The sequence below is a fragment of the Rhamphochromis sp. 'chilingali' genome, assembly GCF_963969265.1.
Source record: "Rhamphochromis sp. 'chilingali' genome assembly, chromosome: 11".
NCBI lineage: Eukaryota > Metazoa > Chordata > Actinopteri > Cichliformes > Cichlidae > Rhamphochromis > Rhamphochromis sp. 'chilingali'.
In genome coordinates this window covers 36,225,039-36,333,023 of record NC_137938.1, presented here as the reverse complement: position 1 = coordinate 36,333,023, position 107,985 = coordinate 36,225,039, and the positions used below count along the sequence as shown (strand labels likewise).

The following is a 107,985-nucleotide window of genomic DNA, read 5'->3' as shown; positions in this document are numbered from 1 at the left end:
CCAAGATTGCAACAGGAAAGCGAAAGAGGGAAAACCTGAGCTGAAAGGCAATGCAGTTAAAAACAGAGGAAAAGACAAAAAGAGGAGAGTTCATCATGTTGCTGCAGAGGAGAGTGAAAGTGAAGGAACCAGACCCGACACTGATAGTGAGTTTGAGCTGTATTCTTTGTCTCCAAAAGAGAAATATTCACGTATCTCCCTAATTCCTGTAGTTAACGGGAAGAAAATGGAGATGGATATAGGGGCTGCTGTATCTTTGATCCCATGGGAACAATACAAAAGTATGCTGAGTCAGTTGCCGCTCCAATGACATGAAATCCAATGACATCATGCTGAAAACATACACTGGGGAACAGCTGGCACCAGAAGGGGTCATCAAGGTGCAAGTTGAACTGAATAAGCAGTGTGCAACACTACCCTTGTACGTGGTAAAGGGGGATGCTCCACCACTGTTTGGTAGGGAGTGGTTGAGAGTACTCAGGCTGAACTGGAAAGACTTAAAGATGGTTCATGCCAGAGAGCAAAGTGGATATGGCAATCTGGAGGCTGTGTTAAAGAAACACTCGGCCCTTTTCTCTAAGGAGCTGGGCACAATGAAGGGAATTAAAGCCAGATTGACTCTTAGGCCTGATAGTGTCCCCAAATTCTGTCCACCACGCAACGTGCCTTATGCCCTCCGCCCTCAGGTGGAGGCAGAACTGAAACGCCTGACTGAGCTTGGGGTGATCACACCAGTGGAGCATAGTGATTGGGCTACGCCCGTGGTCCCTGTCAACAAAAAGCATGGCTCAGTGAGACTCTGTGGCGATTTCGAGGTCACTCTTAATTCGCAGCTCGGTGTGGATAAGTACCCACTTCGACGCATTGAGGACCTGTTTGCTTCTCTAGCAGGGGGTCAGCATTTCAGTAAGCAAGACTTAGCAAATGCCTATCTACAGATGGAGGTAGAAGAGGAGTCTAAGAAGCTGTTGACTATTTCGACTCAAATGGGGCTTTTCTGTTTCAATCGCTTACCTTTTGTAGTAGCGTCATCACCTGCATTGTTTCAGAAGGCTATGGATCAAGTGCTTCTCGGCCTGCCATACACCCATTGTTATCTGGATGACATCCTCGTCAGTGGTCCTGACAAACAGACACACCTGAGAACCCTTGAGGCAGTTTTAAGCAGGCTGGAGGACTATGGCCTGCATCTCAAACAGGAGAAGTGCCTGTTTTTCCAGGAATCAGTGGAATACCTGGGCCACATAATTGATGCGGCAGGGTTACACAAATCACCAGAAAAGGTGCGTGCTGTTATGGAAGCTCCAGCACCAGATGATGTCAGCCAGTAACATCCTTTCCTGGAATGCTCAACTATTACGGACGTTTCATACCTGATTTAGCTACGGTCCTGAAGCCGCTGAATTAGCTGCTCAGTAAAGAGAAGAAATGGCAGTGGACATCAGCCTGTGAGTCAGCTTTCCAAAAAGCTAAAGAACGTCTGGCCTCACAAGAAATACTCACCCACTACAATCCTTAACTGCCTCTGTTTGGCGTGTGACACTTCACCATATGGAGTTGGAGCCGTGCTCTCACATGTCAAGCCAGATGGCCACGAACGGCCAATTTCTTATGCTTCACGAACTCTCAGTAAAGCAGAACGAAACTATGCTCAGATCGAGAGGGAGGCGTTGGCAATTGTTTTTGGAGTGTGCAAGTTTCTCCAGTATCTCCATGGTAACAAGTTCACCTTGCTCACTGATCATCGCCCACTGACCTCCATTCTGAGTCCAGTGAAAGGTACACACAAGGTCAATGGCAGCTGTGCGGATGCAGCGTTGGGTGCTCCTTCTGTCAGCACATAATTACACCTTACTGCCAGCACCGGAAACGTGCTCGTCATCTCCGAGCATGAAGTTAGGAGAGCCTTCAAGAGAGTGAACACCAGGAAAGCAGCAGGACCAGACGGCATCCCAGGTCGTATCCTAAGAGACTGCGCATACCAGCTAGCTCCTGTGTTCACTGAGATATTCAACATCTCTTTATCTCAGTCGGTGATCCCCACATGCTTCAAAGAGTCCATCATTGTTCCTGTCCCGAAGAAACCCCACCCTGCTTCTCTCAATGACTATCGCCCTGTAGCCCTCACCTCAGTAGTGATGAAGTGCTTTGAACGCCTGGTCAGAGACTTCATCATTTCTTCACTACCAGACACACTGGACCCACTACAGTTCGCTTACCGTCCAAATCGTTCCACAGACGATGCCATCTCTCATCTCCTCCACACATCACTCACTCACTTGGACACTAGAAGGGGGAATTATGTTAAAATGCTCTTCATAGACTACAGCTCTGCATTTAACACCATAATTCCCTCCACACTCACCACCAAGCTGGAGCATCTGGGACTCAGCTCATCTATGTGTCAGTGGATCTCCAACTTCCTAACTGGCAGACCACAGGCAGTAAGGATGGGCGGACATGTCTTAGCCTCCACCACTGTCAGCACTGGAGCCCCCCAGGGGTGTGTTCTGAGCCCCCTGCTGTACTCTTTGTACACATATGACTGTGTGGCCACTACCAGCTCCACCACCATCATCAAGTTTGCTGACGACACCGTCGTGGTGGGCCTGATCTCTGATAACAACGAGACGGCCTACCTGAAGGAGATTAAGAATCTGGAGAACTGGTGCCAGAGGAACAACCTCCTTCTAAACGTCAGTAAGACAAAGGAGCTGATAGTGGACTTCAGCACTAAGCAGGAGAGGAACTACCAGACCCCTGTCATCAACGAGTGCCCAGTGGAGAGAGTGGACAGCTTCAAATACCTCGGAGTTCACATCACGCAGGACCTGTCATGGTCCTGTCACATCAACACCGTGGTGAAAAAGGCCCGTCAGCGTCTCTACCACCTCAGACGCTTGAGAGACTTCCAACTGCCCTCCAAGGTGCTCAGGAACTTTTACTCGTGCACCATAGAGAGCATCCTGGCGGGAAACATCTTAACCTGGTTCGGGAACAGCACCATGCAGGACAGACGAGCTCTACAGAGGGTTGTGCGGTCAGCTGAGCGCACCATCCGCTCCGAGCTCCCTGACCTGCACTCAATCTACAGCAGGCGGTGCTGGACCAAGGCCAGGAAGATCGTGAAGGACCTCAGCCATCCCAACAACAGACTGTTCTCTCTGTTGAGGTCAGGAAAGCGATTCCGCTCCCTGAAGACCAACACAGAGAGACTGAGGAGGAGCTTCTTCCCGCAGGCGATACGGTCTCTCAATCACACCACCACACAGTACTGACCCACACATACAGTTCTTACACACACACTGGACTTTCTGGACATTGTTTTCACTTCATCACTTAAATCACTTTAAGCATATTTGCACTGCACAAGACATAATGTGGATTGCACAACACTGGTCACTATATTCCTCATTTCCAGTTAATACTTGTACAGCTGCTGTTATTGTGTGTGTGTGTGTGTGTGTGCATATATTTATTTATTTATATTTCCTCATACATTCTTTTATAGTTCTATACTGTGTATTGTGTATTTTGTTGTACAGTTATTTTATTTTCAACTTTAATTTATATATTTTATCTTATTCTTTCCCAGTTAAATTTACCCTTCATTCTAATTTGTGTTGTATAGTTATTTCATTTTTAACCTTAATTTTTTATATTTTATTCCTTCCTAGTTAAATTTACACTTTAATTTTTCATATTTATTTCCTATCTTATTCATAGCCCTTTTTTCTTTTTTTTTTTCTCTTTAGGTCACTAGCAGTTGTCTAAGCATTTCACTGTATATCGTACTGTGTATGACTGTGTACGTGACAAATAAAAATTTGAATTTGAATTTGAACCTTGCAGTACCGGAAGGGTGCACATCATGCCAATGCTGACGGACTGTCACGTTTACCTCTGCCCCTTGCACAAAAAGAGAAACCGGGAGCGGTTGAGGTATTCTACGCATCTCAACTGGACACATTACCGGTCAGTGTTACAGAGATCAGATGTGACACTGTGTCTGATGTGACTTTGTCTCATGTCCTGAAAATGGTAACAACTGGACGTTTCCCAGCAGCAAAGGACACAGATCAAGACCTGTCACCTTATCTGCTGCAAGAACTCACAATACAGCAGGGATACCTCATGTGGGGCGTAAGGGTGGTTGTGCCACCTAAGCTGCGCTCTCGTGTCCTGAAGAGCTCCACACAGCACATCCAGGGATAGTAAGGATGAAGAACTTAGCTCGCAGCTATGTTTGGTGGCCTGGCATTGAGTCACAAATTGAGCTTCAAGCTAAAGCCTGCTACTCTTGTCAGCGTGTGCAAAAAGAGCCTGGGTTAGCACCTTTGCACCCTTGGCTGTAGCCTTCCTGTCCGTGGGAACGGATCCATGTGGATTTTGCGGGTCCATTCGAAGGTCACATGTACCTGGTGGTGGTAGACGCATATACCAAGTGGCCTGAGGTGCATATTATGGATGGCACCACAGCTGGTAAAACCATACAAGTGCTACAGGGTCTCTTTAGTCGCCATGGCATCCCTCACGTCCTGGTGAGTGATAATGGACCGCAGTTCTGTTTTGAGGAATTCAGGGTGTTCCTGAAAGCTAATGGAGTCAAACACATCCACTCCGTGCCATACCATCCTGCCACTAATGGTTTTGCTGAGCGTTTTGTGCAGACATTCAAGCATGCATTGAAAGCTTCCAGGGGTACAGCACCTGTGCAGCAGCACCTTGATGCGTTCCTCTTGACATATCGCAACACTCCCCATGCAATGACTAGAGAAACGCCAGCTATCTTGTTCATTGGACGCAAGCTGCGCTCTCGGCTGGATTTTCTGAAGCCCAGTGTGGTCGGAGCAGTGCGTCGACAGCAACACTCCAGGGACAGATGGCTCACTGTTGGCGAGCCTGTCCTAGTGTGTGTGACTATAGGAAGGGAGAGGACAAGTGGACGCACGGTGTCGTACTGGAGAAGACTGGGCCAGTGTCATACAAGGTGAATGTGGGAGCACAAGGAGTGTGGAAACGTCATGTGCCACGGTCACATTGTCATGGTCCTGAGTCTGCAGACTCAGTGTTTTGTGTTTCTTTATGCTTTTGTTTATTCTGAGTATATATTCTTTTATAATTTGCCATTTGTTAGGTTTGTGTGCTGTGCCTGCCCTGGTCCCACTTCTGTGTTCTGTCTGTCTATGGTGTCACACTGTCTGTTTGTGAATCTGTCTGTTTAGTTCAGTGTCTTGTCTGGTTCTCGGTGTCTGAGTTTCGGTTTTATTCTGAAGGTCCCCGTCTCATGTGAGTGTGTTCACTTTACGTTTCCCCTGTCCCGTCAGCTCTGATTTCTCACAGGTGTGTTGCCCTCCTGTCTCTCGTCCCCTGATTACTGCTGTGTGTATTTAAGCCCTGTGTGTTCTCCTGCCTGTTGCTGGTTCATCTGTGTTCAGTTCCTCTGTCTGCGGCTCTCTGCCCCGCACCCTGTTTCTTTTGCTCTCAGGTTTGTCATTTAGTTCTCCCAGTTTAGGTTTCTCCAGTCATCTGTCATTCCTCACTGCCTGTTCTGTCACTGCCACTTCTGTAAATAAACGTCACGCTCATCACCAGTCAACTGCCTGTATTTTGGGTTTGAGATATTATGTATGAACCAAGATTTATGGTATGCTGTACAAGCTATCAACAGCAGGGGGCACCACGCCCAGTTATGTGTGTGTGTAACTTCTGTGTTATGTTAATAAAGAGAAGAAGTCAACATGTAAACAAGCTACTGTGTGTATCAGTCTGACTCTGTACAAGCCCTAATAGTGTACTGACACCATAGAGGGAATATAACAAAAATATTTATTATAAAGTTGCTGATCAAGTTTATTTCAAATGTTTGAAGTTCAAGTTTGCCATGTTTGCTGAAAATATTTCTTTAACTCTTGACATGAACTGAACATAAACTTGTGGCTCCTCTCATGTCACTGCTACCTTTTCTGCAGGTGTTACCTTATACATCATATTTTTTATGCTCACCTTTCTCACAACCGAGAGCATAAAGAGGAGGTGCTATTGGTAACAGGTTTGGCCAGCTCTTGGTTTCCTCTTTCCAGTGTACCGCTTACTTGATCAGACTTGTTTGCTTTTCAAACGGAGGTGTTTAAGTTTTTGTTCTTCACTAACAGGTAAGTCTTTCATGTTTGATTCAGCTTGTAATTCAGACTAATTAAGAGTTGTGTATTTATGTAAAAAATGTGGTTTAATCTAATCGTTGTTCATTTATCTCCATGTTGTAAGTTTTAACAACATCAGAAAACACATCAAGTTGAAACTGATTTTATGATTTCTGGAAGACAAAAATACAACTTATACAGTAAGAAGTCTAATAATAAATATAAAATATAGTACATATATTTATTGATTGGTACAGGGGTTTCGGGTTATGGGTGGAAAACAACACAAAAACATGACTTCCTTGTTCCTTGAACAAGAGCGTGCAGTAAATAAAGCTGGGGCATGGTGCTGACATCACTATGTGCTGCACATTTATCTGCTAAAACTGTGGATTTAACTACATTTCTGGAGTTTTTGAAATGTGTTGCATTAAATAGAAAAGGTTTCTTTTATTTAGCTTTGTTGATATAAATGTGGCAACGATTATTGAGAAAGAGATTTTTCATGTAACAACTGAGGGAGGAAGTAGAAACAATTCAGCAGAAATGAAAGATTAAAAAATTTATAATGACAACTTTTTGTCATGTGAGGCAGAGGCAGGCATGAAGGGGATGCAAACACAGGACTCTAGTTTTAGTTCTAGAAAACTAGAACTAAAACTCCAAACCAGAAACACAGGGAGACTTACACACATGAGGAGGTACAACAGGACAAAAGGCAAAGGAACACACAGGGTTTAAATATACAAGGGAATAATGAGGGAATGGGATGTAGGAGGGAAACACAGCTGGGATTAATTAGACATAACAAGACAAGGGGAAGAAAAATTAGACACACTGACATTGGACATGGGACTGTCAAAGTAAAACAGGAAATAACACAAACATCGAACCAGGAAAATAAGACACAACAGAAGGAACACAAGGGAGGCACAGAGACAAAACCTAAAGGAAATCACAGCAGTGCTAAAGAAAAACTAAGGAACAGAAAATACAAAAAAACAAATCATGAAAAACCCAGAACATTGAATAAACAAAAACCGAAACATGGAGTCACCCTACTACAGACCATCACACTTTTATTATGAATATAATTGTTATTATTATTATGCCAGAAATTATCTATAGAGACCAAAGTCATTTTTGTAGCACACGACAAACTTTTTTCTGCTGTGAAGTGAAAATTTTAACATAGAAGTTTATGACACGTGACCTGCTGTTGTAGCCGACACAGTAAAGGGACTGGGTACATCACTGCGGGATTCCATTTTCAGCACCTGGAGGTTGCCTTTCCATGTAAAACATTCTTGTAAACTAGTATCAGCACAGTGTTATCCATATGAAGAACCCGTGTCACCTGTTAAAGCCAACTTGAGAGCGTGCAGTGATGTGACAGTGTCCCAGCATCAAGTCGGTTTAATTAATTAAAAGATTACTTTTAAAATTCTTTTTAAAGCTCCTTTGGTGGAAAGTGAAGGGAAGTGAGGTGTGTGGGTCAAATTGTTTTTCCACTAAGACTTTAATCTGATTCTTATTTCAGTTTTTTCTTGTCTCTCAGTCTCCAGGATCTCAAGACAGGATGTCAGTGACTGTGTCCAAGGCTGATGGGGTCACTGTACTCACTCTGACCACTGACCCCCAAAGTCCTTGGCCTCCTCTGTGTCAGATCTTCAAGAACCTTTGCTACATTCCAGTGTGCTGCACTGTGTCTCAGCACCTGAGAAGTCTCAACAGAGCTTCTCAGACAGTGCTGGGGGTGAGCTACAACCATCTACACATCACATTTTATATTATGCCTATTTTTTAATTTGTAGTTTTTTCTTAAACTGCACAATGTTCACTGTTCATACTGTACTTCATTTTTCACAGACGCTGCAGATAATGATCGGGCTGCTCAACATTGGATTTGGACTTATACTCTATAACGATTGGACCTCCCCTTACATACACTACTTAGACTTTCCATTTTGGTTGGGTGCATTGGTAAGGAAATAATGATGGAATGAATGTATATATATATATATATATATATATATATATATATATATATATATATATACATATTAGGGGTGCAACGATACACAAAATTCACGGTTCGGTTCGATACTTTGGTGTCACAGTTCGATATTTTTTCGATACAAAAAAAATGTTCATGCCTTTTTAATTTGTCATTTATTAAAATTATAAATATATATTTTAACTCAAAAGTACAGTTTTTAAATTTAACCCTAACCCTTGTGCGTGTTTTTTATTTTGACAGCGAATACGCACCTGCGGACCACTTATGTGCAGCCCTGGTTATTTAGCTCGTCATATTGCAGCCACAGAAATTCTTTTGTCCATGAAACCATAAAGCTGCACTTTCTTTTTTCCTTATAGTCTGATTTGTCATAACTTCTCCGTTTTGTGGTAAGCTTTTCTTTGGCTGTCACTTCTTCACCCTGACCGATCTTATTTGGCTCAGCAGAACTAAAATATATATCTGTCTGTGAAGGTTCTCAGTCATCCAGGTCATAGTCAAATATATATCCTGCTGCTTTTAAACACGCACTCACATAAGCTCAGCGATTCTCTGCGCGATCAACCTCTCACATGTTTAAGCTTGCTGCGGGAGATTTCACTTGTCATGTTTGCATAGTAAGCTAACAATTAATAAGATGATGTCAGAGGAATTGGTGCACAAATTATCATCACTCACAGATCAGTGCTGTCGCTCTCTATACACAGTTCGCACGATTGCAAAGTGAAAGCAAAAAAACAAGCGCAAATTCAAACGCGATTTCAATATGTCACATATTGACAGTGGCTCACCGATGCCAATGACATAATTACCCAGCTACATTTCCGAAAGAATGCAAAAGCATTGACATATATTTTTCTTTCCTACAATAGCCCGACGGGCAGGGAAGAGATAGATTTTGGTACCCCGACTGAAAAAATCGCTAGCCCCGGGACGTCGGGCTAGCGATATTGCAAGCCCTGTATCTGATTGAGGAATCACTCATCTTTGGAAAAGAGAGTTTATTACAGAGAAATGTCTCTTTCCAAAATAAAAGCTTCTGGGCTATATTCTCAGCAGCATATTAAACAGCTGTCTAAATGACTCGGCTAAAGTTAGTAGCATGCTTGCTTGTTTTTTTTCTGCTTCCACTTGTCTTTGCACTAGGATGATGTCGGCGTAAATGTGCAGTCATATTCGTTGTGTTCCCACTAGTGCTGTCAGGTTAATCTCGTTGAAATGACCTTAACGCCACAACACGGCAAATCTCCGTTAACGAGCTACCGCCGATCGCCCCGTGCATGGGGCTAGACGGCCAACACGTTAACGAGCTAACTGCGCTAACACACTAGTTCTCACCCATGTAATTCAGCATTGCATGGCACATCCAACATGCTGTTTTACTTTAGTCCATGACTCGCTTACCTTCAGGGTCATACGTCACATGAAAACCAAAATAATTCCAAACGCCAGATCTGAATGAGGGTGGGGGAGGTCCATGTTGTAAGGAGAGCTTAACTTCTGTCTCGCTAGCTTGCCCTGCGCTCTTCCTTCTGACGATGCTGTCTGTGTTGAGCGCTCAGTGAATCTGCGTTCGACTACTCCGCCTAGGCTGCACTGTCGACCCTAGGCGGAGTAGTCGAACGCAGATTCACTGAGCGCTCAACACAGACAGCATCGTCAGAAGGAAAGTTGGGGGCCTCTGGATGTCTGGAGTTTTGATCTCCTCCATACCCGCTTCACACCCTGGAGGACGGGGCTGTGGCCCCCCCACACTCCCTAGCAGATCATTACATGGAGAAACCTTTGGAATGCAAGCATGCTGATCCACACAGGTATGCACACATGGGTATTCACAGACGCGGACTAAAGCTTTCTTGGCTGCTGCCTCAAAGCACACTGTGCGCTGTCTATCTTGCGTGCTGCACAATATCGTTTATTACTTAGTAAATACTGATATCTATGACTAGCTAGTTTATTGTGATGGTGCTTTGTTTTCTCTATTATTATGTTGCTCTTTGTTGTTTGCTGTCTCCTCTGTTTGTTTTTGTTTGTTTGTTTGTTTTTTTTTTTTTTTTCTCCATACAGGTGACCCAGGAGTTTTTTTTTTATTTTTTCTCTCTCTTCCCCCCCCTTCTCACCGTCTCTTCTCCCCTTTGGTTTTCTTTCTTTCTCTCCCCCTCTCTCTCTCATTCATTCCCCCTGTCCTATTTATTAAAAAACAAAAAAACAAAAAAAACAACAAAAAAAAAAAAATGACAAAGGATGAACTGAAGCTCTGCCATCACGTAATGTCGCATACTGCTGTTTCTGATGTCATTTAGAAAAAAAAAAAAGAAAAAAAAAAAAAAAAAAAAAAAAGAAGGAAAGTTGATAAAATAAATTACAAATTTTGTATTGTTCGATACATATGCGTACCGAACCGAAAGCACTGTATCGAGCGGTTCAATATCGATACGAATATCGTTGCACCCCTAATATATATATATATATATATATATATATATATTAGGGGTGCAACGATATTGAACCGTATATATATATGTGCATACATACATTGTCTAATAAGCAGCACAGTGGTTGTTATTGTTGCCTGATAGCAACAAGGTTCTGGACTGGGTGTCAGTTGTGTGCGAGTTATTTCTGGGTGATCCGGTTTCCTCCACAGCCCAAAGATGTGTTTCATGTTAACTTGTAATTCTAAATTGTCCTTAGGAGTGGAAATGAGAGTGTGTGGTTGTCTGTTTGTCATAAATGGGTCACCTGTGTTGCTCCCTTGTTAGTGAGATTTGGTTACGAAAAAAAGATGACCAGATTTGTTTTTCCATTTCACATCAGGTCATACTGGATACACAAGATGAGAAATGAAATGCCAACAAAGGGCCATGTAAACCAAACCTGTCACAGTAATGGAATAGGAATCAACTGAGTAATCTTTACGAGAAGATCATTTTGGGGGTCAAACATATCTTTCCACAGTTAAATATGTGACAGAAAGCTTAATTGCCAAGTTTTGTCCAAGATCTATCTAAGTGTGATGACACCAGTGCACATTTACACGCACCAGGTCATAGTGGCTCAAGAGTTGGGAGTTCGCCTTGTAATCGGAAGGTTGCCGGTTCGAGCCCCGGCTTGGACAGTCTCGGTCGTTGTGTCCTTGGGCAAGACACTTCACCCGTTGTCTACGGGTGGTGGTCAGAGGGCCCGGTGGCGCCAGTGTCCGGCAGCCTCGCCTCTGTCAGTGCGCCCCAGGGTGGCTGTGGCTACAATGTAGCTGCCATCACCAGTGTGTGAATGTGTGTGTGAATGGGTGGATGACTGGTTGTGTAAAGCGCTTTAGGGTCCTCAGGGACTAGTAAGGCACTATACAAATACAGGTCATTTACCATAGTTTTGCTAGGTTACATAAAAATTGGTTATAGTTCAAAATACCAGTTTACACAAACAAACCATACAATTTGTTTTTGTAAACAAACAAATTATATAGTCTTTCCAACCTCCTTAAACTGTACAATTGTTCTCTCATGGCGAAAAGTTTATTTACAACATATCCTGAGGGGATAAAATGTCCATAAAGACCCCTCTGTTTTCTCTGTTGCACTCAGTAAAAAGATGGATGTGAACTTTATTTATGTATTTATTTATTTTGTCTTTTGTCTAGTTCATCATGTTCGGCACTGTGTGCGTTTTGTCTGAGAAGTATCCAAGTCCATGTTTGGTGAGTATTTCAGCTGTAAAACATTTTCATATGATCTCTAAAGGACTTTTTGTTGTCATGTCTTATTCTTATTTGCATTCATGATAAATATATTAAACATGTACAGTATGTCCTACAGCATACACACACTTACATAAATACTGGAGGGAAGTTTGCGGAGAGAGGGCTTAACACCCCTCTAGTCTACATATAATTGCTAAATTATTTTTATCAAATAAAATACTTTGATAAAAATGATTTCCCACTCCTGACCCCACCTCCAACTTTTCGCACTGCATCTTGAAACAGTTTATATTACAAACAACAATCAGGATGTTACATCCTCATCATGGAAAGATTGTCCACTGGCCTGTAGGTGTGAATAGACTGCAGAGTCCTGGCCTGATGAGGTAGCTCTTCTGTGTGGTGCCATCCATTTCTCCAAAGGTTGTTTGGTTTCCCTGATTCCCCAATTTTTGGCGGAGCATGTTCAGGGTTTTAAAAGCCACAGAGACGGTGTTTAGAAAAAATGAGTCTTAATTGTTCCGATGCTCATGACACATACAGGAACACAAAGGGTTTTCACTTAGGCAGCACTTGTCCTTCCCTCCTGGATCAGTTGGAGCTTTCTTTAGGAGCCTTCCCAGCTTTGACAAATTGTTATGACCCGGCTCTGCTAGGCGACAGCGGATGTAACATAAATGAGCCCAGAGACCAGGAGGTTAGATAAAAAGAAACACACGAGGTTTATTAACACAACTGAAAACCGTTAGTGAGAGGCACAGAAAAGAAGACCAGACACCAGCGAAGGAGGATAAGAAGGACAGACGCAACAACATTGTCATTCCCTATGTAGCCGGTGTATCAGAAAAACTCAGGAGAGTTTTCTCCAAGCATGACATCCCAGTGTATTTCAGACCCAGCAACACACTCAGACAGAAACTGGTTCACCCGAAAGACAAAACGCCAAAACACAAACTTAACAATGTGGTGTATGCTGTACAGTGCAGCGAGGAATGCTCAGACCTCTACATTGGAGAGACCAAACAGCCACTTCACAAGCGCATGGCACAACACAGAAGAGCCACCTCCACAGGACAAGACTCAGCAGTCCATCTGCATCTTAAGGATAAAGGACACTCTTTCGAGGATGCCAATGTTCACATTTTGGACAGAGAGGACAGATGGTTTGAAAGAGGAGTGAAAGAAGCATCTATGTCCACTGTGAGCGACCATCTTTGAACAGAGGCGGGGTTTACGACACCAACTCTCTGCCATCTATAATCCAGTTTTGAGATCCCTTCCCAGACGCCTTAACGCCCACTCACATCCTGGGCCATCTGACCTCAGGAATTCGCATGACAAGGTGGGGCCAGGTTTCACAATGAACACACCTGAAACTCTGGCTGATTGGGACCCACACCCAGTTTCACACCTTGGCTCAGGTGATTAGAGGATCATCAGGGGGTCCTTTTGTCCCTCTGTGGGGGTCACTCCCACTAGGTTTATATCTGGGACTCTCCACCATTTGACCTTAGAACTGAAGAAGCTTCTCGGATGAGAGGTGAAACGTCTTCAAGCAACTTAAAGAAGTCCAGACGCTTTTCTTTGCAAGCTCCTTTGACCCGTTAGTGAAACAGCTCACTAGGCAATAGAGGGATTTTAGACAAACATAACAAACAACTCAAGTAACACTACTAACACCAGTAGAACACTATTCATCTAAACATCTCACGGGAGGCAACTCAAAACAAAGGCTCAAATGAAGGCAAAAGGAGGGACAATCTACACAGCCTGTTCGAGTCAACAAGTCCCTCTTCGAATGAAGAATCCTCAGCCTTTTATATTCTCAGGTAATTGCAGGCAGCTGTGTCATAATTGCAAGCAGCTGTGTCATTGGTCTGTCGTACTCAAGGCTCCTGCAGCAGCCAATGGTGTGAGTGGTCTGACACGCTCTGATCTGCATGAAGTTGGGGCGAGCATAGGTCCGGGCCAGCCAATCCCCCGTGAGTCCTGGAGCACTTTGATTTCCATAGAGGAAGGCGGGGCCACCTGAGGCCAGAGGCCGTAACACCCCTCCCCTTAAAATACCAACTATGTTGGGCAGAAGCAGACATTACAGAGTGTGAACAACAACAAAGAACAAACACAGTAAAACATGTTTACAAGCGGGACAGACCATCAGCTAAAACATTTTCAGACCCCTTTTTATGGTGAATACTTAAGTTGTATTCCTGCAACAACAGAGCCCAGCGCATAAGGCGCTGGTTATGATTAAACATGCGAGCAAGGAACACGAGTGGGTTGTGGTCGGTGTACACAACAAGAGGTAACATACTGGATCCCAGGTATACGTGAAAGTGCTGAAGAGCCAACAACAAAGCCAGGGTCTCCTTTTCAATGGTGGAGTAGTTTAACTGATTTTTTATTGAACTTGCGGGAAAAGTAACAAACGGGGTGGTTTAATCCCTGCAAGTCTTCTTGCAACAGCACTGCCCCAGCCCCAACAGCACTGGCATCAACCTCAAGTTTGAATGGTCGCGTCAAATCAGGTGCAGCTAACACAGGGGTGTGGCAGAGGAGGGCTTTTGCACTCTCAAAAGCATCTTGACATTCACTTGACCATATAAACTCAACCTTTGGGCTGAGTAGGTCAGTCAATGGCTTCACTACAGTGGAGAAATTTTTACAAAAGTTTCTGTAGTAGCCCACCATCCCCAGAAACCTACGCAACTCACGCCTAAGTACGTCACTGTAGCTTTGGCAAACTCACACTTAGCTAAGTTGAGAGTTAGAGTAGCTTGAGCCAAACGGTGAAATACCTGGTGTAACGTTTCCAAATGATCTTGCCATGTTTCAGTGTAAACTACTAGATCATCTAGGTAGGCACTGCAGTTGGACAGGCCATGGAGGACTTTATTTACTAGCCTCTGGAAGGTGGCAGGAGCGTTAAACATGCCGAAAGCCATGACTGTGTATTGTAGAAAATCATCAGGTGTAACAAAGGTAGAGATGTTAGAGGCACGTTCAGTTAAAGGGACCTGCCAGTAACCTTTAAGAAGATCTAATTTCGTGACATACTGAGCAGTCACAATACTGTCCACACAATCCTCAACTCTTGGGAGAGGATGTGAGTTAGCCACAGTCACAGAGTTCACCTTCCGGAAGTCTGTAATAAAGCGGGGCGAGCCATCTGGCTTAGATTCCACTATACAAGGCGAGCTCCAGGGGCTTTGACTGGGCTTCGCTAAGCCATGTTGCAGCAGATAGTCAGCCTCCTGTTTCATGAGCAAGCGCTTATGGGGGCTGGCTCGATAAGGATGCTGCTTAATAGGTTTAGCTCCCTGGACATCAATGTCATGCTCTTGCACCGTAGTGCAAGTTGGCACATCCCCGAATAAACAGGTGTATTCCCTAATCAAGGCAGTTATGTCTTCTTGCTGCTCCGAAGACAGATGCTCAAGCCAACTCGGCAATGCATTCAGCATTTCTGAGTTAGACAGACGGGGTCTAGAACAGGTGGGATAACTTATGTTTAAACCATCAACCTCGTCCACCACTCCTTCCTCTAGGTGGCTTGAGGCTACAATAGGAGCACAGAACCCAGCAGGCTCTGGTGTTGACCGAGGATGGTACAGTTTCAACATGTTTATGTGACAGACGCGTGTTTTGCGTCTGCGGTCGGGAGTGCAAATTACATAATCTGTCTCCCCTCTCCATTCACAAACTTTAAAGGGGCCGCTATACCTAGCAGACAAGGCTGAGCCTGGAACAGGCAAGAGCACAAGAACTTGGTCACCCACCTGAAAGGTTCTTTTAACAGAAGCCTTATCATAATGGCGTTTCATCTTTCCCTGTGAAACGGCAAGGTGCTGTTTAGCCAGAGCGTTGGCTTGATTCAAACGCTCACGGAAGTGCTTTACATAACTGCTGACATTTACTTCGAAAACTCCATGTGGGCTCAAAAATGCCTCTTTCAGAGCTTTGAGGGGTCCCCGTGGCCTATGGCCAAATACCAGTTCAGAAGGACTAAAACCAAGTGACTCCTGCACAGCGTCACGGGCAGCAAATAACACAAATGGAACACCCTCATCCCAGCTCTTTTCAGACTTCAGGCAGTATTGGCGTAGCATCGTCTTTAAGGTCTGGTGCCACCGCTCTAATGCACCTTGCGATTCAGGATGATAAGCAGAGGACACGACATGCTTGACACCTAGAGTGCTAGCCACTTGTTTGAACAACTTAGATTGAAAGTTTGAGCCCTGGTCAGTCTGTATGACCTTTGGCAAGCCAAACACTGAAAAGAATGTTGTCAACGCCTTAACAACAGATTTTGCTGTAACCTTATGTAACGGGACAGCCTCGGGGAAACGGGTAGCTGCACACACGATCGTGAGAAGGTATTGCTTTCCTGATTTTGCTCTAGGTAGTGGACCCACACAGTCTACTATGACATGGTCAAATGGCTGATCCACTACAGGAATGGGACACAACGGAGCCGGGGGTATGACCTGATTAGGTTTACCTGCAATCTGACATACATGGCAACTGTTGCAAAATTTAGAAACATCATGCTTCATACCAGGCCAAAAGAAATGTTTTAATAGTAGCTGGTATGTTTTCGTGATGCCCAAGTGTCCCGACCACTGGCTTTCATTGGCAAGGGCCAGGATTTTCTGTCGGTACACAGAGGGCACGACAATCTGCACCTGGTGGAGACCATTGAAGCAGTAGAACATCATGTTCTACAAAATAGGCTTGTTGCTCTTTTTGCAAGTAACACTACTAGCACCAGTAGAACACTATTCATCTAAACATCTCACTGGAGGCAACTCAAAACAAAGGCTCAAATGGAGGCAGGAGGCAAAAGGCAAAAGGCGAGACAATCTTCACAGTCTGTTCGAGTCAACAAGTCCCTCTTCGAATGAAGCATCCTCAGCCTTTTATATTCTCAGGTAATTGCAGGCAGCTGTGTCATAATTGCAAGCAGCTGTGTCATTGGTCTGTCGTACTCAAGGCTCCTGCAGCAGCCAATGGTGTGAGTGGTCTGACACGCTCTGATCTGCATGAAGTTGGGGCGAGCATAGGTCTAGGCCAGCCAATCCCCCGTGAGTCCTGGAGCACTTTGATTTCCATAGAGGAAGGCCAGAGGCCGTAACACAAATGTCCAGCTGGGATAACCACATTTACTCAGGGCCTTCTTGAGGTGATGTTCTTCTGCTTCCCTGACCACTTTGTCTGTGGGGATGGTGTTCATTCTGTGTTGTAGCGCACTGGTAACACCCAGATTGTGCTCCACTGGATGGTGAGAGTCAAACCTTAAATACTGATCTGTATGCGTGGTTTTACGGTACACATCAATATTTAAATGTCTCTCGTTACTGATGGAAATCTTACAGTCTAAGAAGGCTAACCTGCAACTTTTCATATTCAATGGTACTCATGGCCACTGATCAATGGTCTTTGATCAGTAGTTGTAGATCAGAGGTCGTGACAATTTGCATACTAATGGTCAAGAAACTGACCTCACAGCCCATTGTTCATCAGTGGTGCTAGTTTCAGTAAGTATGCAAATGAGACTGAAGAGGATGGATGAGTGACCAAACGTTTCTCCCACTGAACCAGCTTTCTGGGATTTCCTTACCTGGATGATTGAGCATTCATGAAGACAACAGTCACAATAGATTTCCTGAGAGATTACACTGAATAGGGGATGTGATCCAGAACTCGTTCTGTTTCTATATTTCATTATGTCAAGAAGAATAAAGGAAGAGGAAAATGAAAAAGAGGCAGATTAGCTGGCTAAGGTTAAAAAACTGCTGCCTAAGTTTAAACGTAACTTCCGTAAAATTATAATTCACGTCGAAGAAGCTCTCATTTTTTAGAAATCTGGCCAAATTAGTGAACCCCCCTCCACAAATGTGATTATCTAGACTTGGGACCAGGAAGCAGAGTTGCAGTTTTATTATGTGTCTCTGCAGCTTCTCTCCTCCTGTCACCCCCCCTTAAAAAGAAAAATCCCATCCTCTGAGAGACTGTGTCAGCTGCCAGACAAAAAAAAAAGAACAAACAATCCAAAAACATTTAAAAAAAATCACAAAGAATAACAGCAAAGTCCACAACTATCCACAACTGCACCAAAGCGTTTTGAAAACGCTCTTGAAATCGCATATATTTCCAAACAGAGCTGTCCCATTGCAGTGTGGATGTTTGAAAACGCAGACTTTCTAAAACGATGATGCATTTTAGTCATGTGATGCAGTCATGTGACCAATTAAACAAAGATAGCGGAGTGCATTATTCAGCAGCTGTTTTGATTTGTCTCAATTTTGACAGCCCTAAAAAAAGATTAACATCAGTTTGTACGTGCTCCAGATAGCTTTTATTCAAATTCTTTAATTTGCGCAAATTCACTCGCTTTTGCGCAGGACTGGAGCGTAAGCGTTTTGGGCCGTTTCAATGTGGACGCACAATTCTGTGAAAATGACTGAAAGCGCTAGTGTGGACGCAGAGAGTTTTCAGATGAAAACGCCATTTTCAAATCTATCCGGGCTAGTGTGGATGTAGCCTAAGGGGAGACAATGCTAGGGACACAGACATGAGACAAGGGACCGTCAAAGTAAAAAGACATGAACACAAGGGAGCACAGTGAACACCTAAACACTGGAAGAAAATAACAAAAAAATCAGAAAACTAAAAATTGATAAACACAAAACATAAACATGGAGTCACCAGATTCCGGACCATGACATCTACGACAGAGATTCCAAATCTGAAGAATCATCAGAATCAGATACTTCATTAATCTGAAGTGAAGAATAACATTAACAAACCAAAAACAGAAACCCTAAACCCAAATTCACAACCATCATATCCTAAAGCAGCAACTAGACAGAAACCAACATTTAGATTAATGAGGAATCCAGACATGACTACGTAAACATGTGTACTCACAGAGGCTATGATACTTTAGTCTAAGAATGCACTAAGTGTCATTTATGGTTTGGATATTTTCTTGTACATTAACTGGTCATTTTTGTTTTTCAGGTCATCCTTACTGTGATTCTGAATCTGGCTGGAGGTGCTTTTGCCATGACAGGCAGTGCACTGTACGGCGTTTATTTAGGAGACATTGGCTTTCGTTGGAACTATGATTGCTACAATGGCTACAATGGCTACAATGGTTACAATGGCTACAATGATTACGGGTATGGAAGGAAAACAATAAGGCCTCCATCTTTAGACGAAAAACTCCTTCAGGAGAAATGCTTGGAGGGCCAAGCAGTGCTGGTGGTAAGTTAGGGAAAGCAGAAAGAAAAATCGCACATATACACTATATGATACTATCTTATATACTGCAGTATATAACATTTTGAGACTTTAGATGAAACACTGTTGTTTGTGTCCCATCAGATGCTCCTGAGAAGCATCAGTGCTGTGATGATCACCTTGTCTGTTCTGGAGTTCTGTGTTGTGATAAGCTCTGCTGTCCTGGGAATCAAGGCTCTGAGTAACAAAGAAAAAGGACAAAACAAGGTAGATAATGGACAACACAATGGTTCAAACACATTCTGATAAACATGTTAAATAGTAGAAGATGTTGGCTGAACACATGAAGTGTTCTTGCAGGAATTCTGTTTGTTTTGTCTGAATATCAGTGAAACCAGGTAACAGTGAGTCTGTGCAGTGTTCTCATGCTCTCTACCAGTTTGAGTGAGTCAGTTAAAGTTTATATCTGATGTACAGACAGAGAGCAGGATGACAACATAAAACAAAACAACAGCCCATCATGACTTTAAGGCATGAAGCTCAGTCAGTCCCACGTCTGGCTCCCACATGGACCGGCCCAGGACAGCAAGTCCAGAGTTCAGGCTGCAGATTTTAGGGAGAGACTGTGTGAATCAGAGCTTGGTGGTGGAACTGCTGCAGAGAGAGAGAGAGATCCTTGAGGAAGAAGAACTGTTGGGACTAATAAAAAGATAGACCAGAGGAAGTTTGAACAGCTGTGCCCAACTTTATGTTAGTTTGAAAAACAACAGCTTACCAAAATTTGTTTTAATAAGATCCATCCATCCATTCATCTTCATCCGCTTTATCCGAGGCCGTGTCGCGGGGGCTGCAGCCTAAGCAGAGAGACCCAGATCTCCCTCTCCCCAGCCACCTCCTCCACCCAGCCACCTCCTCCAGCTTATCCGGGGGAACACCAAGGCGTTACAAGGCCAGCTGAGAGATATAATCTATCCAGCATTTCCTGGGTCTGCCCCGGGGCCTCCTCCCGGTGGGACATGCCTAGGGTTGCCAACCGTCCCTTAAAAAACGGAATCGTCCCGTATTTCGAAACAAAAGTACACGTCCCGTATTGAGCTAATAAGGGACGCACTTTGTCCCGTAATACAGTGAGAATCAAAAGTAGTCTATAAATGTTAATGGAATTAACGCTTTGTTTGAAAACATAATTCCCAGCCCCTCTCCTGCTTTGTGACCAATGAGCTGACAGCACACTTATGACAATTCGAGTATGACGATTCAGATTACCGCTCATCTCATTGGTCGAGGAAAGGTCGCTTATGGAGAAAATACCGGAAGACAACAGATGACCACAACAAGAAGCATGGCCAACAGGGAAACAAACGCCGACACTGCGGTGCAAGTCTCGGATGACAGTACACCTAAAGCTGGGCAGACACTGTGCGATTTTTTCAGTCGCGTTATTCAGCTCCTGCTCAAACTGCACAATTGACTCGCAGGGGTTAAAAGTTGGTAGGTCACGATGCAGGTCTCACACTATACGGCCCGATGCTCTGATGCGACCTGAGTGCTCACACTGTGCCTCCATAAAATGAAGGTTATAACAGAAAATCTGTCGCGCTCTCCCTCTGTCTTTCACTCACACAGACACACCACCACCATCAACTTTGCTAAATTGCTAATGAAAAACATTGATCAGGCAGCTGTGGTTGAGCAGCAATGTAAATCCAACTATTTTCATGGTTGTTGTGGTCGTGATAATTTTGTGAGGCCACATCGAAAAGGCTCGGATGAGCTTTCCAAAGTTCTACAAGTTGTGCCTCCATCGCTTGTGTCCAGATCACACGCTGCACTGCCGTGCTGCTCCGTCTTTTTCGCTGACATTTGTGTTTGCGCGTGCGCAGTGTGACAAACTGCGGTGACACCCTCACGACCAAGCGATTGATGATCGGGAGCTGGTCGTGAGGTGTTAATCGCTTCTCGTTACCCCACGTATACTACACGATGCACGATGAAGGCCAAAATCGGGCCGATCGCCAAATCGGTCGCACGACTCAAAAATCGGTTCAAAATGGGCCAAAAATCGCACAGTGTAAGCCCAGCATTACACTCACACAGACACACCACCACCACCATCAACTTTGCTAAATTGCTAATGAAAAACATTGATCGGGCAGCTGTGACTGAGCAGCAATGTAAATCCAACTATTTTCACGGTTGTTGTGGTCGTGATAATTTTGTGATGCCACATCGAAAAGGCTCAGATGAGCTTTGAAAAGTTCTACAAGTTGTGCCTCCATCGCTTGTGTCCAGATCACAGGCTGCACAGCCGTGCTGCTCCATCTTTTACACCAACGTTTACGTGTTTGCGCGCGAGCAGTGTGAGCGGCTGTGATGAGACCCTCACGAGCGATTGATGATCGGGAGCTGGTCGTGAGGTGTTAATCGCTTCTCGTTACCCCACGTATACTACACGATGCACGATGAAGATCACTCAAAAATCGGCTCAAAATGGGCCTAAAACCGCACAGTGTAAGCCCAGCATTAGAGCAGCAATGTTTGTTCCCCTCAGAGAAAGGGAAGAATGGGAAAAGGAAAACACCTGGCTGGAAAAAGTTAATATGGGCATGTGCAGTGAATATCAGCGCTATGTGGCCAGAAGTGTGATAATATAATTTATTTTGTGTAATAAACAACTGCAAGGATAGATGATTACAACAAATAGATGACTAATACATAAAAGTAATACATAGATGAATAATGATGATGAGTTAAGATGCGTAATCATGGGAACAAGCGGGTTTACAAACAGGAGCAGCTGATTAGCATTAGAAAAGCTGAAATAATACCTCAACTGAAGCCAATTGTACTAAATGCACTAAATGTGCACTGTTACAAGAATGTTTTTCTTTCTATTGTTTTCTATTATTTTAAGTTAAGCAGGACAGAGTTCTTTTAAAGAAAGATTTACTTATATTCTCAAAAGTTAAGCATGACAGGCTTCTGTTTAAGAAGGAGACCTGTTTTATTGTGTTAATGTTGTCATTTTGAGCTAAAAATAAATGGCTAAATGATCATTTGTTTCACATGTGTTCATATCACAAAGAATAAACATCTACTTAAATCAAATTCAAGTCAAAGGGTTAAAAAAATAATTTCACACACAAAAAAAGAGCTAGAAAATTCACCACACTGGGAAGGGTGAAGACAACTGGGTCGCCCGGCCCTGGCCACGAGGTGTCCCTTATTTATTTTTCAGGGAGTTGGCAACCCTAGACATGCCTGAAACACCTCACCCAGGAGGCACCCAGGAGGCATCCTTGTCAGATGCCCGAACCACCTCAGCTGGCTCCTTTCGATGTGGAGCAGCAGCGGCTCTACTCTGAGCCCCTCCTGGATGGCCGAACGTCTCACCCTATCTCTAAGGGAGAGACCAGCCACCCTTCGGAGGAAGCTCATTTCTGCCGCTTGTATCCGCGATCTCGTTCTTTCGGTCACTGCCCACAGCTCGTGGCCATAGGTGAGGGTAGGGACGTAGATCGACTGGTAAATTGAGAGCTTCGCTTTTACACTCAGCTCCCTCTTCACCACGACGGACCGGTGCAGCATCCGCATCACTGCAGCCGCAGCCCCAATCCGTCTGTCGATCTCCGGCTCCCTTCTCCCATCACTCGCGAACAAGACCCCGAGATACTTGAACTCCTCCATTTGGGGCAGGAACTCATCCCCGACCTGGAGTGGGCACTCCACCCTTTCCCGGCTGAGAACCATAGCCTCAGATTTGGAGGTGCTGCTCCTCATTCCCGCTGCTTCACACTTGGCTGCGAAGCGTTCCAGTGCAAGCTGGAGGCCCTCACCCGATGAAGCCAACAGAACCACATCATCCGCAAAAATCAGAGATGAGTGAAAGCCCTCCGCCACTTGGCTGCGCCTAGAAATCCTGTCCATAAAAATTATGAACAGAACTGTTTACAAAGGGCAGCCCTGGCGGAGCCCATCACCCACCGGGAACGAGTCCGACTTATTGCCGGCAATGCGAACCAAGCTCTTGCAACGGTTGTATAGGGATCGAATGGCCCGTAACAATGGGCCAGACACCCCATACTCCCGCAACACCTCCCACAGGACACCCCGAGGGACATGGTCGAATGCCTTCTCCAAGTCCACAAAACACATGTAGACTGGTTGGGCAAACTCCCATGCACCCTCAAGTATCCTCGAGAGGATAAAGAGCTGGTCCAGTGTTCCGCGACCAGGACGAAAACCGCATTGTTCCTCCTGTATCTGAGGTTCGACTAGCGGACGAACTCTCCTTTCCAGCACCCTGGCATAGACTTTCCCAGGGAGGCTGAGGAGCGTGATCCCCCTGTAGTTGGAACACACTCTCCGGTCTCCCTTCTTAAAGATGGGGACCATCACCCCGGTCTGCCAGTCCAGGGGTACTGCCCCTGATCTCCACACAACATTGTAGAGGCGTGTCAACCAGGACAGCCCTACAACGTCCAGAGCCTTCAGGAACTCGGGGCGGACCTCATCAACACCAGGGGCTCTGCCACCAAGGAGCTGTTTAACTGCCTCAGTGACCTCGCCCCCGGAGAGTGGCGGGTCATTCCCCTCATCCCCAGACTCTGCTCCCTCCTCGGAAGCTGTGTCAGTGGGATTAAAGAGGTCCTCGAAGTATTCCTTCCACCGCCTGACAATTTTCTCAGTCGACGTCAGCAGCGCTCTGCCAGCACTATACACAGTGCAGGTAGAGCACCGCTTCCCCCTCCTGAGACGCCTGACGGTTTGCCAGAATCTCTTCGAGGCAGTCCGAAAGTCTTTTTCCATGGCCTCTCCGAACTCCTCCAACACCCGAGTTTTTGCTTCAGCCACTGCCCGATCCGCATTCCGCTTCGCCTGTCGATACCTGTCGGCTGACTCCGGAGCTATTGTTTTAATAACAATAAAATAAATTGTAATTGCACTTTATTTTTAATGTCACCTTAAATGTTGATTCCTTTGTGTATTCCTGCATGAAAATGTCATCAAAGTGTGCACAGTCGTGTTTGTGACTGGAGGGAGTTTACACTTCACAAATATTATTTTTCTCTTTTAGAGCACTGACGACCCAGAGCTCTACAAACCTATGCTGGAGGAAGTCACTGTACAGCCTGTGGCATTAACAGCCTGACTCTGTTCACGAAATATCAGCGATTTACACACATTCTTACTAATAACTTACTGATAATATACGAATTATTACTGTGTTTTGATGTAGTGATGTATATCTTATGTTTAGTTAGATCCCAGCACCTGCGTATGTAAAAAATAATTGTTACAAGTCTTTTCTTTTCTTTCTTTTTTTACAGAAGTGTTTAAACAGGGAATGTCAGGTGGAGGTTGTTACTTTTAAATGAGGTTTGAAATTTTAAGAAACTCAAATTTTTACTTTTCTCAGCCTGTGCTGTAAAGGATTTCTTGGTATGTTCAATAAAACATGAAAAGTTCAGCTGTTGTGCGTTTTTTTTTTAAAATTCAGATTGTTTGCCTGTAATCGTGAATCAGATCGAGACCAAAACACATTCTCATTGCATTTGGAAGAAAAACAATAAAAGGTGAATCAAATAGACCATTACGGTAAGGCTGGGATGGTCAATGTGGTAAAGTAAATCCGTTGGGCATCTTCCCTCGTCTTTAGACAATAATTCTGATGGAAAAAGAGCCAAACGGGACAGGCAAAAAAACAAAGAGAAAAAAAAAAAGGATGTAAATCCTTAGGTGACGGCCAAGCAAAAAACAAGGTCATAGTCCCCCCGTGAGAGGGGCCAGCGTGTAAGAGTTTGTGGAATGTTCTTTGTCTGTGTCTCTGTATATAAGATGTAAGGGCGATGGCCACAATTCAGAGATGGTCCTGGTGTTTCACTGGGATGCTCTCTCCACATTGCAATGTGTTTATTAAACCCACTTCAACTCAAGCTCACTGGGTGTGTTGAAGGTTATTGTTAAAATTTCCATAACACAAGAAAGGTGTGGTTTGTGTCTATGAACAGTGAACACCCGTGTGTACACCTGTGTGCACACCTGTATGGATGAGCGTGTTATTATTCAAATGGTTTCTCCATATAATCATCTTCTAGGGGGTATGGGGAGCCATAGCCCCGTCCCCCAGGTCATGAAGCAGGCATTGAGGAGATCAGGCCCGAGACATCCAGAGGCCCCAAGAGCCCAAGGAGGACCATCGGAGGGGCATCCTTGCCACCCTCCTGGGAATAACTGAGTAGAGCCCCAGACAAGAGGCCAACCAGCAGCCATGGAGCAGAAACCAGAGGGGGCTGCAGTGGCGTTCCCGCCAGCTGTGCCCAAGTGAACCAAACCGTAGGCCCAGAGGCCTGAGGGCCCTCCATCCCCCGGAGGAGACCTGACCAAGCCCGGCCCCTCCAAGGAGCCACCAGGAGTGAACTGGTACATACCTGAGTGCCCAGCCCAAAAACCACCAACCGACACCTGAGGGCATCAGCAACCAGCAGGGAGTGTAGTGTGAGGAGATAGGCTTCCATACTCTGGAGGGCCTGAGATGTTCCCAGACGTGGAGTCTAAGACCCGACCTGACATATAGACACAGACACAAACATGCATTCCCCCCCCCCCCCCCCCCCTCCCCCCCATGGACGCATATACAAATACTCAGCACTCACCCAATGTAAAGGCAGACACTAATGGACACTGTACACACAATCATACTCCCCAAACATACTCTATACCCCATGTCCAGGTAAACTCACCCCCCGAGGGTGAAACCACACATAGACCCAGGAGATGTTGCCCTCTCCTTTCGGGTGGAGGCAAGCAGACATCCCAGACCCCAGTCGGACAGCCAATATCTCCTCCCAGCCCCTCCGCCCCGATGGCTAACAGAGAACGGGAGTGTGTGAAGACCCCATACCTCCCTCCTCCCGCTCATGTGTAGTGTGCTGCGTGTTGTTCTAAAGTGCATTTAAAACACGGGAGGGCATGGTGCTTCCTGCCAGAGAGCAGCAGGTGTAGCACGAGCCCTCCTCAGAACCCTCAATGTCTACATGCATTTAAAATTGAGAGGAGGTATAGTGCTGGCGGAGCGCTGCTGACGTTGACTGAGAAAATTGTCAGGCGGTGGAAGGAATACTTCGAGGACCTCCTTAATCCCACTGACACGTCTTCCGAGGAGGAAGCAGAGTCTGGGGATGAGGGGAATGACCCGCCAATTTCCGGCGAGGCGAGGCTGCCATATCGCCCCTCTGGCCATCACCAGTAGGCAGCAGGTGAAGAGTCTTGACCACGGACACAATACAGAGAGTGTCCGAGCCGGGGCTCGAACCGGCAATCTTCTGATCACAAGCGAACTGCCTACTCTTGAACCACGATCGCCCTAAACAGCAATGATAATAATACTTATGTGAAGTAACACAAGCTTATAGGAATCGTGTTATATACTTTTCCATAGCATTACATTTGAATTCAACAGTTCAATCTTTCAAATAACGGACAGATATTTGTGAAATCATGATACATTTGTGAATGTATTTTAACAATCTAAATATGCATATGTACAGACAGATACATTTAATAATCATGAAAATTATGTTTTATTACATTACAGTGATTTAACGTTAATTTACATTTGAAATGTGGAATCACAGTCTATTTACGTAACTTTAATGATATTCTAGAAGAACAGAACAAAACTGTAAAATGAACAATAAAATACTTTCATATTAGGATTTTTTCCCACAGTGCAGCCATACCCGCGACCTTGTGGTTGTTAGTTCACATCCATTGGCCAATGCTTAGCTTCATGTTATTATGTGTCCCAACATCCAATGGCATGTCACATTGTTTTCATGGCCACACCCTCACCCCAGGTGCAGAGGCCTATTTCTGGTCAGGAATGTTGTGAATACTTTGAGATTTATATTAATTGCAATTCCTACCTCTACATTTATTTTTTTAAATATATAATTAGCACATCATGGCCGTGCAATGTTTTATATGGGGTTTTTTTTGTTTTTATTCCTATTAATTATATTTTTAACTTGTCTCTGAATTATTGAATCAGACCAAGATGACATGAAATTTTCAGCAAAATTAGAATTCAAATATTTTGAGTAGCACAACATTAATCATCTCCGTCCTTTTCTCACCCCACATGTCGCTGCCATTCTTGTCCATAGCCTTGTTACTTCCCGGATTGATTATTGTAATTCACTTCTTTTTGGTCTTACTCAAAAATCCACCCACAAGCTCCAACGTGTCCAGGACTCTGCTGCCCGTATTATCACCAGGACCCCTTCTGTCCACCACATCACTCCTGTCCTGCAGCAGCTTCATTGGCTCCTGGTCAAATATCGCATCAATTTCAAAATACTCTTGCACAAATTTAAGGCTATTCATCATCTCTCTCCTCCATATCTCTCTGATCTGGTTCAGATCACCGCCCCATCTCGGTGTCTTAGATCTTCTTCTTCCCTTTCTCTCTCTGTCCCCTCCCCCCGTCTTGCCACCATGGGTAGCAGGGCTTTCAGCTACTCTGCTCCTCGACTCTGGGATTCCCTTCCTCCTGATTTAAGAAATATCTCTTCCTTCTCTCTCTTTAAGTCATAACTCAAAACTCATTTGTTCAAAATAGCTTATCAAACATAGCTTCTCCACTCGGCTATTTTCAATTTGATTTATGTCTTTTGCTTTTATGATTGTGTAAACTGCTTGCTTTTATGTTGCTGTTATTATTCTACCGTGTACAGTGTCCTTGAGTGTTCTGAAAGGTGCGTTCAAATAAAATGTATTATTATTATTTTTCCACCAATACAAAAGGGCTGTTTTTTGTTTTGTTTTTATTTTTTGCTCATAAGCAGAGAGTGCTTGCTAGCGCTGTCTTTAGACAGTAAATGTGACGAAACTATTCAGGAAAAAACGCTGCGTATATATTGTTTATCATGACTCTGGGTTTACGTGGCCTATCAACACCATTTAAAAACTGGTATATATCACCTTGTTGCTTTGTCATCTTGAAGTGGTCATGTGATTGGCTTACCACGACTACTTTATTCTTCCTCAGTCAAACAGCAGCACTCGTGCAATTGTTTTGCCCCCCCTGAGCTCCAGGTGTTGTGCCAAAAAGTGATCATCTGGTAGAAAGTGATTGCTGTCTGCGGGAGCGCGCGCAGCTGCTTAAAGCTGTAGCGCCCAGATTACTTACATAGAGAGCTAAGTCTGTGCAACTGATGTAAGGTGCAGTAAGCTGAAGACAGCTTCAACCGTTGTTGAAAAATTGTAACGCGACCGCCCCGCATTTTCTTGTTGGTAACGGTAACGACATTGTAACGATAGAAATAGTAATTAGTGTTGAATATCAACACTTCACTGAGTTCTTTTGATTTCTCATAGGCATCCGATGGAAGACAAAACCCTGCTCAGTACACCATTTCACACTTTATTCTGTTACACAATTACTTCTCGAAGGGAGATGCGTCCTGCATGACACGGTGCCGCGGTTCTCAAAATGGTTGTGTGCCCCTAACAGTTTTATTACAGACGCAGAACGCTGTTATTCATCACTGGTTGCCTGTGGAGAAGTGGACACGGCTCATAACCTTTTTCTTGTAATTGTACAATAAAGGTGTAGTAAGAGTGTTGCTGTGACCACCAGAGAGTGCTGTTGTATTTCTTTCCTGTTTACTTTTTCCAAACTGTGCAGCAAACGCACCAAGTTTGTTAACAGGTGATTCTTTTAATTATGTTTGACTGATTGTCCCAATTAATTGTCAAAGGAGCTTGCAAAGAAAAGCGTCTGGACTTCTTTAATTAAGTTGCTTGAAAGCAACTTAAAGAAGTCCAGACGCTTTTCTTTGCAAGCTCCTTTGACTACGATGACCTGGATGACTGAGAACCTTCACAGACATACGTCCCAATTAATTAATTGTAATAAAAATCTTTATTATAAAGTTGCTGATCAAGTTTATTTGATGAATGTTTGAAGTTTAAGTTTGGCATGTTTGCTGAAAATATTTCTTTAACTCTTGACATGAACTGAACATAAACTTGTGGCTCCTCTCATGTCACTGCTACCTTTTCTGCAGGTGTTACCTTATACATCATATTTTTTATGCTCACCTTTCTCACAACCGAGAGCATAAAGAGGAGGTGCTATTGGTAACAGGTTTGGCCAGCTCTTGGTTTCCTCTTTCCAGTGTACCGCTTACTTGATCAGACTTGTTTGCTTTTCAAACGGAGGTGTTTAAGTTTTTGTTCTTCACTAACAGGTAAGTCTTTCATGTTTGATTCAGCTTGTAATTCAGACTAATTAAGAGTTGTGTATTTATGTAAAAAATGTGGTTTAATCTAATCGTTGTTCATTTATCTCCATGTTGTAAGTTTTAACAACATCAGAAAACACATCAAGTTGAAACTGATTTTATGATTTCTGGAAGACAAAAATACAACTTATACAGTAAGAAGTCTAATAATAAATATAAAATATAGTACATATATTTATTGATTGGTACAGGGGTTTCGGGTTATGGGTGGAAAACAACACAAAAACATGACTTCCTTGTTCCTTGAACAAGAGCGTGCAGTAAATAAAGCTGGGGCATGGTGCTGACATCACTATGTGCTGCACATTTATCTGCTAAAACTGTGGATTTAACTACATTTCTGGAGTTTTTGAAATGTGTTGCATTAAATAGAAAAGGTTTCTTTTATTTAGCTTTGTTGATATAAATGTGGCAACGATTATTGAGAAAGAGATTTTTCATGTAACAACTGAGGGAGGAAGTAGAAACAATTCAGCAGAAATGAAAGATTAAAAAATTTATAATGACAACTTTTTGTCATGTGAGGCAGAGGCAGGCAGGAAGGGGATGCAAACACAGGACTCTAGTTTTAGTTCTAGAAAACTAGAACTAAAACTCCAAACCAGAAACACAGGGAGACTTACACACATGAGGAGGTACAACAGGACAAAAGGCAAAGGAACACACAGGGTTTAAATATACAAGGGAATAATGAGGGAATGGGATGTAGGAGGGAAACACAGCTGGGATTAATTAGACATAACAAGACAAGGGGAAGAAAAATTAGACACACTGACATTGGACATGGGACTGTCAAAGTAAAACAGGAAATAACACAAACATCGAACCAGGAAAATAAGACACAACAGAAGGAACACAAGGGAGGCACAGAGACAAAACCTAAAGGAAATCACAGCAGTGCTAAAGAAAAACTAAGGAACAGAAAATACAAAAAAACAAATCATGAAAAACCCAGAACATTGAATAAACAAAAACCGAAACATGGAGTCACCCTACTACAGACCATCACACTTTTATTATGAATATAATTGTTATTATTATTATGCCAGAAATTATCTATAGAGACCAAAGTCATTTTTGTAGCACACGACAAACTTTTTTCTGCTGTGAAGTGAAAATTTTAACATAGAAGTTTATGACAAGTTTGAATTTGAATTTATTTATTTAAAAGGGACAGTGCAGTTTAACATAGTTCAAGTGCAAGACATGAGACTGATGTACTGCACATAGGTTTATAGCTACTGCTAATTTTCAACAATTGTCCCTTGTTGGGCTTACAATCTAAATAAATACATATTACAATAAAACATACAACATACAGTGACCTGCTGTTGTAGCCGACACAGTAAAGGGACTGGGTACATCACTACGGGATTCCATTTTCAGCACCTGGAGGTTGCCTTTCCATGTAAAACATTCTTGTAAACTAGTATCAGCACAGTGTTATCCATATGAAGAACCCGTGTCACCTGTTAAAGCCAACTTGAGAGCGTGCAGTGATGTTACAGCGTCCCAGCATCAAGTCGGTTTAATTAAATTAACAAATTACTTTTAAAATTCTGTTTAAAGCTCCTTTGGTGGAAAGTGAAGGGAAGTGAGGTGTGTGGATCAAATTGTTTTTGCTGCTAAGACTTTAATCTGATTCTTATTTCAGTTTTTTCTTGTCTCTCAGTCTCCAGGATCTCAAGACAGGATGTCAGTGACTGTGTCCAAGGCTGATGGGGTCACTGTACTCACTCTGACCACTGACCCCCAAAGTCCTTGGCCTCCTCTGTGTCAGATCTTCAAGAACCTTTGCTACAGTCCAGTGTGCTGCACTGTGTCTCAGCACCTGAGAAGTCTCAACAGAGCTTCTCAGACAGTGCTGGGGGTGAGCTACAACCATCTACACATCACATTTTATATTATGCCTATTTTTTAATTTGTAGTTTTTTCTTAAAGTGCACAATGTTCACTGTTCATACTGTACTTCATTTTTCACAGACGCTGCAGATAATGATCGGGCTTCTCAACATTGGATTGGGATCTATACTCTATAGCACTTGGAACTCCTTATACTTAAACTACTTAGGCTTTCCATTTTGGTTGGGTGCATTGGTAAGTAAATAATGATGGAGATATAGATATATATAGATATATATATCTATAATCTATAGATATATAAATATATCTATATATATATATATATCTATCTATCTATCTATCTATCTATCTATCTATCTATCTATCTATATATATATATATATATATATATATATATATATATATATATATATACATACAGTGGGGCAAAAAAGTATTTAGTCAGCCACCGATTGTGCAAGTTCCCCCACCTAAAATGATGACAGAGGTCAGTAATTTGCACCAGAGGTACACTTCAACTGTGAGAGACAGAATGTGAAAAAAAAAATCCATGAATCCACATGGTAGGATTTGTAAAGAATTTATTCGTAAATCAGGGTGGAAAATAAGTATTTGGTCAATGACAAAAATACAACTCAATACTTTGTAACTTAACCTTTGTTGGCAATAACAGAGGTCAAATGTTTACTATAGGTCTTTACCAGGTTTGCACACACAGTAGCTGCTATTTTGGCCCATTCCTCCATGCAGATCTTCTCGAGAGCAGTGATGTTTTGGGGCTGTCGCCGAGCAACACGGACTTTCAACTCCCGCCACAGATTTTCTATGGGGTTGAGGTCTGGAGACTGGCTAGGCCACTCCAGGACTTTCAAATGCTTCTTACGGAGCCACTCCTTTGTTGCCCGGGCGGTGTGTTTTGGATCATTGTCATGTTGGAAGACCCAGCCTCGTTTCATCTTCAAAGTTCTCACTGATGGAAGGAGGTTTTGGCTCAAAATCTCACGATACATGGCCCCATTCATTCTGTCCTTAACACGGATCAGTCGTCCTGTCCCCTTGGCAGAAAAACAGCCCCATAGCATGATGTTTCCACCCCCATGCTTCACAGTAGGTATGGTGTTCTTGGGATGCAACTCAGTATTCTTCTTCCTCCAAACACGACGAGTTGAGTTTATACCAAAAAGTTCTACTTTGGTTTCATCTGACCACATGACATTCTCCCAATCCTCTGCTGTATCATCCATGTGCTCTCTGGCAAACTTCAGACGGGCCTGGACATGCACTGGCTTCAGCAGCGGAACACGTCTGGCACTGCGGGATTTGATTCCCTGCCGTTGTAGTGTGTTACTGATGGTGACCTTTGTTACTTTGGTCCCAGCTCTCTGCAGGTCATTCACCAGGTCCCCCCGTGTGGTTCTGGGATCTTTGCTCACCGTTCTCATGATCATTTTGACCCCACGGGATGAGATCTTGCGTGGAGCCCCAGATGGAGGGAGATTATCAGTGGTCTTGTATGTCTTCCATTTTCTGATGATTGCTCCCACAGTTGATTTTTTCACACCAAGCTGCTTGCCTATTGTAGATTCACTCTTCCCAGTCTGGTGTAGGTCTACAATACTTTTCCTGGTGTCCTTCGAAAGCTCTTTGGTCTTGGCCATGGCGGAGTTTGGAGTCTGACTGTTTGAGGCTGTGGACAGGTGTCTTTTATACAGATGATGAGTTCAAACAGGTGCCATTCATACAGGTAACGAGTGGGGGACAGAAAAGCTTCTTACAGAAGACGTTACAGGTCTGTGAGAGCCAGAGATTTTCCTTGTTTGAGGTGACCAAATACTTATTTTCCACCCTGATTTACGAATAAATTCTTTACAAATCCTACCATGTGGATTCATGGATTTTTTTTTTTCACATTCTGTCTCTCACAGTTGAAGTGTACCTCTGGTGCAAATTACTGACCTCTGTCATCATTTTAAGTGGGGGAACTTGCACAATCGGTGGCTGACTAAATACTTTTTTGCCCCACTGTATATATATATATATATATAGATAGATAGATATACACATTGTCTAATAAGCAGCACAGTGGTTGTTATTGTTGCCTGATAGCAACAAGGTTCTGGACTGGGTGTCAGTTGTGTGCGAGTTATTTCTGGGTGATCCGGTTTCCTCCACAGCCCAAAGATGTGTTTCATGTTAACTTGTAATTCTAAATTGTCCTTAGGAGTGGAAATGAGAGTGTGTGGTTGTCTGTTTGTCATAAATTGGTCACCTGTGTTGCTCCCTTGTTAGTGAGATTTGGTTACGAAAAAAAAGATGACCAGATTTGTTTTTCCATTTCACATCAGGTCATACTGGATACACAAGATGAGAAATGAAATGCCAACAAAGTGCCATGTAAACCAAACCTGTCACAGTAATGGAATAGGAATCAACTGAGTAATCTTTACGAGAAGATCATTTTGGGGGTCAAACATATCTTTCCACAGTTAAATATGTGACAGAAAGCTTAATTGCCAAGTTTTGTCCAAGATCTTTTTAAGTGTGATGACACCAGTGCACATTTACAAACACAGATTCATAGTTTTGCTAGGTTACATTAAAAATTAGCTATAGTTCAAAATAGCAGTTCACACAAACAAACAATTGCTCTCTCATGGTGAAAAGTTTTATTTACAACATATCCTGCAAGAAGAGGGGATAAAATGTCCATAAAGACCCCTCTGTTTTCTCTGTTGCACTCAGTAAAAAGATGGACGTGAACTTTATTTATGTATTTATTTATTTTGTCTTTTGTCTAGTTCATCATGTTCGGCACTGTGTGCGTTTTGTCTGAGAAGTATCCAAGTCCATGTTTGGTGAGTATTTCAGCTGTAAAACATTTTCATATGATCTCTAAAGGACTTTTTGTTGTCATGTCTTATTCTTATTTGCATTCATGATAAATATACTAAACATGTACAGTATGTCCTACAGCATACACACACTTGCATAAATACTGGAGGGAAGTTTGCTGAAGGAGGACTTAACACCCCTCTAGTCTACATATAATTGCTAAATTATTTTTAGCAAATAAAATACTTTGATAAAAATGATTTCCCACTCCTGACCCCACCTCCAACTTTTCGCACTGCATCTTGAAACAGTTTATATTACAAACAACAATCAGGATGTTACATCCTCATCATGGAAAGATTGTCCACTGGCCTGTAGGTGTGATTAGTCCTGACCGGATGAGGTAGCTCTTCTGTGTTGTGCCATCCGGCGCAACACAGAAGAGCGGCACATGTTCAGGGTTTTAAAAGCCACAGAGACACGGTGTTTAGAAAAAATGAGTCTTAATTGTTCCGATGCTCATGACACATACAGGATCACAAAGGATTTTCACTTAGGCAGCACTTGTCCTTCTCTCCTGGATCAGTTGGAGCTTTCTTTAGGAGCCTTCCCAGCTTTGACAAACATCCAGCTGGGATAACCACATTAACTCAGGGCCTTCTTGATGTGATGTTCTTCTGCTTCCCTGACCGCTTTGTCTGTGGGGATGGTGTTCATTCTGTGTTGTAGCGCACTGGTGATACCCAGATTGTGCTCCACTGGATGGTGAGAGTCAAACCTTAAATACTGATCTGTATGCGTGGTTTTACGGTACACATCAATATTTAAATGTCTCTCGTTACTGATGGAAATCTTACAGTCTAAGAAGGCTAACCTGCAACTTTTCATATTCAATGGTACTCATGGCCACTGATCAATGGTCTTTGATCAGTAGTTGTAGATCAGCGGTCGTGACAATTTGCATACTAATGGTCAAGAAACTGACCTCACAGCCCATTGTTCATCAGTGGTGCTAGTTTCAGTAAGTATGCAAATGAGACTGAAGAGGATGGATGAGTGACCAAACGTTTCTCCCACTGAACCAGCTTTCTGGGATTTCCTTGCCTGGATGATTGAGCATGCATGAAGACAACAGTCACAATAGATTTCCTGAACATTACACTGAATAGGGGATGTGATCCAGAACTCGTTCTGTTTCTATATTTCATTATGTCAAGAAGAATAAAGGAAGAGGAAAATGAAAAAGAGGCAGATTAGCTGGCTAAGGTTAAAAACTGCTGCCTAAGTTTAAACGTAACTTCCGTAAAATTATAATTCACGTTGAAGAAGCTCAAATTTTTAGAAATCTGGCCAAATTAATGAACCCTCCTCCACAAATGTGATTATCTAGACTTGGGACCAGGAAGCAGAGTTGCAGTTTTATTATGTGTCTCTGCAGCTTCTCTCCTCCTGTCACCCCCCTTAAAATGAAAAATCCCATCCTCTGAGAGACTGTGTCAGCTGCCAGACAAAAAAACAAAACAATCAAAAAACATTAGAAAAAAAAAATCACAAAGAATAACAGCAAAGTCCACAACTATCCACAACTGCACCAAAGCGTTTTGAAAGCGCTCTCGAAATCGCATATATTTCCAAACAGAGCTGTCCCATTGCAGTGTGGATGTTTGAAAACGCAGACTTTCTAAAACGATGATGCATTTTAGTCATGTGATGCAGTCATGTGACCAATTAAACAAAGATAGCGGAGTGCATTATACAGCAGCTGTTTTGATTGCTGTATAAATTTTGACAGCCCTAAAAAAAGATTAACATCAGTTTGTACGTGCTCCAGATAGCTTTTATTTAAGTTCTTTAATTCTCACTCGCTTTTGCGCAGGACTGGAGCGTAAGCGTTTTGGGCCGTTTCAATGTAGACGCACAATTCTGTGAAAATGACTGAAAGCGCTAGTGTGGACGCGGAGAGTTTTCAGATGAAAACGCCATTTTCAAATCTATCCGGGCTAGTGTGGATGTAGCCTAAGGGGAGACAATGCTAGGGACACAGACATGAGACAAGGGACCGTCAAAGTAAAAAGACATGAACACAAGGGAGCACAGTGAACACCTAAACACTGGAAGAAAATAACAAAAAATCAGAAAACTAAAAATTGATAAACACAAAACATAAACATGGAGTCACCAGATTCCGGACCATGACATCTACGACAGAGATTCCAAATCTGAAGAATCATCAGAATCAGATACTTCATTAATCTGAAGTGAAGAATAACATTAACAAACCAAAAACAGAAACCCTAAACCCAAATTCACAACCATCATATCCTAAAGCAGCAACTAGACAGAAACCAACATTTAGATTAATGAGGAATCCAGACATGACTACGTAAACATGTGTACTCACAGAGGCTATGATACTTTAGTCTAAGAATGCACTAAGTGTCATTTATGGTTTGGATATTTTCTTGTACATTAACTGGTCATTTTTGTTTTTCAGGTCATCCTTACTGTGATTCTGAATCTGGCTGGAGTTGCTTTTGCCATTACAGCCATTGCACTGTACAGCATTAATTTAGGAAACATTCGTTCTTGGTGGAACTGTTATGAATACTACAATGGCTACAATGGCTACAATGGTTACAATGGTTACAATGGCTACAATGGTTACGGGTATGGCAGGGAAACAATAACGTCTCCATCTTTGGAGGAAAAACTCCTTCAGGAGAAATGCTACGAGGGCCGAGCAATGCTGGTGGTAAGTTAGGGAGAGCAGAAAGAAAAATGGCACATATACACTATATGATACTATCTTATATACTGCAGTATATAACATTTTGAGACTGTAGATGAAACGCTGTTGTTTGCGTCCCATCAGATGCTCCTGAGAAGCATCAGTGCTGTGATGATCACCTTGTCTGTTCTGGAGCTCTGTGTTGTGATAAGCTCTGCTGTCCTGGGAATCAAGGCTCTGAGGAACAAAGAAAAAGGACAAAACAAGGTAGATAATGGACAACACAATGGTTCAAACACATTCTGATAAACATGTTAAATAGTAGAAGATGTTGGCTGAACACATGAAGTGTTCTTGCAGGAATTCTGTTTGTTTTGTCTGAATATCAGTGAAACCAGGTAACAGTGAGTCTGTGCAGTGTTCTCATGCTCTCTACCAGTTTGAGTGAGTCAGTTAAAGTTTATATCTGATGTACAGACAGAGAGCAGGATGACAACATAAAACAAAACAACAGCCCATCATGACTTTAAGGCATGAAGCTCAGTCAGTCCAGAATATTTGTGGAACTTCAAAATCTTTGTAGAAACTGGCTCCCACGTGGACCGGCCCAGGACAGCAAGTCCAGAGTTCAGGCTGCAGATTTTAGGGAGAGACTGTGTGAATCAGAGCTTCATGGTGGAACTGCTGCAGAGAGAGAGAGAGAGCCATGAGAAAGAAGAGCTGTTGGGACTAATAAAAAAATAGACCAGAGGAAGTTTGAACAGCTGTGCCCAACTTTCTGTTAGTGTGGACAACAACAGCTTACCACAGTTTGTTTTAATAACAATAAAATAAATTGTAATTGCACTTTATTTTTAATGCTGACTTACATTAAATATTTCATTAAACATTGATTCCTTTTTGTATTCCTGCATGAAATTGTCATCAAAGTGTGCGCAGTCATGGTTGTTTGATTGGAGGGAGTCGACACTTCACAAATATTTTTTTCTCTTTTAGAGCACTGATGACCCAGAGCTCCACAAACCTCTGCTGGAGGAAGTCACTGCACAGCCTGTGGCATAAACATCTTGGCTCTGTGATTGGAAATGTCTGCGATTTACACACATTCTTACTAACAGCTAACTGATAATATACAAATTATGACTGTGTGTTAATGTAGTGACATATACCTTATATTTAGTTAGATCCCAGCACCGGGTTGGTAAAAAGTGATTGATAAACAACAAAATTATTGTTATAAGTCAGAGTCCTGAGCTCAGACGCTGTGCAATAACCTGAAGTTTATTCAGTCAAAATACAAACTGGTAACTCTTTTCTTTTCTTTCTTTTTTAATGTGTAAACAGGGAATGTCAGGTGGAGGTTTTTACTTTTAAATGAGGTTTGAAATGTTAAGAAACTCAAGAATTTACTTTTCCCAGCCTGTGCTGTAAATGCTTTCGCTTCAGTCGCACCTAACCTCTGGAACAACCTCCTTCATGCTATTCACGCATCTGACTCAATCCAGACCTTCAAGGCTCGATTGAAATCCCACCTTTTTAGTTTAGCCTTCCCAGCTTCCTAAAGCATGCCTTTTAAGTGTACTTCCTTGCCCTCCCCATTTTCCTCTGTTTTGCTTATATTGTTTTATCAGTTTTATTTTTAAGTCTTACTTGCTTATCTGCATACTTGTATACTTGGTTAATCAATGCCTCCCACTTGCTAGCGTATCTGCTTTTGTATTTTGCTACTGTTTTAATGGATTTTGTGAAGCACTTTGGTGTATCTCTGGTTTTAAATGTGCTATACAAATAAAGTTGTATTGGATTGTATTTCTTGGCATGTTCAATAAAACATGAAAGGTTCAGCTGTTGTGCGTTGTGTGTTTATTCAGATTTCGTAATCGTGAATCAGATGGAGACCAAACCACATTCTCACTTCTGCCAAATACGAGGAAGAACTAATTGTAACAGGTCTGCATTTAGTTCCTGGTTTCTGTTTTCCAAACTGCACAGCAAGCAACCAGTCTGAGTTTAGGTTTAGTTTAGGACTTTTTTATTAAAAGTTACATGCTGTGTTTAAAGTTCAAACTCATTAGAAGATTCATGGAAACATAGAATGTCAGTCAACTGAGATAGTGAGAGGTTCATATTCAGTGGATAGAAACCATTTAAATTTCACTCACATAATTATTTTAATATTTAAATAGTTAACAGCAAAAATTGTGAAATGGAAAAAGCAGGAATGATTAGGTGGATCTCTGATTCTATGCATCAGCTGTGACTGTCCTGCTCACTGTCTGCTCAGTTTAAAACACCACACTTAGTCAGTCTGTGCAGTAGTCGCAGTAGTTAGAGCAGTGGTCACTGCTGTTGTTCATGGTTTGAATGTGTCAGCACCTTTTCATGCACTTTACCCATGCTGTTTTTCACTTTCAGAGTACTGATGATCGACAGCGCTACAAAGACCTGCTGGAGAAAGTCACTGCACAGCTTATAGCCTAAATGTGTTGCCTCTGTCCTTTAACATCACTGAGTTATACAAAGTTTTCTTATTGAAGTGCTGCTTAAAGACTGCATTCCTGCTGTGTGCTTGTATTTTTCAAACCTTGCATTTATTGATTCTGACACAGTCAGTTTTCCACCATTGTTGGTGTTCTTCTTTATTGCTACCAGTGAGGGTTTTTTTTGTTTGTTTATTAAAAATAATTTAATTTTGGAACATGTAGAACAAAAATGATGCCATCTATAGCTGTTACATGGCGTTATTGTTTGTAAGTATACTGGATAAGTGGTTAAGAAGGAAGAAAACTGAAGTTTGGATTTGATGCTTTTGCACAATTTCTCCACCAAGCAGCACGGATATTCATCCTTTCACTCATCTTAAGTGTGATCAGGGGAATTTAGAAATCAGAACCAAAAAGAAGGTAGGAACGGGTAGAAGACACGGATCTGTGTGGAACTGCCCTAAAATAAAATAAAAAACCCTCTATATCACATTCAAAAACTTTTAATGAATTCGTTTCAGTTTATAAAACTATCGTCCAAAACAAAATTATGTTTAAACTCTTCTGAAGCATATTGTGCACAATATTCAGGTTAAATCTTCTGATTTCCTGCCCCTTAAAACAATTTCCCTCAATCAATCAATCAACCTCCCACTTTCACATGGACTGTGGACCACATTTAGACAAGTCCAACTCCAAACATTCCTCCTACATGTAGCTGCCAAGTGGGAGGAGGCACTTCTGCAGCGAAATTGAATAATCTCTGGAACAATTTCAAGGAATCGAAATCCTCAAGTGAAAAAATAAAGTGGTTATATGGAATTTAATCTGCCCTATCCTTGGTTACTGACATGTAGCTCAGACTGGAGCGTGGCGCTGGGCAGAATACCGAGAGCCAGACCTAAAGGGTACACTACGAACCAAGCTCAACACAGCCGGCTTTCTTTGGCTCAGCTGGCTCACTATAGGGAAAAAGGGCTGGTTGGAAGCGCGACCCTCTGCTCCAGGATCCGTTCACGGTCACATAAAAAGGGGCGTTTTATGGGTCATGTGACTCCTCTTCCACATACTCAATTCAGAGGCGTAAAATAATAAAATGGAGATTACAAAACCTGTCTGTACATAACATAAATGATAAAGATCACTTTCACACAAAGTTGTTTCCGTTCTCTGTTGCTGATATAAAAGTGGGCCCATGGATCCAATGACATCCTCCTACTGGAGGATAAATGAATACAGAAAGAACTATTAACTGACTAATAAACAAGCAACATGTGAATATGAAACGATTTAATAAACATTTGGAAGCATGAATTTCATTTGTGTTGGACAGATTTATTTCTAAACAATATTTAAATAAACAGATATTGTTTATTTCTAAACAATATTGCCACATACTTTTCTCCAGCTAACATCCTGCCCTGACTTTTTATGCTCACTTTTAATCAGTGTTTACTCTGTGTTAAGCAAAGGGTAAAGGTCTTTGTATGCTCTGAATGGGAGGAGGCACTTTTGCTAAGAGGTTTGTTTGTACTTCGTGCTTCCTCTAAAGGCTTGTTTCCCGACTTCGCAGCCAATATTCAGACTGATTTTTTTCTCAAGAGGATTTGTTTACGTTTTTCTTCTTCTCAGAGAGGTACTTTCAAATGATTCAGTTTATACAGCCTAATTAAATATGAGATATTCATTATGTAACTACAGATTAAGCGATTTAGTACCATGATGTCCATTTTATGATGAATATTCTACGCTTATGCTAAAGTGATTTGCAGAAAGATATGTGAGAAAATAAAAGGTAAAGGTGAAAAGTTTATTTTAAATGTACATGAACCTTGGGTATGACAAATAAATTACATGACAAATGAACTTTCATATTTTTTGGAATGCACTTACATATTAAGCCAGCATAATAAGCTATAGCTCTTTTGCACACATCTGTTCAAATCTCCATATTTTGTCTCCTTTTCTGTCTTCAGCTATTTATTTGTACTATTTGTATTTATATGTTCTATTACTATTGTATATATTAATCAGCATCTGTGGGTAGACAGCAAAGAAAGAATTTCATTGCACAAAGAAATGCCTTTTCTCTTGTGACACATGACAATAAACACTTTGAATCTTGAGATACACTAGTGTACATCATTTGTATTTGCTTTGAGTTTCCTCATGTTTTTGCACTTTGAACACATGTCCAGATAAAATTGACTGTTTTATGTTATTCAGCCTTTACTTCATTCACTCTGACAGCAAAAGGTCACTTTAGATTGCTTCACTTGCTGCAGTAAATACAGTGAGTTAAACCTCAGGATGAATCCAGTTTGGAATGGTATTTGTTTGATTCTTGGAAAACAGAATTCACCTAATTATGAGCTATAACAGTTTATAACTGCTCTGTAGCCTCACCTTGGACATTTTGGAAGCTATCACAACATTCAACTGGATATGAAAACATGTTAATGATCCAGTGATTGAGACCCAGAGATGGGCAGTAATGCGTAATCCGATTACTTTTTTCAAGTAATGAGTAAAGTAAGGGATTACTATTGCAAAAAAGGTAATTAGATTACTGTTACTTTCCCGCAAGCATGCTGCGCTACTGCGTTACTAAAACCGTGAATTTTTTTGCGAGAGCGTCTCATGACAATGACGTAAGCGAGTGCAACAATCATGGCAACAGCTGTGTGCAGATCAACAATGGGGGAGAGAGTATGAGCGTGCAGCATTTAAAGCGTGGAAGTACTGACCTTAGTTTGAGTTTGATGCTGTAAAAAATGACGAAAACGTTAGCGTCCGCTGTTCACTGCGTGGGAAGAAAACTTCTTTTTACAGTGAAAAAAAAAAGCCCTCTGAATCTCAGCTAAAATGTCACATAAACCATTTCTACAACCACCAAACACACCGAAAACAAGCCATGGTTAAATAAGCAGTTATGTAAATGCACAGAAGACCGCTAAACAAACCAAATGGAACAAGAACTTCTTCAAACTTCATGTAACCGGCTAAAGACAGGCTGGTTAGCTTCCAGAGCTATTACTGACTCCAAACACCAAGTTTCACCACATTCTGACCAAAATTCACTGAATGAGCCGCAAAAGAAGACCCCAAAAACACATAGCAGCGCAGATGCGCTACTGATTACTTTTTTCAAGTAGCTTGACCAACACTGTTGAGACCTATGAAGTCAACATCTGGGTGAGCAAATGTAACCTAAACAAAAAAGGTTGCATTTATTTGAATTGTTGAAACAATGTGGAAGTAACTACACACTGTCATGATTCGGCTGTGTGGCAGGCAGGAGAGGACCCAAACGCAAACTCACAGAGACAAAAGGTAAACTCAAAAAACACAGCTTTATTGCTGGCGTGAAGTGGGACACGAAAAACAATACAAAATAAACTAAACTGGGAAAACTAAAGCACAAGGAGCCACAGGGAAAAAAATCACACAGCTATGATGGAGACTACGACACTGACAAAGAGAAACACAGAGCTTAAATACACAGAGGGATAACGAGGGAATGAGACACAGAAGGGGAGCACAGCTGGGAGTAATCAGGCTGGACGAGACAGAGACGCAAAACTAGAAACACTCACATGAGGCATGGACCTACAAAGTAAAACAGGAAACACACTGACTGAATTCTAAACATGCAAACTTAACAGCAACAGGGGAGACATAACATGGAACACAGGGAAGCCATATGACAAAGCCAAAGAGCAAAACCTAAGATAACAATAACTGAGATCTAGGGAAACACGAAACAGTACCACAAAGGACTCAAAACATAATCCATAATATAAAAACACGAGATCTCTCCAAAATGAAACAGGAAACATGAGAGGCAGACATGACAACATAAGACAACAGACATGAAACACACGAAGGGCAAGGGAGACTTCACAGGGGTTGAAAACACAAGGGGGAACTAATAAGCAAATGAACATAGGAGACCTGATGAGCTTAACATACTATAAACATCAAAATGAACTAAAACTCAAAACACTGGGTCCTAAGACCCAGGATCGTGACACACACTGGATAATTCTGGATGGAAAAATGGAGAAATGAGGAATAAATACAGAAATGCAGGAATAAGATCATATTAATTACTTAGTAGTTTGGTTTGTTAATGCATGTGTATATATGACAGCAGCTTTTCTGTGTGAAGTTTGCATGTTCCTTGTCTGTGTGAGTTCTCTCTCTGGCTTCCTCTCACAGTCAAAAGACTGTGGTGTTGGCTTAGCTTAGACTGTTAGTTAGATGAACCTAACCCTCGATGTGAAAGGATGATTGGGTCCAGAATTTCATTTTAATTTCATGCATTCTGTTCTGTCTTTCAGTCTACAGACAGGATGTCTGTCACTGTGTCCAAGGCTGATGGGGTCACTGTATTCACCTTGACCTCTGACCCTGATAGCTCTTGGCCTCCTCTGTGCCAGATCCTCAAGAACCTTTGCTACAGCCCAGTGTGCTGCACTGTGTCTCAGCGCCTGAGGAGTCTCAACAGAACTTCTCAGACAGTGCTGGGGGTGAGCTACAACATTCAAAGATAGAAGATAGATCAAAGATAGAACAGATAGTTTCCATATAATTACTAATACATTAATATACGTATTAGATTTTTTTCAGAACTCTAAACCTAAACTTTGAGTTAATCATTTCTGCTGATGAAATAATTAGTGATTTTTTTTCATATTGCTGTCACTCATCATGCATGTAATCGCTTCAGGTGTTTATTTAGAAAAGCAACAAGGCAAAGTGGTCCACTGTACAGCATCACTGCACCACAGATGTTTATCACCAATACTGTCCTTCCTTTTTCACAGACTCTGCAGATTATGATTGGACTGCGCTGTTGGAAAGGTACTATGCAAGTAATCCTAGTGGAAGGGGTTACATAAAAAGGATGAGGGACCTGTGGAATCTTCAATATCAGGGATCCAGACTGACGGCAAAACACGTAGCGGGGATGTACACCAGCTGAGAATGGGCCTGAAACATTTCTTACAAGACTAACAGAGTTGTAGCTGCCGAAAAATTGCAAAGTCAGTTTTGTTGTGACAGAATGTGAAAAGGTAAAGTTGTATTGTATGTAGGTTATATTCAGAGATATTTTTTTGGTTGTACATCAAGTGATATGTTTCCTATTTCAGCTCATCCTCACTGTGACTCTAAATGTTGCTGGAGTTGCTTTTGCAATCACAGCCATTGTGCTCTACAGCATCCATTTAGCAAACATATACCTGTGGTGGGGATCGCAGTGTGATAATGACTACAATCCATACTGGTACCAGATGCGTACAACAACCGCAGTTACTCCATCTCCTGAGGAGATGATCATTAAGGAAAGATGCTTAGAGGGCCAAGCAGTGGTGAAGGTAAGTTTGAAAAAGGCCAACAGTTAAAAGGTTTTTTTTCCAACTGTTGGTTGGACAAAACAAACAGGGAGACATTCGTTATAGCAAAGAAGATGAATTTGAACTTAATAACCAAATGAACTATTTGGTTGGACCAAATAAGCAAACAAAAAACGTGTAAATATGACATCTAAGAAGACAATTTAAATCATGAAGAACAAATTCTTCATTAAATCGATACAAAGATAAACTATTTTCAGAAGTTTTTGAGATTGTTGTTTTGAAATGCAGCATTGATGTTTGTCTCACCAGATGCTCTTGAGAAGCATCAGTGTTGTCCTGATTGTCCTGTCAGTCCTCGAGCTCTGCATCACCATCGGCTCTTCCATCCTGGGGATCAAATCTCTGAGGAGGAAGGACAAGGGAAAAAATGAGGTACAAGATATATAGTATGAACTAACACAGTCTGACAAACATCTTAATTAATCGGTAAATGTTGAGTAGACAGTAGTTTTATATGAGTTCTTAAAAGATTACTTTTAGGAATATGTCATAGTTTTGATTCTGTCTTCATGTAATGAGTAGTGGTGTCCAAACATTTGTCTGGTAACATAAAGGTTTTCTTTTCTTCTTCTCAAATCGTCAATTTAAATCTCTCTCTCTTTTTTTTTCTTGAAAATGTTGTGTTTCCCCTTTGTGTTATATACATCCAACTCTGATGGTGGATGTTCAATTCAATTCAATTCAACCTTATTTATATAGCGCCAAATCACAACAAAAGTTGCCTCAAGGCGCTTCATAGATACAGAGAAAAACCCAACAATCATATGACCCCCTATGAGCAAGCACTTTGGCGACAGTGGGAAGGAAAAACTCCCTTTTAACAGGAAGAAACCTCCGACAGAACCAGGCTCAGGGAGGGGCGGGGCCATCTGCTGCGACCGGTTGGGGTGAGAGAAGGAAGACAGGATAAAAGACATGCTGTGGAAGAGAGACAGAGGTTAATAACAGATATGATTCAATGCAGAGAGGTCTGTTAATACATAGTGAGTGAGAAAGGTGACTGGAAAGGAAAAACTCAATGCATCATGGGAATCCCCCGGCAGCCTATGTCTATTGCAGCATAACTAAGGGAGGATTCGTCTGTGAAGGTTCTCAGTCATCCAGGTCATCGTAGTCTAAGAAGCTTCTCGGATGAGAGGTGAAACGTCTTCAAGCAACTTAAAGAAGTCCAGACGCTTTTCTTTGCAAGCTCCTTTGACTAAGGGAGGATTCAGGGTCACCTGGTCCAGCCCTAACTATATGCTTTAGCAAAAAGGAAAGTTTGAAGCCTAATCTTGAAAGTAGAGATAGTGTCTGTCTCCATGTCCCCATGTTCATATTAGACATGGTTTTAAAACAAATCTCATAATTTCAAACAGAGATTCATATAATGTTTGCTGTTGTTAAAGTAATCCCTGTTGGTCAATAGGTCTGCAAACGGCTCTAAACCTTTTGTTTCATACAGTTTATTTTTCAACTCTTGGCTATTTGTAATGTCATGGAGAGGATACCCTTAGTGACCTAAGTTGTCCCAGGAAAACAGCTTAGTCTAAGAACACTGGACCCACCCACATGCTGTTCAAATCGTCTGCTTATAACAGGCATTCAATTGAATTTAACTTAACTGAGTTCAATTCAGTCAATCAGATTCAATTAAATCAAATTAAATTTGTCTTTAATGATAAGAGGCTAAAACAGCCAGTTCAGACAGGGAATGAACTGAGGGACTGCACCGTGGCACAGTATAACAGAAAGAAGGATGCTTTTGAACTTTTGTTGATGCAAAGTCTGACAGTGTTGAGGCTCATAATTTACCCGAAAAGAAAAGAGTGGTTACAGAAGCGCAGACTAAAACTCCCCGCACGAAGCACAAAAGCACAAAAGCACAGTTCATTCAGTTTTGTGTAATCGTCAGCACATTTCACGTACTTTCCCATTTCTTTCTTCTTCTTGTAGAGCACTGATGACTCAGAGTTGACCAAACCACTGCTGGAGGAAGTCACTGCACAGGCTGTAGCCTAAATGTCTTTGTTCTATCAGTTACCAGGAATCATGTTCCTTTATGACCTACAACTAACTTGATGCCTTGATGATTTATACTAATTAAGACTTTGTCTTCCTAAGTGCTTCTTGAAAGGAAGACATACCAAATTGAATCGATTGATAATTTCATTGTTGTGCTAATGATTAAAATTTAAGTTGAGAAAAGTGCCTTAAACTCAATTATGTTTGTTGGTAAAAATGTGTTTATTCTTGTGAAATATGGGGTTATTTTCTTTGCCATTCCACAATGTATGATGACAATATTAAAAAAGTTAGAAAAGAATAAAAATAAAGATAAATACTGACACATACAGTTAAAACCAGATATTACACTTTAAAAACAACAAAAAATTCTTACAATTAAACATCAAATCAGAGTAAACCTTTCTTTTAGATCAATAAATATTAACATATTTTTTGTAGGCTATTTGTGAAATGTCAGAGTAAAGAGAGAACTGTTACGTATTTTTATGGCTTTTATTAAAGTCAGAAGCATACATACACTTCCTTAGTATTTGGTAGAATTGCCCCGACACTGTTTCACTTGGGCCAAATGTTTCAGGTATCCTTCCACCAGCTTTCTACAGTAGTTGATGGGCATCACGGACCAGTCCTCGTGACAGAACTGGTGTACCTGGTTCAGGCTTGCAGGCCTTCTTGCTCCCACTCACCTTTTAGTGCCACCCACATGTTTTCTATCAGATTGAGATCAGGCCTTTGTGATTGAGATCACTCCAATACCTTGACTTTGTTGTATTTAAGCCACTTTGTAAATAATTTGTAAATTCATTTGGAAGAGCCATTTGGGCCCAAGCTTCAATTTCCTGGCTGATGCCTTCAGATGCTGCTTCAATATATCCACATAATTTTCTTTTCTCATGATGTCATCTATTTTGTGAAGTGCATCAGTCCCTCCTGCGGTAAAACAGCCCCACAACATGATGCTGTTACCCCCATACTTCACAGTTGGGATGGTGTTCTGAGGCTTCAAAGCTTCCACCTTTTTCCTCCAAATATACGGTTTATCATGGCCCAACGGTTCAGTTGTTTCGCCAGACCACACGACATGTCTCCAGAAATAGAGATTTTTGTCCCCATGTGCAGTTGTAAACTGTAGTCCAGCTTATTGTGGTTTTAAAGTAATGGCTTTCTCCTCCAGAGTACCCTGTGAGGTCATGGTGCTACAGGACTCATTTTTACTGTGAATAGTCACACTGTCTTACCAGCATCTTCACAAGATCTTATGCTGTTGTCCTTGTTGGTTGATTTACACATTTTACACCAAAAAACATTCCTCTCTGGGAATCCGTCTCCTTCCTGAGCGGCATGATGGTTGCACATTCCCATGTTTTTTATACTTGCATATTGTTGTCTCAATGTGTGACCTTCAGGCATCTGGAAATTGCACCCAAGGATGAGCCACACTTGTGTAGGTCCACAATTCTTTTCCTGATGCCTTCATTGATTTCTTTTGATTTTCTCATGATGTCAAAGAAAGAGGCCCTCCTCCTCCTCCTTCTTCTTCTTTATATTGTTTATTGGCAGTTGGCAAACAACAAATTGGTGCATTACCGCCACCAACTAATGTGGAGTGTAGAAAGAGTCTCTGTGTTTGGGGTGTGCCTTTATTAGCATTCACAGGTGTGCCACCAATTAACTCAAATGGACTCAATTAACCTATAAGAAGCTTCTTAAGCTCAGAATAAAATCGTATGAAGGTTTCTTTTTGTTTAAAGACACAATAAACTTAGTGTATGTATGCTTCTGACTTTGATGAAAGTGTTTCACAAATACAAAAAATATGTTAATATTTATTGATCTAAAACCAAAAAGTTTACTCTGATTTGATGTTTGACAAAAAAAAAAAAAAAAAAAAGGTATTCGTGTCTTTTTGTATGTAAATATCTGGTTTTAACTGTATGTGTTTTATCGCACGTGTGTCTTCTTATGTATCTGTGTAGGCTACTTTAAATGTAGTTTATAACACTGAAACTCAGTTGTGCTGATTTCAAATCTAAAGATTTATTCACTGACCAAACACATTATAATAACATCTCAGTTGATGACTCAGTCTACTTTGTCTCCTCCCTGTTTTGGAACAGCCCAGGAGCGGCTGCACTTCCTCCAAGTCCTGAGGAAGAATAAACTGGACCAGAAGATGCTGCTCCCACACCTCCAGACTCACCGTTCAGACAGCTCTGACGGTGGTGATGGCTGTAGCTCAGGAGGCAGAGCAGGTCGCTTACTTATCAGAAAGTTGGTGGTTCAATCTCTGGCTTTCACAGTCCGCATGCTAAATTTTCTTGGGCAAGTTGCATCCATCAGAGAATCAATTTGTGTGAATGTTTAAATAGAAAGCACTTAAGCAGCATAGAATAAAATTAATGTAGTATGTTGTCTTAAGTGCTTTGAGTGCTTCAGGAGAGTAGAGAAGCACTATATAAGAATCAGTCCATTTGCTAATAAACACCATTTGTTTGTTTTGTATAAATTTCTCTTGTTTTCTATATTTCCGTCTTGATTGTATAAACTTGTCCTGTTTGTCATTTATTCCTGCTGTCTACTGTTTATATTTTATTCTGGCAAGGTTGGTCATTGTACAGGGAAAATGATAATAAATGGCTATTCTATTCAATTCAATTCTATTCTATTCTATTCAGTGACAACAGCAGATAATCAAAGATCCCAATCAGCCATTGATTATTGATTAGAGTTCTGGACAGCTGCATGTTACAAAGTGTTCTGCAGCGAATTAGCCCCACACTTTTTCCACAGATTTTACCACACAATTTTTAGTTCTCATCTACCTTTGAAAACATTTTTGAAAGGAACTCAAATGCTGATGAAATGTGCAACAGATTTCTTTATTTTTATGTATCATGGCCCAATATTGTCAAAAAAAAAAAAGAAAAAGAAAGAAAGAAAAGCAACAACAAAGCATGTGGCATACTATCTGGAGGAAGGCACACTGAAGAGAAAAAGTAGAGATTTAGAAATACATTCAATTTGCAGTATATAAAAGTGCAAGAGAACTGCATGATAATGTTGCAGTACACGGTGAAAGCTATGAAGGCACATGGTTACAAAGCCTCACAGCACAATTACATTCAGACTGTAGGCTTAGTGGTAACTTCCTCTAGAAGTGGTGTGTAGAGCTCTGGGTCATCAGTGCTCTAAAAAAGAGAATATTGGTAAAGTAAAATGACGCTGAATAAATCTGTTTGGCTTTTGAGCAAGTCACCAAATATTCATAAACTTCCACATAAGAACTCACACAAAACAAAAACAAAAGAAAAAAACCTTAAACATATTCGGCCATTATTTTCTGCTTAAATAACAGTTTCACCTTGAAGCGATGCTAGTCTGTTACCTTGGTTTGTCCCTTTTCTTTGCTCTTCAGACTCTTGATCCCCAAGACGACTGAGCTGATGGTGACGCAGAGCTCCAGGACTGACAGCACAATTAGCACAGCAATGATGCTTCTGTAGAGCATCTGTTGGGATACAAACAACAGTGCTCAATTTTATTGCAGTAATAAAAGGATCAGAGGCTCAGACCCTTTGACCGGAGAGTGGGCGGAGACTTCTGTACAGACGTGACTGTGATCGCAAGATCAAAAACCTATATATAGTGGTCCCTCGTTTATCATGGGAGTAACGTTCTGAAAATGCTCTCAAAGTTCAAACCTTTGTAGAAAAATAATTTCAGCATTATAGAATGAAACCAAAGATCAAACCCTGTTTTCAGGTCCAGAACATGAGAATAGAGAAGCTGCCAGAGAATCCAACATCAATGAATCAATGGTGTAGAAATAAAGGAAGCAAGAAGAAGCTGAGTAAAGTTTGACTTATCTGACTGTTTCTGTAAATTCTATGGTAGTGGTACCACCATAGTGGTAATTAACTACGTTAACATCTACCTTCCTTTAGCATGTCCAGAAGTCCAAGTTTTTGTGCAATGGTTAGCATCTTTCTCTGCCTTTTGGGTGCTAGCGCAGGTTCCTTTGATGGTGCCAAACGTTTCATTGACATTGTTGTGTCAGTTGGAGAGAAAACTTACAAACATATAGTACAGCACTTCAGAGTTACACTGCTAGCGATCAAAGATTTATGTAAATTTGACGTTCTGTACAGGAGTCAAATTTTTTTTCTGAATAGCATGCAAAATTGCACAAAAAAAAATCTGCGGAAAAGTGAGACCACGAAAGGTGATTACCAGCTGCAAATCCATAGATTTCAGAAGCAAAAACCTGTGATTATATCTACAAAACAATTTAATAATTATTCGACTTTAAACAATTATTTTCCACTTGTCAGTTAGGTAATTTAACTTGTATGTAAACTGCTGAACTAACGCTTACCTTAATTAAAGCTTTGGCCTCCAAGCATCTCTCCTGTAGTATCATCTGTTCAGGAGACGAACTTGGTGTTGTATGATGGCCATACCAGTAGTCGGGCTCCCCACAAATGTTCCACAAATATAGATTAGATACACTGATGCTATACAGCACAATGGCTGCAATGGCAAAAGCAACGCCAGTCAGATTCAGAATCACATTGACGATAACCTGAAATACAAGATGGGTCAGTTAGTGTAAAATAAAATTTTAGACATTAGAAGGCTGGTCGGTTAAAAGTTTTACAGTCAGTCAGTGCAGGAAAGCTTGCAATGGTTGGTATTAAAGCTCTGCAGCTCCATCCTACATAAATACATATACATAGATGTGCATACATGAGACCTGGTGTAAACTTGTATATTGAAATAGAATAGTATACTTCTACTTTCATATCTTCAACTTAAACAACAAAATTCAAGTCATCCTTCTAGGATATATCTGGACTACTCACCAGACATGGACTTGGATACTTGTCAGACAAAATGCTGACGATTCCAAACATGATGAACTACACAAGACAAAAAAACAAAGACATTAAAGTTTAATTCCTTCCCATGTGTAATTTAACTGAATGAGGAGACACATCATGTGTTTAAGGTGACAATAAGAAACAGCAGCTTATCAATAAAACCACAGAAGTAAGGGATTAAGATTTCAATTGATAAAACACATTTGATTTCATAAGATTCTCCAGCTTTGTCTTAAGCGCCAACTCTGATACTCTACATACTCTGAACTACAGGCTCAATTCTGAAGAGTTGAAATGGGTTTAAAATGTAAATGAAAACAGAATGCGATGATTGGTAAACTTCATATGCCCTTATGTATTTATTTATTTATTTTACAGTAAAACTGAGAAAATTTGCAATTACAAAAAAGAAAAAGGAGAATTTTTTTTATCTGATGTTGACTACTGTGTAGCGCCCCTCTTTTAACAACAGCCCAAAACATTTGGGAACTGTAGAGAGCAGCCGATGGACTTTTGGAAGAGGAATGTTGTCCCTTTCTTTTCCGACTCAGAGGATTCTAGTTGAGGAAAAAGCTGCTTCGCTTGCTTACCAACCCTCCCATCCAAAAAGGGTAGCCGGTTTCACGTATGGTCCATAATCCAACATATCGGCTTACAAGGATTGTTCCGAGTCCAACACTGAGAAGCCCAATCATAATCTGCAGAGTCTGACAAAGAAGAAGCACAGAATTAACAACTGGTGATGTAGATGTTTAACACCAGTCATAGGATATGCTGTATACTGGAGCACTTTCTCTAAGTCTTTTTCTGTAGTGTGATAAGAAAACTCTTAAACTATCCATCCATTCTCTTCTGCTTATTCAGGGTTGTGGGGGTCTGGAGCCTATCCCAGCTGTCTGAGGGCGAGATGTAGGGTACTCCCTAGACAGATCGCCAGTCTGTCACAGGGCAAACACATCGAGACAGACAAACATTCACAACCACATACACACCTTAGAGCGATTTTAGAGTTACCAATTAACCTGACCTAACCTAACCCCACTAACCGCATGCCTTTGGACTGTGGGAGGAAGCCGAAGAGGACATCGCTAACCATTGTGCTGCCCTGTTTTAAACCACAGTGGATAACTTTTTACTTTTCTTCACTTTTAAGTCCAATAAATTTGTCAGTGAGAGAGTTAGACTCACGTGAGAGTTAGACTCACGTGGGGTAAGGAAACATGACACTGATACAAAGCCGGTGGCATCCCTGACACATAAAATTTACCTTTACTCTGTCTTCTTGGAAGGCTATCTGACATTAATAGGAGGCAACAATAGTTCTGACAGTGTTTTATCTCCTGAATGTTTAAAATGATTTGAATTACTCGACACACACACGCGCGCGCGCACGCACACACACACACACACACACACACACGCGTAAAGGGGAGTACACAAACTATATTCTGTGTTATAAAAGCTATATATAACTATATATATTCAATTCGACTTATACAGCGCCAAATCACAACAACAGTCGCCTCAAGGCGCTTTATAATGTACAGTAGATCGTACAATAATAGACAAAGAGAAAAGCCCAACAATCATATGACACCCTATGAGCAAGCACTTTGATGACAGTGGGAAGGAAAAACTCCCTTTTAACAGGAAGAAACCTCCAGCAGAACCAGGCTCAGGGAGGGGCGGGACCATCTGCTGTGATTGGTTGGGGTGAGAAAAGGAAGATAGGATAAAGACATGCTGTGGAAGAGAGAAAGAGATCAATAACAGGTATGATTTGATGCAGAGAGGTCTGTTAACACATAGTGAGTGAGAAAGGTGAGAAAATGCTTTAGCAAAAAGGAAAGTTTGAAGCCTAATCTTAAAAGTAGTGATAGTGTCTGTCTCCCGAATCCAAACTGGAAGCTGGTTCCACAGAAGAGGGGGGGCCTGAAAACTGAAGGCTCTGCCTCCCATTCTACTTTTAAATACTCTAGGAACAACAAGTTTTCGAGACCGTCAAAGCGCTTTACAATTCCACTATTAATTCACACACTGGTGGAGGCAAGCTACAGGTGTAGCCACAGCTGCCCTGGGGCAGACTGACAGAAGCGAGGTATTTGAATCCTTAAAGGTTGTAGCTCACCCCCAGCACTGTCTGAGAGGTTCTGTTGAGGCGCCTCAGGCGCTGTGACACGGTGCAGCACACTGGACTGTAGCAAAGGTTCTTGAGGATCTGGCACAGAGGAGGCCAAGAGCTATCAGGGTCAGAGGTCAAGGTGAACACAGTGACCCCATCAGCCTTAGACACAGTGACAGACATCCTGTCTGTAGATCCTGGAGACTGAAAGAGAGAAGAGTACATAAAAATGAACATAGTCTGAATCACATTAAGGCCCCAGTTGTGGAGAAATGGCTGAACTCATCGAAGTATTGAAACAAAATATTCATTTAACTTCTGCAACTAACAAAATTAAAAATCCAAATCACTCGATACCTATTATCTTATATTAACTCTTATAACTCACCTTATAATGATGTCGAGCTCCATTAACAGTGACTTACACTGTCTGTTAATTATAATGAAATTTAAAAAAAACTTGTATATAAATAAATAACTACATTAAGTGATGCAGTTGTGTTTGCAGTTATAACAAGATGCTATACATTTCAATATTAGATAAAGATGATGAGTAACTGAATAACAGTACTGAAGATAAACACTCACAGTCACTTTATTAACCATTAAACTACTTGTTAGTGGAAATATCTAATGAAAGCACTTTAAAGTATTTAAGCATGTGGACATTGAAAAGATAAAGTGAAGAAAGGTGATTTAAATGACTCTGAATGGGGCGTGGTCTTTGGTGACAGATGGACTGGTCTGAATATTACAGAAACTGATGATGAGAGAACTATCTCTAAGGTTTACAGAAAAATGTCCATAATAAAGAATTCAGTGACCTGCAGAAAATGCGTTGTTGATTATAGAGGTCAGAGGAAAATGGCCAGACTGCTTTGACAATAAACGAAGCAAGACTAACTCCCATAATCACTCACCGCGACCAACGTATGCAGAGAACGCTCTGAACGCTCAACATGTCGAAGCTTCGTTGCAAATTTTGGACGCAGGTCAGAATTTAGTGTAAACAAAAGCCTGGCTGGACCCAATAAAGTGGCTTTGGATAGTTTTTCTGAAACCGAAACTGAGAAATCATGAAACGAATATAAACGAAGTAACAGAGTAAAGCTGGTGTATGAAAAATTCACAACGTAATTCTCTTTTCATTAGCTTTGTTGACATTTTTGCAATCCTCTAAACTTTTTTTGGGGTCCTCCGCATATTAGGAAAGTGCTGTAACCTACCAGAGAGAAAACTCGACGGACATGTGCTGCAAAGCGGACGAAACTCGACTTTACTCCTGTGAGTGAAAGTCCAAAAAAATTAAGTGACTGCGCCACTACCAGCAGCAGGGAGCGAAACTGCGCCGACTGTTCCGGGAAATCGAGCCACGACCACAAAAACAAACATGTATGTAAAAAAGTATTTGATCAAAGTCTTTGTTCTCGACAGTAATACGACGTAATTTAACAATTACAGTAATACAGCTCCACCCGTGACTGGCACCACGGAGGGCATTGCAGCGTTCCAAGTTAGTCCTACAGGCCCGCTTTGATCTACAGCCCCTGTTTACCAATGATTACGTCACATTAACCTGAATTACAATACAAAATCAATAAAACAAACAAACTTACTTGTCAGAGGAGAAGAAAAGCAACCAAAAACCAAATTAATATCTGGTTGTGTGTTTGTTGCGCAGCTATTGCTGGATGAGATTTTCCAGTTGTTCCTCCGCCCATAAGGACAATATAAAAATTAACCCTTTGCTCAACATCCAATTACACACAAAGATAATTGAAAAAAATCAAATGTGGAAGAATTACCCTCACTAGCAAAACGGAACAATACAGTGAAAAACGTTGGTGGACTAATTTAACTAAACTAATTTAGGACTAATAACCAGATTATAATAATCAACGCACTGATTTTGATCTATTTATTTAGGCATTAAGTGAATCAGCAAATTGTTGTAGAAATCCAGGTAAATGAATTTTGGATTTCGGTTGTTTCCTAAGTGGACAGTTTGCTTTCACTGGAAGTGTGATTGACTTGGGGTTACTGTGTTAAGTCAGGGGTGGGGGAACTCCAGGCCTCGAGAGCTATGGCGTTATTTTTGTGCCACTATTCTGAGCGCACGTAAAAAAAAATTGAGCGCACGTAAAAAAAGTTTGCAGGTGCATGTGTTGAATTTTGAGGAGAAATTTATTTTGAGCGAAGAAAAGCTGAATTTGAGTGAACAAAATTCATTCCTGCGTGCAAAAAATGTATTTCAGTGTTTTTATTATCCACATACACACACCAGCAGCCCCTCCAGCTCAGTTTTTGCATTTGCGCTCGCTCGCAATGTGTTGCTCGCGCTCTCAACATTTCTGCCCATGCGCGCTCAATTCTTTCTCTACACCGTTATATTTGTGCCACAAAACCAGCCAATCACAGACTTGGATACAAAAAAATCTGATTGGCTGTTCTGCTCTCCAATCAGCTCGAAATGACGAAATGCAATATCCCAGAATCCATTTCGTCCAAAACTCAAAGGAGGCAGTGGCGGAGGAACACAGAGTGGCAGAGTTTGAAATATTACTCTTTCTGGGTCACAAAATAAAATTTAAACATATTTTCATGCGAGAATGGTGCTGTGTAAACTTCAAATACCTGCTCGATTTATCAAGACATCACATATTTGCAAAAGTGCTCTAACGTTTTTGGAGATGCCTGTTGTCAAAGGCTTTATGGCCGTTCCTATAAGACCTGGTGGGCTGGTCTCCAGCCAAAATGCCGGGCCGATTTTTTTTTGTCCCAGTCCAGCACTGGTTCAGCCCTTAGCGCTTTTTTTTCCTTGTTTTCAGTGGTAATGCCTATGATTGTGCCAGAGCACATTTCAATCAACCATGGGCATTTCACAGGGCCGGACGGGGACATGTTTCCCTCACCACATATCCAAACTGACAGGCTCCAGCAAACATCAGCTGCTAGAAATTAATATTAAATAAATTATAACAACAGCTGATCAAGCTTAAACATGCTGCTGTTGTTTAGCACGACATCCGCCGGTTTCCTCTTTCTGGCGCAAAGTGGGCGATAAACAAACGACAGAAAAGCCGATCAGCTGATCATTGATCAGTTTCATGATTGAAGTAGGACAGGAGTGGGGGGGGGGGGGGGGCAGAGAATAACAGAAGAAGATGCAGCTGTGCAGCAAAGACACAGAATAACTCCAGCTTTGTGCCTTTTTCCATTCTAGCTGAAGTCCGGGACAAACTGCGTCCCTTCTCAGCTCAATACGAAACACGTAAAAGTAACCATTCCATTTTGTAAGGAGCCGTTGGCAACTCTACTAACTAACCTTATGAATAAAATAAAGTTCACTATCAGTAACATCATAGCACCCACCCAGCTGTATAGAAACTCCATCATGCTAGATAGTACGCAGTACGAGTTATTGTAACTGATTATAAAAAGTTAGCACAACGAAAATAAACTCCACCTGTTTATATCTGACCCAGATAGACTGCAGGTCATAACTTCTTACCTGAAGTTCAGTTCACCTGACACTCGGACCGGCGGCCGCCTCGGGTCTGTCCTCCTCCTGCCTCCCTTTCCCTCATCCACTTGCTGGCCTCTGTGGAAGCTCCGCCACAGCCACCACCAAACAATTGAGTTATTTTTACACATCGGCCAGCATCTGGTCAATCCACCACCTTTCATTGTTCATGCGTTACAAAAAAATAAATAAGTCATCCCCACCGGGCAAATGCCTGGTATGCCCGATGGCCAGCCCAGCTATGGCATTTGAGATTTCAACAGGTTTTTGGAAATGGATTGTCTTGTAGCGGACAAATATGTTTTTTAATGGCACAAATAATTTGTGGGGCATCTTATTGTGACACCTGATTGTTCTTTCATTTTAGTTATAGTAGTGTTTTTAAATGGTTGCACAAAATGGAAAAAAAAAAAACCTCCAATGTAATGCCAAATGGATCATCGTGGCATTGCCGTATTGGTCCATTTGGTCGATCTTTGTTTTTATTATTTATTATATTTTATTTTCAGATGTTACAGACGGGACAGACATGAGTGAGAGATAGGAAAGGGAGAAAGAAAGAGGAAGGAAAGGAAAAACAGAAGGCGAGAGGGACAGTGAGAAAGGGGGGGAGAAAAAAAATAAAAATCTCCTGGATCACCTGTTGAGAGAAGAATAGAAAACAAGCAAAAAAAGACAAAAAAACAAACAAAAACAAAGCAACATACTAAACACAACACCATCGCATTAATCTAGCTAAGTGTAAACAGCAGTAAAAACTAAATATTCAATGTTGTTGTGCAGCACGCAGGACAGATGTGCTTCGAAGTAGCAGCCAAGAAAGGTGTAATTTGGGTCTACAAGCAGTGAACACCCGTGTGCATACCTGTGTGGATCAGCGCGCTTGTATTCCAAAGGTTTCTCCATGTAACGATCTGCTAGGTCCCACCTTCACTGTTGTGATTGGTGTGGGGGTAGGGACAGGCTTAGGGCGTCGGGGGGTTCCCCGGAGGCATCTTCCTTGGGGGGCTCAACCCGGGGTAGCGGTCATGTCCGGTTGGGGGCTCTGTTGGCTCTCAGGTGACTGTTTCCTCGCGGCTGCGTGCAGCAGGGCTAGGGGAGGGTCTGTGCTGACGGACGTGGGTTACTGACCTGGTAGCCTGGCTGGCCCTGGGTGGGTCCGGGATGGGCGTGAGGTTCTGGGGGCGCTCCGTCTCTGGGCTGGGGCCCGGGCCGGGCCTCGGGGGCTTGGATCCTGGTTGGTGTGTTGCCGGGGTTGTGGGCAGGTGGGTGCATGGGGGCCCGGCCCTGGAGCAGGGTGCCGCCGGTGCGTCGAACCACCTGGGGGGCTCTTCAACTGGTGGGGGAGATGGTCACATCTTGCAGGAGCTTTCCTCTCTTCAGGAACTCTCTCTGCAGGAGGGGGAGATACAGGAGAGGTGGAGGAAGATCTCAGCCTGGGCGTTTACTGTCTTATGTAGTCTGGAAGATGAGTGGATGGTGGGGTGGGTGCAGTTTTCTCTGTGGTGGGGTTGGGTGGACTGTCCCGGGCTCTGTGGGGCCGGGAGGCGCTGCTGCACTGGGCCCCGGTCTGGATGGGCCTGGGCCCCCTTTCCCTGGCGGGTCGCGGAGTGTGGGAGTGCCTACTGGGGTCAGCGGGGGAGCTGGCCCCAGGGAGGGGTTACCTGCCCCTCCCTTCCTTCCCTCCCCATCTCCAGCTGCCTCTCTCTTCCCGCTCCACCACAACCACCCACACATGCAGGGCCTTGGAGTAGGGGTATGTCACCAGGGTGCAGAGGAGGCTACCCCCCCCTCTGTCCCCTTCTGGCTGCCTCTGCCTCAATTTTATCCCACAACTTAGACATTCACATTATTCACACTCTCATTACACATACATATAGGATCTTGGGGGTGGGCACAATCATGGAGTCCAAATTACCATCAGGGTGTACACCTCACCCCTGGCGTCGTTGCCCACCTCTCAATTTTAAATACACTTAGACATTGAGGGCTATCAGGAGTAGGGTTGCCAACTCCCTGAAAAATAAATAAGGGACACCTCGTGGCCAGGGCCGGGCGACCCAGTTGTCTTCACCCTTCCCAGTGTGGTGAATTTTCTAGCTCTTTTTTTGTGTGTGAAATTATTTTTTTAACCATTTGACTTGAATTTGATTTAAGTAGATGTGTATTCTTTGTGATATGAACACATGTGAAACAAATGATCATTTAGCCATTTATTTTTAGCTCAAAATGACAACATTAACACAGTAAAACAGGTCTCCTTCTTAAACAGAAGCCTGTCATGCTTAACTTTTGAGAATATAAGTAAATCTTTCTTTAAAAGAACTCTGTCCTGCTTAACTTAAAATAATAGAAAACAATAGAAAGAAAAACATTCTTGTAACAGTGCACATTTAGTGCATTTAGTACAATTGGCTTCAGTTGAGGTATTATTTCAGCTTTTCTAATGCTAATCAGCTGCTCCTGTTTGTAAACCCGCTTGTTCCCATGATTACGCATCTTAACTCATCATCATTATTCATCTATGTATTACTTTTATGTATTAGTCATCTATTTGTAATCATCTATCCTTGCAGTTGTTTATTACACAAAATAAATTATATTATCACACTTCTGGCCACATAGCGCTGATATTCACTGCACATGCCCATATTAACTTTTTCCAGCCAGGTGTTTTCCTTTTCCCATTCTTCCCTTTCTCTGAGGGGAACAAACATTGCTGCTCTAATGCTGGGCTTACACTGTGTGGTTTTAGGCCCATTTTGAGCCGATTTTTGAGTGATCTTCATCGTGCATCGTGTAGTATACGTGGGGTAACGAGAAGCGATTAACACCTCACGACCAGCTCCTGATCATCAATCGCTCGTGAGGGTCTCATCACAGCCGCTCACACTGCTCGCGCGCAAACACGTAAACGTTGGTGTAAAAGATGGAGCAGCACGGCTGTGCAGCGTGTGATCTGGACACAAGCGATGGAGGCACAACTTGTAGAACTTTTCAAAGCTCATCCGAGCCTTTTCGATGTGGCATCACAAAATTATCACGACCACAACAACCGTGAAAATAGTTGGATTTACATTGCTGCTCAGTCACAGCTGCCCGATCAATGTTTTTCATTAGCAATTTAGCAAAGTTGATGGTGGTGGTGTGTGTGTCTGTGTGAGTGTAATGCTGGGCTTACACTGTGCGATTTTTGGCCCATTTTGAACCGATTTTTGAGTCGTGCGACCGATTTGGCGATCGGCCCGATTTTGGCCTTCATCGTGCGTCGTGTAGTATACGTGGGGTAACGAGACGCGATTAACACCTCACGACCAGCTCCCGATCATCAATCGCTTGGTCGTGAGGGTGTCACCGCAGTTTGTCACACTGCGCACGCGCAAACACAAATGTCAGCGAAAAAGACGGAGCAGCACGGCTGTGCAGCGTGTGATCTGGACACAAGCGATGGAGGCACAACCTGTAGAACCATCCGAGCCCTTTCGATGTGGCCTCACAAAATTATCACGACCACAACAACCATGAAAATAGTTGGATTTACATGCTGCTCAATCACAGCTGCCTGATCAATGTTTTTCATTAGCAATTTAGCAAAGTTGATGGTGGTGGTGTGTGTCTGTGTGAGTGAAAGACAGAGGGAGAGCGCGACAGATTTTCTGTTATAACCTTCATTTTATGGAGGCACAGTGTGAGCACTCAGGTCGCATCAGAGCATCGGGCCGTATAGTGTGAGACCTGCATCGTGACCTACCAACTTTTAACCCCTGCGAGTCAATTGTGCAGTTTGAGCAGGAGCTGAATAACGCGACTGAAAAAATCGCACAGTGTCTGCCCAGCTTTAGGTGTACTGTCGTCCGAGACTTGCACCGCAGTGTCGGCGTTTGTTTCCCTGTTGGCCATGCTTCTTGTTGTGGTCATCTGTTGTCTTCCGGTATTTTCTCCGTAAGCGACCTTTCCTCGACCAATGAGATGAGCGGTAATCTGAATTGTCATACTCGAATTGTCATAAGTGTGCTGTCAGCTCATTGGTCACAAAGCAGGAGAGGGGCTGGGAATTATGTTTTCCAACAAAGCGTTAATTCCATTAACATTTATAGACTACTTTTGATTCTCACTGTATTACGGGACAAAGTGCGTCCCTTATTAGCTCAATACGGGACGTGTACTTTTGTTTCGAAATACGGGACGATTCCGTTTTTTAAGGGACGGTTGGCAACCCTAACAGTAATACAGCTCCACCCTTGACTGGCACCACGGAGCGCATTGCAAGTTACGGTGTGTTCACACCGAACGCGATGGACGCGAATAGAGCGTCAGGTTTACATGTAAAGTCAATGGAAAGGCGCGATGACGCGCGATTGCGGGTCCCGCGAAAATTCGGAAGCAGATTTGCGTCGCGAAAACGCCAAAACGCGTGAAACGCGCGTCAGTGTAGCGCGTCTGGCGCGTTTGACTCGCGAATAAAACCACGCGCGTGAGTTTTTGTGTTGCATTTTGTGCATACGCGCGTTTCGCGTCTACCGCTCGAGTTGGAAAAATCTGAACTCCAGCGTCAAATCGCGCCGCGACAACCAATCAGGAGCCTGGTGACGTGGCTGTTACCTAGGTCAAAGGGGCAGATCCAGCCAGAGCCTTTCATACTTCAATGGAGGGGAAGGCTAATCAATGCGGTAGCAAACAACTCGGAGCTGTACAACACCAGCTGCTTTCAGTACCGAGACAGGAATAAAAAGGACCGAGCTTGGAGGAAGATATGTGAAGAGATCGGGCAACCTGGTAAGTTCATTCATTTCTCTTTTGAAAGTTTTCACTGACCCGGGAAGCCGCACAAAAGCTAGCAAGCCACCGCTATTTTCCCACTGACGTACAAATACCGTTCTGCTTTTATGCATGTTGTCATTTAGGAATATATTTTATTGTTTATTAATAAACAGCACACAGTGGTCCCGCTGTTCATCCGTCACTGCTTTGCTTTTTCGCTGATTTTTTATTGCACAGTACAGCATTGCATTCTGCAGCCTGATTGACAAATCTCCTGCGCTTGCCAAATTTATCACGTTTGGTTTTGATAACCATCGCGTCCAATAGAAAAAACAGCACAAAAACACCCATAACTATGAGCCTCATTCGGAAATAGACACCTGCACCGTGAGGGAAAAAGGCGCACGAAAGTGGCGGGCAGATGAAGACAAACCGCGGCATAATAATACTTTTACGTTTTGCAATCTACAAAGGTTTGCACTTTGAGAATCAATTGTGAGAACTGTGACCAGGGGCTAGTTATTCTGAGAACCCCTGCAATAAATGAGGGACCACTGTCTACTCTACGATTATTATATCCAACCTGTTAACATTTAATACTGTATTGATAGAACCAACTGATTCTGCAGCAGAGCATCCCCAGTCCCTGAGCTCCTGCTGCTGCACCCACAGATATGTACAGCAAGCACTGATACCTTTTTAGTCGGTGGGATTCCCTTGTGATCACCTTTACTAAATATCTACAACCAATCTGATTATATCCTGTTATTGTTTTTCAAATGTGGGTCCTCTGCAAATACCCACCCCTCACATGCACACATGAACCTCGACAGTAATACGACGTAATTTAACAATTACAGTAATACAGCTCCACCCGTGACTGGCACCACGGAGGGCATTGCAGCGTTCCAAGTTAGTCCTACAGGCCCGCTTTGATCTCCAGCCCCTGTTTACCAATGATTACGTCACATTAACCTAAATTACAATACAAAATAAAACAAAAACCGATTTACTTGTCAGAGCAGAAGAAAAGCAAGCAAGATCCAAATTAATATCTGGTTGTATGTTTGTTGCGCAGCTGTTATTGGATGCGAAATTTTGCCCGTTGTTCTTCCGCCCACACGGAAGATATAAACAAATTAACCCTTTGCTCAACGTCCAGTTAAACACACTGATAATTGAAAATAATCCAATATAGAAGAATTACCCTCACTAGCAAAAAGGAACAACACGATGAAAAACGTTGGACTAATTTAGCAATATTTTAAATGAACTCCGGTTATAACTATATTATAAATATTTATATAAACATCTGCAAAACTTTTTTATATTACTTTGACATTGTGTTGTTTTTTCAATTTTTATAAATGATGATAATTTATGACAATAATTTAGCAAATAAACGTTTTTATGAGGCTTCATCAAATTTGGGACTATTGAAAAGAATTACGCTGCTCTCTGGTGGACACACATATGAAATCAGACGTGTCACTACATTAACCTAAGGATAAGGAAACAGATTATAATAATCAAAGCGCCGATTTTTATCTATTTATTTAGGCATTAAGTGAAACAGCAAATTGTTGTAGAAATGCACATTAATGACTGTTCGTAGGATTTTAGTGGAAGCACAGAAAACCTCCAAGAAGTGTGTTATTACAACATAATTATAATTAATTTTGGATGGCATTTAAGTATTAAATAACTACTATTGTTATTGAGCTTGAAACAGCGTTATTGCTAAAATGTTAAGACACAGGTGAACGTGACAGAAAATCGTAACTGCGCCAATCCTCCAAAAGTTTACAAGAAAATGAATCACTGACGGGATTTGCGCTGCGTGTTTTGGTGGTGATTGCAGAGGTGGGAAGTGTGGGGGAGGGGGGGGGGAGGGGGGGGGATTGTTATTGTTTTTTGGGTCTGTAGGCTACATGTGACATTATATTTCTTCAGATTGTGAAAGGTGCTGCAAATCAAACTGAGGCAGACTACCTGTGTCATTTATAGGCTGCTTAAAAATGCTCTGCAGGTTACTGCAGGATGAACAGGTTAGTTTGCTGTACTGTGATGGATTTAGATCAAAAAGCCTGTACTACTACTCAGTCTACTGGAACTGTTAAAAAGAAACATGTACAAAACTCCACACTGTTAGAATGATTAGAATGATTTCAGGTAGAACTGCTACATTTTATTAAACAGAAGCTGTCAACTCTGCTCTCTTGTGTGGGCAACCATGAGGAAACAGTTCCTTTTAAGTTGTAGATTCAACCTGCTTCATATTTTTGGCCACCAGATGCTACCAAAGAAGATTATGTTGAAAGACTTTGAGTAATGAACCCTTTATGGATACAAATTTCGATGCTTCAGAAAGCTTCATTTGTCTGTCACTACCACTAAGCTGACACTTAGAAATAAAAAGGAACTAAACAGGAAACCTCTAAATGAACAGGCCAGCCAGGATGAGGGAAAAATTGACGACCATGTAACAAAGAGCAGTGGCAGAAACAGACAATATATACACAATAGGAAAGTAACACATCCACACTGAGACTCAGACACATAAGCTTGACACTGGGAGTGAAGAAAAACAGAAAGACTGGAAAAACAAAAAGATGAAACACAGAGAGGAGAATGTGGGACCAGGAAAGGGAGAAACACAGGATGCAGGGCTACAGATATAATAACAACACAAGAGAGGGAACACAGAGAAACCAGACAAACACAAGGACACAACCAGGGAGACAGGAATCACAAAAGGAAACTAACAGCTAAGGAACATATACATAATCCAAGTAACCATGACAACATTCAAGTTATCTTTTTTATTAGCTGCAACAGAAGAAATGTCACATTTTGACCTTTTCCCCAAGTCCCACTTGAAGCCACCATTGCATCATAGAGCTCTTAATAATATATACATATCACAGGTGAATGGAAGATTAAAAAAGCAGATGTATTTAATAAAAATATGTATTATTAAAGAATAAGACAGAAAAGACAGAAACACAACATGCTTTACTTTGTCCCCTGTTGCATATTTTACAGTTACTAAATAAATAATGGCAGGCAAAGGACACAAGCATTATCTCACTGCCTTAGAGCACACCCACAGCTTTAATACACCTGCATGTTTGGATTTGATAGGTTTGTTGACTGATAATTGTGACTCTGTTTGCTTTAAGCATTGAGAATTTGGCACATTCAAATGTGGGTCCTCTGCAAATACCCACCCCTCACATGCACACATGAACCAAAAATGAGAGACCAACTGCGTGAGCTCCAACCTCTAGTCAGTAGCAAGACGACACATTTCTTTGGTGGGAGGCACATTCCCACTGCTGAACAAAAGGACAGAAACGTCTTTCAAGTTTTAGGTGTCGGTCCATCATCAAAAAAAGGAAGCTGGCAAATAGTGAGAAGATGCTTCCACCAGTGTGTCACATCCTGAAGTTTCTTTGCTGCAGTCCAAAGATTTGCTGCTGTTTGCATCTGCTGCAGGTCTTTGATGCTGCAGCTATTGGGGTGAGAACGTAAAAGAAATGTATCATCCAGCTGTTAAAAGATCATTTTAAGCTTTTACTTTAATCGTTCTGAATCCTTTACAGACTATACAGATCTTAGTGGGCCTGTTTAACATTGGACTTGGGCCGGGACGAACAAGCACACATCCTGGGGACCTCAGCAGCCTGGGAGCTGCTTACTGGCTGGGTGCTGTGGTAAAATAATCTTCTTTTTCCTTTTATTGTTGCGTATTTAGCACTTTTTTGTGGTAGAAGAGTTTTTTATTTTGACCTGCAGGAAAAAAGAAGGCCTTTTTTAAATTAACGTGTCTTTTATGCACATGTTAGTTATCCTGTCATTTGTAGGTCCAAATATTTAATGTTGGGAGTCATTCTTCAACCTACAACTGTACACTTCGTGACAGCTCTCAATTGGACTTCACAATAGCTCAGATCAATTACTTCATAACTCATGCTGGGCTTGGTGTTGTAGCTCCTCTCCCTATGTGTCAACTTTCTGCTGATTGATTTTACAGCAGTGAGATGTGGCTGTTTGCCTGACATGACCAAAGCTGTCCCTTTGTCACAAGGGTCACCAAAGCAGGTAGCTCTGGTGGAGTTTTACACCAGATCTCCTTCCTGATACAATCTCAAAAGAATTTATGTTTCCAGCTGGAACTCACCTGCTAAGCAAAGGTGTAAAATCACCCGAAACTAAAGTCTATAACTTTTCGATAAATACATTAACAATTTGTTAAATGGTCTATTACCTTTTTTTTTTTTTTTTTTTTAAAAAGGACTTTTCTTGAATTTATGATCACCTCTAACATCACGTCTACTGACCTCTCACCAGTTCATTGTTAGTGGAATTGTGTCCATTTTGGCTGGACAACTCCGTTCATCCTGTTTGGTAAGAAAACTCATGAAGGACTTAAGACTGTGCTGTAAATAAGATTGTCAATAAAAAATGTGTTAAACAACTTGTTTCTAAGTTTTAATTTTCTAAATGTCTCCTCTCAGATGGGCTTCTCTGTTTTCATGAATATTGCTGGTGGGATCTTTGCCATTACTGCCATTGTGCTGTATGGCATGGACCTGAGAGACACCTCTCTCCTCTGGATTTGTGACCGCAGCAGCGATGAAGCTGTTCTTGATGAAGACAACTGCAGAAATGTAGCGCTTTTTGCCCAAGTAATCCAGCCTAAACACACATTTACAGTGTACAATAACTGCAGCAAAGTTGTCATGTGAGTTGCTCTGTACAGTGCTATATGACAATTTTTGAGGTAAATTGTGTTTTTTCTTTATTTTACTGTGTTCAAAAATCATCAGAAATTACTGAAATCCTTGGACATCACACTGATCATCCTGGCTCTTCTTCAGCTGGCTGTCAATATTCGTTATGCTATTTGGGGCATCAGAGCTCTGTGTCCACAGGGTGACAAAGATGTCGAGGAACAGTTGCCACAAGTCTGCCACAAGAGATCATCCCGATCCATCCCGGAAATGAAAACTGACCTCGTGAACACATGAATGCATGAGCTGCACATTTACTTCTGTTTCTTTGAACTCCAGCAGAAAGTATTGACAATAACCCCGCCCAGTATCTCTCTGTAAATCCTCATCTGCTTGTAGATGATTTCTTTGATGCTTGAATAAAAAAAAGAAGCAAAACTATTTGTTTTGTTCTTCAGTTTCATAGGATTTCTGGCTTTTTCCACCGTTGGGAAGTACTTGAAATATTTCTTTATGCTAATTTTCTGATGTCATTGTGTAAACAAATGAGAATACTCTGTTCTACACACACGTACAATAAATGATAAGAATGCACCTGTGAAGATATAAAATTGACAACTCACAGAACAAAAATAACTCATCAGTAAATCATGATGTAATGTTCTTGAAGTGCACTGTGTTTTGTGTCTGCAGGGTGTCAAAGATACTGAGATTTCCCAGCCAATTTTGAAGGAAGTCCTCATGATGAGTCCCGGTGCTGAAAAAGGATTCACTCTAATGTTTGGATCCTTGAAATAAATCCTCAAGATCTACTAGCAGAATCAAATCAAAACTGCATTACAACAGTAATAATGTTTAATGACTGTAACTGCAAAGCTGTTTCTTAACTCAATTAATTCATTCTAATCATTTTCTAACTTGCAGATTTTCTATTCTACAAACATATAATAGTAATTGAATGGCACGGTTGCACATTAGCAAAGCACATCAATGCACGGTATGGAAGTACTAGTTTGTCTGTTTTTTCTCGTATTTTTAGCTCTTTTAATAAACTGTAACTTCACTGAGTGAATGGAACAAACTGCAAAATGATAATTTCAATTCATAAATATTTTCACTGTTATTTTCACTTATTTTCCCCGTTTTTGTTTGTTTGTTTTGAAAAAGGGCCCAAATGTTGTTTTAGCTTTTAGCTGCATATGACAACAGAAAGAATACACAGTGAATTAGAAATGAAACTGTAAAATGAACCAACGTATAAAAAAAAAATCAAACAATGAGCTTTATGTATTGTTCTTACTCGTTTAATTAAAAAGCATAATGAAAACAATGATGACTCTTCAGTTACAGCACTTATCATTTTTTAATATGATTAATATTAAAACGATAGAAGAAGAGGAAAACAAAACACTAGAACATATTTTTTTCTGGAATACCTTCATCAGGTGACAATTTTATTATTTAAAAAAAATCTAAAAACCTTCGTCACATGTATTTTTATTCACAGACCATATTATATATATATATTTTTAGATGTGTCACTTCTCTTTTGTTAACTAATGTTAAGATAAAGTCTGCACATAATATTTTTCATGTGCAGAAAATCGTCCCTTTATATAAAAGACAAAGAACTGTCTCTGTGTTAAACAAACTTTACGTTACCACTGTGTATCGAATCAGCAGGAACAAAATAAAGAGAGCTGGGAGTAATTATTTACAGAGTACCAGGTGGCATCACTGTATTATGTTCCAGAAATGCTGAACTTTAACCTGGTCATAGATTTTGCACATTCAGTTTTAAATGGCTTTTATTTTGAAGAAAAGTGTGACACAGGAAGTTTCACTTTTATTTTTACCTGAGTTTGTCACCAGCGAACGAAACTGTTGGCGTTACAGGGATTGAGGCAGCTCGCCAGGTAAGTCATCTGCACGAAACGCACACTTGCAGTCATTTATAATACTTAACGTGAAGCCGCAGACTGTATGATGCGGATTTTTCTCAATGTTTGCACTGCTTGCAAAAGAAATGAATAGACAAGGAATAATTTAAACTTAAACTTTGAATACATTAATTTATTTATCGTGTAGCCTATTCGTTTTAATTTTGTTCGATTTTGTTTTATTTTAGCTGTTTTGGGTTAATAATTGATTTTCAAGGTCACTTTCAATTACCCTGATTTCTTATTTGAGTACATATCTTTGCTATAATATAAGAGGCTGAAGGAAGTGCAAAGATTTCTCAGAACTTCATCTGCTGAGAGACAAAACCCGTTCGTAAGCATTCAATCACAGTTACTCTTTCAAATACCAAGCAGCGCTTCCTGTTTTGAAATTACGCATGTCAATCACATTAAATTCCAGCGTTTGTAGCTGTGAAGTGTAATATGATAGTGAAAAGGACCACTAACACTTCCCACGGAGCAAACTGACGTCTTCTTCTCTTCAACCAACAATCCAAGCGTTCCTACACTCAACCTGCCATAAACAAAGCAAACAAGTTATAATTTGACAGTTCGGGGACTTTGGGTAGTTATGATAACAAACGGCAATCAAAAGAAAAACCTACATTAAGGCGATCCAGTGCTTATTACTTTGTTAAAAGAAAAAAAAAATAAAGATTTAAAAAAATACACATATTTGGTCATTTAAAAATGTGATATTCCAATATGTCGACTAATATGTATGTGTATATATATATATATATATATATATATATATATATATATATATATATATATATATATATATATATATATATATATATATGTATATTCTTTAGAAAAATGAGAACAATTTTCCCTTTATTCCCGTTTATTTGTTTGTTTGTGCTCTAAGGTTGCTGGTTATTCTTTTTGTGGCATTCCAACAGCAGCAAACAGCGAAGTTGCAGAGCGCCCTCTGGTGGACAGTCATAGCATGATTGAAGAGTGTTTTTTCCCACCTCTTCTTTACTTTTTAAATTTTGTACTTATAGAGTAGCAATAAAATTGATGATGACATCCATGCATTTTCTTTTCTAATTTTTTATTTTGAGAACAGTTATTTAAAAACAACAATAACAAACAAAAACAAAAAACATACTACCTTTACCAATGCATCCACTTTCTCTCAGATGTGCTTCTGTGGGCGATCGTGGCTCAAGAGTTGGGAGTTCGCCTTGTAATCGGAAGGTTGCCGGTTCGAGCCCCAGCTTGGACAGTCTCGGTTGTTGTGTCCTTGGGCAAGACACTTCACCCGTTGCCTACTGATGGTGGCCAGAGGGCCCGGTGGCGCCAGCCTCGCCTCTGTCAGTGCGCCTCTGTCAGTGCGCCCCAGGGTGGCTGTAGCTACAATGTAGCTGCCATCACCAGTGTGTGAATGTGTGCGTGAATGGGTGGATGACTGATTGTGTAAAGCTCTTTGGGGTCCTTAGGGACTAGTAAAAGCGCTATACAAATACAGGCCATTTACCATTCTGTCCATAATCATGTTATCAGCCAACCTTTTGCCAATGAATCTAATTAGCAGGGTTTCAGTGATTTAGAAATCATTATATTTTTTATTGTTTTTATTTACATCTCTTCTCAATTTCTTTGGAAACAGGTGTTTATAACATAGTTATATATTATATATATATATATATATATATATATATATATATATATATATATATATATATATATATATATATACTCCTTTATATGTCACACGTGCAAATGCTTAAGTGTATAGAGACAAGTTATCTGTGAAATATCATTATGTAAAATTATATGACACAGCAGGATTACATTATGCAGCATGTCACTACACACTCTCACTGCATATATTTGAGTTATAGCGATATGTCAGTCTTGTGTTGTTTGAGTTGTGATTTACTGTTTTGGCTTCATAGTGGGATTCATAATTTCAGTGTGTCTGTTGAACCATGCCTCCTAAAATCTCTTTGCCACTTTGCAGATGTGAGAGTTATCCATAGTCACTGTGATGACCACAAAAAAGAGCAGATTTCCACCACTGCATCAAACCCTCAAGACTTTCACCAGCTGTCCAGTGTTCAGGGGGGCGATGCCTAATGGGGCATTTGCAGTTCTTGGGGTGAGGGGAACTCAAATTCATTTAAAAAATTCATTTTTCATTGGTATGACTGTGTGATTTATTCTTTTACAGACCATACAGATCATGGTGGGGCTGTTTAACATTGGGCTTGGTCCCGGACGCACAAGCACACATCCTGGAGATTTGACCAGCTTGGGAGCTCCTTACTGGCTGGGTGCAGTGGTAAAAAAATAAAACTGTTGATTTAAGAATAAAAACAAAATAAGAAATGATGCATTTAGTATTTCTGACTTTAATGAGTTGTTTAATGAGTCGTTGATCCCCGTTCAGTGCATCGCAGCTGGAATCCTTTCCATTATCATCGGCCAGTGCCCCTGCTTGTGCTTTGTAAGTAAAGACTACTACTACTACTCGAGGGCAGGGATAGCTCAGTAGGTAGAGTGGTGGCCCCATGATCAGACGTCGGGGGTTCGACTCCACTGAACGGCTACCCTGAGGTACCCTGAGCAAGGTACCGTCCCTACACACTGCTCCCCGGGCGCTGCACTGGTGGCTGCCCACTGCTTCACTGGGTGAATGGGTTAAATGCAGAGGAACTATTTCCCTATGGGGACTAACACACACACTTTACTTTAAAGACTAAAGTTAAAAGGAAACATACATTGTTATGGAGCACAGTGAGGTAAATGATTGAATCTCTCCTCTCAGACATGGTATGCTGTGTTTATGAACATAGCTGGCTGCATCTTCGCCATCACTGGTATTGTGCTGTATGCTATAGACCTGGCAGAAGCCTCTGTTGTCTGGATGTGTGACTTGAACTGGTCCACTGCTCAATTCAACGATAACTGCAAATATGTGGCGTTCTTTGCTCAGGTAAATATGCTTTTAAAACATACAGAATAGCATATTTTTGTCATTAATCGTGCACATTGATTGTATTTTGTTAATTATTCCTTTATTTCAGAGTTTGCTGACAGCCATGGACATTACTTTGATCGTGCTCACTGTTCTCCAGCTGTGCGTCTGCATTAGTGCCACGGTTCTGGGAATCAGGGCTCTGGGTAACAGGATGAAGGAAAAAGTATGAACTAAGACAAACACACACACACTCTCTCTCTTTATGGTATAATGAAAGGAATAACCTTGTGTTGATGGTGTATTTGTAAGACTGTAATTGGCTAAAGTCATCAATTACTGACTTGATTTTCTAAAGCACAAAAACAACGGCACATCGAGGTGTAAGAGTCGAGGTCCTCCTCAGACCATAATATTTATAGTACTATTCTTTGTAACGACCTATCAGGTATCAGTTGCTCTGGGCTGCTGGATGTGCTGATATAGCTTGACTAAAAACTACATGAAGAAAAATAGATACGGCCTGTACAATTATCTGTAATTGACTTTTTACTCTGCTTTGTCTCAGCAGGATCTCAGACATGCTGAGATTTACAAGCCTGTATTGGAGGAAGTCCTCATGACGTGTCCTGGTGCCTGTAATCATCTACCCTAACATGTGGATGCATGAAAAAGCGATATGTCTTTTTAAACCTTGTGTAAATCTATAAGATGCGTTAGTGAAAGGTAATCAAAAGTACAACCCCAACTCTGAAGAAGCTGGGATTCTGTGTAAAGTGTAAAGTTAAAATGCAGTGAAAATGAGTAAATCTCAGAAACCCATATTTTATTCACAGTAGAACAGAAATAGATGTCAAATGTTTGAACTGAGAAAATGTAAATTTCAGGAAAAAAACAAAAAGGTAATTTTAAATTTAATAGCAGCAACAACATGGAGGTCATTGTGAGTTGTGTCCACAGACAGTGATTTGTGAAAGTGTTTCTGAGCCCATGCACGGATTCCATTAAAATGATGCCTGTTTTTATTGGCTCTTGAGGAAGATCACAGGCATCTGGTGTTGATTTTTGGCCTTGTCGGTCGTGCAGAGTCTGAATGTTTTGATGACAGTCTGTACAGTAGATAATTAGATGTTCAACGTTTTTGTAACTTTACATTAAGGAACATTTTTCTGAAATTGTTCCACAATTTGTAGACAGTTTTTGTGGAGTAGAAAACCTCCAACTGTCTCTGTTTCTGAGAAAATCTGCCTCTGTGAGATCCTTTTTATATCCAGTAATCCTACCGACCTGTTGCTCATTAACCTAATTAGCTTGCACCCATACCATTTTTTTGTTTAATTGCTGCCATCAAATTCAAAATAAGCTACTATTTTAAGTGAAACAGTAAAAATCTGAGGTTAAACATTTAAATGTTTTGTTCTACTCGGAATAAAATGTGGGTTTATGAGATTTGCAAATCGTTGTATTCACTTTATTCACATTTAACACAGTGTCCCCATGTGTAACTATCATGTAATAGTTACACAGTAAAGACAGTATTTACTCTGATACCCGTTTCAGTATATTTCAAAATGTTAAGTGTGTTTTCTGGCTGCAAATAATCTTCTACATTTATTGAATAAAACCTAAATAAATTGCAAAAGATGTGATATTACGCTGTGGGGTTTTTTCAGTAATAATATTCAGTCAGCTTTTCTGCAGGCGTCTCAGCGTACATGCTGGACACGCTTTGTAAGAAATAAAATGTGAACCAGCGCTATCAGGTTAGCTCAAAGTGGAGCTGATCCTGAACAATTTGGTGAGAACACAGCTGTTATATCTCAAAGTCTTAACTTAGCAAAATGTCAGGAATGTTTGAATATGATTTGTGGAAAGCTGTGACACTGAAAAGCTTTTTTTTTTTAAACAAGCAAGTATGCACAGCTGCTTGACCTGTGATTAGCATTTACACATCTATTTTCTTCCGCTTATCTGGGGCCAGGCCACGGGTGTCAGCAACCTAAACATACAAGCCCAGATCTCCCTCTTCCCAGCCACCTACTATTTGAGGGAAGCATTCCCAGGCCAGCTAAGGCCAGACACACCAAGGCCTGGTAGGATATGCCTGGTACATCTTACCCAGGAGGCCTCCTGGTCAGATATCCAAACGCTGCTTGACACTTGACTGCAACTGCTCGAGTGAGAGCTGGACTCTACCACCTGATGAAGACAGCAGAACCGCATCATCCACAAAAAAAGCAGAGATTAGAGTCTGAGGCTACCAAAGTAAAAGCCGTCTGCACCTAGGCTCTGTCTAGAAGGGCGGGCCCATGTTTCCTTCTGTCACTTACCATCACTAGAGGGCTCCTGAAAGCCCATTTGAATAATCAGAATATGTATTCTCTGAATTGATTGATTTAAACTGTTCTCACATTTTAGATTACATGTTGTGTGCTGTGATGCCACCCACTAGGTGACAGTGCATCGCTTTGGTTTGTAAATTCTGTGAAGACGCCTGATCCTCTCTAATCTTCCTCCAGACGCTAAGACCTCGATTTCTAAATTAAATGCAAAATTTGCTTTAATCTGAAAATCAGAACTCGTAGCAAAAAGCAGCAGTTCAGTTCTTACTCCTTAGCCCAGAACACACACACACACACACACACACACACACACACACACACACACACACACACACACACACACGATTTCTGTGAGCCTTAATCGAAATGAAATACATGAAACGTTTCACTTTACAGGTAATGAATATTCAAAGATTCAAAGAGTTTGTCATGTGTACTAAGAAAAAGCATTTCTCTGTACAATGAAATTCTTTCTCTGCTGGCCACACACAGATGCCGGTTAATACGTACAAATAGATAAAATACAAATAGTATGAACAAATAAACGGAGACAAAAAAATTGAAGTATTAAATAGACTTATGCAGCAGCTCTCTTCTGGACTCTGATGGTAGATGCTCTGCAGAGAGGTCAGCGGGGTCCTGGTGATGTTCTCCGCAGGTGTTATCACTCTCTGCAGGCGTTTTCGGTCCATAGCAGTAGTGCTGCTGTACCGTGCAGTGATGCAGCTGGTCACGGTGCTCTCCACAGTGTAGCTGCAGAACCTGCTGAGGATCTTGGCCAACATACCAAATTTCCTCACCCGCCTCAGAAAATACAGCCGCTGCTGAGCCTTCTTGGCCAACTGTATGGTGTTCAGTGTCCAGGTGAGGTCCTCAGACATGTAGACGCTCAGGTATCTAAAGCAGCTCACCCTCTCCCCTTCAAAGCCCCAGATAAACAGCAGCTGGTGAGGCCTCATGGGCGAATGGTCCTTATCTGAAAGAGACAGGAGGGGAACTTCTCTTCCAGTATGGTAAAACTCGCCAGCAGCAGACCAGGGAGGAGGCTCCTATCGCAGACCTGTCTCCTCCTGACAACATGTCGCCGCACAGTCCTGCCCCACGCCACACCTGAACACGGCCTCCCTCGTCTCACCGTCAGATGCAGGCAGAGGGGCATCCCTGCCCTGTTGTGAATTGCGGCCATCGCCACCCGCTGTTGCTGTTCCTGCCGTTGGGACTGGATCGCCGAACGACTCGCGGCACCCCACAGTCAGGCAGCAGTTCCTTCAACGCACGTGTGGGCTTGCACGCGTTCCTTTTTCTCCTGCTCACCTTTCATGCGTCGCTTCTTTTTCTCTCCGCTCACTATCCCCTTTAACAGGTCAACCTGGCGGCTGATAGGCCACCTTGGGGAACGCCCCCACCTCACAGGTGCCTACAATTGTCTGTTTAGTCCACAGTGGATTAAAGGAATATGGTACAACAACATTAACACACATAATATAAATATGAGGATAAAACCATGCAATATAAATATCAATAAACAAACATGCAATATAAATATCACAATAAAATCAACACTATGTACCAATACACAGATTGATAAAACATAAAAACACAAATTTCCACTGTGTGGCACTAATACACAATCAAACTGTCACAAAAATGAAAAGAAAGAAAGAATTATTCTCTGCTATGATTCCTGCTACAATACTCTTAAACTTATTATTATCATTAAATCACATGTAGATTAAATTAGCATACTCGTGGCTCAAGAGTTGGGAGTTCGCCTTGTGATCGGAAGGTTGCTGGTTCGAGCCCCGGCTTGGACAGTCTCGGTCGTTGTGTCCTTGGGCAAGACGCTTCACCCGTTGCCTACTGGTGGTGGTCAGAGGGCCCGGTGGCGCCAGTGTCCGGCAGCCTCGCCTCTGTCAGTGCGCCCCAGGGTGGCTGTGGCTACAATGTAGCTGCCATCACCAGTATGTGAATGGGTGGATGGATGACTGGATATGTAAAGCGCTTTGGGGTCCTTAGGGACTAGTAAAGCGCTATATAAATACAGGTCATTTACCATTTACTATCTACTGCACAGATACAACTGTATAAAACAAAGGTAGTAATTTACACAGGCTTTCATCACAGGGTCAAATTTGCTTCAGAAGGTTTCTCAACTGACTAACGTCACATTGCCTAGCAGTCATAATATGAGCTGTGTCTTTTCCAGTCCAAGCCATAACCTGCTGATACAGTTGGAAATTTTATAAACAACCCACAGCTGAATCATGAGTTACTGCTATGAACTATGACTGTTTAATTTGGCGTCATTCACAGAAGGCTTTAAGAAACGCAGGAGTTACGCTGGATCATCTTTACAGCTGGAAGATACATGTGATATGTGTGATATATGACATTAATTTGACACAATTTCTTTAAAAGATGTAGTCTGAGCCTTTTACACTGAAGCTGGGGGAACATTTTTTTGTCTGAGTTCTTATTTGATTTCTCAGACTTTTTAAATGTTAAGTTAGTGTTCAGGTCAGATAAAAATAATTATAGTGGTGCTTTTAACTTTAATGCAAAAGCCTAAAAAAGCAAAGTCAGTGCAGCATTTAATTTATTATTAGACACATTTGGTTTCTCTCAAATTGTAAATGAGTGGCAATGATGTTTAAGCAAATACAGGGTGTAATGATGTGGAATGTGAATGGAATAATTGTAATACTTTAGAATCTTTACCTTACAATATGACAAGGTGTTCTGTGGCTTGTCACCAGTCTGCTTGTTCAGTCATTGATTCGGGCAGGACTTCACCGATGGAGCATCTAAAACAGGAAGTTTTCTGGTCCAGTTTAACTTTTACTTTGAAAGCCCGGCCCAGACGAAAGCATGGGCCCTTTTTTCTCTGCTGAACTAACTTAGCCATTTTAATTTTTCTAAACTAACCTCAGATGTGCTGCTGGCACAGTAACGTAAGTATGACAGGTGATTTAATTCACTTCTAAAACATTTAATTCTAAACAATCAAAATTATATGGTCACCCAGTAACTAAAAACACTTAAAAGCGTATCTAAGGCTGTCTTACTCGGCTGCACACACATCACTCAAATACGCAAACATTTTACTCTTTATGTCCAACCTTTTTTAAGCAAGAACTAGAAAGCAATTATGAAAATTGTACACAACTTCAATTACACTGTCTTCTTGCATTGTGGAGCTTACACTTGGCTTATCTTGAAGATCTCATAGTACCAAATCACCCCAAAGGAGCACGTCACTCTGAGGCTGCTGCTACTTCCGTTCCCAGCGTATTTAAAAGTAGAATGGGAGGCAGAGCCTTCAGTTTTCAGGCCCCTCTTCTGTGGAACCAGCTTCCAGTTTGGATTCAGGGGACAGACACTATCTCTACTTTTAAGATTAGGCTTCAAACTTTCCTTTTAGGTAAAGCATATAGTTAGGGCTGGACCAGGTGACCCTGAACACACCCTCTGTTACATCTAGGCTGCTGGGGTTTTTCCATGATGCATTGGATGTTTATTCTTTACTCACCTCTTCTCACTCTGTGTTTATACAACACTCTGTATTTAATCATTAATTACTGTCTCTCATCCATAGTGTCTTTTGTCCTGCCTCCCTCCCTGAGTCTGGTTCAGCTATAGAGGTTTCTTTCGGTTAAAAATGAGGTTTTCTCATTTCACTGTCACAAAGTTCTTGCTTGTCAGGGGTTGCCTGATTGTTGGGATTTCTCTCTTATATTGTAGGGCATTTACCTTATAATAAAAAGCACCTTCAGGCAACTATATTTGAAACTGAATAAAACTGAATTGAATTGGTGTGCTGTGTTAAAGGGCTTTTAAGTGTGTTTGCTTACAGAGCGCATGGACGTGAGCTTGAAAGAAAGAAGCAGAGCAGGGCTCACCTCTGAGTGTTTAACAGTGTAGTTATCATCCCTATCGAGGTGTGTTTAGGAACAGAGAAAGAACAAGGTGCAGCTGAGGTTTTGAGGTGGAGTGGGAATTGGTGAAATTAGTGTCAGTTTACACACGCAGGGCGTGAATGTTACTTGAGAGTAAAAGTTCAGATTACAGTACACACATGAATGAAGTCACTGTGCTCTTTTATATTATAGCCAACTGGCAAAACAATTGGAGTGCCTCAGGCTCTTGTGCTGGAGCTGTATGGACTGCAGCAGATTGATGGACAGACTATTTTGCCATCTGCAGTGATGCAAACACTGTATCTGACACTGTTATAGTGAAGGAGAGCAGAGTGTGACAGTAAAGCTGTCAATTTACCAGCTGACCTGTGTTCCTACCCATGTTTATGAATACAAGGTGTAGGTAGTGACTGAAAGAATTAAATCATCGATGCAAGCAGCAGAAATGAGCTTTCTCCTTGATGATCGGGTGTGGAGTCTCAGTCACCTTTTGTTCTGTTTGTTAGCAGAGTTGGCACTCTGTGCTGGCTTGTTTAGTTGTTGTACCTGGTGATGTTGCTAATTTTAACCTTTTCACTTGGTGAGCATCCAGCTATTCAGAAATCTTCTGCAGGCTCCAATTAGAAGACTACTGACTGTCAGCAGGCCTCACCACTGACAGTTTAACTGTGTACTTAATGTACAAAGTAACTTTGGGAAGAGAGTGAGAAAAATGGGCAGCTGAAGTTTGGCTGAACTATAAATGGGGCGGAGCTCCAGCTGACTAACAGTCCAACAGGGAGTATTTGTCATTGGTGGGTGGGCGCGATACACAGAATTTACTTGAGGGAAGAGAAGGAAAAGGGCAAAATAAGTATAGGTAGTTGGAGTATGTGAAGACCAGCGTGATGGAGGAGCCAACAGAGTGCTGTGGACTAAACCTGTTGAAGGAACTGTTCAGATCATTTACCCTGTCCACACGGCCCACATTTCCACAGGTTCACAGTTAGGTCATGATGTACTCATGTTAGTTCTTCACAAGACCTCAAGGCTTTTTTAAATTATTATTATTTAACAGTTCTTTCAGGTTACAATCGTTTCATAGAATTTGATATATTCTGCCATGCAGCTAAGTGTTAATGACCTTTCCATGTGCTTCGTGAAGGAAGGTTCAGTCTGTAGACCTGGAGAAGCTTTCTCGGCTTGCTGGGCAAGCCGTGTAGAATAAGGACCCAAGATGTGAATATTGCAGTGAAGAGAGAGGGCTTTATTGAGACTGAGTGATAACAAACCGAAGGTCAGGGCGGTGAGAAACAGAACTTGTAATATGTACAGGAAAAACTAAAACCTAAACAACAAACCTGAACGCGAGGGAAAACACGAGTGGAGACAACGAGCAGGGAGAAATCACAGGATGACGGAGAGAAATGACACAGGTGAACCAGCGACGAGTACAAGATGACACACATAAATACACAGGCAGGCACAAGAGGCAACGAGGAACAGTTGGCAACACAGCTGGGACTGATTGGGGAAGACAAGACCACATGAATCAAAACAGAATACACTCACATGAGACACGAACCTTCACAATAAAACAGGAAATGCACAGAGACATGGAAAAGACACTAAACCGAGGGAACAGAGAAACCAAACTAAGAATTAACAAACGTACATCAGGAAATCAAAGATTAATAATACGAAACAGAACACATACGACCGTGTCAGAAGTCCTGCAGTGCCTCTTAAGCCTTATTTATCTGAAACCCATATTTTTCACAAAATACATGTTTCCCATAGACAATATTATTCGAAAACTCTGTCTTTTGTCCCGACTCCCTCCCCTTACCTACTGCTGGTTCTGCTGGAGGTTTCTTCCTGTTATAAGGGAGTCTTTCTCTCCTACTGTAGCCAAGTACGTGCTAGGAGGGATGTCTGATTGTTAAGGGTTTTTTTTCTGTATTCAGCTGCTGAAGTCTCTTTCAAAAAATATAAAATACAAAATCTCAACAGGGCTTGAGTCAGGAATACAGGAGAGGAAGAGAGGACTCAGACAATAAATACAAACCAGGTAATGAGGAGTGAAGAAACAGGTGGGAGCTCAGCTGGGTCTAAATCACAGAAGATAAGACAAGAGAAGCAGAGCTAAATAAAAAGCACGAGAGACAGAAGACAAAATAAAAACAGGAAATAACGAATATTGAGATACAGACAAAAACAGAAAGAATCACAGAGACAGAACAGGAAACGCACAACGGAAACATGAAGGGGAACTAACAAACCGAAAACAATCCTAAGCAAAGGGCCAGGAGCAGATATACGATGCCCTGCACCTTAAATGGCAAATGGACTCGTTCTTATATAGCGCTGTTCTACTCTACTCGAGCAATCAAAGCACTTTCACAGCCGTTCACATGAACACTTTTCTCTATGTTTTTTCTATCCAAGTAGGAATAGCAGAGGAGGAGGTTAAAAGGTTTTTTTTCTGACCTAATGTTGCCCAGTGCTACTTAAAAGGGGGTGTTTGATTATTGGAGTTTTCTCTGTATTACTGCAGGGTCTTTACCTAACAATATAAAGAGTCTTGAGGTGACTGCAGTTGTAATTTGGCACTATATATAAAAAAAATTAAACTGAACTGAATTAAGTGATTTCTATCCAACACTCTAACACACAGGGACTCTATAGCGAGAGCTCAAATGACCAACCTTCTGATCTACAGCCACCCCTTATATAACAATTTGATCACTGTATAGCTATGGAGATAAACCTTTTCTAAAAAAAAAAAAAAGAGACTCTTGTTTGGAAAAGAAACCTGAGTAGAGGAGGAGGTTGAGAAAAGAAAAGGTTGTGAAACATATAACAAAAGAAGAAAATAACACACACGCACAAACGCACAGATAGTCAGTTTGATAAAACATGAACACACATGCGATGAGGATCAGCTTACACTCATCAACACGCCCTTTTCTCAAATTACTGTGAAACTACAAAACCTAACAGACACAGCTATTATTCAGCACGTTAGTAAATGCTGAGTTCATCCACTGCGCACAGATTTGCCACAACTACCTGTCAAGTTTCCAGGGACAACAGGTTAACTTTACAGTAAATACTAGAGCTAACCAGCTCGGTGGCTTGACTCCATAACCAAACTTAGGTAGATGCATAAAATCTGTAGGAGAAGGAGGTTTTCTACTGAGTTAACATATCGAAGAAATTATACTTTAAATCCTGTTTCTCAAGGTTTGCTGTAGCCTGTGCCATAACAAAGGCACAGCATTTATCGGGGGGCACAACATTCGGTGAAGGGTGTGTTTTTTTACATTTGGGTGTTAAACTGAGATAAATGTGTGGCATCAAGAGTCTGGAAGACAACAGTGGGGTGACAAGATCAAAGACTAAGAGATAAACAGGCAACTGCCTTCTGTTTACAGGTATTGTAATCAGAAATAGTTAAAGGCAAAAGATTCAGAGTTTCAATATTCTTTATCAGACTGAACACACACTGAAAATGGACACATCTTGATTAGAATGTGAATGAGCACAATATCACAGATGGATAAATATGAGCCAGATCTGACTGAATGTAGTGTAAAGCGCTTTGGGGTCCTTAGAGACTAAGTAAAGCGCTATACATTTACAGGCCATTTACATGAATGGTGACTCACTAAAAGAGCTGCATTTGGGCGATTGGACGTATTTATCGACCATTGACAATAAGCTGAGCCTTTCATTGATCATTTTTGCAAGAGCGATATATTTATTCATTTATTTATTTGCCCATTAGTAAGTTTGCTAATATTGTTAATTGAAGCTAAGAGAAGCAGTCTACGGAAAAAATAATAGTGCCGTTTTAACCGCACCCTCTTCCAGCTGCGAGCAAATCTACCCTCTTCAGAGTGCACCCAAATGCAGCAATTTCATTTACTCAAACTCATAACAGAGAGAAAGAAAGGCAGTAGCCTCTGTTCAGAAAACAAAACAAAACAAAAAAAACCCATTTTATTTAAATTTCTCTTAAAAATTCTCTGACATAATGTTGTCTTTTCTGCGATTTGGCGCATCTCAAATAAATAAATAAATGAATAATCCAAAAAGTAGCTATATTAATACCAAAACAAACAAGAAAAGAAAGTAAGATATTCCCTCCACACAAAGCGTAAATGACATGGTCCTGGGTTTTTTTGACTCAGCGTTTTGTCTTTTCTATTATTGTGATGTATTCTGGTTGTGATTTTCTAGCTTTTTGGTTCTGTTCTTTGTCAGTTTAGTGCTTAGTCATTCCTGCCTGTGTGTTCCCTCTGTGTTTCTTAGTCTTTGTCTTTGCATGTGTGAGTTCCTGTTTTATTTTGAAGGTCAGTGTCTCAGGTTATTGTATTCTGTTTTACTTCCCTCAGTCTCGTCAGCTCTGATTTCCTCCAGCTGTGTCTCTCTCCTGCCTCCCATTACCTGACTGCCCTGTGTGTATTTAAGCCCTGTGTTTTCTGGGGTGCGTTGCTGGTTCATCTGTGTGGTTCCCCTGTATCTGTCTTTGTCTCCCTGCAGCGCCGTTTGTGTCTCAAGGTTTCAGGTTTGTTTTATTCTTAGTTTTCCCAGTTTAGGTTTTGTCATTTCTGTTCTTGCTACCCTCGCCTTGTGTTGTATGTCATCCTCCTCAATAAAGCTCACTCACATCAGCATTGCCTGCATCTTGGGTCCTTTAATAATTCCCACACGGCTTGCCTCACAAACTGTGACAGTAAATCAGTCTGTGCATGATTGCATTGCAACGCCCATCAAAAAGTCACCTGTGTGAATATATCGCCTGTCGTCATTTATTAAGCTGATGAATGACGGTTGGAAAAGTTTTCCATATCGCCTAACATTAAAGTGTTTGTGGTAACTTGTCAGTTTTTGTTCCTCATGTGGGGTCAGCTTGCTTTGATGATCTGTTGTCCTTCTAAGCAGGCCTCTGAGACCTACACAAGTGCTGTTGAAATGTCTTTCTGAGAACATCCACAAGGTAAGCCTCTCCCTATGTGGGACACATGATCATGTCAGAAGATAAGTCCCTCTCCAGAGAGGATCGCAGTGAGTCAATCCACTCCAAAATCACAAAGAAATTTCATTAGCATATGGTCATGTTGCTGCCAATAGATCATATTTTACAAGAGGCTACACTGTCAGCAGTAATATAGGGGAGGGGAATGATTGCATAAACAATGGGCTAATGACGCAGACAAAGTTTTCGCAGAAGACTGATAACATGAACTGCACCCAGTTTAGAATGACCAAATCCTGATTAAGGAACTGCGTGCGAATCTACAGATAGGACAATGACCCTTTCTCTAGTTTGTTGTTACATAAAAAAACAAGGCTTGTGTGATGTTTGTCGATATGTATACATTTATTTTTAACAATAGTGTAGCAGATGAGCTTTACAAAAGCACAACCAATGGCTTCCTTAATCAAATAACAATCTCTCATGAATGTACAACTCAATTTAAATAAACTTGTGGATCTATCTTTACAGTTTGGGACCATTAAAATGCCAACATCCAGCTTACAATTTTGTTAAATCTCTATTCTTTGCAAGTTTTTCAAATACCCTCCAGTGGAAATGCAGCCTAGGCAGCAGCTTGTATTGAAAAGTGTGTTCACACCAACTCCAGAGTACACCTGGAGCTCCTGTCTTCATACTGGGAGATATTAACCACTGTAAAATTGAAGTAACCCTCCCAGGATCTTTTTGTGTGAAGTGTGGCACTCAAGAAAATAGGATTCTATACAAATGCTATGGACATATTAAAAAAAAAAAAAAAAAAAAAAAAGCAGAAACAGCACAATCAAAGCTCCTTTTGTCAAATTGAGACCATAATAAGAACAGTAAAGCTCAGACTACGACAGTGATTGTCTGGCCATAGTACAGTAATCCTTAAGGGCGCAGTCCCCTACACCACCATGTCTTTTCATGATGTGAGAACTGATGAGGCCAAAGAAACAATCACAGATTATATTGATGTGATTGCTTTGCTGAAGAAGGACATTATACTGTATCCTAACAATGACCAATACATTATAGAAGGCATTAAGAAGAGCATTAATCATAAAAAGACCAATGACATATAAAGATATCTAAATAATTTAATCACAATGGACTCTAAAGCTGCTAAATCCATAAAAGCCACCAGCAAGATGATGACTAATATGAAGTGCATTGTAAACAGAGTAAAACAAATGAACTGAATGAGTTTGTTTTTTTTCCCTCAGGTTAGATACACAGGGCCTTAAAGTGTTGCAGACGATTACAACCACTAATCAGTGTTTAAGCCTTGATGCTGATTTACTTGAAATTCAGCCATTCAGTGATATTTGCGATAATATCTTCAGGCCCTCTAAACTTCTCTTGGAAAGAAGTTTACAGTAGAGCTCATTGTCCTATCTGCAGATTCACACGCAGTTCCTTAGAAAAAAATCCACCGTATTTTAAATTCCAAGAGATCATGTCCTGATTATATGATTATAGACCAGTGGCTATAACTATAACTGCTATGACTCCTGTCATTAAATGTTTTGAATTTTATATAGTCTCTATAAGGAAATCAGACCTAAATTTTATTAGATCCTCCGCAGCTTCCTTATAGGCAGGGGAGGAGCCCAGATAACACATTTGGCAGTATCGCTCACCTGATTCTTAAGCACCTGGAAAGTCCCAAGGCCTATGCCCATATTTTGTTTATTGACTTTAGTTCTGCTTTTAACATGTTGGAGCCTCCTCTGTTTTTACAGAAACTGAGTCTTTTCCTATCTTTGCTCTCCAACTATAAATCCATCAGCACTAGCGTACCTCAGGACTGTTACCTCACCACTCCTGTTTCTCTTATAAAATAGATTGTAGCTGTAACCCCAGTAATCTGATTTTCAAATTTCTCAATGACACTGCCATACTTGGCCCGCTATACGAAAACTCGGATCGCTCGCTGTACTTACTGAGGTAAAGACTTTTGTCTTTTATTGTGATGATCACCATCTAGTCATCGATACAAGACAAACTAAGGAGATGCTGCCTGACCCTGAAGCGGTGACAGCTGACACCCCAGTGATTATTCATAATGAAGAAATCGTTTAGGTTAAATCCTATAGGTGTTTTGGTATTCACCTCCATTACCCCTGTAGCTGGAATGGCCACACTGATAATCTATGTTCTCGCTTACAGCAAAAGCTTTGTTTCACAATTTAAAGGGAGGGGTGCTACTAAGTACTGACCATGTTGTGCAGCCAAACCTTTGCTCAATGCTTTGTTTACTTTCCTATTTTTGAAACTGTAAAAAGTGAAATAGAAAGTGGCTTGCCTTAAATAATTTAGCTCATGTTTTTACCTGTTTGGCTATTCAAAGTAGCAAAGATTGTATCCTGTGTGAAACCTCTGCATGCCACAGTTTAAAATAATCAAAAAATATCATAAATATCAGAAGTAGTGTTGAATGTTTAGTGAAAAAATACACCCTAAAGCAAAATCCCCAGATGTTGACCTCACAGGAGTGAGAAAACCCCCCCATGAAAGATGGTGTTGAAAAAGGAAAATGAACTATCCAGTTTTATTCTTCAGAGAAAAGAGATTTATTGTTGCTGATTAGTGAGTTTTACTGCAAATTGGTCCTGAAAATCTAAACCTGAAAGAATACTGCCAAGTCATGATGCAGTCATCAGTTACTGGCCCTCCCAGTTTCATCCCCAGTATTCTAACAACAGCACTGTGTTATTTATGGTCTGTTTTTCCACTGACTGCAGCAATGAGTCATCTGGAAAATAATTTAACTGCAATGCATTTTCTTGTCAAGGTTTTTATAATTGATACGTGCCAGGTCCTTTCTCTTTTCCTTCCCATCTCCCTTTTCCTATTCTATTTTTGTCAAACACCTTGGTATACCCTTGGTTTTTTTTAGTGTGCTTTATAAATAAAGTTTATTATTATTGTATTTTTGCTGCTGTGCACTGCTCCACTGACCTGGGGCTGCTGCTCAGGTCTGGTTATAGACAGCTGTGAAGAATTGAAATCCCACTACTCTGGGTTGAGCCCACAAACGGGACCATCTCCCTTCACTGTCACTACAGAGCAATGGCGCTACAGAGTTGGAGAGGATGTCAAAGGTAAGAAGAGAGGAGTAAGTGTGCCACTGGTCCAGGTGTGGGACCATGATCGGTCAAAACAGCACAGACGGTCCAGTTAAATTTGTGCAATTCCTCAAGGCAATGTAAAGTTGAGTAACACAAGAAGAACATAGAATAAACTGTTCAAAGTTTAAATAAATTTTACTTGAATCATTCACTCTCTTTAATCCTTATTACATCCCTCCAGATATTTGCTTTTCTCTTCCTCGCCGTCTGTTTTACCTGCTGCACTGCAGAAGCTCCGCCACGCTCATCTTTTGCTTCACCTGTTTCTAGTTTCTTTATCTTTGTTCTTTCTTGCCTTTTCAGCTTGACTTTTTCGCTTGTATTTGTCAATCTTTATCAACCTGCATGAGCGCAATGGGAAGGTAGCGAAAGACCGAATGCGTTAAGAGATCTGATTGGACAATCCAGTGTAAGAATGTACGAATGAGCGGCTGTCAGTAATTGTAGGGCAGGTGTTCAGGATCCCTTCGAGTCGGTGTTGTGCCGTTGCCTGTACACTGTCGGCCTAAAGGATTGAGCCGTCACTACATAGGAATAAAAAAAAATTAAAACGCATTCGCTCTGGCTCCACCCCTGCTTAGAAGCAACAGGTAAGCCACCTTGGGAAACTCCATGGTGACGTGGGTGTTTTGACCCACACTTTGAAGCAGAGTTCCTGAAACATCTGCGCTTCTTAAGCTCGACACACTGTCGAAACAGAAGTATCCCTATTCAATAGCTATTGCACCTGCAGTGCTCCACCCTATACATCAGTAGTACGTGGTACTCGATGTTTTTCACTGACTGCAGTAACGAGTCGCCTGGAAAATAATGGATCTTCTTGTATTGCTGCTGTTGTGCAGTGCTCCACTCATCCGAGGACACAGCTCAGGTCTGGTTATAGACAGTTGTGAAGAATTGAAATCCCATCAATCAGGGCTGAGCCCACAAACGGCACCATCGCCCTTCATAGTCACCACAGAGCAAAGGCGCTACAGAGTTGGAGAGGATGTCAAAGGTAAGAAGAGAGGAGTAAGAGGGTGCCGACTAGATGGACTGGTGTTCTAGTACCGTCAGTATCGAACAAATAAATCCGATGTATAGATTTAACATCATTAAAGTCCTGGTTAAGGTCAGGAATAAGGTTATGGTCAGGACTAAGGATAAGGTTAGGTTTAGGGCTGGAACGTCTATTACCGCGGGAGCGTCATTGCACTGGATTCCAGCCATAGCCCGCCGCGTACCATAAGAACGCTGAAGGTCTCCTTTCGTGTTCCTCAGGAACGCCGCGGGACGTGACAAAACGTCGACATGTTACGCCTCGGGAGTGAGAACGGGTGATTTTACGATCGATCAGCAGTTCACTCATTGCCATTGATATGTTTGTGATTTCAGCCATGCAACTAAATCAACAAAGAGCATTAAACCCCAAAGCAGCAGGATCTCAGCCTGTACAGAGAAAAATCATAATAGAAATTATGTATTATTATCTAAGAATGCCGTGTTTTTAAGGGCTAACCCCAAAATAGGGAAACATTTATATATTTTCAGGCAATTTAAGAAGCATCTCTGTTTTATGTCAGACTCTGACATATCTGCTTGTAATACAGTAAAACTTTGTTTTCATCACATGACTGAGAACACCGGTGCCGGTGCCATTTCTGCTGTTTTCTTGGCCAACTTACTCTTACAAAAGACATTTTTAATGTTAATTATTATTTTTTTTAACTGCATAAATAAAGGTTATATAAAAGTCACTGCCACAAACTGATTGCGGCTTCTACCTTGTTACACGAATGTTGTTTGTGACTTTATGGCATCCATGAGGGATGCATTTGACATATGTTTCACATATTATAGCCCAACAAGTTACTTATAGCAGTTTAAATACGAGCAATCACTTTATGGCACAACACCGGCTGGGGCAAGGAGGGGCAACTCTCCCTTAAGCAAACATCCTTAAATCAAACTTTTAGAAGTTGAGAAAGAAAATAATAGATTACCCAAAAACTGAAAATGGGCATGATTTGCTACAGTAGCTGGAAAATCCGCTGGAAAAGGCACACATGAGATGATAGGTTTCACCTCTGGTTGGCTCGTTCCTCGTTGTTTTTGTGCAGGCTCGCACAGCCTAGGCAGATAACCCCCACTCACCCTCCCGCCAGCTGAACAGCCAGTCACTGTTTGCAATGAGCTGGTGTCAGGTTTCTCAGTAGGCAGGGCTGAGCAAAACGAAGCAACACATCTCTGTCGTTAAAATCATAGCGACTCTTAAGATAATTAACAGCTAAACATACATCTATTTTTCTACACTCAATGGGAGACTAGTCCATTGTTCTTCTCACAGTTTCAGTCCGGTAGAGAAGAGTTTTTTTCTGTGAGCCTGTCTGCTGCATAGAGCAGACTGGAGGATCTGCGTCTGTCAGGCACCACATGTAACAAAAATGAACAAGCAGTTTCCTCGTTTCATATACTGATGTAATCACAGCGATTTTAGCAAAGCTTGTTCATTTCTGTTACATAGAAGAAAGAGGAATTTAGTGATTTTGGCTCATGAGAAGTCTATAAGAAATAACTTGGAGATATCTATATCCAGAGATCCAGATAGATGTCAGGGACCAAGCAGTAAAGCATAAAGGACACAGGTGGTTTTAATTTAAAAAAGGGGTTTTATTGACCCAAAAATATGAAAATATATTTAACAAAGACAAAACTTAAACAGGCAAACCAATAAAAGAGGTCAACTCAATAGACTAAACTAAAGCTTCAAACAAACATATGACAAACTGACCTCCTGAAATGACACACAGGGGAACTTAAATACCGGTTTAGCTAAACCAAATGACACACACGGGCGAAAACAAGATGGCTGCCATATAACCAACTAATGCAAAACAATGAAACATCCCCCAGGCAATGAAGCATGTGGTGCAATCCAATTAGGCTTTATATATATATATATATATATATATATATATATATATATATATATATATATATATACACTCAACAAAAATATAAACGCAACACCTTTGTTACTGCTCCCATTCCCCATGGGATGGACGTAGAGACCTAAAATTCAGTCCAGATACACAATATAACCATCCCTCCCAAACAGTGGTCACAAATCAGTCCAAATGTGTGGTAGTGGGCACATCTGCTATATTGAGATAATCCATCCCACCTCACAGGTGTGCCACATCAGGATGCTGATCTGACATCATGAGTAGTGCACAGGTGTACCTCAGACTGCCCACAACAAAAGGCCACCCTGGAATGTGCAGTTTTGTCTAACAGCAAAATGCCACAGATGCCACAAGCAATGAGGGAGCGTGCAACTGGCATGCTGACAGCAGGAATGTCAACCAGATCTGTCGCCCGTGCATTGAATGTTCATTTCTCAACCATAAGCCGTCTCCACAGGCGTTTCAGAGAATATGGCAGCACATCCAACCGGCCTCACAACCGCAGACCTCGTGTAACCACACCAGCCCAGGACCTCCACATCCAGCAGGTTCACCTCCAAGATCGTCTGAGACCAGCCACCCAGACAGCTGCTGGAACAATTGGTTTGCACAACCAAACAATTTCTGCACAAACTGTCAGAAACCGTCTCAGGGACGCTCAACTGCATGCCCGTCGTCCTCATCGGGGTCTTGACCTGACTCCAGCTCGTCGCCGTAACAGACTTGTGTGGGCAAATGCTCACATTCGATGGCGTCTGGCACGTTGGAGAGGTGTGCGCTTCACGGATGAATCATGGTTCACATTGTTCAGGGCAGATGGCAGCTGAGAATGTCCCAGTTCTTGCATGGCCAGCATACTCACCGGACATGTCACCCATTGAGCATGTTCGGGATGTGCTTGACCGGCGTATACGACAGCGTGTACCAGTTCCCACGAATATCCAACAACCTCGCACAGCCATTGAAGTGGAGTGGACCAACATTCCACAGGCCACAATTGACAATCTGATAGACTCCATGCGACGATGTGTTGCACTGCATGAGGCAAATGGTGGTCACACCAGATACTGACCGGTTCTGGGTCCCCAGACCCCCAATAGCGCAAAAAACTGCACATTCCAAGGTGGCCTTTTGTTGTGGGCAGTCTGAGGTACACCTGTGCACTACTCATGATGTCAGATCAGCATCCTGATGTGGCACACCTGTGAGGTGGGATGGATTATCTCAATATGGCAGATGTGCCCACTACCACACATTTGGACTGATTTGTGACCACTGTTTGGGAGGGATGGTTATATTGTGTATCTGGAATGAATTTTAGGTCTCTACGTCCATCCCATGGGGAATGGGAGCAGTAACAAAGGTGTTGCGTTTATATTTTTGTTGAGTGTATCTCTCTCTCTCTCTCTCTCTCTCTATATATATATATATATATATATATATATATATATATATATATATATATATATATATATATATATATATATATATATATATATATATATATATATATATTTATATATACAGATATATCTATATATCTATATATTAGGGGTGCAACGATATTCGTATCGATATTGAACCGTTCGATACAGTGCTTTCGGTTCGGTACGCATATGTATCGAACAATACAACATTTGTAATTTATTTTATCAATTTTCCTTCTGACGATGCTGTCTGTGTTGAGCGCTCAGTGAATCTGTGTTCGACTACTCCGCCTAGGCTGCACTGTCGAGCGCAGATCCACTGAGCGCTCAACACAGACAGCATAGTCAGAAGGAAGAGCGCAGGGTAGTGATGGCCAAATGAAGCTTTCTGAAGCACTGAAGCTTGTATTGAAAAACGGTTCATTACTCGAAGCTTTTCAACACAGTCCTCTCTGGTGACATCTGGTGGCCAAAAATACGAAGAGCAGCTTGAATCCACAAAATAAAACCAACTGCTTCATTATGACTGATATTGGGCCGCCGTTGCTTTGAAAGTTTATTTTTGGGAGGTTAAGAAAATGTGGTTTATTTGTTTAATAAATAATTTTGACCAGTAAACTCTTCTTGTTTAAACATGCACCATGGCGTGGTCTTTCTTTGCTTGTGACTTCTTGATGTTGGTAAATACAATAATTGAAAAATACCACGTTACATATAATATACATATGATAATGTACAACACATTGTGGAGTATGCTTCTGCTGTGAGCATATATAATATATATAATATTATATATTAGGGAAATTTTCCTAGACATATTTTTGACCTGGAGGTAGAATTGATTGTGAAATGGAAAGGGAAAATGCTTATGAACAAAAACATGATGCATTTAAAGTAGCTCTTTCTCATTTTTATTTAAGAAGAGAATTTGTTCCACTGTGCGATGGCCGAACCTGTTCCTTTTCGTGGAGATCATTTCTCCTGCCTTAAGGAAAATCCCTTCACATGGAACAGAGGAGGCTGGAATGCAGAGAAACTGGTAGAGATGCAGTTATACAGTCTACCTGGGCCCCACAAACTATCAGCTGAAGAGAATAAATAGATTACATTGCTGCACATTTGGCAGACTAACATTTTCAGATTAATTAAACAATAAAATATATATTTTTATAACATTACATGTAAAGAGTCAAGTGGAAGTTTTTCTAAAGTTATTTAATGATATTTATACTATGAAAGCAGATTTTTTTTTTGACATTTTAAGTTTTTTCCCATTATAAGATATAATAAACACGCACAAAACAAAAGCAAACGGCCAGAACACAAAGCTGGAAAACCCACCCAACTGACCAAAATCAACTCAAAATTCTCCCACACAACAGAACCTCCTCTATTCCTCGCTGGCTCCAAATCTCTCAATGGAATGATCAGTGGTTTGCTATCTGTCACCATCAAAACACCACAAATCCCGCGAATGATTCGCTTCCTTATAAACCATTGAATCAGACACCGAAGCAGTTAGGTTCCAAATGAAGCTTCGGACGTCACTGATCACGTGACTCTGGCCAAACGAATCAAGCTTCGACACAGTGCTTCTGAAGCAGTGTGTTGATTTTTTTTGACACACGCACCGGAGCTTCAGCTTCAAGCGGACCATCACTAGCGCAGGGCAAGCTAGCGAGGCAGAAGTTAAGCTCTCCTTGCAACAGGCAAATTGAACTTCATTCAGATCTGGCGTTTGGAATTATTTTGGTTTTCATGTGACGTATGACCCTGAAGGTAAGCGAGTCATGGACTAAAGTAAAACAGTATGTTGGATGTGCCATGCAATGCTCAATTACATTGGTGTGAACTAGTGTGTTAGCGCAGTTAGCTCGTTAACATGTTGGCCGTCTAGCCCCATGCACGGAGCGATCGGCGGTAGCTCGTTAACGGAGATTTGCCGTGTTGTGGCGTTAAGGTCATTTCAACGAGATTAACCTGAAAGCACTAGTGGGAACACAACGAATATGACTGCACATTTACGCCGACATCATCCTAGTGCAAAGACAAGTGAAAGCAGACAAAAAAAAAGCAAGCATGCTACTAACTTTAGCCGAGTCATTTAGACCGCTGTTAGCACATGATTCTCCTTATGCTGCTGAGAATATAGCCCGGAAGAAGCAGATAGTATAGCTTTTATTTTGGAAAGAGCCATTTCTCTGTAATAAACTCTCTTTTCCAAAGATGAGTGATTCCTCAATCAGATACAGGGCTTGCAATATCACTAGCCCGACGTCCTGGAGCTAGCGATTTTTTTCAGTCGGGCTACCAAAATCTTTCTCTTCCCTGCCCGTCGGGCTATTGTAGGAAAAATATATGTCAATGCTTTTGCATTCTTTCAGAAATGTAGCTGGGTAATTATGTCATTGGCATCGGTGAGCCACTGTCAATATGTGACATATTGAAGTCGCGTTTGAATTTGCGCTCGTTTTTTTTGCTTTCACTTTGCAATCGTGCGAACTGTGTATAGAGAGCGACAGCACTGATCTGTGAGTGATGATAATTTGTGCACCAATTCCTCTGACATCGTCTTATTAATCGTTAGCTTACTATGCAAACATGACAAGTGAAATCTCCCGCAGCTTAAACATGTGAGAGGTTGATCGCGCAGAGAATCGCTGAGCTTATGTGAGTGCCTGTGTAAAAGCATTTCAGTTCTGCTGAGCCAAATAAGACCGGTCAGGGTGAAGAAGTGACAGCCAAAGAAAAGCTTACCACAAAACAGAGAAGTTATGACAAATGAGACTATAAGGCAAAAAGAAAGTGCAGCTTCATGGTTTCATGGACAAAAGAATTTCTGTGGCTGCAATATGACGAGCTAAATAACCAGGGCTGCACATAAGTGGTCCGCAGGTGCGCATTCGCTGTCAAAATAAAAAACACGCACAAGGGTTAGGGTTAAATTTAAAAACTGTACTTTTGAGTTAAAATATATATTTATAATTTTAATAAATGACAAATTAAAAATGCATGAACATTTTTTTGTATCGAAAAAATATCGAACCGTGACACCAAAGTATCGAACCGAACCGAACCGTGAATTTTGTGTATCGTTGCACCCCTACTATATATCTATATATCTATAGATCTATATCTATAGATCTATATCTATATCTATATATATATATATATATATATATCTAAGTTTTTGGAAAGGGAAGCAGGAGACTGTCTGCAACTGAACAGCTCCACTCTCCTCAATCCACTCTATAACAACAGAGTTCAGTTACTTGCAAAACAAACAAGCTTAAAACGAGAACAAAAAGTTAAAATGCTCTGTTCTAAATCTGTGTTCTACAAATTAGTTTGAGAATTGTAGGAAAAGACATGGTGAATCGTTTTCTTTTTTTCTTTTTTCTTTTTTATTACTATGCCAACCCCTTTTAAGTTTTGTAAATATTCGCTATAGTGAGAGGTCTTATTTTATTCTTGCTTTATTTTGCAAATTTATTTGAGAATCAGGTCATTCAATTAAGATACATTCCATGTTGGCTGTAAAGAGTTGGACGGATACTTAATTTTATTCTTTTAATTTTTATTCTATTTTTTGGTTTTATTTCTTAAGATTTGGTGAACTCTCTTTTTTTTTTTTTTTTTCTTTTTTAAATAATAATTTGGCCACCACTTTCCTGCCTCCGTTGCCACCATTTGCCCCCTTTACATTTCTGTCTGGCCCCTCATATATGCCTGTCTAGAAGCGGCCCAGTTGAGAACTGTCCAACTGACTGAATAAAATGTTTTTCTGTGATTCCAAGTTGAGCTACAGGGTCCGGCCTCCACACCATTCACAGGTTTCCTGTTGGAGGCTATAGAAGTGGGAAGTGAGACTCCTGTAGGTTCCTTTGCCACACCAGCAGGGGCTGCTAAAGTCCTCACCTGCAGCCAAAGACCTGTGAGTTTCCTTTCATGTTAATGTGAGCATCATGCATGATCATATGTTATACCTTAAGTCTACTGAAGGGCATATCAATCAATGAAGTAAAATGAAAACATTTAATGTATTCAGTACATTACTGAAAAAGACAGTCAGGTTTTTTTCTGACGCAAATACTAAAGAAAACAATGTGAACATGTGCAATAGAGCAAATCTTAGACCTACCTATACAAAGTTAATACATAGTTTTAGTGACAAGCTGCAAGGTGCATAATTAAAATTATATTGCAATATTGTTTCACAGCACATCATTTGATTTGCTTTCCTTTGGTAACTTTAACTATGTATAACAGTGACTGAAACAGTATAAACATGTCAAATAACGAAAACAGATGATATACAGTACATTCAAACAACATAATGATGTCATAGTCTCTCTCTCATGTGTGTGTGTCCAGAGCTCGGCTGTGTCCCACACATCAGGCTTTAATAGCAGCTACATTCAGGTGACATGGAGATCAGAACCATCAGGAGACATCAAAGCTGTTCAGTTCCGGTAAAGTTCATTCATTCTAGCAAAGCACTTTGACTAAGTGTTTATACCCCAGTTCACACTGGTTTTGGTGTCGCTGCAGTGCATCCTTTGTGCAGAATTCTACAACATTTTGGGTTAATGTGATGAGCTCTGTCCTGACCTTCACTAATGGCAGAGCTGCTAGATCTGCAGGTGCCCTCACTGGGAATGGCAGTACAGACCCTGCACCACTTGTTGTAAGTAACAATGTCTGTTTTGAACACAATATGAAATTCACTACCAAACAAGCTGGTTGAATCATTGGCCAGTTTAACTGATTTGAAAGTATCCGTTGGTTTTGAGGCTGATGGCAGTCTACCATCTTTTATATTCTGTGGCACATCTTATACTGGGGCTGACTGTGGATCAGGAGATGGGTGTACACTGCTCTATCTAGCACAGACACACTAAATGGAAAGCAATAAATATTCTGGCCTTGATGGACAAATATGAAAGATGAAAAAGTCAGTCTAGCAACACTGCTGTTTATGTAGTTTATGCGTAAACCTGAATTTTTAGAAATCTGCTTCACGTTTGTCATACACTCTTGAATTTCTAGAGCTTTTCTTGAGAGCCCAGAGTTAGCATGGCCCATTGAGCTAGGGCGCTTTCATACAATAGGTGTTTTCTCAAAATCAGAATTTTCTTTTTTGTTTAAGATTTGACTGTTTTTGTTAACTCTTAATATCTATCACGTTAGTGTTTGGTTTTCTCTCAACTGTGAGAGAGATTTTTCAAGCGAAGTCTCACACATGCATTTTGGTCTTGCACAAAATTTCCCAATTGGGAAAATAGGCAAAAACCTCAGAGGTTGATGTTAGGGCCAACATAGTGGTTAACGGTTAGTACTGTCATTGACACAGGAACTCTGCGTGTTCTAACTGTGCCTCTGTGGATGATATACTTGTTAGATTAGTTGGTGATTGTAAACAGTATGGATGTACTTATGTACTCAAGCCATTTATACCTAGTTTCTAAATAGCTTGTTAGCAGAACTATAGAACAGTAATGTGCAGTACTGTGCTTGGCTTAATGTTAATATATATGCAAACTGAGAAAAGAAAATGCTAAATGGTATATTCAAGTACAACATGATGATGTCATGGTTTCTTTCTCTCTCTTCCTCTGTGTATGTCCAGAAATCAGCTGCATCCATCTCTAGCGCTAACTGTGGCGTCACCAAAGTGTGCTTCAGTCAGCCTTCAAACTGTGACCCAGCAGTCAGTGCTAGCTGTTATTTCATGTCAGCCATGATGTTAGCCGGTGGTACAGCTGTCCAGTATGAGATGACTGGTCCTTATGAAGGCTACATCGCTTTTGGATTCTCTGATGATCAGAAGATGGTAGCGTAATGAAAATGTTCTTGATTCTATGACTGTTACATTTTTTTTAAGAGATAACAATAGTAAGGCTCTTGGCATACTTGTACATGAGCAGCACCTGTGGGTGAACAGCTGCTGTTACAACTTCAGTTTGTTTTTGAAAGTTCACAACTTTTAGAAAACATCTGGTTGCCTTGTTTTCCCAAACAATATCAACAAGTTTGGATTTTTTCCCCCCACAAGAATTAATCATTAAATAATAAGCATGCTAATTCCTTACTATATTTGTCTTTCCTCAGGGAAACGATGATATTTATGTTTGTGGAATGAACAGTAATGGACAAGTTGGTGTGCAACATATGTATTCAACAGGACGAACAACTCCACAAGTTGTTGCTCTGGTACTGAAGTATTTCTGATATCAGTGATTTATATAAGGCTAGAATGTTTAGATATAATGCTTTGTTTCTGCTCTTAAAAATTGTGAAATTTCTTATGTGTCCTACAGGGGAACGTTTATAATATAACAACGTCATTGCAGAACAATGTCATCAGTTGTTCCTTCACTACTACGGAGATAATTTCTATACAGGGGACTTCAGGTTTCAGCCAATCCTACTACTTCATGTTTGTCTGCGGACCCAGCAGCAATGGTAACTACATGTGCCAGACTGTTTCTTACACCACAGCAGTGTAGTTTATATAACTTAACCTATCATATCAATAAATTGAAGATAGCATGCGATGAAGAAGACTATGGACTTCACAATATACTTAGAGAAAATAGCACATATGTCTCAAGACATGCATGCAGGTGATTGGATGAAAAAGAGTGTCCAAACTCTTCATGTCAAGGCTACATGGTGGTGAGGGTTTGTCGCCCATAAGAAAGATCTGTTCCATCACTCTTAAAATTTAGGCGATTATTTAAATGTGCAATCTTTAAGCACTTCACTCTGAAAAAACGTACTAATAACAAAATTATACTCAAGTAAATACTTTTATTTTGAACAGTTAAGCAGGGCCTTTGATTGTACTTCCTTTTCCAATCGTGTGAACATTTTAAAAGAAGTCACATGTTTAACAAGCCTGGTCAGTTTATGAAAAAAAATATAAAAGAATATTTTTCATGTCTATGTTAAAGTTTCTTTCTAAAGTGTTTTTCTTTTGTAAAACAACAAAAAAATTTAATAAAAATAAAAATATCATAAAGGAATCATACACCAGCATGTATCTAAATTTTCGATTACAGATTCAAACTTACTCAGCCATTGTTGTTGTTGTTGTTGTTGTTGCCATGGTTGTTGATCAATGGTCATGAGAATTTGCATAATTATGATTAAGGAACTGACCTCCCAGTCCTTTGTTCCTTCAATGGGCTGGTTTCAGTCATTATGCAAATGTACTGTTTATAAGATTGGGGAAACCTGCAGTCAGCTGAGACTGAAGACGTCACCTGGATGATGACGAAACGTTTCTCCCACAAAACGCTACGTCCAGATGAACAGAATCAACTTTTGGAAATACTCAGCCATTAGCATTAAAATAATGTGTTTCATGCTTTGGCCATGTAATCACTTTCATCACCTTTCAATACTTCACTTATGGATGTGTTTTTTTTCAGTAACTGCAGCTAATTTTTCGTCTCGACTGAGAGAGCAGATGGTTATTTTCCTTCATTCGTCCTGGCCGTGTTACTCTTTTTTTTGATTCAGCTTATTCTGTGTACACACACACAGCTATACATATACAAACAGTTGTGTATAAGCTTTGCGATATCTTTGCTACAGGACAAATCCAATTCCATAAGCACGACTTCGTCAGCACTACTAAGATGGCCATTTCTACTCCTGTTGTAAGTGAAAGGGGATTTCCTGATATCATCAAAGCTCATGGTAAGATCCTGCACAGAGAGGTCTCTGTGTGAAAGAGTCACTATGTAAAGTCCTTTCTCACTTACTTTGGCCAACCAGTTGACAGTTAGTACACTGTGTTAACCGGTGAATAGTCGAGGATACATGCTACTGGGAACATGGGAAGACATTGAATTTTTTCTTCCATTAAGATTAAACTATTTTATCTATAATACCAAGTAGACTTACATTTCTGTTGCATTTCACAGCGTTTAATGACTAGACTACATTAGATTAGATGAAACTCTATTAATTCCTTGGATTGGTTCCGCCGGGAAATTCAGTTTAATCCCTCGACGTGACAAAATAGACCAAAAACGTGGATTGGGTTTTACAAGTTAGATGCATATTTCTTGGCAGTAACTCTTGCCTCTTTCATGACACAGTGACTTATCATCATGCAAAACAATCATTTGTAACATATTGTACGAATGTACACCATCAAAATCGATTGTTTGTATACAGTTTGAAAGCTATAAAAATATTTCTGTGTTGTACTCCTAATGGCTTGCCTCAGTTGGTTTAATTCTTTTTATAGTAAACCGATATATAGACTAAAGACATGTTGGGACCAGGGAAAGAAACTCATCTTAACTCATAAAACAAAGAGAAGTGGAGAGAACTCCAAAACTAAACTGTTTTTCAGGGTCACTAATGCTGATTGCCTGGATGACCACGGGAACACTGGGAATGATGGTTGCCCGGTATCTGAAAACAATGGCCAAGGGAACAACAATGTGCAACAAAGATCTCTGGTTTGTGGTGAGTCATCATAGAAAAAAAACATACTAAGAAAATATTAAGTATTATATGTCAGATATGTTAGACTTTTAAGACAGTTGGTCCAAGCTTAATCTTATTTGGGAACTGTTGATTTTGTATATGTTTGGCTTGCTTAATATCATGTTGTATTCTTTATGTTCCTCCAGGTCCATGTTGGAGTAATGCTTCTGACGGTAGCAGCCACAATCATTGCTTTCATCCTCATTTTCGCTCATACTCGGGACTGGTCTGGGGTTGGTACACTAACTCTGCTAGTATCAGAATTATTACAGTTTTATATTTTTAAATTACAGATCAATCAAACAACAAAACTGGCTTTACCTATGTAACACACTATTATTTGCCAGTAAATAACGATTTTTATGATATGAACTTGGTCCTAGTGTCGAAGTTCACAAAGGTTTTGGTTGGAATTACTGAATACAAATTATTGTTTATTTGATACATGAATCCAAATATCCTTCAGATTTTATAGTACCACATTTGAGTCTCCTTTAATACCAGCTTTAAAATGTTTTGCAATTAGTAAATCTACGGACAAGATACTGAGCCTTGAGATGCACCGTGTGTGTGTGTGTATGTGTGTGTTTGTGAATGTTACAAAAGCACTTAGGCATAGATAAAAGTGCTAAATTAAGTGTATAAGCCGTGAGACCAGTTTTCCCGTGCTTCACTCAGGAACGTCAGTTTGAAGAGGAGAAAGAACTTTACGGGACTCCGATGTGAAAAGATGTAACAAAAAATTTATTCTACAGTTTGCATCTTACAGGAGTGGTCAGGTTTAACTTATCCTCAACAAAATAACCTACTACGGTAGGAAAACCGTGTGGCTTTGTTCTACCCTGCTGCCGTATAGCTTATGCCGTGTTAACTCTTTTTCTCTCTCCCCCCTCCCGCACCGCATGCGCTAATTTGCATACATCCGTGATGCCCGGATTTTACTATAAACACGAGTCTTTAAGGCACATGTATTCATGGTGCTACGTAACCAAACCAATACAGCAATAAAATAATTTTAGTTCCACCATAAACATGCATTTACTTCTTAAATTATTAATTACACAACCACGCTTAACAACAGCGAAATATAAATACTAAAACATATGAACTATCTTAACTTGGCTCCCACATTAAGTGTGTTTGTGCATGGATAACCAACGGTAGTACTAGGAAATGCTCAACCCAAGGATATATATGACTGGCTATTAGGATTGATAAAGTCCAAAATAGCACTATTTTTGTGTACCCTCATGTAGGATCTATTCAATTCATTTCAACTTTATTTATATAGCGCCAAATCACAACAACAGTCACCTTAAGGCACTTTATATTGTACAGTAGATCCTACAATGATAGATACAGAGAAAAACCGAACAATCATATCTCAGAATCTTCGTTCCACACTTGCTTGTGGAGTCTATCGGAAGCACTTTCCTTAGCAATGCTGTTGGATACCTCGATACTTTGTAAGCTAAGTTCGGTTATGGAGTTAAAATTTCCAAGGACCTTATTGTTGATCTTTATTTCAGGCATGCTTGCTGTTGACTATAGAACAGTAATCAGGATCGAGGAAGTCATGAAAAAGTGATCTAGTGACTTTTGTCTTTGCCTTTAGGCGCTGAGCATTAATTTTACCTCCATCTGTCTTGTGTGTGATCTGGATGGCTGTATTTAAGTCTTTGAAAGCAGAGAGAAGCAACATCTAAAACGGAAGCTGAAGAGTGTTGGAGCATCCTTGCTTGACTTGAGTGATGGGAAACTCATCATCATCTCAGCCAATGACCAGTCTTGTGTTTACACCATCATGAAAGAATCTGATTACTTTTTCCATCTTGGGAGGGATTCCTGTTCAGAAAATAGCGTCATACCCAAGATTGTGGGCATGACGCTAATGTTGAACACCTTAACAAAGAGGTTTTACAGATGCATATTGTGTTTCTTACGTTTCTTTTGGATCTATCTTGCGGCGAGCATTATGTCAACGGTGCCTCTGCTCTGGGGGAAACTGCACTGGCTTTCTGGTAGTGTCCCTTCTGAAGATAGGTATTCAACCTTTTTAAAATCACCTTATAGAGGATCTTGCCTGCTTGATAGTTGACACAACAGGACTTTTCACCTTTGCCTTTGTGCAGCTGCACTATTCTGGCATCTTTCAGATCTTGGGGTAAATAGTCATCCTCAAACCACATAAAAGGAAGTGAGTAGGAAGGTGCTTTATAAGTACCGATCCATTTACCGTTTAAGACCCACAGACTTGTGTCCTCTGAGTTATCATGCAGTTTGTCACTGTGTTTTTAATTTCATTAAAAAATTTGCTTATCATTAAAAACTCCTTTGCAACCAGAGATAATTACACCTTACAGTAATTTAAGCGATGTAAATTAAACATTAAACAATACTATACAACACAGATCAAAAGCACAGCCAACATACTGGAAGATATTATTAAGTAACTCTTCTTAATAGTAATGGTAATTATTAAAAACAGCATCTCTATAAAATCAAAGTATCATTTAAATTTTTTATTTGTCTTGACATTCTTTAAACACTCTCTGTAGTTACGTGTTTCCACTGTCAGACTGATATTTACATCATCATGATTACCAGTGTTAATGCTGTTGGTTTCCAGGGAGCACATCCAGTGTTGGGTTGTCTGGTTATGATCCTCTCCTTCTTCCAGCCTATAGTGGCTATGCTGCGCTGCGGACCACAGCATCACCTGTATGTATCAATCTGTGTGTGCTTCTAATTTAATTTACTATGGCATGCCAACACACATTTTAGAGTTCAATGACTGTTTTACACACATTATTGTTTTTTAGTACACTTATTTGACAAATTTTGGAAACACCATCAGCCAAAAGCATGGGGCAGCACCTGCTTAATGACTGCATTCACTGTTCACTCGTTTCAGTGTAGTTGATAACCTCTGATAGCTCTGTTCATATTTCTTCCATAAATATCATTACAATTTCAAATCTTTTCCATCTTTTCTCACTGGCACTTTACTGTTCAGTGTACCAAATGTTTAGTTATTTCACTGAATGGCTGTAGCTTTGGAGGCCATGCTCCATGCTTAGCCCCAGTTAAGTGACTGTGAAGAAGGAGCCACCATCATGGATTGAACACTGAACAGTTCAGCCAATCTCCCAGTGTCACCAATATAACCATCCGCCCAAAATACTAAATAAGCATACATATCCATGAATGAAGTCATTTCTCCAAAGGGAAACAAAACTTTTTTCTCAATGGAAACACTCATATCTCATATCTACAAGACCTCGCAGTACCTTATTATCCTAACAGAACACTTTGCTGTCAGACTGGCTGTTTTTCCTAGAGTTTCAAAAGTAGGTATAGGAGGCTGCTGCTTTCAGCCCCCTCTACCATGAAACCAGCTCTCAGAAACAGCAACCCTCTCTACTTTTAATTTTAGGCCTAAAATTTTCTGTTTTGTTATAGCTTTTACTTGGGGCTTAATCAGGTGACCCAGAACCATCCGCTGGTTATGATGCAATAAGCTTAGGATGCCGGGTGATGCACTGAATCTTCTTCACAGATCTCTTTTCACTGTGTGTTTGTCCACCACTGCTGCTTCTGTCAAGCAAATGATATGTGCTGTCCTTTCTTTCTTACACTGACTTCAGCGGTTTATGTTTTCATATTTATTCTCTTTTGTTTGACAGGCGGTATCTATTCAACACATCACATTTTTTGAATGCAGTGATAATAAAATCTTTAGCCGGTAAGCCTTTGTTTTACTTCATGCTGTTCTGCACTCTTTTATAAATTCTAATTTATTTTCCAAAGCAGACACACCGTCACCCGTGCTGTTGGTCTTAAATATGTGTTTCTTTGTGTTACACAGTGGGAGCCATATTTACAGGCCTGAACTTGATTGACAGCAGTGATGGATGGTTAATGAAAGTCATGGGTGGCTTTCTTGCCTGGGAAGCTCTCTTTTACATCATGTTGGAGGTTCATAATGGGAAATCTAAGGAGAAAGGTAAATCTTTGTTTTTCCTCATTATAAGTAATCATCACTTAGAAAAGTGCATGTAAAGGTTAAAGGTTTTTTCTCCTCCTCATCTCATCATTCTAGTACAAAAAAATCTTTTTTCTCTTTTTTTTCAGAACTTTTCCTGAAAGGTTTTCTGACAAAGTCTAATCAACCTTACTGTTCTATAGTGTAACCCCTCTCAAAACATGCTCCTCTGAGGGGCATTCATTCTTTCTAGGAGTATTCCAGATTTGCCTCCTCTCTTAAGTCTTTTCTATTTTAGTTTTCAGTCCAATATTGGCCTCCCTCCCTTACAGTAATGTCTCTTTTTCAGTCATATTTAAAACTACACTTAAAAAGCTTCATTATTTCATGACATGAAAAGGGAACAGGCCTTTACTTGGCCATTGAACTGTTTCTTAGTCTAGTATAGGCCAAAAGAAACTGGGAGTGTGTATATGGCTAAATGGTTAATGTAATTGTTAATGCATTATTATTATTATTATTATTATTATTATTATTATTATTATTATTATTATTATTATTATTATTATTATTATTAAAAGAAATGTAATCACATATTTTATGATTTTAAACTGTTTAAATCATATGTAAATGAATATGTAAACAAATTTAAAATGAAATGAAAGCTGAAATCAAATAACTTAATCTACCGGTATAAATCAAATAATTAAAAACAAGCCAGAACTAATCTGAAGTAAACTGAAAAATAAGATTCAGATGAGGAAACACTCTGGGGGTTGGTTGTGCCCTTTTTAACTGTTGTTTCTTCTCTGGATTTCAGGCAGTGCTACTGTAGAAGTGGAATCAGAATCGGTAAGTTGAAAGAAATATAAAAGCAATTAACAATTAATCACCATAACACTGCAATGATCTTTTAATTGAATTACATTGTTTTGTTAGGTAAAAATTGATGGTCTGCTGATCGGTCTGTTCTTTCTGGGAAACATTTGCTTTTTGGTGGCACTTTTGGTTGGAATTGGGGTGAAATAAGAGCCCCAAAAGAATTGTCTGAAGAATTGTTTTTTTTCTTTTGGTATTTTATCCAAATACACCTGATGGGATATTGTGCACTGAAAGTTTGGACCCATTGAGATTGTTTTCTCTTTTTTTTTTTTTCTTTTTTTTTTTTAGTGGATGTTTTTGTTCGATATTTTCCTTAAGCTTTCAGTTTCATGGCTAACCTTAAGTTCAGTTACTGAAGTAAATTGGCAATCAGCATCTAACCAAACTCCATTTGGTCAGAACTGATTGTCCATTATAGAGTGCAATGATGTTTTTCCACAAGCATTATAAAATTTTTAGTTGTTGATTTTTAGGAATCCTAGTTCCTGTTAGAGGTAAAGACCTTATATTTGATTCCATGTGAGCTGATTTCTGCTATCCAATGTTTTCTTGTATTTTGTTGTTAAGTCTTTGTTTCCTGTTATGTTGCTTCCTGTTTTATTTTGTGAGTCTCTTGTCTCTTATGTTTTGTCCTTGGTAAGTTTAAGGTGTGCTTCATACACCCATGTGTTTCTAATGCATGTATAGTCTTAGATTCTCTTTGTCATTGTGTTGGCTTACTTACATGTGTTTCTGTGGTTTTCGTTTCTGGACTTTGACATGCTAATAAAAGGTCATTTTATGAGTTTTACCTTAAGCCTGTCTCTGACTGCTGTATTTAAGTCCTGTGTCTTCCTCAGCCTTTGATAAATATAAAGTAAAGTAATGAATTTTTCTGTAGGCAAGTCAATTTAGCTACCTAACACCCCCCCCCCCCCCCACCCCCCAAAAAAGGCATTTGATTAAAAAACAAAACAAAGTTATTTTACACAATGTGAAAGCTCAGAACCCTGAGCACAACAAAGGTTTGTTTTAAAAAAGGTTGGACATCAAAATGTTGTGAAAAAAGACCAACGTACTGCTAGAAAAAGAATAAAATGAGTGGGAGACAAAGAGCATGTCATCTGTCAAGATGCTTATTTACCATTCGTGGTGCCAAGAATTTAAATTATAGGTGATGACAGTCAGCAATTTCATTTTAAATAAAAGATGAGATGAAACCTGAAATATTTTTAAATTAAAAGATTAAAGCCTTCCCTTTAATTTTCAATTTTGTTTTCATTTTTTTCAATTAATGGTAAGTAATTTGTGGTTTTCCTTTTCTTTATGAATGGAATTGACCTTTTAAAAAAATGATGATGATAATAATAATAATTATTATTATTATTACTATAACAGTGCGGGATAATAATTATTTTATCCCCAAGCAAAGCATCACTTATTGTTTGGTGGAGAAACCTTTGATGGGTATGTACATGGTAAGCTTCTTAGTTTTATCTTTATATTAATATAATTGTTGTTGTTGTTTTCATAACTGTAACGGGTTTGAAAAACGAATGGAAATTGTTATGAAATCCTCGAAATATTGGTTTCACTTTCATATGTTGAATAACATTCACCATAAAGTCATATTTACTATTGTTCATAATGAATCTGTAAATAATGTCCTTTTTAATGATGGCTTCAATAGGAGAAGCCAGTCATGTACCTTATAGGTTCTACATACATACATTTGAAAAATAAGTGAGCAGAAGTTTCAGTCTGTTCAAAAAAGTCACTGCGAGGATACGTGCCAATTAAAAATTTCAAGTGCATTTCTTTGGCTTTAGAAGTCATGAGGAAATGTAGTTATTTTGTACATATACCTGTTCAGAGATCTTTGGATCTAATTAAATTACTCTCAGTCTCCCATGATGTTTAATGTGCATTTATCAAAATGCCTTTGATTAAGCATAAAAGAGATTCAGTTTGATGCAAAGTGATTGCTTAATTTGGCCTACGTTATCTACACTGTAGCAGTCCTTGTCACAGTCTTTGCTAGTGTGCTAATTTCCACACAATGCATTTTCAGCAAACAAAAGACAATGCTGTTTCTGAAACAAGTGAAAAACGTAGCTTTTATTCAAATACATTCTCTAACTTTTATCAAAGTAGGATTCTTTAGTTACATTCATGCCGCTGCATAATAATAGTCTTGAAATTTAATATTGTTAACAAGAATATAATTTTACCCTTTCCACATGATCACGTAGCAGCCAAACATGTAGAAATAAATATATTTCTTGGCCCTTAGAGGGCACCCACATGTCAGCTAGTCTGCTCAAATGAAACTTCAGTGTATAACTATGACTGGGCAATAGATATCCTTTTTACTGGAGAACTCTATATGCTGAGGTAACCCTTTTGTGTGTGTGTTACGCCTGTCGATGCGTTGTGTTCTGGCATATAAATAAGAGGCAGGAGACAGCACTGGATCTCTGGGCTCTTTACTGTAAGTCGCTGCAACATCTGCAATAAATTGAAATACAGAGCTGTGAGCTGTGTGTGTTGCGCGCCTGCTAGATCACCTCTCCTCTGACCATGCTGAAAGAGCTGTGACCAGGGCACACATGCATGCGCCTACGTCATCACGGCATAGAGGATCGCACTGGCCACAACAGACTCATAGAAAATCCTTAGCATTGTCCAGCAGATATTGAAGAACCTCAGTCGCCTCAAAAAATAGAGACGACTCTGGCCCTTCCTGTAAAATGCTGTGGTGTTTTTAGCTCAGTCCAGTTTATTGTCAATGTGTACTCCAAGGTATTTATAGTCCTCCACAATGTCAACATTGAGCCCCTGGATTGAAACAGAGGTCAAGTGTTTCCTGGTCTTCCTGAAGTCCACAACCAATTTCTTGGTCTTTGCCATGTTAAGCTGCGGATGATTCTTCTCACACCACGTAACAAAGGAGTCGACCACAACCCAGTACGGTTTCATCATCCCTGATGATGCATCCAACCACCGCAGAGCCATCAAAACTTCTGAAGATGCAGGTCTCTGTGCAGTGGCTGAAGTCTGTGGCGTAGAGGGTGAAGAGGAAGGGGGAGAGGATGGTCCCTTATGGTGCTCCTGTGTTGCCGATTACCTTGTCAGACACACAATGTGGAAGACGCACATATTGTGGTCTTCCTGTCAGGTAATCAACAATCCAGGACACTAGAGAAGCATCCCCCTGCATCGCTGTTAGCTTATCACCAAGCACTGGAAAAGTAAAAAAAAAACATGAACCTCACAGTGCTCGCCGGCTGGTCCGGGTGGATGTAGACACGATTGAGCAGATAGATGATGGCGTCCTGTGAGACGGGGCTGGTAAGCAAATTGAATGGGATCCTGATGTGGTCTGACAATGGGTGAGATCTGGTCCAGGATGAGCCTTTCCAGGGTCTTCATGATGTGGGAGGTCAGTGTCACAGGCCTGTAATCCTGGGGGCCACTGGGACGTGGCGTCTTTGGTACAGGGACGAGGCATGATGTCTTCCACAGCACTGGGACCCTCTTCAGACTCAGCATGAACAGTTTATGGAAGACTCCAGAAAGCTGGGGGGCACAGGCCTTGAGGGGACTCACTCCATCTGGTCAAGCAGAGTGGAGTTTCCTCATTTGCATCTGAACCTGGTAAGCATTTAACACTACTACACTGACATACATAATTTTCAATTTAATGAAGTTAAAAATTTGTTGTCTTATTGTCAGTTGTTATTGATTATTAGAAATATATGAAAAAAATGTAACATCTTTACTGCCAGTGAACAATACATATATGTGAATTTGAACATTTTGTCTGTAATTGAATACACCTGGCACACTTTCTACAATAACTGCACTCCTTTCCACTCTTTACTTGAAAGAGCTAAAGTTTTTTTCTTCTTTACGTCTTCTGAGTTAGCCCAGTGAACATCTTTATCTTTAATTAATGCTTTGAAATAGAACCTTTGAATGAGAGAGGAGAGTTGGCAGGCAGATGAGGTTCCTGAGGTCAGGCTAACTGAACCTAGAACACAGGGATATCAAAGGTAAGCAGAAGGCAGTCTGCGTATAATATTACTGTAAATGTTTTGCTGAAAGTGAGTGGAAGAAGCAAAGAATAGAATAGAATAAACCTTTATTATACCACAAATGAGAAATGTGGGTGTTACACAGCTCTAATGGC

At 40.9% G+C, this 107,985-nt stretch overlaps 6 protein-coding genes across 9 annotated transcripts; 5 read left to right on the top strand and 1 right to left on the bottom strand.

The window, feature by feature from the left end:
• Window positions 1-6,090: 6,090 nt before the first annotated feature.
• On the top strand, window positions 6,091-24,462 carry LOC308406368 (uncharacterized protein). The gene is made up of 7 exons (XM_080897342.1): window positions 6,091-6,155; window positions 7,702-7,899; window positions 8,013-8,126; window positions 11,804-11,860; window positions 18,887-19,132; window positions 19,253-19,375; window positions 24,186-24,462. The coding sequence occupies exons 2-7, from the start codon at window positions 7,723-7,725 to the stop codon at window positions 24,258-24,260; spliced, it is 792 nt and encodes a 263-aa protein (XP_080753468.1). The 5' UTR covers window positions 6,091-6,155; window positions 7,702-7,722; the 3' UTR covers window positions 24,261-24,462.
• Window positions 24,463-29,298: 4,836 nt separating this feature from the next.
• On the top strand, window positions 29,299-38,652 carry LOC308406367 (uncharacterized protein). The gene is made up of 7 exons (XM_080897341.1): window positions 29,299-29,364; window positions 31,091-31,288; window positions 31,402-31,515; window positions 34,080-34,136; window positions 36,608-36,865; window positions 36,986-37,108; window positions 37,838-38,652. The coding sequence occupies exons 2-7, from the start codon at window positions 31,112-31,114 to the stop codon at window positions 37,901-37,903; spliced, it is 795 nt and encodes a 264-aa protein (XP_080753467.1). The 5' UTR covers window positions 29,299-29,364; window positions 31,091-31,111; the 3' UTR covers window positions 37,904-38,652.
• A 10,972-nt stretch (window positions 38,653-49,624) lies between these two features.
• Window positions 49,625-55,473, bottom strand: LOC308405807 (membrane-spanning 4-domains subfamily A member 5-like). 3 transcript variants are annotated; one of them, XM_080896554.1, is made up of 8 exons: window positions 54,983-55,290; window positions 54,677-54,822; window positions 53,763-53,960; window positions 52,225-52,341; window positions 51,617-51,673; window positions 51,130-51,336; window positions 50,140-50,262; window positions 49,625-49,942 (listed from the first exon to the last, which is right to left on the bottom strand). In XM_080896554.1, exons 3-8 carry the CDS (start codon window positions 53,937-53,939, stop codon window positions 49,877-49,879), a joined length of 747 nt encoding a protein of 248 aa, XP_080752680.1. In that variant the 5' UTR covers window positions 53,940-53,960; window positions 54,677-54,822; window positions 54,983-55,290; the 3' UTR covers window positions 49,625-49,876. The 3 variants fall into 3 exon arrangements, with proteins under 3 accessions (XP_080752680.1, XP_080752678.1, XP_080752679.1); XM_080896552.1 differs by lacking the exons at window positions 54,677-54,822; window positions 54,983-55,290 and adding an exon at window positions 55,373-55,473; XM_080896553.1 differs by lacking the exon at window positions 54,677-54,822.
• On the top strand, window positions 55,004-67,089 carry LOC308406063 (uncharacterized protein; the record flags this gene model as incomplete). The annotated part of the gene is made up of 6 exons (XM_080896865.1): window positions 55,004-55,040; window positions 61,982-62,055; window positions 65,646-65,756; window positions 66,394-66,450; window positions 66,561-66,731; window positions 66,873-67,089. 6 exons carry the CDS (start codon window positions 55,004-55,006, stop codon window positions 67,071-67,073), a joined length of 651 nt encoding a protein of 216 aa, XP_080752991.1. The 3' UTR covers window positions 67,074-67,089.
• Window positions 67,090-68,594: 1,505 nt separating this feature from the next.
• LOC308406156 (uncharacterized protein) lies at window positions 68,595-73,252 on the top strand. Of its 2 annotated transcripts, none has more exons than XM_080897024.1 (7): window positions 68,595-68,692; window positions 70,713-70,850; window positions 70,923-71,033; window positions 71,142-71,198; window positions 71,520-71,687; window positions 71,779-71,895; window positions 72,241-73,252. In XM_080897024.1, exons 2-7 carry the CDS (start codon window positions 70,740-70,742, stop codon window positions 72,322-72,324), a joined length of 648 nt encoding a protein of 215 aa, XP_080753150.1. In that variant the 5' UTR covers window positions 68,595-68,692; window positions 70,713-70,739; the 3' UTR covers window positions 72,325-73,252. The 2 variants fall into 2 exon arrangements, with proteins under 2 accessions (XP_080753150.1, XP_080753149.1); XM_080897023.1 differs by having other exon boundaries at window positions 72,238-73,252.
• Window positions 73,253-86,709: 13,457 nt separating this feature from the next.
• Window positions 86,710-104,599, top strand: LOC308405771 (putative ferric-chelate reductase 1). Its single transcript, XM_080896513.1, has 15 exons — window positions 86,710-87,064; window positions 94,237-94,373; window positions 94,814-94,911; window positions 94,991-95,126; window positions 96,069-96,272; window positions 96,551-96,652; window positions 96,760-96,904; window positions 98,042-98,146; window positions 98,811-98,926; window positions 99,094-99,180; window positions 101,577-101,668; window positions 102,634-102,692; window positions 102,816-102,953; window positions 103,753-103,784; window positions 103,872-104,599. The coding sequence occupies exons 1-15, from the start codon at window positions 86,878-86,880 to the stop codon at window positions 103,959-103,961; spliced, it is 1,728 nt and encodes a 575-aa protein (XP_080752639.1). The 5' UTR covers window positions 86,710-86,877; the 3' UTR covers window positions 103,962-104,599.
• The last annotated feature ends 3,386 nt before the right edge of the window (window positions 104,600-107,985 follow it).

Excerpts from the sequence above, each read along its gene's own strand:
- LOC308406156 (XM_080897023.1), top strand. The coding sequence starts at position 70,740 with ATGACCACAAAAAAGAGCAGATTTCCACCACTGCATCAAACCCTCAAG. Across the intron at positions 71,199-71,519 it reads AGTGCCCCTGCTTGTGCTTT|ACATGGTATGCTGTGTTTAT; the intron begins GTAAGTAAAGAC and ends CTCTCCTCTCAG. Across the intron at positions 71,896-72,237 it reads GTAACAGGATGAAGGAAAAA|CAGGATCTCAGACATGCTGA; the intron begins GTATGAACTAAG and ends GCTTTGTCTCAG.
- LOC308405807 (XM_080896552.1), bottom strand. The coding sequence starts at position 53,939 with ATGTCTGTCACTGTGTCTAAGGCTGATGGGGTCACTGTGTTCACCTTG. Across the intron at positions 51,337-51,616 it reads AGTATCCAAGTCCATGTCTG|GTTATCGTCAATGTGATTCT; the intron begins GTGAGTAGTCCA and ends CTTGTATTTCAG. Across the intron at positions 49,943-50,139 it reads AAGAAAAGGGACAAACCAAG|AGCACTGATGACCCAGAGCT; the intron begins GTAACAGACTAG and ends TCTCTTTTTTAG.
- LOC308406367 (XM_080897341.1), top strand. The coding sequence starts at position 31,112 with ATGTCAGTGACTGTGTCCAAGGCTGATGGGGTCACTGTACTCACTCTG. Across the intron at positions 31,289-31,401 it reads CTTCTCAGACAGTGCTGGGG|ACGCTGCAGATAATGATCGG; the intron begins GTGAGCTACAAC and ends CATTTTTCACAG. Across the intron at positions 31,516-34,079 it reads CATTTTGGTTGGGTGCATTG|TTCATCATGTTCGGCACTGT; the intron begins GTAAGTAAATAA and ends TCTTTTGTCTAG.
- LOC308405771 (XM_080896513.1), top strand. The coding sequence starts at position 86,878 with ATGGATCTTCTTGTATTGCTGCTGTTGTGCAGTGCTCCACTCATCCGA. Across the intron at positions 87,065-94,236 it reads AGTTGGAGAGGATGTCAAAG|TTGAGCTACAGGGTCCGGCC; the intron begins GTAAGAAGAGAG and ends TGTGATTCCAAG. Across the intron at positions 94,374-94,813 it reads TCACCTGCAGCCAAAGACCT|AGCTCGGCTGTGTCCCACAC; the intron begins GTGAGTTTCCTT and ends GTGTGTGTCCAG.
- LOC308406368 (XM_080897342.1), top strand. The coding sequence starts at position 7,723 with ATGTCAGTGACTGTGTCCAAGGCTGATGGGGTCACTGTACTCACTCTG. Across the intron at positions 7,900-8,012 it reads CTTCTCAGACAGTGCTGGGG|ACGCTGCAGATAATGATCGG; the intron begins GTGAGCTACAAC and ends CATTTTTCACAG. Across the intron at positions 11,861-18,886 it reads AGTATCCAAGTCCATGTTTG|GTCATCCTTACTGTGATTCT; the intron begins GTGAGTATTTCA and ends TTTGTTTTTCAG.